Source organism: Equus caballus, chromosome 5, assembly GCF_041296265.1.
Source record: "Equus caballus isolate H_3958 breed thoroughbred chromosome 5, TB-T2T, whole genome shotgun sequence".
Lineage (NCBI taxonomy): Eukaryota > Metazoa > Chordata > Mammalia > Perissodactyla > Equidae > Equus > Equus caballus.
Window position 1 is genome coordinate 29,238,887 of NC_091688.1, and position 144,179 is coordinate 29,383,065.

Here is a 144,179-nt window from a genome sequence, read left to right on the forward strand (position 1 = left end):
TGCTGCGCCCTTGGCCTCGGGGAGGGCGTGGCGCAGCTCGGAGCAGGCCCCGCCCCTGCCCGAGGCAGCTCGAGGCCACGCCCCCAAGGCGGGGCTCCCGGAACCGGGGCTCGCCTTCTGAGTGCTAGTTTTCGGCCCTTAGTTGTGAGGCGGAGGCTGAATTCTCTTCCTTTTCCCGGTTGACCATAGATTTACCCCTCGCATCCCCCAATCCATATGTTTATTCCCTTCCGCAACTAGCTTCGTGGCTGCTTTCCTAACGTGTCCCAGGCAGTTCATACTTCTCGGATTGGGTTTGCAGAAGAGGAGCACGTTAATAATTTATTCCCAGTAGAGCCACCGTAGCTCGCTCCCAGGACGAGGCGCAGACTTGCGCGGCGCGTGCGCGGAAGTAGGAGCGCCGACACCTAGTTTCGCGAGAGAGTTCGTGGTAGGTTTTGGTTGCTTCTGTCGGGCCTGCGAGGCGCTCGGTGTCTCAGATTCGCTCACCAAGTGACAGGTTTTAGGGATGTTAGGGTCTGTACGTTTCTCTATCTAATAAACATTACTGTTAGTTTTGCTGAGAAGCGGAACCGAGCCCTGCCCGCGTGGTGGCCGCACCCATCCTCGCCGATGCTCCCCGCTGGCCGGCTCTCCTGGCCCCACCCCCGCAGTTATTTCTCCGGAAATAGGCGGCCCTCTGACCTTTGCTGGTGGCTAGGGGATAGCGAACACCACCACCCCAGTTACGCTCTCGTGCCCAGCCCCGGGTCGGGCTCGAGGGTGAGGTCTTGAGTGAGGCCTGCAGGCAGAGTCGGGCCCGAAGGAGAGCTTGCTTCTAAGTGCTATAAATGCAGCTAAAGAGCCCCTTTCCTCCGGACACCGCATCCTCCCGAGGGTCGCCACATCTGGGCCTCCCCTCGGGTCTCTTCTGTGGAGTATTTCCTTTATGAGAGAGTGTGCTTGGGAGCCGAATGATTCCAAGTCGAGGTGTGGAAAGGCTGGAGTCTAGATCTTAGAAGGCTGTAGGCTGGGTGGTGTTCCTTTTTACTGGGTTGTTGTATCCACACAACTAGATGTCCTTTGAAGGCTCATAAAAATCTTTACTGTTGCTGTTTCAGCAACTTCCAACCATTCTCACGCTTTCTAATTCTTCTTAAGTATAAGAAGGCATTATATTTAGGGTTTCTGGCATGGTCGTAAAGGGCTTGTTTGGATTGACACTGAAAAGAAGAAAGTAGGAAAGCATTTCCACATTATTGAGCGAGATTTTTTTTTTCCTTTGCAGCTATAGGCTGAATGTTTGTGTCCCTCCTCAATTTGTATGTTGAAACCTAATTCCAAATGTGGTGGATTGCGGGGGTGAGGCTTTTGGGAGGTGGTTAGTTCGTGGGGTTGGAGCCCTTATGAACGGGATTAGTGCCCTTATGAAAGAGACCCGCACAGAGCTCCTTTGGTCCTTCTGCAGTGGGAGGACATAGAAGACTGCTGAGACTGCTGTCTGTGAACCAGGAAGCAGTCTCATATCACACACTGAGCCTGCTAACACCTTGAACTTGACCTTTCCAGTCTCCAGAACTTGGAGAAATAAATGTTTGCTGTTTAAGCCACCCAGCCTATGGTGTTTTTGTTATAGCGTCCTAAAGGGAGTAAGATATTTGCCTGAGGTAGTAGGAGGAATGGTTGAAGAATCAGGAGCATAATTCTGGCCCTCTTGTCCCAGTAACCCCTGTTTAACCACAGACAAGTACTTAACCACTCAGGACCTCCTTTAAAGAAGAAAAAATCTCATTACAAAAGCAATGTTTGTTTCTTGTAGGGAACTTGGAAAATACAGAAAAAATCCACAAGAAACTACATTTATATGCAAAAATAGAATCATACCATATGTTTTTTGTTGTCTGCTCTTTCCACTTCATAAATTGTAAGCCATTTCCGTTTTTATTTCTTGAACAGTTCATTCTGCAACATTATTTGGTAATGATTGCACATCATTTCATAGCATGGACATACCAATCCTTTCTTGTTGGACTTGGCTTGTTTTCAATTCTTTACTGATAAGAAGCTATATACCACTTTGTAGATAAATCTGTGCACACGCTCATGTTACTTCTTTTGGCTAAGTTTCTATAAAGAGTTTCTGGGTCAGAGAATACATACATTTTAAAGTCTTTGATATCTGTTAACAAGATGCATTCAAGGAAAAAATTTATAATCCTCTCCAGCACTGGATATTGGATATCATTTTCCTCCATCTTCAAATGGGGGTAAGACCTTTCTCACAAGGTCATTGTGAAGATCAACTGAAGTAAGTACAGAAGTCCTACATTCCTTTTGTCACAGGATAATAGATTTTGCAAGTTGCTTTACAGCAACATGAGTGATGATGTGGAACACTCAGAGGTTACGCTGTCCCTATTTCGTTCACCATTAATTAATTCCTTTTCTATTTACAATCTGTCTTCTGCTTCCAACCTTCTTCTCAAACTGCTCTCTCAAAGATCACCATTTGCCTCATAAACTCTCTCTTCCCTTAAATTCTGAAACATTGCTTCCTCCTGATTCTTTTCTTTCTGCTCACCTTTACTAGTTCCTCTTTGGCAACCTGCCTCTTAAAATGTATTCAGAATTCTCCAAAGCACTATCCTTTATTTTTTCCTCTCTGCTTCGACTCTCTGTTAGTGATTGCATCCACTCCTGTGGCTTTTTTGGCTGTCTAGAGTCCAAATTCTCTTCTAAGAAAATCCCTCATTTTTTGTATGTTCTTTGAAAGTAGTGCCTGTTGCCATACAGAAGTTCAAGGGCCCTTTCTCCCCGTCCCCGACTTCAGAGCAGTTAAGAGGGTGGGCACATGCCTTCATTTTTGCCAATCAGATGTTTGCTCCCAAGACTCTGACCCTCGAGGGAATGAACAGCAACAAGGTGACATGTGGAGGCCTTGTTCATGCGTGTGGCTGTAACAGTGGATGGACCAGAACTCTCGAAGAGGCTTTTCTAACCATTCCATTAAAAATTGCAACCACTGATTCTGTGAGCCCCCATAGCCTTCCAAGAAATACCCTATTCAGCAAGTTAGCAAGACTCAGTTTCTGTTTCATGCAGAATCACTTACTGTGTTACAGGCTTCTCACCCACAGGATGTCCAAAACCACATTCACAACCTTGCCCATCAAGCCTTTGTGTATTTCAGCAAAGGATGTCACCTAAGTAATTACCTTAGGTAGAAACTTGACATCACTCCTTGTCCTTTGCTTCTTGGGCTTGGGAATCAGATAGTCCTGTAATGGAATCCTAGAATAGCCATTTGTTTAGCTGTGTGATTCTGGGGGAAATTACATAAGTTCCTTGAAACTTGTTTTGTCTTTTTATCTGCAAAATCAGTATCCTAACACCTATTCTTGGCTATTGTGAAGATAGCGCAGAGCCTGGGCCTACCATAGGCACTTAATAAATGCTGTTGTTATCACCAATTCTTGTGGATGGCACCTCAAAACAGCCTCCTTTCTAGTCCATCTGCCCTAGTTAGGCCTTAAGTCTCCTCTGACCTGGAAAATTACAGTAACCTTTTAACTGGCTTCTCTTCAAAATTCATCACGCAGTGACCATCACAGTTACCTTTCGGGAGCAGAGCTCTTCTTTGAGGACTGTCCATGCCTTTAGGATGAAGTCCAGACTCTCAAACATGGCATTTCAAGATCCTTAACAGTCTAGCCTCAAACTGCTTTTCCAGAATCCTTTCACTTACCATTATTGTAATAAACACTTGTTAAATGCCTACTGGATGCCCTGCGGTAGCAGAACTTAGATTTTAATAGGGGAACCTGTCAATAAAAAAGAACATAATCACAGATTGTGACTGAGATTTCAACCAGAAGCTTTAGGAGGCATGGAAAATTTCTGTCATCTCTTTTGTGCTTCTGCCACCGCCCCCCCCCCCCCCCCCCCCTCCGCCCCAGGAAAAGAGCCTGTTTCAGGAAGCCATTGCTTCTTCACTCTGAGTCCCAGAATGAGGCACATGGCTTGCAGACCCAAACCTGATTTGCAATCTGGAGCCAAACTTGGCCAAACAAAACAAAGGTCAGCCAAGCCCAGCTAGCACAGTCATAGCCAGCTTGCAGACGTGTGTGTGAGGCATAAATATTTATTGTAACTCACTGCAAGTTTGGATTTGTTTGTTGTTTTAGCAAAACTGGAATAATACAGAGATAGAACCAAGAGACTGTGCTTGTGGGCTGGGTGTGAGGGTAAGGAAAAGAAAGAAATCAAGGCTTCTGTCTTGAGCAATAGAATGGAGAAAGACATCAATTACCAAGGAATTACCAAGGTAGGGAAGAGTGGCAGGGAAAGGAGTTTGGGTAGGAGAGTCAAGTTCAGTTTTGGACATCTGGTAGTCTGGGTAGTCTAACTGAAATTGAACAAATAACTTCAAAACGGCAATGGCTGGACACAATAGATTTCTCTTTTCTCTTTCATAAAACAGTTCAATGCGGGTATTCAGTGGATGATGTTTTATGCATTTATTCATGAATCCAAGCTTTTTCAGTCTTTTGACTCTGCCCTGCTCTACAGCTACCTCTGCCTGCACGGGAAGCCAGGAAATGCTTAGCTGGGAGCTCAAGGTGAAAAGGATTTGGTGAACAACCAGCTAGTCTCTGCCACTGCATCTTATTTTGAGACACCTCTTAGATATCCAGGAAAAGGTAAAGAGTTACTACTATACTACTGATAAGAGAACTACTTCTCTATACTAACAGGAGGGGAAACACAAAATAAGAAGGAGTAGATGCAAGTAGTATTAGGGAAGGACACTTCATCCCCATGCCTCACATTTCCTTCCAAGTGAAGGAAGCTCAATTACTGTGGCTCCTAGTTTCTTTCTATGCCCTTGCCCGTGCTGTCCCTGGGGAGGTAGGATGACTTACCTGATCAGTGACTCTGGGAAGAGTAAACTGAGCATGATTGGCTCGGCTTCACCCTTCTTCCTCTTGGGGAAAAAGCCGCCCATGAGGAATATGCATTCATCAGTCATACAAATAAATGTGAATAGCCCCCCCTTCCATTTTTGCATCTAGGGAGAACCTGCCGTGTGGGGTTGGATTGGAGCTGAAGGCATCAGGATTGGAGGGATTCATCAATGTATGTGTGTGCGTATGAACTCATACTTTGTATATATGTGTATGAATTGTATATGCTGTATAAGGATGTTTCAGTCAATGACAGACTGCATATACAGTGGTGGTCCCTTAATGTTAGTACCATATAGCCTAGTAGTAGGCTATACCATCTAGATTTGTGTAAGTACACTCTGATGCTCACACAGTGACGAAATCACCTGACGACATTTCTCAGAATGTCTCTCTGTTGTTGAGTAGTGCGTGACTGTACACACACATTTTCGATACATATGTATATGTAGAGAGAGAGTCTTTTCAGCTGCTGTAACAAAATACCACGGACTGGGTAGCTTATAAACAGTAGACATGTAGTTTTTACAGTTCTGGAGGCTGGAAGTCCAAGATCAGGGTGCCAGCATGGTCTGGTGAGGGCTCTCTTCTGGGTCTCAGACTTCTCACTGTATCCTCACATAGTGGAAGAGGGTGAGGGATCTGTCTGGAGCCTCCTTTGTAAGGGCTCTGCCTGCATGACCTAATCATCTCCCAAAGACCCCACCACCTAATACCATCATCTTGGAGGTTAGGATTTCAACCTATGAATTTTGGGGGAACATAAGTATTCAGACCATACTGTGTGTGTGTGTGTGTGTTTATAGCTTTTTCTGCTGAAAGAGTAATGACACCCAAGTAGCAAAGAACACCTCTAGAGACCCAGATCTCAATTATCTTGATTTCTAAATACCATTTCCCACTAGAAGGAGCCAGGACCTCTTGGGAAAATGGCTGATTCCCAGGGCAGCCTGGAAAATCTTGTTGTGCAAAAAAGTAAATATGTGCTGGGAAAAATTTGGTATTCAATATAAATAAGGATAGTAATGGATTATAGTTGATTAAATAAAATAAGAATCTGTGGGGGCTGGCCCCGCGGCCGAGTGGTTACGTTCGCGCGCTCCGCTGCAGGCGGCCCAGTGTTTCGTTGGTTCGAATCCTGGGCGCGGACATGGCCCTGCTCATCAGACCACGCTGAGGCAGCATCCCACATGCCACGGCTGGAAGAACCCACAGCGAAGAGTGCACAGCTATGTGCTGGGGGGCTTTGGGGAGAAAAAGGAAAAAAAAAAATAAAATCTTTAAAAAAAAAAAAAAAAAAGAATCTGTGAGCCATAATTGTGACAGATAGATAATACGTAAATGTATACATACACACATGTGTATCTACATGGGGGAGTATATGAGAGTTCTCTGTAATGTTCTTATAACTTTTCTGTAAGTTTGAAATTATTACAAATGTCAAGTTAAAAAAATTCCAACTCCCATCACCCTTATCCTGTTAAAAAAGTAAGAAATGTATTATGTAAAAAATATACACATAAAATTTATATACATGTAAATTTGAATATAGGCAATCCCATCTCACCCTGCTTCTTGTCCCCCCCAGCACTTAGCAATTTCTATCATACTATGTAATTTATATATTTATTATGTCATTTTTTATGGTTTGTCTTCCCTCCCTCACTGACTCTTTCAAGGATGCAGGCTCCACAGTAGTTCACTGACATATGCTGAGGCCTAGAAAATTCTCTGGCACATCATATGTGGTCAATAAGTATTTGTTGTTGAGTGAATTAACAGATTAGAACTTTCTGGGCCTTGTAGGTCATTGTGCCTGACTCTCTGTGGGCCTTTCTACTGGCTTCTTCAGAGGATCCTCTGCTGGCACTTCTCACATTATTCCCTCAGCCTCTGGACTTCCTGTGGTGTCCTCCTGTCAGACTTTCGGTAGGGGTCCCATCACCCTTCTAGGAGATTCTCTTTGGTCAGAGTTTTGAAGGGCTCCAGGCCATCTCTCTCTCCTTGTTGTGACCTACATGGTCCATGGCAACACTCATACTTCATTTTCCCCTACTGCGGAGGGGAGCTGGTTACCAGTACAGTCCATCTTTACCGATTTGATTTCTCATTTTCCACACCAAGAAACACATACCCCCAATCCAGAAAACACACGTTAAGCTCTAAAAGTGGTCTCCTTGAGGGACCTCTCACCATGTTTCAGGTGAGAGGGATGCACCACTTCTTATACACCCTCAGATATGTAGGAACTTCAGTACAGAATCCTTTTCCTAAATCTTTTCTAATCTTCAACCTCCCAACCCCTTTGTACCTTTGATGTGCATTACTCATTTCGCTGGCTCTTGGAAACCTGCTCACCCTTTTCTGCATGGTGTTCTGTCTCTCTATTTACTTCGGTATCTGATACATGTTAGATTTTGGTGCCTCAGTCAAAACTTTCAGTTTAACATGTTGTTGCTCATGTAAATTCATGACCCATCATGGCTCAAAGATATATTGCTATCAAATAAATAACTTATCCACAAAATAGCAATTTCACAATAATTCAAGTGCTTTCTTTGCATTTCTCCCAGACAACATGGAGACTTGCAGTTTGTAGTAATATATCTAAAAGTTTCCTTTTCCACTTCTGTTTGTATTCCTCATACACCATAGCTGCTCTCACTCCTCTCTTTTCCAGAATTTCCGTACATTTAATGTAAATTTAAGTTAAATGTAGACTATTCTAAAAGCACAGAAATTGGAACTAGGAGTGGAGTGCTGCTGTAATAAAAATTCAAACTATGTAGCATTGACTTAGCAGCTGGCCAGCCGGCAGTGGGGGAGTGGAGAGCTGTAGATCCTTGTTATGCTGGGGAAATATGATTCGTACAGCTGTGCCTGAGATAACCAGGAAGGCAGATTCAAGTTCCTCCTGAGCCTGTAGTTGTGGGAGAAGCAGTTGGAAATAGCCAGAATTTTAGGGTGAGTTGGCTGCTGCTTTCTTCTTTTAGCAAGATACAGGTCCAAAAACTTTGGAGCCAGATGTGTTTGAGAATTTAGAATTTTTGAAGTTTACAAAGTGTAACAGTGCATGTACTGTATGGTACAAACACTCCAGCAGAGTCTGCGGCAATGCCCCATAAACAAGCACCTTCTTATTTCTACAGTGAGATATACGATTATTCACACTCAGCAGGACAAATGAAGATTATAAGTAGGCCACATCAATTTAGGTCAGATTTCACCACCATAGAATTACAGAAATGGGCTACAGAAAAACTATTTTTTCAGAGGTTTTTGGGTTTCAGAATTATGGGTAAGGGATTGTGAACCTGAATTATAAGAGAGAGGAGTCTAGGCCAGAACTGATCTGTTTTCAAGCAGAAAAGGGGGATAGAGCCCAGAATTGAGGGGTATCTCTAGATTGTATCTCAAACTGCAAGACATGAGATTGTTCATGCTCAAAGACTTCCCATTAAGGTTTCTGAGTCAAAAAGGACCCATCTCTGAGGCCAAGATCAGAACAAGGGTATTGCCTCCTTGCTATGCCTGTTTCAGATACCTTGAAGTAGCCTCCATAAATTAGAAAAAAAAAAATCTATTCATAGCTGCATATTTGTATCATCTTTTTATATAAAAATTTTTGTTTATACAAAAAGGTTTCTGCTATATTGGAATTCTTTGTTTTCTTTTTTTACATAATATGAAATCTTTAGAAACCTTTTCAGATCAGCTGTTAGAGCACTAACTCATCCTCTTTGATGGTGGCGGATGGATGTACCTATACTTTGTTTAACCAGCCCTTAATGGTGGATGATATAGTTGGTTCCTTTTTTTTCCCCTCTCATTATTATGAAAAAAGCTGCAGAGAACATCCTTGAAGAGTGGAAGAGATACCCTGGAAGAGATATGTTTGATCAGTATATCCTTAGGGTAAATTCCTAGCAGTGGGATTGTTGAGTCAATGGGTCTGTACCTTTTAAATATTGAAATCAATTGCCAAATTCATCTCCAGAAGGAGTCCATGAATTTACACTTCTACAACGTTCCAGACAGTGTAGGAGAATGATTGTGTCTCAGGCTCGACCACACAGATTCGGGGCTGCTGTACCACACAGCTCCAGAGGTAGTTATGGGTGTTCACAGTTTCTGTGGCTCCGTGTAGCCAGCCACTCTGCCTGCCAGTCTTGTGCATCCATCACCTTGAATCTCATCGCTTTACCTTTGTTTAAGGCTGAAAATCATTGTCCATCTACCTTTTAATTTTCCTTAACTGCTTGTATGTCCTTTGCTTATTTTTCTATTTTGAGTTCGTTATTTGAATTTATTTTGTCTACCTGTGTAAAGCTCTGTGCAAATTAAGGATATCAGCTATTTGCTTTCCTGAACTGCAACCATGTTTCCCCAGTTTGTCAATGATTTTTAGGCTTGCTTTATGTCTTTATCTATAAATTTGGTGTTGTTAAATTTACCAAACTTTTGCCTTACAGCTCGTTGGCTTGGTGTCTTTCTTGGAAAGGACTTTTCCACTCTAGAATCTAATAAAAATTCATTCATGCTCTATCCAGAAATTGTGTGAATTTATTTAATGCAAAATCTTTGATTCATTTGTAATTAATTTTGGTATAAAGAGTGAGCTATGAATCCAGCCTTATTTTTCCTAACAATTCTTCAATTTCCCCCACACTATTTTATTTAGCTCACTGACTAGATTACATATAAATTCACTGATCAGAAATGACACTTTTATTATGAACAAAAATGCCATGCATACTTAGGTCTATTTCTGGATTCTCTATTCTGTTCCACTGGTATCTTTTGCTTCTCTAGTAGGAAGCAATTTTAATCATGGCGGCAATATCTGGGTTTTTTAAAAAGTTATCATTTTGATTGATGCAGTCAACATAGTTGGCAGTGTTGGGGATGAGGAATCAGCTGGCATGATTAGTGGCACCGGTGCCAAAGAATTAGCCAGTGTGGCCAGGAAGGCAAGGGCTGAGGATTTGACCTTTGTGGTTGGTGTGTTTGCAGGGACTGAGGGCAACGGCTCAGCCAGCATAGTTGGGGCGGCCAGGGCCAGGGCCAGGGCCAAGAAGACAGCCTGGCTCATCGGGAGATTGTGTACACACTCAGGGAATTGACCGAAGAAGTAAGTATATTGAGACTAATGGAATCCAGATTTCTCACAATCTGAGAAGAGAATTACAAGTATAGAAAAGCCAAGGCTGGAAAAAACCCTGTGGTATTGGTTTGGAATGGGAAATATTGGTGTGAACTCATGGTTTTGAATATGTATAGATAGACTAATGTAAAAATAGATTTATAGGTTGTAGGTGTCTATTCATGTATTTCTAGCTTATCTCCTGTGAGGACCTAAAATCAATAATATCCCACTAGCAATGAAAATAACTAGTGCCCAGATCTTGGTTTCTAAATGCTATTTTCCACTAAAAGGAACCAGGGATGCTTGGATAAATGGCTGATTCCAGATATGGGAAAAAAAGTACAAGATGAGCCTGGAAGATGTTTTTGTGCCAGACAGAAGAATTGCTCAAAGATTAATAAGGGGTAGGTCGTAAGGACACAAGAATCAGCTTAAAGGAGCTTCCACAAGCTAAATCTGGGACAACTGGATCATCAAAATAATAATAATAATAATGATAATAATAATAATAATAATAATAAATAAAATCTACTCAATAAAATAGAAATCCATGAGTCCATACTGATATAAATAAATGCATGAATAAAGAAATAAATAATTGGAGGAGGAGGGAAAACTCTCACAGTAAGATGCCAGCTAATAAGTATAGAAGGAATGAGAGAATTAGAAGCATTTTGCAATCGTTATAATAATTGATTCAGGTAAGATTCATCAGTGGAAGCTAAAACTGGTAGGTGACCACTTGATGAGGAACAGAATATTTACATAATTTCAAAATTATCTCCACACACACTATATATTACTTGTTTATTAATTAATACCAAATACTTCTCAGTTAACTTTACCACAGAGAAATCTGACAGATAGTATTTTATAAAAGTGAAAACATCACCAGTATTGGGACAAATTGACATTTGTCAATTGTACTTCCTGATAGGATGCCATTAGAAGAAGGTAGCATCACCTTTGGGGTATTTCTGCCAAAAATACATAACTTTTATGTAATTATGAGGAAAAGTCAGACAAACCCAAATTGAGGGACCCTCTTACGTTGGCTTGAACCGCCGTAACAAAATACCGTAGGGTGGCTGGCTCAAGCAACAGAAAGTTATTTCTAACAGTTCTAGAGGCTGAGCAAAGGGTGCGGGCATGGTCCGGTCTGTGGAAGGCTCTCTTCTGGCTTGCAGACAGTCACCTCACTGTATCCTCACATGAGAGAGAGAGGGAAAGAGAGAGAGGGCACGCTCTGGTCTCGTTCTCTTCTTATAAGAACACTAATCCCATCATAAGGGCTTCACCTTCATGACCTCATCTAAATCTAATTACCTCCCCATCTCCAAATACCATCACACTGGGGGTTGAGGCTTCAACATATTCTCGACTGAAATAAAGAGACTAGGTGGTATTAGTGAAGAAGTTTATCAGCGTGAGGAGTTCGAACCCCAGGAAAATAACTCAGCTGAGTGCTCTGATGGAACCGCTCCGAGGGGTGTGAGTTTAAGGGCAGCTTCTGTCTCTTTCACGAGACAGTGTACATGCAGGGAAGAGGAGAAGGAAAAAAACATGCAAGTAGATTTCAAGAAAAAGGGATAGAGTACATCTGGGCTTTTCTCTAGGTTATACGTTGAAGGTAACATAAGCAAGAGTTCCTTGGTTATACGTCAAACAAGTTCAGAGATGCTGATGTTATATACGTGTGGAGGGAGGCAAGGACCAAGGTCATTAATTGTTCCCTCCATCTCTAAGAAATGCAGCTGGGAAATGTGAGAGCGAGGTCCTCCTTTATCTGTTCCTGTTGTGCATCTCTCCAGTGGCATCTCCAGACATGAGCTGTGGGGTTGTAAGGTCGTTTTGTCACAGGCTGAACACGGTCTTCACGGCTGCTTCACAGCACAACATGAATTTTGTTGTACTGACTTAAAGCCTATGAAATTTGCTTGCTAGATTCACCTCTTAGACCAGTGAGAGGGGAACCAAAAATCTGTCCACAGTATGATTTTGCGGGGGACACAAACATTCAATCCATTACAGGAATTTTCTACAAAATAACTGGCCTATTCTCTTTAAAAGATATCAAGGTCATAAAAGATAAGGAAACACTGAGGAATTGGAGACTAAAGAGACTCGACAACTAAATGATACGTAGTTCCTGGACCTATAATAGATATTGTTGGGATAATTGACAAAATTTGAATGTGATCTGTGGATTCAGTCAAATCAGGTGAGCCCTTTAAAAGGTGAAACATCAGAGAGACATTTCTCTGTTGGCCTGGAAGAAAGCGAACAGCCTTGTGGTGAACTGATGGAAGAGGCCGTGTGACTAAAACCTGAGGGTGGCCTGTGGCAGCTGAGAGTGACCCCCAGCTGACAGCCAGCAAGAAAACAGGGGCCTCAGTCCTACAACTGAAATGAACTGAGTTCTGCTTGGAAGGGGACCCCAAGATCCTAACCTGAAGGAACTGTAAGAGAGTAAATGTGTGTTGTTTTTGTTATTTTTATTTTTTAAATTTTTTTTATTTATTTTTGGTGAGGAAGATTGGCCCTGAGCTAACATCTGTGCCCATCTTCCTCTACTTTGTTTGTGGGGTGCTGCCACAGCATGGCTTGATGAGGGGTGTGTAGGTCCATGCCTGGGATTTGAACCTGCGAACCCCAGGCGGCTGAAGCGGAGTGTGCAAACTTTACTACACCACTAGGCCAGCCCCTGTGTGTTGTTTTAAGCTGCTAAATTTGTGATAATTTGTTACAGAACAATGGGAAACTAATACAGACACTCAGAACAATGAGTTCTGCAGCAATAAATGAGCAGCCGGAAAAGCTTCTTGACCAACAGGAGCAGTAACAACCCTCTGAAACCTGGTAGAGATGGTATTATACTGCCCAGGTGAGTTATGAAGGTTTTGCAGAATCCAGTCTGGACAGGAACACTCTGCATACAGAATAATGCACAGCATCAAAAGTTTGGCAACCAATATTTTAGAGCTGTTATCCTGGGGCGAAATTTGATTTCATTAAAAATGGTGGTTGTTGTGGATTGAACTGTGCCCTCCACCCCCACCCCAGATCATATGTTGAAGTTCTAACCCTTAATGGGACTCTGTTTGGAGATAAGTCATCTAGGGAGGTAATTAAGGTTAAATGAGGACATAAGGGTGGGGGCCTGATCCAATAGGGCTGGGGTCCTTATAAGAAGAGGAAGTGACACTGGAGATCTCCCTCTCTCCATGCACGTGCAGAGAAGAGGCCATGTGAGGACACAGCGAGAAGGTGGCCGTCAACAAGCCGGGGAGAGAGGTCTCATCAGAAACCAACCCTGACGGCACCTCGACCTTGGACTTCTAGCCTCCAGGCTGTGAGAAAATAAGTTTCTGTTGTTTAAGCTACCAGTCTGTGATACTTTGTTAAAGCAGCCCAAGCAGATGGACGCACTGCTGTACCCAGTGACTGCTTGATTAGTCAGTCTTATCTAAATAGTCAAAGTGCAATCAAGGTATGAAAATCCAGTTTTCAGTAGCTGTATAGATAGTGTCCCAGCTTCAGAATGAAGGAGGAGTACAGGGTGAAGTAAAATTTTGGTTTTCTTACGTATTCAAAGAATGAGTCACTCCAACTAGCTCAGTTTTCTGACAAGCGTAATGCTGTTAAAGCACTCAGATATCCTTTTTAAAATGATTTTGAATGGGCACCATTTTTTTTTTTGAGGAAGATTGTCCCTGAGCTAACTTCTGTTTCAATCTTCCTCTACATTATTTGCGGGACACCTGCCACAGCATGGCTTGATAAGTGGTTCATAGGTCCACACCAGGGATCTGAACCGTCAAACCCCGGGCTGCCGAAGCAGGAGGTGCAAACTTAACCATGAAGCCACCAGGTCGGCCCCAAGAATGGGCAGCCAATTTTACACCCTTCCATCTCTTTTGATTTTTCAACCTTCAGAAATATAATCAATGCAAATTATTAAAATCACAAAACAGAGAGAAAGAAAGGGAAGAAGGGTTGTCATGAAAATCCTGATTCATGTGTTTCCTATATGAGGCTGTTCCTTGCCTCAGCTCCAACCTCTTCCCAGACACTGCTTTAATCATTTCCATTTGTTTTTCCTGTGGTGGATATCTCCGTATTTCTCAACAATAACTTTACACCATTGTTTAAAATTTATCAACCTTACACCTTGCCGTTCTGCAGTGGTAAAGGATTTAGTCCTCGTCCATCAACCGCAATTTCCCCACCCTCCAAAATGGTACTGTCACTATTCTCAGTTCCTCCACTTGTAGTCAGAGCTTCTTTAAGCAATACATTTAAACCCCTACATCTTATTTCTCGTGGATCTTGATACTTCCACTGCCTTTTTCCTCCCTTTACCACATTTCCAGGCTCCCACTGTCAATAGATATAGCTGTACTTTGACAATATCCAGATTAACAGCGTTTATACTTTGTTCTGAAACTATGGTTAATTTTCCTATCATTTGTTTATGGTTCCATTATACAAGTTGAAAGTCAATAACCAGTGTTAATATTATTATGATGGTATAAATACCGTTTGTCATAAAACTGAATATTGTGTTTGGGCTTCTCTCCTTATTTCATGTCATGACCCCCATACCTATTAATGGATAATAGTGCTAAACAGAAATACAATGAATATAAGTTAATGTTCCTCAGTCACTCAGAATCATAATTGTGAACTTTAAATATTTTGCTTGCCAAAAGCCGAGTGCTGTCTTTAGGGTTTACTGAAGTAGACAAGATGGTTTTCTCCTAATATTAGTAGCAGCTGTTATTTATTGAGCATCTACTAAATGTCAGGGATCCTGATGTGCAATATTCTTTAGCAGCAACCCTGTATTACTCCTATTTTTACAGATGAGAAAACAGAAGGTAATCAGATGGAAGGACTGGATTTGAATGAAAGACTGACATCAAGTTAGGTTGACCAACTCTCTCAGTTTGCCTGGGACTTGCGTGGTTTTAGCCCTGAAGAATCCTGCATACTGGGAATCACCTCAGTCTCAGGGAAATTGGGATCGTTGGTCATCCTACAAGTACAGATTCTCTATCTTTTTCTTCTGTTTAAATTACTAACAACAACAACAACAACAACAACAATAATAATCAGCCATTTCCATGACTTGAGCTTCATTGCTCTTTTGTTAGCCAGTTACATCGTTTGCTACTGGATTGCCTGAATTGGGAGCTCTTATGAAAGCCTGAATTGATGTCAAACCCGTATACATGTGCAGTGCTGTACGCCATTTATTCTTAAATATATGAAAGATATTCTTCTCAGTCTCCACTAGGATGGTAATTTTTGTATATGAAGCATACTTTAGGAACCTTCCTTTGCTGGTTCCCCCTCATGTTTATACCTCTACCATGGAGCACCTCAGAACTCAGGTCTTGAACTTCTTTCTGTATACACACTTGCATGGTGTTGTATCTACTCCCATGACTTTAAATATCATCCATTTGAGTTAATGACTCCTAAACATGTATTGTCAATGAGGATTCTCCCCTGCACTCCTGACGGGTACTCCATTACCTACTGGATATCTCCTTTTAGAGGTGAAATAGTTATCTTAAACTTACAAGGTCCAAAAGAGAATTTCTCATCTTCTCAAGAAAACTTGCTTCTTTCTCAGCCTTCTGTACTTCAAAAATGGCAACTCCACCGCTCCGGTTGCTCAGGCCAGATTTACTCATCTTTGACTCTTCTACTAATCTCTTTCCCTATATAAAATCTAGCAAATTCCCCAAAATACACCCAGAATCTTCTCACCTTTCACGACCTTTACCCTGACAACGCCTGGGTACAACTCACGTCTCACTTGGATTGTTGCAGTAGCCTATGTCCATCTATGGTCTACTCTCAATAAAAATCCAGAGTGATCCTTTTAAAACACGTGTTGGAGCCATAGTTCACAATGTTGATTCCAATGACCTCATTAGCATTGGATCCAACACCAGTAAGTACAGTTGATGTGCTAAAGAAAATTGACATTCCATCTGTCTTTATTGGCAAATCATCAGCTAATTCCCTGAAAGATGAATTCACCTATGAAAAAGGGAGCCATGTTTTCTTAGTTCCAGATTTTAGTCTTCCTCTGGAATATTAACTAATGCCCTTCCTTATCATAGTGGGCAGCTGTCTCATCTTGATAGTCATTTTCAGGATCACGAAATTTGTCCAGGATAGACATAGAGCTAGAAGGAATAGACTTCATAAAGATCAACTTAAGAAACTCCCTATACATAAATTCAAAAAAAGAGATGAGTATGACGTATGTGCCATTTGTTTGGATGAGTATGAAGATGGAGACAAGCTCAGAATCCTTCCCTGTTCCCATGCTTATCATTGCAAACGTGTAGACCATCCTCTAACTAAAAGCAAAAAAACCTGTCCAGTCTGCAAGCAGAAAGTTGTTCCTTCTCAAGGCAATTCAGACTCTGACACAGACAGCAGTCAGGAAGAAAACTGAAGTGTCAGAACATACCCCTCCACTTAGATCTTTGGCTCTGTCAGCACTCAGTCATTTGGGACTTTGTCGGAATCCTGCTCACAATACCATGACAGAATCTTCAGACTATGAGGAAGATGACACTGAAGATACGACAGTAGTGATGCAGGAAATGAAATTAGTGAACACGGTGTTGTGGTCCAGCTACACTCTAATGGTGAATGGGGTTACAACATAGCAAATACTGTTTGACCTTCAGAAGGAGATTGGCTTATTTTCCTTTATTTCGGTATAGAATTTGACTGTTTTTGCTCCCTTCAGAGATTTCTGTAGGAATAACTTACTTTTTAGTATTCTGCAGTTTAGTCCGATTACTGAAACAGGTTTTTCTCATCTGCTATTTATCTGCAGGAGTGTACTTCATTTCGCTGATAACTAGTAATAGACTGGTGCTGTAACTCAAGCATCATGTCAACTCTTCTTTTTGGAATGAAATATAGCCAAAACACTAAAAGATGAATTCCTCAGTATAGCTTGCAATTAAGACCTAGATCATAGTACGCACATGTTTCGTGTTTTACACACAAGATCAGTGCTGTGGCCACCTGGCATGAGCTAAGCCAGCCCCCATCTCCATAAAGTTACTTAGAGTCATTGAGTTGGAATTTGGTCGCTCTGGAACTTCCCCCAGTTGCCATCATTAGTGAGAGGCCACAAGCTAATTTAGCATTTTTCCTCCTATGGGCACCACAAAGAAACTCAAAGCTGTCTTTTTCCTTTCTATTCCCAGGTAGTCTTATCCTGATAGGAAAGGTCTGTACTAGTGCCCATTTCAAAAGTTTTTTTTTAAAGATTTTTAACGCTATAGTGCTATGTATGAATTTGATTCATCAGCTAAAGCAATATATCTCTGGACTTTACTTCCTGAATTTCAGTATCCTTAAGGGCTTTGTGTTGTGCTCAAAGTGAAAAGAAAATGCTGTGTAAAAATACCAAACTTCAGCAACTGTTAATACTCAGATCATATACCTCTTGATAAAGAGCATCTTATGCCAATTAGCCCTGCTAAACTATGTACAGAGGAAATTGTTCAAGTATTGGATTTGAAAATAATTGCTTATGTTCAACAGACAGAACTAATGATGTATTTAAACAATGTATTATGAAAAGTAAATTATCTTATACATCACTGTAACTATGTAGAAAATATAGACTTCTGTATAATCAACATGCTAAGAACTTTTAGACGGCCTTGCGTGAAGGGAGTTTGAATGTTAATAAACATTTTTTCCACTTTAAGAACTGGCAAACAAACAAACGAACACGTGTTGGGTCTCTCCTCTGCTGGAAGCTCACAATTGCTCTCCATCTCACCCGGAGGAAGAGCGCAGCCCTTAGGCTGGTCTTACGTTGTGTGGTACCTCACCCCATTACTGTCTTGACTCAGTCTCCAGTCGCCCTGGCTTCCTTGCTCCTTAATATCCAGATGTACTCTTTGCCTGCAAAGCTTGTCCCACAGTTATCGGAAAGCAGGACTGGCCATATAGTATGTGAAGTCCAGTACAAAATGAAAATGTGGGGCTTCTTGTTAAAAATTTATTAAGAGTTTCAAGACTGTGACAGCAGAGCATCAGACCAAGGAGGGGGCCCTTCTGAGCACGTGGTCCTGTGTGAAAGTCTGAGTCTCCGTCCCTCTGCAGCTTCACGCGTTCGTTCAGAAGTCATCTTCTCATGGAATCCTCCTTCCCTGACCCCCCCTATTTAAAACTTCAGTACCTAGCCCCACCCCCCAACCTGGAACTCCTCATATAACCTTGACTATTTCCTTTTTCTCTTTAACATTTCTTACCCTCTAACGAACTGTATAATTTACATATTTTGCATTTTCTGACCTCTCCCTGCATTAGAATAAATGGAGCCTGGGGTTTTGTTTTGTCAATGCTGTATCCTCAGCACTTAGAAGAGTACCTGGCACATAGCAGGCACTCCAGTATTAATTAAGAGAAAGAAAGTGAATGAATACATTGATTATATAGTCTCCGGGTGGAAATAGTCCAGCTTTTAAATCTGTCCTTCAGAGGAAAAATCCTGTGGACTTGCAATATTTCTGCAAAAATTACACAAATTGCTTTCGTCTACTTCACTTTTACCCCAGGACACACTTGGACCACAGAACAGCTGGATCATCTTGCCTTCCCAGAATTCAGCCTCTCCACGTGCCCTTTTTTTACACAATCCTGCCTCTCCTTATAAGATTCTAAAATTGTTGTTTTTTCCAACTCTTGGCTCTTCTTCCCCTTTAAAAGTAAGTTTATAGATAATAACATGGTTTAGAATTCAAAAGTTACAAAAGTGAAAAGCCTCTGTGCTTGCTTGGCCCATCACCCTGTTCCCTTCCTCAGTAAAAACAAACGTTATTTTCTGAGTCTCTTGTGAATCATCTAAGAGATGCTCTGTGCAGGGTCTGTGCTAGCAAATGTGAGTGTGATTCGTTTGCTCACTTTTTCTAAAAAATGATTCGATAATAGGAAGTGAGAATAGGACTATTTCTGTCTCAATTTTGACTGAGGTTCCAGGATTCCAGGTTCTGAATACTCTCATATTTCTCAGGGACATGGCAGGGGACCTTTGCAGTACTTGGAAAAGAGCACTAGCAACTGGTGTTGCATGCCTTGAGCTTTCACCACTTAGGGTATGAGAGAGGCTGGCAAGGCCAAGGTGGAGTTGGAGACTGAGTAAGAGAGCTGCTGCCTTGGGCTTTGCAAACCAAATTCTATTCCCACAGAGAAGTATGCTTTTCCCTCACCTTCAGCCTAGGGCTGAAGTTGGTTCTCAACTGGGAGGATTTTTCCTCACAGGGGACATTGGCAATGTCTGGAGACATTTTGGATTGTCATGTCTGGAGGGATGCTATTGGCATCTACTGGGGGGAGGCCAAAGATGCTGCTAAATATCCTGCAGTGCGCGGGATAGTCCCCCACAATTAAAACATATATAGCCCCAAATGCCCATAGTATCGAGGTGGAGGAACACTGGCCTAAGGAGAGAAGTGTCTTCAGTACCACTTGAGAACTGGTTAAATGTCTCCTGCAGTTGGTGGACACATGCCTAGAGGCCGAGGTGGGCTCCCTGTGCTAATGGTGGAGAGATCAGGTTGCTGAACAGGGATGCAGCCTGTGTTCCCTTGGTGAAAGGATGCTCGAGTGATTCTTGTGGACCAGGTAACTATTGTGAGGGACGAGCAGGAGTCAGGGAAGGAGCCCGAGCAGGAGCGTCACATGGAGAGAAGAGGAGAGCTCAGCAGAAATAGGCTGGAGGGTCCTGCCAGAAGCTCTGGAATAAGGAAGAAGTCCTAAGAACCAACCTACACCAAGGGAGCTACAGGGGAGATTCTCCCGTCAGAGGAAGCTGTGGTGTGTGGGTTGTCCTTGAAAGACCTCCCAAAATGCTTCGAGAGAATGCATCTATGTCAAACACTTGGAAAGCCCAAGGAGCTTGTGATGGCTCTCAACACTGTTAGTCAAATAAGAGCTTGGATGACACTGCAATGGCATGTAGAGAAGAAAATCCAGAGCTCACAAGATCCTGCTTGATTTGGCCCCTGCAGCCCTCTCTAACTTCGTCTTCTCTTTATTAGTTTGCTCAAACCACAAGTCAGTGGACCTTAAGCCTTTTACTCAAACACACTGAGTTTGGTCTGACCTCAGGCCCTTTGTACTTGCTTTTCCCACCACCTGGCATGCTCTTCCCCCAGACCCTTGCATCACTGTTTCCTCTCTTCATTTGAGTCTCAGCCCAAAGGTCACCATCTCAGAGAGACCTTCTCTGACCAGCCCATCTAAAACAGGCAAATCCCTGTTCACTATTGCCTTTGCTTTATTTCTCTTCAGAGCACTTAATGTTTTGTTATAACGTATTCACTTACTCTCTCTCTCCTTTATTATAATGTAATATCCCTGCAGGAAGACACTTCATCTTTATATTCCCAGGGCCTAGGGCCACTGCAGCATTTGGTAGGTGTCCAATAAATATTTGTTTAATGAGTGAGTGAATGAATATCTAAGCCATGCTCTTGGGGTTTGCCGAGCTGTTTAATTTGGCTTCAGGTTTGCGAGCGAGTGGAGTCTTGGCTCTGCCTGAAGGCGGGGTCTGCCTTCCCCAGCTCGGAGCCTGCCCTTTCTCTCCTGTCAAATTCCCTGGCCCTGGAGCAAGAGACTCCCACGCAGGGTAACAGTCACAGGCCGCCCGCTTCACACAGCTTTTCAGAGAGAAAGCTCGCTAGGACCTTTGCTGAAGTCATCCCTCCCTGTTTAAGGACTCAAGTGAAAAGTCGTGAATGAAGAGAGTAATGCTTACCTGGGTCCTTGTATTTTTTTAAAGTCAAGTTTGTCTGTGTTTTATTTATATTCTAATTTAAGAGATAGTTATATTTTTAAATCAAAAATAGATATTTATTGTTAAAGTTTTGGGAAATCTAAATAAGGGGCAAAATGGAATAAGATCACTCGCAATTCTATTACTAGATGTTATTACTTTCAATATTTTGTGTACGTTCTTACTGCCTTTCTTTTCTATGCATATACAGGAAAATATATTTTAAATTGGCATCATATTAAACTATATCAAAATGGCACATACTCACAAGTAATGCCACATCATGTTTTATGGACATATAACACTGTATGAGAGAATAACTATTAATTTTCTTCTAATTCCCTCCAAAAACAAAACAAAATCTACACAATGCATCCTATCAGCTGTATATCTACCCACTTATCTATCTCTGCATCTATATGTCTATAAATTAATTTATCTATCGATTATCTACATACCTTTGTATCTTTTATGTTTCTGTGTAGCTATATTTCTATGTACTCTATCTTGTACTCGTTCATTTATCTATTTTTCTATCTATTTATCTATGATCTATCTATGTAAATCTCTTTCTCTGCATTTATCTACCTAGTTTCCTTCCTTCCTTTCTTCCCTCCTTCATCTATCATTTATCTATTAATCATCTATCTATTGATCTATCATCATCTATCTACATATCTACCTATCTATCCATCATCCACCTATTTATCTATGAATGTATTTATGTATGTATATATCCATATATCTATCATCTATCTACGTATCTACCATTTTTATTTACACAAACATCTTTCTGCTATATACACTTTGGCACTCTGTTTCTTTCACTTAATACATCTTAGAGACCTTCTACATGAGTACCTCAAGAGCTGTCTCGTTCTCTTTTTTGAGAGTGACATTGAAATCATTATAAGGCTATCCCAATAATACATTTAAATTTTCTTTTGTCTTTACTTTTCTTGTGCTATATAACATACATAAAGCACACACACATACACATGGACACACAAACACACACACACATAACATTTAGATACTGCTCAAGTCAAGAAATAGAACATTGCTACCACCCAAAGGCCCCCAGTGGACTCCTGCTCAGTTATAGCCTTATTTCTTCCTACTAGAAGTCACTCTATCCTGACTTTTGTGATAATAATTTCCTTGCATTTTAAAAATTTTGCCAGCTATGGGTACATTTCTAAATAGGATAGTTTGATTTCTGTTTATGAACTGTTTGAATGGAATCATACTTTATGAATTTTGTTGTTTCTTGCTTCTTTTTCTCCATGTTATATTTATGAGACTCATCCATGTCATGGCATGTGGTTGAGTTCATTCGTTTTCATTACTCTATAGTAGTATTCCATTGTATACTAAGTCTTACCTAAAAAATCAATTCTAATGTCAGTGGACATTGGATTGTTTCCAGTTTGGGCCTATTGCAGAAAATGCTTTTATGAACGTACTTATAGATGTGTTTTGGTGTTCATGTGCACCGATTTTTAAAGGTACGTTTCTAGGACTGGAATTTCTAGGTCATGGATATGTCAAGTTCACTAGTAGTGGTGCCAAACTGTTTCTTTCTTTCTTTCTTTCTTTTTTTTTTGAGAAAGATTAGCCCTGAGCTAACATCTGCTGCCAATCTTCCTCTTTTTGCTGAGAAAGACTGGCCCTGAGCTAATATCTGCCCATCTTCCTCTGCTTTCTATGTGGGATGCCTGCCACAGCATAACTTGCCAAGCAGTGCCATGTCCGCACCCGGGATCCAAACCGTCGAACCGCGGGCTGCCGAAGCGGAGTGTATGCACTTAACCGCTGTGCCACAGGGCTGGCCCGGAAACTGTTTCTCACTGTTAGCACCCAACCTTCTCCACCCCCAAGGCAGTAGAAGGGACTTCCCATTGCCCAGCAACTTTGTCAATATTTGGTGTGGTCAGACTATTAAATTCTTATTTACAAGTTTCCTGCTGAAGGTCCATTTAGCTGTCTCTCTTTCTCTTTCTCTCCCTCCTTTAAAAGTTTTTTCCATTACAGAAACCACAAGGAACCCAACCTTATAGATTATCTTGCCAAGATTTTGTAAGTGTATCCATAGTATATCTCCTTAATTGTGGGAATGCTAAGTCGAAGGTACTATAAATACTGATAGCCAAATTTTCCTCCCCGAGTCCATCAGTTTACATTCCCACAGCAGGACATGAGAGCCTGTATCCTACCTCTTCAATGACGGTGGCTATCATCGAACCTAAATGTGTGTCAATCTCGTATTTCATTTTTGTTTTGGTTTACACTTAATAATTACTAAGTTTCACTATTTATTCATCTGTACTTAATGCTGAAAATCTGTTTTCTTTGAAAACTGCTACTTCTTATCTTTTCCCTATTTTTGTATTTGATTGTCATTTTTTTATTGACTTACATAAATTTTTTATAAATTAAGGAAATTAGCGCTTTGCTGCCATATATGTTTTAAGTATCTTTTTTCATTTGACACTGGTTTTTGGATTTTGTTTAGACTAACTTTTATTCCATAGAGAAAAAAATTATGTATTCAAAGTTATCAGTTTTTTACTTTAGTCTCTAGGTTTTATATCCTTCTTAGAAAGGCCTTTCCTACCTTCACTCATATTTCCTTTTTGAAATTTTCCAGTTTATTTTATGTTCAACTCCTTGATACATGTTAAATCTTTGAGGCACCAAAATGAGGGAACATGGTAGGAATTTAGTTTTCCCCCAAACCGTTTGTCAGCGGATCCATGTTTTTCCTCCTTGTTTAAAAAAACCACCTTTACCATGAACTAAAATTCATATGTAATTGGGTCTACTTTTGGATTCTCCATTTTGTTTCACTGATGTCTTCTTTTTGCTCGCTGCCTGGTTTTTACTTAGCGAAAACATTATCTTTTTCCTTACTCAAAAAGTCAAAGACATAAATAGGTGCTAAGTACACAGGCACTAGGAGAATATGTGAGCAAAGTTCTCTGGGAGAGGGATTAACATGTGGCCATCTGGCAGAGGATAATGGGCTACAGGTGCCGGGCGTACAAAAGTATAAGGTTCTTGTGGATTCTTGCTTGGGAAGAAATGCTCTGTATACACATAAAACTGCCAGTTAGGCAAGCAAAATATATTAGGACCAATATCTTCGGGCAAAGCCTGATTTCATTCAAAATAGTAGTGTACCTAATGACTAATTAATTGGTTATTCTTTATTTAAGTAGTTACACTGCAACCAAGCTGCAGGCTTCTAGTTTTCAGTGGCTGTAAGAAGGAGCTGGATAGTGACCTACTTCAGATAGAAAGGAGAACTGGTGTAGTAAAATTCTGGCTATCTTACACCGTTAAGAAATGGCTGGGTGTTCTGGAAAGATAAAGGCCTTTAAACAACACAATACATTTCAATTTTACTATTTTGAATGCATAGGTCTCTCAAATGCATCACAACCATCCCTCTTCTATTTCTAGCATTTTCATTAACGTAGTTCGGGCACAACTGTTAAGTAAACCAGGCAGTACAGAAAGGCAACAGTTCCCAGTTCCACTTAATCCTGCTATCCTGGAGCAACTACTTTTGAACTCTTTCTATACTTGATTTTTCTGGTGGTTGCCTCCTTACCTCTGTATATTATGTGTATGCTACTTCTTTATATATCCATTTTAGACATTGCTTCTTGACTGCATGCTATGACAGCTGACTTTCATCCTCCTGTATCTACTCCCACTCCAGCTATACAGTTATATAACCTCCCCCTCTTCTTCCGTATGTTGACACAAAACAACCAATAACCATTCTATAGATAAGAGAGATGAGGTGACCTTTATTAGAACCAAGCTTCAGGACTATAATCTTGGAAGGCAGTCTCCACAAAGGAAGAAAGCTTTCTGGAGAAGCACGGTTTTCAGTACAGTTTTATACCTTCATTCGAACAAAGAACATACATTCAACATGCCCAGGATGCATATTCATCAAAGTTTCAAAGAGGTATTCAGTTGCAGATTAGTAGGTCAACATGACCCTGATGTCTGTGAGAGGGAACTTATCTTCAGCAGCACTAACATAGGTGTTACTGATACTGGTGGGCAGAGGAGGGGAAGTATGCATTCTTATCTTAAAAGAGTGCATTCTTCTACTTTGAGATAATGTCTAACGCATTCTTTACTTTAATGGTTAAAGCAGATGCACAGTGTATGTTTGATAGACCATAAGTCAGGCTTCTTTAGTTCAAGCTGAAACAGTTTTGAACCAGAATAGCTAACCCATATACCTCAGTGTGTGAAAATCTCTTGTCACACGCTGACCTGCGTACTGTCAGGGGACTTACTCATGTCTCTTTATCTTTTCCCATTCTCTAGAGGCAGTATATCTCTTGACTCCCCCACTTTTGACCTTTGCATTTACACTTTGCCCTCCCCACTCCTTCCCTCTTCCAATTCTCTACATCTTTCAACTATGTTTTTACTTTTACAAAATCAAAGTTGGGTGACATCTATCCTCTGTTCCATAAGCATGGTTAACTCTCCAGTATTTTGTTAATAGTTTGAGCCTAAAATTGAAAACCAAATAATCAATGTTAACATTAGGATGTCTTTGTAGATATGGTTGACGAAAATAATCCATAACCAATCTATAAATGAAAATTTAGGTGAGTTTATTCTGAACTGAAATCTGAGGACCATGGCCCAGGGCCTTTCTTCCCAAAGGAAGAAAGGGCCCCAAGGAAGTGAGGTATACAGAATGGTTATATACCCCCATACAGGACGTTTCACATATGATTGAAATGTCCCCCCCACAATAGTCACAAGATTGCCCTGTCGGCACAGCACTTGATGGACACAGCAGGTAGTGGGTCTGCTCTCTTGGAGGGCGGAGGGCGTAGGGCGTAGCAGGAGGCAAGTCTATTGTCTTGAGCTGGGTGGTCACAGGTGAGTGCAGCAATCAGTTTCTAGCCTAAGTAAAGATGCTCAATTCTTAAAGAAATGCCAACATTGGGAGGGGGAGGGAAGTTGCACCTTTATCTCAAGGGCCTTTGCTTTTGCCATAGGGAATGTCTAAAGCAGATATACAATGCATGCTCAACAGCCTCGGTCAGGCGCTTTTGGAAAGACAAGGTCAGGCCGAATTAGGTTTACACAAAATGGCTTCCTCATATACTCCAATATATCCTATTACTTGCCATTTTTATTTGTCAATATAGTGCATTGTGTAACCAAGCATTAGTTGTTTTTCCTTTCCTTTCCTTATTTATTTCCTTTGTTTTGTGTCTAATGTTATGATCTCTGTGACCCTAAATAGAGAACTTGCTGAGGGTCAAGTACAAATGGAATTGCCCCTGTCTTCTTAAATAGGGGCATAATGAACATGATGTAATGCTTTTTAGTGTGAAGGAGACTGGTAACTGTGTACCACAATGCCTTCTTGGCTTATTTTGCTACTCTGTGTCTTAGTCTGCTTGAGCTGCTAAATAAAATACCAGAGACTGGGTGGCTTAAACAATAGGCATTCCTTTCTCACAGTTATGGAGGCTGAAGTCTGAGATCAAGGTGCTGGCAGCTTAGGCTCTTGGTGAGTCTCCTCCTCCTGGCCACCTTCTTGTTGTGTCCTCATATGGCAGAGAGACAAGGGGAGAGAGCCAGAGAGCTCTGGTCTCTTCCTCTATTTATAAGGACCTTATAAATCCTTAAACTACTAATCTCCATCATGGCTGCTCCACCCTTATGACGCCATCTACACCTAAGCACCTCCCAAAGCCCCACCCCCAAATACCATTGCCTTGGAAATCAGAGCTTCAACGTAGGAATTCTGAGAGACGGACACAAACATTCAGTCTGTATCACTGTTACCAAGGTGGGTTCGCTTCCTGGGGAGTTACAATCAGACTCTCCACCAGAAGTAGTTGTCACACAAAGTAGAGTTTATTTCCAGTAAATAGGAGACCACGTGGAATCATTTCCGAAGTCGTCGCTCCCCAAACAAAGAGAAGCAGGTGTCTTTTCTTTTGCGTGGGGAATGAATATTTAAAAGGGAAGCTTTGTCATCACATGTAGAGGCGAGTATTAGCTTGCACAGGCGCAGTCTGAAAACACGCTTTCACATACATCACATGTTATGCCGGTAAGGCCTAGGCTCCTCCTGGGCTGAAGATTTTAGTATTAAGATGAAGTGAAGGGCATCTTTGGGTCATCTCTGGGCCGTCTGCACAAATGCTGCCCTTGCAGTGGGGCTCAGTCTTGTTCAGGCCGGTTGACAGTGGTTATCTCTTCCCAACATAGCGCTGAGAACCTCGAGGAAGTGTTATGCACCTTTAAACTTCCTTTGAGCTGCTTAGGGAATGCGCGGATGACAAAATCCCTCCTCTAGATTTTTATCCTGCTCCTCATTCTTGAGGGGCACAGGCTGAAACTCCACCTTCCGTAACTGTTTCCTGCTGGGTATGGGCATTGTCATCACAGGAACCAATGGAGGAGCAGATATTTTTCCCTAGCTAATTTAAGATATGTTTGTGAGTCATTAGACATTGCCCTTTGCTGCTGGTATCCATGTGTAACCACCATTTGTAATTTTATTGCTTCAATGTGTTTTATCACAAACTGCACCAGACAATTAAGCATACAAGGTCCAAAGAGCAGGAGAAGAAGGACAGCTATTAGGGGGCCCCAAAGCAGGAAGAACCAAGTTAAGCCGAAGGGGCTTGTTTGACCCCATTCCAGATGTGTTCTGTGACATCTGCTTGACCCTTTTCTGTTAGTCAAGTGGCTTTTTTCAGCAACCCAGTTGCAGCCTTTTTTTGCAGTGCCGCTAGCATTCATAGAAACAGCAAGACATATTCGTTAGGGCACAGACTCTTTCCTGGTCTGCCAAAAGGTAATCCAAAGCAATTCTATGATTTAGAGCCGTTTTGGCTAAAGGGTGGATGGACTTTTATAACACCTTAAAGTCTAGGGCTGATTTGCTGGCCACCATGGCCACTGTGGCAGTGACTTTTTTAATAGTGACTGCATTATAAATGGTACCTCCCGACAATGCCACCAGTGACTCAGTTAGGGACATTACCCTTGCTACCACTAGGCCAGCAACTCATTTTGTACGTCTAAGGCGAGTTTTTTTGCATGTGTTCTATTTGTGAAAACTTTAATCTTCAGGTGGAATTACATACCCTATTGTCCATGTACCTCTCATTTGGGTGGTATCTAGACATCTGACCACCAACCCCTGGCTTGTTTGGCCCTCAAGAAACATGAATCCCAAGAGAAAACAAATAAGGCGAGGTTGGGGAGGGATAGTCTTTTTTGGTAGGAGAGTTATAGCGGACTGTAACCATGCTGTTAGACTGAGCATCCTCAGTGGATCACGCCCAGGGTAATGACTTTGGAGTTTGGGGCTAATCTGATCATCATTTTTTCTCCAGTTTGCCCACTTATTCCAATTAGTCCCCACACTTTGGCGTTCTGATGGCCAGCTTACAGTCACCTGTTTTTCCCCTACACCGGCATCTATGATGGAGTCCTTGCAAGTGCCGGAGATTCTAGTCTCATTCGAAAAGGGTATTTGAAATCACTGTAGGGGCATATAGTCAAAGGTGTTGACGTGGTGTGCTCTCCGCCCAGGTGTGTATGTTATGTTTGAGTTCCCCGCACATTCTTTTTTTTTGTAAGGTTGAAATTAGAGTCTACATTAGTCTACCATGTTGGAATCCTTGATGGAAAACACCAAGGTATAGGGGAATGCAAAGGTGGCTTGGGATTTATCCAGATTATTGGGTTGGGGTGTGATAGATTCTCCCAAGTATGTGTTTGCCTACATATGTCCCTGGGAGATGCTGGCATCCCTTGCAAGAGAGCATGGGCCCCATCTGCTGTGGGCTGGTGGTGACAGACCAACAGTCAGAGAGGTCCTTTCCTTGGAGGATATCCTGTGTTAGCCTGACTAGAGTATTGTTTTCCCATCTCCATCTGGAAACCAAGGGGGTTCTCAAAGTCAGGGTTACTATTATTATCCAGTGAGACAAATGTATTTTGTGGGTTAGGGATGCGTTCTATCAGCAAAGCCAAAGCCCTCGGTTATAGGAGTACCAGTGGAAGCACAGGTAAGTGTGAGGGTTAAAGCTATTAGCATAAATATAGCAAATGTAATCCCTAGTACTTCTGCCAAGGTAAATTGGCAGGTCATTGGGATTTACTGATCTTCTTGATGTCCCTGGAACAAGAGTTTCAAATCAGAGCAGTTCGCAGGAAAACTCAGAGTCATGAGTTGTCTGTGATGATCTCTCTTGATTTGGAGACATGGATGCCTTTTTCACTCGTGTGTGGTGGATCCAAGAGGTGATTCCTTATAATTTCAGGGAAGAGTGTGTGGTTGGTAACACCTAGCAAGGCCCCACCCAAAAGGGTTTTAACTGATCCTGGGGTGAACTGCCTCTCCAACTTTTAAGATAGACCCAATCTCCAGGTTCATAAGGGTGGAGTTTGACCTCTGTGGGGGTGGGAAGACAGAAGTTTCCATATTTATTGAGGGCATCTACCACCTGTTTTAGATTGATTATGTGTTTGATTGCCATGGGAGCCTCTGGGTCTGGGTTTATGAGTGAATCTGAGTCTTTAGGGAATGGCCTCCCATAGGTCATTTCAAAGGGGCTAAGCATTAGTTTGCCTTTTGGGGCGGCCCTCATCCAAGTGAGGGCTGTTAGCAGTGGTTTTAGCCAATTTTCCTGCATCTCTTGGCACAGTTTAGCCAAGGTTTTTTTTTTAGAATTTTGATTGGCCGCTCAGGGTTTTTAAGATGATTGTGGTCTCTAGGCAGCATTTAGCCTCCATTTAATTTTGAAATCTCTGGCCACTTTGGAGGTTATCTTTGATATAAAGACTGGCCCATTGTAACTGAGTTGCTCGGGACAACCCTAAACGGGGAATCATCTCTTTTAACAACACCTTTGTTACCTCATCTGCCCTTTCCAACCTATAGGGAAAAGCATTAACCCATCCGGTGAATGCATCCATAAACACCAAGAGGTATTTGTATCCCCAGGGGCCATGGGCGTACCAATAAAGTCAACTTGCCAATCTTTTCTGGTAAAGTTCCCCAGATCTGAGTTTCTCTGGCCAGGGCGGGTACGGGAGGTCTAGTTTGCACATTGTTTTTTTTGGCAATAAACGCATTGTTCAGTTATTTTGTCAATGAGATCCTTCATACCTGGGGTGCTTCTGACTTTCGTTAGCCACAGATATAAGGTTTCTTTTCCATAATGTGTAGCATCACGAGCACTCTTAAGGAGCCCCCAGGCTGTTTGGGGACCCAAATATGTCCTTATTGGTTTATCATCCAGCCCTGGATTATTGGGGACCATTGGTAACCCTTTGTGGTGGCTTCCCTGACTTTATCAGAGGAGTACACTGGTGTAAACTCATATAAGGGTAGAGTGGGAATTAATGGTAATTGGACAAGCTGTCTGGTATGGCAGCCTTTCTCAAAGCTACATCTGCCAAGTTGTTTTCTCTTATGGTCTCTGATTCTCCTCTTTGATGCCTTTGCAGTGGAACACAGCTACTCTCTCTGGGCCCTGTACTGCTTCTAGCAGTTTAAGGATCTCTGGACCATGTTTAATTTTTTTACTGCTGCTATTAAGAAGTCCTCTTTTTTGCCAAATGGTTCCGTGAGCGAGAATTACAGAGAAAACATACTTAGAGTCTGTGTATATAGGTATTATTTTTCCTCTTTCCAATTCCAAGCCTCTAGTTAGTGCAATTATTTCTGCCTTTTGAGCTGAGGTGCCTGGTGTTAGCCCCTTGGCTTCCTTGCATGAAGAGACACTACTGCATAATGTACTCTTCTTTGTCCATTATGCATGAAGCTGCTCCCATCTACAAACCATACTTCCTCTGCCTTAGGCAACGGTTTGCTCTGGAGATTTTTGCAGCTTGAGTAAACCTGATCAATCACTTCTGGGCAGGCATGGGTAATAGGCCCTTTGGTAATAGGCAGGTGGCAGCTATGGCTCTCAAACACGGGGGGCATCATTTTGCTACAGTGTCTAGTTGCTTTGAGAAATAGGCTACTGCTCCTTTTAGGGGTCCCAACATTTGGGTTAACACTCCTACAGCTATTCCATGAACCTATAGGTAAAACGTCTTGCTGAGGTCTGGTAAGGCTAGTGCCGGCACTTCCATTAGTAAGTTTTTAAGCTCATTGAAAGCTTGGTCATACAGCTTATCCCATTCAAAGAGGTCCGTTTCTGGTCCCTGTAGTTTATCATAGAGAGGGATCCAAATGTGGCAAAAGCCAGGAATCTTTGTAGCTGCCTATGAGTCTTTGGTGAAGCAAGCTGACTTTACCAGTTTTCTGCGCTGCCCCCTTGAAATGATAAACCCCAAATACTTTCCAGTTTCCTTAGATATTTGTGCCTTCCCTTTAGACATTTTATATCCCTTATTGGCTAAGAAGTTTAACATAGCTACAGCGTTTTTATGGGAGATTTCCTTAGTAGGGCTGGCTATTAGGATGTCATCTACATACTGTAACACAGTACTCTGTTCTAATTTAATTCTCTTAAATCTAGGCCTAGAATTTTCCTGAAGATAGTAGGGGAGTTTTTAAACCTTTGGGGTAAGACACTTCAGCACTACTATTGCTTCTGGTGGGAGTCTGGGTCCTTCCATTCAAAGGCAAATATTTCCTGGGACTCGGGATCCAATGGGATACAGAAAAAAAGCATCCTTTAAATCCAGCACTGTATAGAATCTACTGTTTCCAGGGAGATTAGCTGGCGGGGTGTAAGGATTAGGTACTACAGGACGTATGTCCCTCTCGGACTGCTTCATCGACAACCCTAAGGTCTTGAACAAATCTATATTCTCCCATTCCTGAATTTTTAATGGGTAAAATGGGAGTGTTCCAAGGGGATCTACATGGCCTGATCAATTCTTATTCTAAAAGTCTGTTAATTACAGGAAGGATTCCTCTAATGGCCTCTGGCTTCATGGGGCATTGTTTTACCCGAAGCTGATGATCTAACTACTTTAACTCCACCCTTACATGTGTGGCACTGGCTGCTTGTCCTACCTGCCCTAGTGCCCAGACTTCCGAGTTTACTTGGCTTAAAGCGTTTAGGGGAATCTCTTCCTTCTCAGGGGCTGGCATATCTTGCAATAGGGCCATGAGCTCAACTCCCAGACTTAGGGATTTGGATCTCTATCTTACCTTGCTCCATGTTTATTGAGGCCCCCAGCTTAGATAGTATGCCCCTCCCTGAAAGTGGGACAGGGCATTCTGGTATGTGTAGAAAAGAATGCTTTAACATTTTAGATCCTATTTCATGGGTCAAAGGCTCCAGAAAACTTTTAGTTTCTCCTCTTCCTGACACTCCTTTGATATCACACTCCTCTTGGGAAAGGTTTCCCTTCTGGGTGTTTCACACCGAGAATGTGCTCCAGTATCTAGCAAGAATTTAGCTTGCTCTCCTCCCACTGCCAGGGTCCCCGGGCTCCTCAGGGGAGACAGAGCCCCACGGCCTCGTCACATCTCATCTGTAGTCAAGGGAAGTTGGCATGACTTAGTCCTGTTTGATCCCCTCCCTCTCTGAGGATGGTTCCGACAGTCCTGCAGCCATTGCCCTTCCTGCCAGCAGTATGCCCATTGATTAGCGCCCAACACAGTTGCCGGCTGGTCCCGTAGTGGGGGCCGGGGTTGCTCACCATGGCATCTTCTTCCTCCCTCTCTGGTTGCCTTGAGCAGGCTGGAGGCCTACTGTGAGCAGAGCTGCCTGTCCCTCCATCTTTTTATCATCTTTCTTTTCCTCTGCTTCATCCAGGTTGTTGAATACCCTGAAAGCAGCCTCTACTTGCTGTGCACAATTAGGATCAGCTAATTTTTGGAGTTTTCTACTGATTTCTGGAGCAATTTGAGATATAAAATAGGTATTAAGAACCACTGTACTGGGGCCAGCCTTGTGGCGCAGAGGTTAAGTTCACATGTTCCACTCTTGGTGGCCCGGGGCTCGCTGGTTTGGATCCCGGGTGCGGACATGGCACCTCTTGGCAAAAGCCATGCTGTGCTAGGCGTCCCACATATAAAGTAGAGGAAGATGGGCATGGATGTTAGCTCAGGGCCAGTCTTCCTCAGCAAAAAAGAGGAGGATTGGCAGTAGTTAGCTCAGGGCTAATCTTCCTCAAAAAAAAAAAAAAAAATGAATCACTGTACTGCCTTGGGCCTCAGGATCCCAGTTGGTACAACACCTGAGGCAGTTCCGCAGCCTCTGTAGAAAGGCGGAGGAGTTTTCCTCAGGATCTTGCTGGGTCTCCCTCATTTAGAGTAGTTAATGAGTGGCTGACTCACCATTCACATAGCTCTCAAAAGCAGACCCTGGAAATGCCCTGGCTTTTCCTGGTCATCTGGGTCATTGGGATTTCATCCAGGGTCAGTCCCTGGTACTGCCTGTTTGCTGGGCCTGTGAATATCTGACTCTGGGTCATATTCATTGTCTGCTTGTTCTCTTGCCTTTAACAGAACAGCTGACTTGTTTTTGGCCACGAGAAGTGTAGTTAACAGGCTTTGGATATCTGCCCAGGTTGGATTATGGGTGGAAAAGATTCCCTTTGTCAAGTTAATGAATTCCTCTGGGTCTGCCCTCAATCTTTTAGCGTGTGCCTTCTAATTATACAAATCAGAGGTGGAAAACGGGATGTGCACATTAAGAAGTCCACCATTCCCATCAGGCACCTGTCTCAGGGGGTAGATTCCAGGCTTGTAACTAGTTCCCAATCTAGTTGTACTACCTGAAAGAGGAGGGTAAAAAGTCTTGTGTTGCTGGAGAGTCAGATTCCCTGTATGGGAATTACTCAGCTAGACAGCAATGAATTTGGTCCCAAATCTACAGGGGTGAGGGACTTTGGGGTTATAGCTTTTGGCTTGAGCGGAAGTGAGGTCTGGGTATCAGGAGAAAATGGTGGAGGTCTTGCTGGGGTCCCTGATTGGCTCGACGGTGGGGCTGAAGCTGGGGTCAGAGAGCAAGGTAGACTTTGACATGGTCTTCTTTTGGCCTCAGGTTTCCTGGCTTGGAGGAGCAAGTCCTCTTCATCAAAAGGATTCTGTAATATGGGCAATATTTTCGAAGCCTTTGGTTCAACCTTTAATTTGCAAATTTTACATTTTTTTGGGTAACCCTTCACTTTGATAATGTGCCATAAAGTGTTGGGCATAGGAGCCTTTCCACCATTTTTTGTTTTGTTTTGATTTTTTTTTTTTTGAAAAATAGATTTAATTGTAGTATGGTGTAAAATTTAGGATCCCATTTTCTGGCCACTTTTTCCTATCTTCCAACAAATATTGTGGCCAGGCCATACTGCAGAAAAAGATTAACTGTTTTCAGGTCAGTGGGGAGTACCCAAAAGCCTTCCAATTCTGGAGGCTACAGCCCAATAGGCTCTCCTCCAGGATGGAGTTTCCCTCCTCCTATATTTTAGGGTCTCTCTTTAGGGTCTGTTTCCAACCAACAGCCTAGGGGCAGCTGGTGATACTTGGTGGTGGCACAAATACCACAGGACTTTGCCCAGAGGAGGCTCAAGACTTTAGTGTTTGATGCGAGACCCAAGTGGAAAATGGATCTATCTCCTCAAGGTGTTTTTCAGAGTTGTAATACCCCTGATGACTGGACAGAGAGACAAAGTGGTCTGTGGCCTCACTAAGCCCAGTATCAGCCAGGCACTGCCACAAGGCATTGTTAGGTAGGAGTTCTGGGATTTCTCTCTGTAGAAGTAGGAGTTCTGATTTTATCTCTGACCTAATATGGAAATAAGATCCTTTATAGGAGCTAAGCTTCGGTAGACCATGGGGTTTCTACACAGCTGATCCTGGCGCTGATAAAGGGCCTCCAGAAGGAGGACCAAAAGCACAAAATCACCACAGTGACATCTGAGGAGACGATCCACAGGAAAGGTACAACCAAATTTTTAGAAGTGATTGGTGCTGGAACCTCCTTTAAGACAAACACATAAGAAAACAAAGCAAGCAGACGTCGAGACTTGCCCAAGGACTGCTGGTAGAGAAGCTGAGGAACTGAGAGAGTTTTGCGAGGTCCAAAAGCCAGGTTCTTAGTTTATAACAGAAAAGGGAGGCATCAAGAAAGCAGTTGTTAGGCGTCTCCTGTCACACAAACACAGATACAACACAAACACACAAGAGGCTCAAATTCAGTGACGTCCAGAGGGAACACAAACACATACCTTATCAGGTCAGACATGACTAGTCAACAGATGAATGGCTACCGTTCCTCCGGGCTGTGCAATCCTTTGTCTAGAAGGGACTCATACCCCTGCCAAGAAACAGAAGCCAGGCTTAAACAGACTTTGTGAGATAACTTAAAGAAACAACTTTCATAGCCATGCCCTGGGGTTGGCGTCACTTACCTCCATCAGGAGATCCTCTGAGCAAGGTTCTCAGTGTGGTTGCTAGGTCTCCTGATGGGGCAGCAATGTCAAGCTGGTGGCACAAGCACAGAGAAGGGAGGCTGCCTTGTGAGGTCCAGTCCCCGCCCCCTAGTAGCATGAATGGGTTAGCCTGAGAAGCTGCTGCTACTCATTCTCCAGCCGTTAGGAACCTGGGTGGCTGGAGGACTGGAACCTCAGAGGGACAGAGGTCCCATCTGGGTCACCAAATTTTGTTGCTGAAGCAAAGTGGGCTCACTTCCTGGTGGGTTAAAATCAGACTTCTATCAGAAGAAGTTGTCACACAAAGTAGAGTTTACTTCCAGCAAATAGGAGACCATGTGGAATCATTTCCAAAGTCATGGCTCCCTGAACAAAGGGAAGCAGGTATCTTTTATTTCAGGTGGGGAATGAATATTTAAAAGGGAAGTTTTATCATCACATGTAGAGGCGAGTATTAGCTTGCACAGGTGCAGTCTGAAAACATGCTCTCACGTACATCACATATTATGCCAGTAAGGCCTAGGCTCCTCCCAGGGCGGAGATTTTTAGCATTAAGATGAAGTAAAGAGCATCTTTTGGTCATCTCTGGTCCATCTACACAACCGCTGCCCTTGCAGTGGGGCTCGATCTGGTTCAGGCCGGTTGATGCTGGTTATATCTTCCCAGCAGAGCTCTGAAAAACAACCTTGAGGAAATGTTAAGCACCTTAAACTTCCTTTGAGCTGCTAGGAAATGCACCAATGACAATACTGCAGTAGACTACATTTCCCATCCTTCCCTGTAGGTGGTGTGTCCATGTGACTGAATTATATCTTTGTTGAAAGAGTCCACCATGAGCCCGAAGCATCCCTGCCTGCTCTTCGTGAGTGTACCTGACTGGTCAAATCTATAGGACAAGGTGACTGGCTCTTTTCATCCTCATCACTGTGATTATCCCTCACACAGGCTCAGAGGACATTCCTCAGAGTCTCAGTGAACTCCTCACAAACCCAGAGGTGTTAGGATGATGTTGGGATTGAAAACACTTCCACAGGTAAGCCATTATTTCTGCTGGAAGTCAGATCTACTAGGATCATGCATGGGAATCCTAGGATGTTACTGCTAATGAACAAAAATTCCATTGAGTAAATCTGAAGATCTAATCGGGCAGCCTCCCATCTAGCAAACAGAAGGGGACTCCCAGGAGTTGTACAAAATGCAAAGTTTTTATACCAAGGAGAGTGGGCAAGGAAGTTAATAGCAAAAGAAAAGAAAGGATTATTTTGGGCTAGGACATCTTCTCTTTGGGGGCAAGGAAATGACAAGGATTATATCACACAGATTGCCTCTTCTTCCTCTTGGGGATGGAGAGGGCCCATGGGCCCAGATCCCCTTGTTGGTGCTGACCAGAAAATTCCAGACTGGTTAAGATTATATTTCCGGAGAATGTTGAAACTGCAGTTATGTTAGGTATTAAATTTAGGTTTGGTATCATGGGCTTTAGTACAAGAGATGCCATTTTGGGCCTGTGGTTTCCTCTTTAACATTACACACCCTTATTAAGCCTGCTACCACTGTCCGAGCAGGGGGCCAATGAGGAAGCTTCAGGATATCAGGTGACGAAGATAATTCCCTCTCAGGAGCAGGGAGATATTTCTCCACTGAACGCACAGTTCTCGGCAGGTAGCTCTGTCTCCACCTCCCACCCTCTTTGCTGGGACTTCTTGGGCCTTTCGGTGTCATTCACACCACTGTGGGGGACTGGAATTGGCCACCCCAAGATATGTCTCTTTGGCACAAGGATTGTTTTGAGCTGGTTACTTTTAAAAACTGCAGACATGAGAGAAACTCTGAAAAGTAGAAGTTACCCTTTGTTAAGAGACATTTTCATTTGTAAGGGAAATCTCCATCTGTAAAGGTGTCTCCCTCTCTGTACCAGGAAGAAAGGGGGATGACCTTATCTCTAGAAACTCTTATCACTGAGGAAGGCAAGGACTTAAATCTGCGTAATAACCTGACTCTTGTTTATCGTACTTTTCTGGTATTTTCCCATAATTGACTCCCTCCACCCCCAACATCCTCCTTTGTAGCTGAAGATGGTATTTAAGATGAGAACCTCTACCATTTTGGCGAGTTGCTCAGTTTTCCTGAGTTTCTCCCATGTATACATGTTATAAAGCTTTGTTTAATTTTCTCCTGTTATTCTGTCTCATGTGACTTTAATTCATAGCCCAACCAGAAGGACCCAGAGTGACTAGAGGAAATGTCTTCCTCCCCTATACCACCCTTCCGAATCCTGGCTTTCCATGACATTCCTCCCCAGGGCTTAGCCTTGCTTGTCCTAGGACATTCCTGGAAATTCAGCCACGGTTGGTTTGCAAGTCCCCTGTGCCTCCCCCACACCCTGCTGAGTGCTCCATGGCTCTGGGGCCTGAGCTGGCTCCTTGTTCTCTCTCCTCCCAATTCCTTGTGACCTTGCTTCATCAGTGAGCCTCGTTCTGCAGCAGCCACTTGCTCAGGCTCTGGGCCACAGATATTTTTCTAACCTCTGTCCCCAAGGCTCTGTGCTTGGCTGTAAGATCCATTTTGGACATGCTCAGGCCCTTCTGGTGTCCGAGCCTGGGTGTGATCTCATCTCAGGAGACCTCTGCTCTGCTCACTGAGCATCATGCCCATGCAGTGAGGTGTGACAAGGAGCAGAACCCAAGGTGAGCCTGGTGACACTGAATTGTCCATCAATCTAGTGGAAACACCTGTGGAAGTGAGGGAGGTGGTTTGTTGTGAGAAAACAGCCTAATGGGCAGATGATTGATTGATTATACCAAACTGCTGCTCCTCAGAGGGTCAAATATGGTGTGAGATCCTAAATTGAAAGCAGGAGGGGCACCAAGTGGGGTTCACAAAGAGAGCTCCCAGGGCACACCTCCTTTCTTGGGGCCAGCATGCCTGCTCTAAAGGCCATGGTGATCCATTCCCAGAGGTATAGGAAGGATCAGAAGAAGGTGGTGCTGTCATAGGGGCAGAGGTGGGCTGACACCGCCTCCAAGGGGCTTGTATTTCAGGAGGTGAGAGAGACACCTAAACAAATCATGACAACACAGGTATTAAAGGCCCTAGAAAGATGTTTTCAGAGTGCAGGTGTGGGACTCAAAGCAGCCTAGCAGCTCTCTCTTGATCCGTGAATCTCCAACTCTTGAAACCTTTTCAGCCCTCAGGTGGTGAAAGCCCATGGGTTGCAAAACCAGTTTTCAGGAATCTCCTTTCTAGGGCAGCTTCAACACATGGGAGTGGTTGGTACTCAGCAAAAAATCTAGCAACAGTTATCACCTCTGGAGAGGGAACTGGCAGCTGGAGGACAGGAGTAGAAGGAGAGGCTTTCCTGTCTTGAACTTTTGAATTCTAAACCTCCATTACTTATCCATAAGTATAAATTTACTTGGAAATATAGCCAAGAATTACCAAAAACATTTCTTAAAATGTCAGTTGGAGGACCGTAAAAGGAAAGGCAGTGTTACATAAAGGAGAAGCTGAATGAGAAGACAGACTCTGGGTGCCCTGCAGGATTGTCAAGGGAAGCCAGCATTTGCAGGCACATGTGTATCCTGGGGTGAAAACCAAACCAGATGAAATAAATTCATGCTGTTTTCACACAGACATTGCAGGTCCACAGGACTCCCGCTTTGAGAGCAGACTTTAAAACTTGAAACTCTTCTCACTCAGAGCAGCTCCTAAAGTAACCTTTACAACTAAAATTTTTCTCACCCATGTAGACAATTTGGGAAGGGTATGATTGGCCATTTTTCAAGATGAATAGTCTGTGGCGCTGCGGGTCCACACGGCTCTGAAGGCAATCCAGGCTCTGTTATCTGCTCCCCATCTCGATTTAGCAATCATATAAGTGATCGAGACTAACGAAACTGTAGGGGAGGAAGACTTTTCCTCTGCCTAATGTGGGTTCATCTGGCCGGAGAACAAATTAAATTCACATGAGACAGCATAGCAAGAGAAAATTAAACAAAGCTTTATGAGGACCATGGCCCGGGGCCTTTCTTCCCAAAGGAAGAAAGGGCACCGAAGAAGTGGGGTGCACAGAGTGGTTATATACCCCCAAACAGGATGTTTCAATATGATTGAAATGTCCCTCCCACAATAGTCACAAGATTGCCCTGTCAGCACAGTGCTTGATGGACACAGCAGGTAGTGGGTCTGCTATCTCAGAGGGTATAGCAGGAGGCAATTCTATTGTCTGGAGCTGGGTGGTCACTGGTGAGTGCAGCAATCAGTTCCTAGCCTAAGGAAAGATGCTTAATCCTTAAAGAAATGCCAACGTTGGGAGGGGGAGTATGGGAGATTACCACACAAGTACAGTAAACAAAATGCAGATGTAAGTCCTTGCCTTTGGCATTGATTAAGAGTTTCTAGAGACAAGGTCATCTCCTTTCTTCTTTCTGGTACAGAGAGGGAGGCACCTTTTACAGATAGAGATTTACCTTACAAATGTAAATGTCTCCTAACAAAGGGCAAGTTCCATTCCTCAGAGCCTCCTTCCCTGTCCCAGTTTATCAAAAGCAATCAGCCTCAAATAATCCTCATGCCAAAGAGACATATCTCGGGGTGGCCAATTCCAGTCCCCACAAAAGTCAATCTGTGAAAACACCTAGGGCTATGTTTTCCAGTCTTTTTTGAACACTTTCTTACAGTAAGGAATAGATTTTTACATTGCAACCCAGTATACATGTTCATACACATTCACACACACACACATACATGTGAAATACATTTTCATAAAATTATACTTCTTTTAATTATGTGGGATAGACTAAATTTTCTTTTCTGTTCTTTCCTATTTGATATATATATATATATTTTGGTGAGGAGATTGGCTCTGAGCTAACATCCGTTGGCAATCCTCTTTTTTTGCTTGAGGGAGATTAGCCCTGAGCTAACATCTGTGCCAATCTTCCTCTATTTTTTGTACATGGCATGCTTCCACAGTGTGGCCGGTGAGTGCAGTAGGTCCATGGCTGACATCCAAACCTGCAAACCCAGGCTGCCGAAGTGGAGCATGCAGAACTTTTTAACCACTCGGCCACAGGGCCCGCCCCCAACCAATCTTCCTCTTTTTGCTTGAGGAAGATTGTCTCTGAGCCAACATCTGTGCCAATCTTCCCCTACCTTGCATGTGGGACACCACCACAGCATGGCCTGATGAGTGGTCTGCAGGTCCATGCCCAGCATCCAAACCTGTGAACCCCAGGCTGCCAAAGCAGAGCATGTGAACTTAACCACTATGCCACTGGGCTGGCCCCCCATTTGATGTTTTTTAATGCTGATAACACTTTACTAGATTGATGTTATGGCTCATAGTTCAGAAAATCCCGAGCTGGAACATGTACATGTATACTGTAGGGGTCTGGAATTGGCCACCCCAAGATACGTCTCTTTGGCATGATGATTATTTGAGGCTAGTTACTTTGCAGACAGGAAAGAAACTGAAAAGTAGAATTTACTTACCCTTTGTAAGAGACATTTACATTGTAAAGGAACTCTCCATCTGTAAAGATATCTCTAGAAACTCTTAATCAATGGGGAAGGCAAGGACTTAAGTCTGCATTTGTTTATTGTGCTTGTCTGGTAACTTCCTGTAACTGACTTCCCTCCCCCTCCCAACGTTGGCATTTCCTTCAGGATTAAGCATCTTTCCTTAGGCTAGGAACTGATTGCTGCACTCACCAGTGACCACCCAGCTCCAGACAATAGAATTGCCTCCTGCTATACCCTCCGAGATAGCAGACCCACTATCTGCTGTGTCCATCAAGCGCTGCGCTGACAGGGCAATCTTGTGACTATCGTGGGAGGGACATTTCAATCATATGTGAAATATCCTGTTTGGGGGTATATAGCCACTCTGTGCACCCCACTTCTTCGGTGCCCTTTCTTCCTTTGGGAAGAAAGGCCCCGGGCCATGATTCCTCATAATGCTTTGTTTAATTTTCTCTTGCTATGCTGTCTCATGTGAATTTAATTTGTTCTCCGGCTAGACGAACCCACATTTAGGTAGAGGAAAAGTCTTCCTCCCTACAATACTGATTCATGATATGAGGCATATTTCTTTCTTTTTTTTTTTTTTTTAAGATTTTATTTTTTCCTTTTTCTCCCCAAAGCCCCTCCAGTACATAGTTGTATATTCTTTGTTGTGGGTCCTTCTAGTTGTGGTATGTGGGACACTGCCTCAGCATGGTTTGATGAGCAGTGCCATGTCCGTGCCCAGGATTTGAACCAACGAAACACTGGACCGCCTGCAGCGGAGCGTGTGAACTTAACCACTCGGCCACAGGGCCAGCCCCATGAGGCATATTTCATTAGGCCATGTCCCAAATATTAAATTTGATTTTGTCATCAAGATCTCTTTTTTCCAAGATCTCTTCTATTTTTTGTTTACATTTGAGAGACTCAGTCTTAGAAATATTACAAAATAAAAACTCAGACTCTCAATTCTTTAGTGATTAAGAATGCAAGAGAAAAATATTTTGTCTTGACTTTCTCTTTTTTTGTGAGGAAGAGTGTCCCTGAGTAACATCTGTGCCAATCTTCCTCTATTTTGTATGTGGGACACTGTCGCAGTATGGCTTGATGAGCTGTGTGTAGGTCTGCACCTGGGATCTGAACCTGTGAACCCTGGGCCGCTAAAGTGGACAGTGCAAACTTAACCAATATGCCACCAGGCCAGCTCCTGACCTTTCATCTTACTTATTGAATAAACTGGATTGCTTGCTTGATGAGATTCCCATGGTACGGATTTTGTTAATTAGATCCCATGGTCTATATTAGCATGCTCTCTGTCATCTGTATTTCTTATAAATTGGTAGTTAGATTTAAAGTTTTGATCAGATTCAGATTTAATTTTTTTGGCAAGAGTACTCTGTAGATGATATTGTGTTCTATAGGGTAGCATAGAAAATGTCTATTGTCTGTGTGTGCGTATGTGTGTGCATGTGTGTACATATGTAGGGGTGTGTGTGTGTGTGTGTGAGGTTAGCAGCCACTGATGCTCAATGCCTACATCTCTTAACTCATTGGGAGTTACAATATGATGATATTCTAATTCAGTCATTCTTTCTCCATTTATTAGTTTTAATATGTCTATTAAGAGAAACTTCTCCTGCTATTTGGTTACCTAGTGATTCAATTCAGGCAGACAAATGTCTGATTCTTTCCTTTTATTTACATTTCTCAAAATAATATTTTGCTTCCTTATCATCCTCCAAAGTTGATCAAATAGGGTTTTTAAAAAATGTTTTAAAGCCAAAGATTTAAATGTATTTGATGCATTTCAATTGATCACAATTATTATCCTTATTGATGCTCCAATTATTCCTTCTTTGCCATTGAGTGCCTGCTGAATCCCTTTGACATGACCATGATGGTCATTTGTAGCTTTCTTATTTTCTATTATGATAAGATGGTCCATACTCATTTTGTATCTTTCCTGTCTCAGACCTGGAATTAGCCATTTCTTCAAGAAGCCATGGTTCCTTTTAATAGTGAATATATTTCAGGATCACAATATTGGCACTAGACATGTTCATTGATACTGGATTGACCATTTTTTTTCTTGGTCTTTTCAGTGAACAGACCAAGGGAATTTTTTAAGGATGGAATACCTCATAAGTTAATAAAGATATTTCTCTATTTCAAGTTCTGCATTGCAGAGTTTTAAGTTAACTCTTCTTGTCTTTGTATCACCTTTCTTCCTCAATAAGAACTCTGCTTCTCAATAAAAGCAGGGATGATAGAATTATACTACCTAATCACTCACTTGCTCTTCATATATTTCACACAGCGGTCTCACTGTCAGTAAAGTTCTGTTAAATATTTCAGCCTGGTCTCAAAGATGCTGTATGGAAGTAAGAGAGAGATGTTCTTCTAATAGAGTAGTGAAAAGTTAGAAACAGATTTTCTTGTCTTCCTGTAGCCAGTATGTTGGCAGCATCCTGAGATTCAAGGAAAACGTTTAGAACTATAGAAGTGGCCAGCAGCAAGGCTTGTGACAGCCCATGAAAGAAAAAAGAAGTTGGTCTGGAATTGGGTGACATAGGAGATGAGACAAAACCTGTCATCTACTCCCTGGAAACTTTTTATTATATGGGTGAAGGCTCTTGAGCCAGGAAACATCTGTGTTACAGTTGGAATAAGGATCTAACCAATGCTTTAGGTATTTGCCAAACAACCTCAGGCATATCTCATTTAGTCCTGATAATCCTGTGGGATTGAGGCAGAAGTACATATCCCTGTTTGCCACTTTACTCCTTACAAAGCACTTTCACTTATATTCTCTCATTCGAGGGTCACATTCTATCACAAGAATAGTAAAAGGTTATAGTAAAAGGTTTTATTCCCTGACAATAAAATCAATCTAACATATTTATTTCTGTGAACAGAATATCTGGTTTCATATTTCCAAGCCTCTGCCTACCTGGTTTTCTGTGACAAAATCTTTTTTCCTGGCCTATTTCCCATCTGAACTCCTATTCGGTCTCCAAAGCTTGGTACAGCTCTGTTTTTGCTCCCTTCCTCTGAGCCAGGGTGTGAATTCAAGCAGCACAAGCCTGGAGAAAGGAGTTTTTTGGACGGCGTGTGGGGCACAACAAGCTCAGTCTTCAATTCTCTTCTTAGGGTTTTCTCCTCTCTCCCAAGGAAGAAACAAAACATGTCCTTCCAATTCTCAAAGCCTTAGTCTTCCTTAGCTAATTTTCTTCCCTCTCTTTGAAGGAGGGAGGATGCTGCTTTTTGTCTGATGTAGGACAAAGGGTGGGAAATCTCTTTAGATTTTGCTTCAAGGCGCATTTGCGTATTTTTAGTAAGATCGCAGTGAGCTGCGTTGTTCCTATAAATCTAAATTACGGGGATGACTGGAAGTTTGTACCTCTTACTCCCTTCACCTATTTTGCCCTCCCCCCATCCCCCTCCCCTCTGGCAACCACCAAGTTGTTCTCTGCATCTGTGAGTCTGTTTCTGTTTTGTTTTGTTTGTTCATTTGTTTTTTTTTAGATTCCACATATGAGTGAAATCATACAGTATCTTTCTTTCTTTGTCTGGCTTATTTCACTTAGCAATACACGCTCTAGATCACAGCATAGGGAACATAGTCAATAATTTTATAATAACTTTGATGACAGATGGTTATTAGTCTTATCAGGGTGATCATTTTGTAATGTGAATAAATGTTGAATCACTATATTGTACACCTGAAACTAATACTATTTTGTATGTCAACTACACTTCAGTTAAATAAAAAGTAAATAAATTACAGGGATAAGCCCTAAAATGATCTGCTTTTTGAAGCGGGGCAGACAGCAAAGCTGTGGTGGACATATTCCTGGAGCTACTAAGGACTTTTTACAATAGGCTTCACTTTGAGGAAGACAGAGGAAGAAGAGAGCACCTCCATTCAAGACATCCCATCCTCCTGTGGGGCTCCTCATCCACCCAGAGGCAGGAAAGACAGCCAAGGAAGAGTCGGGAGCTCCATGTTGGGACCCAGGAGAGGCTGCTCAGGTTGCCTCCTCTCAAAGGGGACATAGTATCTAAGGCTTTGGAGAGAAGGCCACCTCCAGCCTGTCAGATTAATGGCATGTACTCTCTATGGCTGATTGATTACCACCTCTCTTTTAAAATAATCAACTTTATTGATGTATAACTTACATATATTAAAGTGCCCTCATTTAAAATGTGCATCTCCATGAGTTTTGACAAGTGTATACACTTGTGTAACCATCACCCAGTGAAGGTATAGAACACTCCCATTATCCAAAAAACTCCCTTGTGCCCCTTTGCCCAAGTTGGGTCAGTGCCCCACCACACTCCTGGCCCAAGGCAACCACTGATTTGCTTTTGCTTTTTTTTCTTTTATTATCCCTGTGAAATGTGATAGTTGATTCCAAGCAAATTGAGAGAGAACTGTTGGGTCAGGGCCAGAAAGGAAAGATACATGCCACTGAGGCCAGTGTAGGGATGGCAGTGGTGACCAATGAGAGATGCTCAAGGAAAGTGAATTCTGAGAGATCGGAGTTGGTGGTGTTACTGGCTCTCAGTTAATATCAGCCCTGATATTAGTTCCCCTACAGTGACCCCAGCATATACGGGGTTAAAACCAAAAGCATACATCCCCTTCCCCTGCTTCTTTAGCTACCCTCACATGTAAATATCTGTTTCTTTAACCTTTGACTCCCTGAACTTTACAACCAAATAGAAGTTACAAATTGTTAAAGCGCAGGTGGCCTGGTGGTCGGCTCACACTAAAGTTTTAGCTAGTCATGCATCCTTGCAGTCTACCACAGGGAACCTGATGTCTAGAGAATACCAAAGAGCTGAGGCTTCCCAGACTTCAACTCTTCAGCTCCCTGACACTAGAATCCACCACCCATCATGAAGGCAAGACAGCCAAGGATGCCCACCTGCAATCATCCTGTCTTACCATTCCCCCCTCCCTGAAAGCAGCCTCTCAAGGCCAAATGCAGGCTGGTGGGAAAACGCCAGCCAGCAAGGCTCTATGCCTCCTTCCCCTACCTAAAACCCCAAATAAAAATCCCTACCCATTTCTTAACAGGCAGCTAGCAATTTTTTGAGGCACTAGCTGTTGCTTGCTCCCTTTGCCAGGAAAAGTAAAGCCTTTCCTTTCCACTCAAGACTCTGTTCTCATTATTTGCCTTGGCATCGGGTTCAGAGACCAAACTTCCAGTTACAGTGGGTCTAGCTGGGCCTTCCTAGGTGGAGATGCTCCCTCCTTTGGCAGCCTTGGAGAAGTGGCTCCACTTGCCAAGATCTGTGGTCTTTTTAGGTCTGCATATTTGGATGATGGTAGAAGGATCAACCCTGATGGAGTGCATATATTGGAGGCACTCTTTTGGGGAAGCCCAGTTCCAAATGAGTAAGAGATTAAGGTTAGGAATCTAACCAGGAATTCTGAATCTTGCTTAGGTGCCAGTGGGCCTTAGGTCTGAGCTTCTTTAAGTCATGATTATATTGGAACTTAGACCATATTAGTGTGTCAAATCTAGGTCAGGGTCAATAGCTGGAGTTCAAGAAAAGGTACAGGGCTGCAATCAGTATGCAATCACGCAACACAAACTGGGAAGGCACAGACTTCCAGAGAATTCAGGTGAGTGATTGGCAAAGGCTGGACAGGCAGTAATGTGGAAGCCAATGGAACTTGGAAGGATGGGCACAGTAGCCTTTAATCAAGTCATTTAAACATCAAAAGGAGGGAGGGATTAGGAGTCTTGCAAAGTAGTCAAAGCAACTCTCTAGTGGTGGGGTGGCATTTCAAACTTAAATCAAGACCTACTGGAGACAACCACATCACTGTTCTCAACAAATATATGGTCAATATAGCAGATGCTATGGGTGCCCACCCACACCTCCTTAGCATTTATCATTTCCATGAATTAAGATTTCCAATTGTCAGCAGCTGCCACTCTTTACCTGAGGACACTCTGTGGCTGCTGGAGCCTAATCTACAAGGGGATGCTGTAGATACTGGAGAATTACCTAAAGCATCCCCTCTGCAACTGTGTTTTCCAAATGGAGAAGGGTAATAACATTTCCTGTCCCACATGTTCTTCTTACGGTGTGAATTTGACACTTCCACCATTGAAAAGTGGAGTCTAAGTCCTCTTCCCTTGAAATTGGGCAGGGTTTTAGGACTGTTTCAACCAACAGCACAATGGAAGCAATGCTATGTAACTTCTGAGGCTCTAAGAGGATCTAAAGGTCATAAAAGGCTAGAAAGCTTCTACCTTGCTTACTGGACTACTTTCCCTTGAACTCTTCCAGCTATCATGTAAGCAGTCTGGCTGCCTTGAGGACGCCATGTTGTGAGGAAGCCCAAACTAGCCCATGGCAGATGATCAATGGAGAGCCGTGAGACTATATAAAGAGAGAGAGTAAGCGATGTTGGCCCAGCCCCTAGCTGACCCACTGCCCTCTGCTATTCCATCTCTAGCCACCATTTGACATTAACTATATGAGACAGCCTGGGCCAAAATAGCCCAGCCAAGTCCTTCTTAAGTTCCTAATCAACAGAAATGTGAGAGATGATGGTTGTTGCTGTTTTAAAGTCCCTAAGTTTAGGGTGATTTGTTATACAGCAATAGATAACCAGAACACTGACAACCCCTTATCATTCATATTATCCACTATTAGGACTTGGTGTATGAATTTTCCATCTCCTTCTCCCACTGGGTGGGGTAACTTTGAACCATACACATTTTTTCGTTACAATTACTACAGTGAGGGCTGGCCCGGTGGTGCAGCAGTTAAGTTCGCATGTTCCGCTTCGGCAGTTCAGGGTTCGCTGGTTTGGATCCCGGGTGTGGACATGGCACTGCTTGGCAAGCCATGCTGTGGTAGGCATCCCACATATAAAGTAGAGGAAGATGGGCATGAATGTTAGTTCAGGGCCAGTCTTCCTCAGTAAAAAGAGGAGGATTGGCGGCAGATGTTAGCACAGGGCTAATCTTCCTCAAAAAAAACCAATTACCGCAGTGATAACTTTTTGGTTGCCATCCCTTCTCTGCTTCACTTTCTCACTCTCCTCTGGTGTTTCCTGGGATCATCTCCCCAATAAACTACTTGTAGTTAGATTTCTACTCTGGATCTGGCTCTGAAGGAACCTAAATTATGATTGTTTCCAATATGAGCATTTCTCATTGAAGTCTGGAGACTTTATCTCTGGTTAGTAACTACCTCACTCATTCCCTGAAACAGAGGTTTAAAACATTGGCTATTCTTCTAAGGTCCATTCCTCTCCACCTCTCATTTCACACTAAGCACACGATCCCCCTATACTTCACAGAGAAAATGAAGGCTGCCAGGAAAGGGTTCCTCCAGCTTTCTTCTCCTCTTCTCATTCTGCTCAATTTTTCTCCATCAGCTGCCTCTACCCTAGATGCCCCTCTCCTGTTAGTGGCAGAAGGGATGTCCCTCTGCCTGTTTAGGTCTGATTTCTCTATCTCCACTCTGGGCTCCCTTCTCTTGTGCCTCCTCAGAGACCTAAGCTGACCCCCTAACCACCTCCTCTCTTGGACCTTATCTTCTTTATCGGCCCACTCCCATCAATACTTAAACATGCTCAAGTCATCTCCATATAAAAAACTCACCCACAAAACTCCTTCACTTTTGACCTTACCTTTCCTCTAGCTACTGCCCTCTCTTCCCTTCCCAGCAGGGTTTCTTAAACATATGTGTCTACATTTGTTGAGTTTCTACTTCCTCCTCTCCAATTCACGCCGTGCCTATCCCAAGGTAAACTGTCCCAGAGACAGCACTGAAACTGCAACTCTTACCAAAACCACCCAGTTCAGATCCCATAGCTTAGTGCACCAGAACCCTGCGTTCGGCTTCCTGTCCCTGTGCCGCAGGCCCACATGGACACTTTCCTCCAGTCACTGAGGATTACTTATATTCCTCCAACAGGTTGCTCTGCTTCATGTCTTTGTATCTTTGTACATGCTGTTCCCTCTGCTTAAATTCTCTTCTTCTGCCCCAAATTTGTCTAACAATTCCCATTCTGGCAATTCCTACTCAGCCTTTAAAAATGGTATAAATTACCATCTCTTCAGGGAAGCTATCTTCCCCATACTTAGAGGCCTTTTCTCTATCTTCCCATAGCCCTAGGACATGATAAATGTCCAGTGAGAATCTGAATTAAGTATGGGCAGTACCAAGTAAGGATCTCAGGTACCAACACTCATACAGATTCTGGGTGTCCTTCTGCCTCCATCAGCAAACCTCTTCCAGGAAAGATCCTCTCTTATTAATGTGTCCATTCCAAGCCAGCAAGCAGATATGTCTGGTGGGAGGCAGCAGGAGAGGGCAGAAATATGGGGCATGTCTTGATAACTCTTCCTGGATTGGATTGCTAGGACTCCTATAACAAAGTGCCACAGACTGGGTGGCTGAAACAATAGAAATGCATTTTCTCACAATTCTGGAGACTGGAAGTTCCAGATCAAGGTGTTGGCAGGATTGCTTTCTTCTAAGACCTCTCTCCTTGGTTTGTACATGACCACCTATTTCTGGCCTTTTCACATGGTCTTCCCTCTGTATGTATTTGTGTTCTCATCTCCTCTTCTTGTAAGAACACCAGTCATTTCAGATTAGGGCTCACCTATATGACCTTAAATACCTCTTTAAAGGCCCCATCTCCAAATGCAGTCACATTCTAAGGAACTAGGGGTTAGGACTTCGACATATGAATTTTGGGGAACATGATTCAGCCATAATACCCCCCTAATATGGAGAACCCATGCTCCTCAACGTTATTTCCTGAAAACATCAACTCAGGTGTCAACTTTGAGAGAAAGAACTTCCAGGCCCTGGGGACACTGACTTGTGTCATGGACTTTGTTTTCTTAACCTTGCTCTCTATTTAAGGCCAGTACTAGAAGGTTAATAGGTTAAAGTCAGAAAGCAATCTATTCCTTCATAGCTGTTATATGATCTCTTTGCAGCTGCTCTAGAGACCAAACTCCATCTAGGAGGTTTCCAGGGCTGAGGGATGTGTGGAGGCTGATTACTGGCAGAATGAAGGAAATGACTGTAGTCAGCTTCCAGAGATATGATGCTGCCGATCTGCTAGTTGGGAGCACTGGGTTTGGCAACAGGGTTTGCAGGAAGAGCTGACTCATGCAACCATCAGCATCTACCCAAAGCATCCTTAACACTGGTGTTTGCAGTATCTCTGGGTTCTGAGAGGAGCTAACAAGGATAGAGAAATGAAGCCACTTCTGAGGGAAGCATCACAGTGTGAGCCTCTCTGCTGGGACTCAGTGCTGCGGGAGGTCTCTGAGCCTTCCCACTCTAAAGAGGTTCTGTCTGAGGCTGGGGCCACTCCCTATTCATATGTGACCTTAGTTGAGGGACAGGAAACTATATAACCTCTTCAAAGACTTAGAACAGTTTGGACAGGAAGGAGAGGTGGAAAGTGCTCAGAGAAGCATAAAGCAGTCCTATTTTAGTTTTTGGTGGCCCTTGTTTCCCTCAAATCAGGAGATACTTTCTTATTTACTTGCTGCTAGTCTTCATTAATTTATGGGAGTCATCGTGATAATAAGACATAGACCACAGAATATTTACATTGGAAGGGGCTTAAAGATCTAGTCCAGTCTGTTTCATTTTGCATGAGGGGAGAAGAGAGAACTAACATTTATTGAGTTAGATGTTTTACATAAGTTATAAATCCTACAAGATGGTTATTATCCCCATTTTATAGATAAGGAAATGCCATTCAGGAAAACTAAGCAACTGGCCTAAGTTACAAGATAAGTGCCAGGACTGGAACTACAACAAAGTTTCCTGACTCCTAGGCTACTTGTCTTTGGGAATAATTCTCTAACTCAAATCCGACGAGGTGGTCTCTCCCAATTTTAATGGCCCAATCTGTGTCCACTGTAGAAGATCATCTAATTTGAAAAATTCAGACTGACACTGCTCAGGATATTTTTGAAGGTAACATAAGGTAAACCAAAAGCTTTTCATTACTCAGCCCTGCTGGACCCCAACTTGACTGGTGGGATGCTAAATCCAGTAGAACCGGACACATGCCTTGCTCAGATTCCACTGAACGTAGAACTTAGAGGAGGAACCCACTTTCTAGGGGTGTGGAGTTGCTGAGTAGAGAAAGACCTGCAATCAGGGTCAACTGGGAGAGAAGAAAATCCACATTTGTTTCTAACAATGAAAATTGAGACCTTTTGAAAGAAAAGAGGGACTAGGGAAAGAGAAAGGACGACAGATTGTGGAATGTGGAGGAAAGAAGATGCAAAGAGAGCTTTTCAGGGCATTATGATGTAAGAGAGCCTGGGGAACAGAAACAGAGCCCTTATGCAAAAGTGTCACTTGGGAGAAAGGGAGCACTCTGGTTGTCAACCTGAGCCACCTTGTGGCCACCTTATCACTTCCCACCAAATGCTCCACCCTCTATCATGCCCTTTATATTTCCTGTTACCCTTACACCTTTAAAAGTCAACATCACTTGAGTTGTGGCCACAAGCAATGCTTAATTCCAGGGGTGGGTCTCAGGGCACTGACTTCTTTGGCCTCTCCTTGGCAGCACTGAAGGATTTGATGGTGGAATACTGAGAGCTATGGGTGAGAGAGATGGGGAAAAGAGGAGGTTCTTATGTATTTTTTTCCTCTGCTGCTGCTGCTAATACAGTCATAGAGGAATGATCCTCGGCAAATTCCATCATCGATGGATGAGGATTCATATTCCTCCTTGTACTGTAGTAGAAATGAAAACAGAGTCTGATCCTTTTACTGAATTTTAAGCAAAAGCTTGTTTGTTTAATTAGTATTCTGGACACCAAGTATAGCCTAATGGCAAGACAGAAACAAGTAAGTCTAAGAAGCTATGCCCCAGTCTCCTTACCCAAAGAACGATTCTGTCAGAGACACTTACAGGGAGGCAAACTGCTTTGGATTTGGGGTTATAGTTTTACAATACCAATAGTTAATACCTATTTAGCACTTCCAAATGCCAGATTCCATTCTAAGCACTTTATATTATTAACTCATTTAATCTCCACAACAACCCTGTGAAGTTGGTACCCTTCTATCTCCCTTTTATAGACAAGGACACTGAGGCTGAGTAATTTGTCTAGGGTCACCCGGATAGTAGGTGCCAGAGCTGGGATCTGAACCTGGAAGTTTGTGCTCGTCACCCCCAGCCTGCACTGTCTCCCCCATGCCTACATTCTCTTTAGAACGTTGAGTGCAGATCTGCCTGTGGACTCTGCATCTTCCTGTGTGCATCCTACTACTTCTAGAGTAGACTGCCTCCAGACCTGCTTCCCCTGACCAGGCGCTTTTGAGAGAAGGCTTTCACTTCAGCTTTTTGTTCTCCCACTACCTCTTTTCCAAACACTCAGACTATACCAATTGAGGAAAAAATGGGAACGTCCAGAATATTTGACATTTAAAAAAATGATGGAAGAGCAAGGAGTTGGGGAAGGCAATTCCTATTTAGTTCTTTCCTCCCTAAGGCTTAGCATGCAGAGAGCCATTTAGACAGATATAAGGTGAAATCAAAGAAGACATACCAACCTGCCCAGGTGAGGGGAGTGATGCTGAGATCTTAAGTGCAATACATCTCAGATCTAGATGTTAACAGTCTTGCTTGTATGCTCAAATGGCTTGAAATCCTGCAATATAATTCATCTAAATACTAGAGGATAGAGTGACTTAAAACATGAGTAGAGTGGATCAGCTGTATGAAAAGGGAAAGGAAGAGTCAGGAAACAGCAGAAGCTAAACAGTTGCCGCTTAAGTTGCTAGAAAATCAAAGAGAGCCAGCCTGCTGTTTCCAGCACCCTTCACTCTGTTATACAATTTCAGAGCTCTACGAAGAACAAGATGCTAGACTCCTAATGAAGATAGAGCCCCGCTCTTAAAATTCAAAAATGAAACAAGAGAAACTCTTAAGGGGCAAATGGAGTATTGACTGGGCAGAGCTGCTCAAGGAAGTGAAAATTAATTATAGTAAAGCTGGTTTGTTTCATAAGACAGAACAAGAAGGAAAGCAGCATTGGTATATCTCCGTAATGGAAAAGAGAGACCATTCCTTTCATTAATAACATTCCTGGAAAAGTAACTCTATATATAGTAAGCTCAGAATTACAACATCCTCTGTGGAAACCAGAAACAAGCTTGGAAAAGAAGTAAAAAACAGTATAATGAGGTGAGCTGTGGGAAGTGACTTCAGTGGAATGCAGTCAAAGCCTTTGGGAGAACAAGGGAGAGTCAGCCAGGCACACTGTCAGAAGAGAAGGGGCAACACAAAGATTTGTAAAGTACAAAGATGTCACACATATAGGGCTTTGAAAACCATCATTGTTATACCTCTCAGAACAGGCATGCTTTCAGAAAAAGGACAAAGTCTGTGCAGCTTTGAAGCACAATTCCACGTTTTATGTGGAATTGATGAAAAAAACTGAAGTGAATCTAAAATAATTCTGATAAAAGATTGAGCATATTCTGAGATTGTTCTGAAATCTTCTGACAACAGCAGCTTGCAAACTTTGAGTGTTGATTGATGAGAATTCTTCCCTAGCTATTCCCCAGGCATCCTTGTATCTTTCCTCTATGGAGTCAGGCCTCTGGGCCTATGAGTGGAATCAACCCTAAGATGGACAAACACACATCCTGCATTTTCCGGAGCAGGACTAATTTAAATTAACCTTAACTTTCTCCACAAGTACAGCAGCTTTTTTTCATGTATCCTGATGGCAGGTCAGAAAATAAGGTCATTCTACCCACAGAGAAGCTTAGACAATTTTCATTTTCTTCTACTTTTTCACTGGCTCAGCTGTTCTTGCTTCTTCCAGACTTTTCAAACATTTCCTTTTTCTTTCTTCTTTGCTATCTTCCATTATCTTTGTCTTTTCTTTCTTCCTGAAATCCTAGTTCCTGCTAGGAGGTCTCACTGGTCTGCAGAATGGGGCTGGCAGAATACCAATCACCTCACTGCATTCACTTTTTTGCTGACAGTATTTCTCTGGAAATTTTTTCTTTCCTCTTTAACTCATAAGCTTACTTCACTTACATACCCAAATCTCCCCTGAGCCTAACAATTACAGACTTTCATACGACCTGCTGCACCAGTGCCCTTCTAGGGGCAATCATAATCATCATCATCATAATAATTATTATTATTAGGTTGTTTTGTTTTCCCATCTCAGATAGTAAACCCTGGATTGGTGATCCAGTCACCTCCTCCAGCGGGTTGATGAGATGCTAGCAGCGGGTACCGCCAGGACCCGGCAGTGTGTGATCTCAGACAGGAGTGGCCTCCGCCGGCCCTTCCCACATCCCAGCACGCGTCCAGGGCACTCTCATTCTTTGGGTTCCAAGGAAACCGCTCTCCTCGCCACACAGGAACCCTTGACTGAGACCCTCCCCTAACTGCACCATCCGGCCTGAATCACTAATGCCTAGTTCACAAGACGAGCACAAAGTAGCTCCCCCATCCCACCTGTGTCTGTTCCCAACTCGCCCTCTCTGGGAATCTGACCACTCAGCTTCGAGCTTTATGTGGCAGCTCCTGATTGGTGGATTGCGGAGAGCACATTAGAGAGAGCTAAGCTGATTGGTCAGACCTCGCGCGCATCTATAAAGGGGTCAGAGCGGGTTGGAAACGCAATCGCCCAGGAGGGGACCGTAGCATCCGTGGCACTAACTCAGAGGCGTCCTGTTGCCTTAGTAACCGCAGAAGCTCTCCGCCCGAGGTCGCTGTCCCGCGGGGCGGCGAGCCCTGTGCCGCCCCGGGCTTGCGGGGACACAAACCCCAGTTCCTTCAGGAAATCTTTCCAGAGCGATGAGGAGAGACGGGATAGCTTCGATTGCCTCATTTCTGTCAGCAAGGGGGAGCCCTCGCTTTTAGTCTTTATCCTAAAGTACTTTTATTTGTCAACGTTAAGGTAAAAGGCCACTTGCCTTGACATGGGCGTAAGAAATACTTTTATTTTACAGGTGACTGTAATTGTTTAAAATTAGTCAACTGTGAAAACATTGGCAGTCAACCTTTCACTTCCGAACTACCTTTTCTATGAGAAAAACGTGTTCCCTGCTTGCTCTTTATATGCTTGCTAGACGCGTGTTTTGTTATCTGGGTGCCCCGTGTGTTTCTCCTCACGCAGATGACATCATGAATCCCTGCTACATTCTGAAATTTTCAGATACGTTAACAGATGCAGAAAGAGGCGCTCCGAGTGGAGTTGGCCACCGTTAGGGATGTTCTCCACCATCTCATTCCTAATCGCCTTGGTTTAAAGGTAACAGACCTGGTTTTTCTTCTCAGAGAGTGGAGGGTACTGATGGAGAAGACTAGGAAGAAGCGGACAAAAAGGGAAAGTGGGAATATGTACCAGGCATTCTTGGATATCCTCAATGTGGACAAATTTTCCTCTCCCAAAAGTAGTTTTTTAATTTTGTTTTATGTATGTATTTTTTCTTCTTTTTTTTATTGACTTTATTTTTTTAGAGTAGTTTTAGTTTCACAGCAAAATTGAGGGTAGAGATTTCCCATATGTCCCCTTCTCTCACACATGCATGGCTTCCTCCATTATTAACATCCCTCACTAGGGTGGTACATTATTGGATGAACGTACATTGACACATTATCATCACTCAAAGTCCATCGTTTATGTTAGGGTTCACTCTTGGTGTACATTCTACGGATTTGGACAAATCATGCATGTATTTTATCAAGTAACTCAAAGCATTTGGATCTAAGTTTGTGCAATAAGCAGTTTAATAGCCAGTTGATGCCAGCTTGGTATTTAAGAGAAAGACGAAGGGGAAGGAGAAATATGACTATTCAGTGATGTACTGGTTTTCTTATGTAGCTTTGAAGGCAGTTCCAAGAGGAATTCCAAACATTTTGAGCAATATGGTGGTGTCACCTAGAAGTAGATATATAGCTTCCCACGGGGACTTCTTTGAAAAGCAATCCTAATTTGGATGTGGAAATTCTGATAATAAAAATTAATTCATCTTCCTTTTTTTCCTCTCTCTCTCTCTTCCATGTTTGTCTCATTTTCACAAAAGATTTGGGGACATGGCTGTGGGGGATCAGAATTGGCCACCCCAAAATGTGTCTCTTTGCCTTGATTATTTTTAAGAACAAAAGACTCTGAAAGAAACTTTGACCTTCCCCCTAACTGCCTAAAAGAATTTAAGATAGAAATCCTGTTCCAGAAAGGAGCTAATACCAGAAGACAACTACAGTGTAATGTAAAATAGGTGTGATAGACAGAAAGACACAAGCAAGTCCATTTTTATCAAAGTTCTGTCTCTCAGGTCACATTGGCTATAGATGGCCCAGCAAACACTTGTTTTACAAACATTTGCATTTCCATCTCCATGTAAATTGCTTTCCTCCCCTTTGAAGTCCCAAATCACTACCTCGCCCCCCCCCCCATCCTCCTTTATCTTTGGCTGAAGATGGTATTTAAGGTGGTGGCTTTGGCCAATTTGGCGAGTTACTCAGCTTTCCTGGGTTTCTCCCATGTATACATGTTATTAAACTTTGTTTGATTTTCTCCTGTTATTCTGTCTCATGTCAATTTCATTCTTAGACCAGCCAGAAGGACCTAGAAGGTAGAGGAATTATCTTTCTCTTCTACATGCTTTAATAGATTCATGTCATTTAAAGCTGCTTTGAAATGTGAAAATATATAACTGTGGAGTGTATTACTATTATTTTAGGCATTGCCAAATTTATTACCAAAATTCTTAGTCATCACTGACTACATCCTGTGGTATTCCGATTAAAACAGGCTATAGGTGTGTTACTGAAAAATTATGTAGGCCAAAATTGAAAATGTTGAACAAAATATTTTCCTGTTGACTTTGAATTGTAATTTGGGACAGATTTTTAAAAATCTTTATTTCTGCTACCTTGAAATTAGTAGGGATTCCTAATTCTCTAGGCTTTTCTACCACCTGTGTTGTTAATGCAATGCATAAATTGAACCACATTTGATTGCCAGGATTTTGGTTTTGTTTGATCAAAAACAGTCAAGTCTTGACAATTTCATACGATTCAACCTAATATATGAATAGGAAAAATTTTACTTAAAAATATTTTACAAGTTAATTCTTTTTTGATATAAATGATCACCTCCTAATGGATTGATTTTATACGTTAAGATTTTATATATTGGGTTTACTTACAGCAGGACCTATTTAAAACTTACCAGACTTTTCTGTTTTGCACATGTGTGGTATGATATTCTGACTAGAAATTCAGGAATTTAAGGGCAACTAGAAACCTTTCAGTACATGTCTTTCGCAGCATTAACCACAATCCTCCCTGACAAGTTGGAGGTTACTGACTTTGAAACCTAGCCAGTTGCTGAGAACCCAGTCTGTATTCTTTTCATGACCCTTAAAAACTGGCCTGTTTCCTATTAATGATTTTTTTTGTTTTGCTTGGGGTATGTTATGGTCCAGTTTCCTGGCTAATTTCCAGATCTTCTACCATTCTTCTTGTGTAACTCATTTTCTTTGCGGTGGGTCTCACCAAAAGATACCGTGTACAGAAAAGAGGCTTCTGGAAATTATCTTGTTTCAGCAACAAAATTGTTTAAACATCTGACTATCATTTAGAACCAAACATCTCTGGTCTCATCCATGGAAAATATCACACATAGCAGAGAAAATTGAGAAGAGCTGGCAGAGGATATCTGTTGAGTTTGCATTGTGTACTGTTCAGATGAGTTCCTCGGAGACCTCAGACCAAGGTTATTTTTTGCTTCAATTTAACTTGTTGGGTGTGTCCTTTTTGTGGAGAGCTGAAGATCGGTCTGGTTTTAAAGGTGAACTTGAGAAACCATTTGGTCCATCCTCCTCCCATCTGGAAACTCAGCATCCTAATGGACATCAAGCCTGACTCAAAGGCAAAAGGAGGCTCTTCAAAATTCTTGGGCAGAGGGGCATCCCTGTTGATGCTCACCTTTGCTGATGTGTTGTAGTCCTAGGTGACCATTTCTGTGAGGGCCCTGCAGAGGAGGTAACTCCACGTGGTTTGGACCAGTGGTTTGTCAGCCTTAGAAGCCATTGTCCTTTAAATCCCTGGTTAGGAACTTTGAATCCATCTTATCTTTAGGAGTTCAGTGGCTTGTAGATTTCTCTAAGACCATCTTTCCAGAGTTGTTTTTGATGACATAAGAAAAACCTGCCAAGAAACCCTGGTTAGTCTCGAATTACCCTTGGATGCTGAATTGCTTTAATCTTAGGGTGTGACAGTCGAGCTCACAATGAGATTTCCATCTACCCATTTACAGGCACTGAACTAAATAGGGCTAAGAAGATTCCACGGCCTTAGGAACACACCTCTGAGTCGGGCAGCAATGGCTCTACTTTTTTTAATGTAAAAAATGTGAATTTCTTTGTTGAGCCTGATAGGCCTCATGCTTCTAGGATATAAGTTACACTGTTATTAATGAAATCTGCAGGATGAAAACATTGGGATAATTAGTCAACAAGTCAGTCACCCATAACACATACAACCAGAGAAAATCAGCCTTCATTAGTTTCCTCACAATGTCAAATTCCTTGTTAATAATTATAGCTGTCTTAATTGAACCTCAGGTGGCAGTTTTCTGTCTATCAACTGAAGAAGAAACATTTCAGTTTCATGCCCGTGATCTATTACTAATTATTGTATGAAATTACAAAAGCATGTTTGTGTGTTTTTAAGCCAGAGCTATCCAATGGAAAGATAGTGCTATCCATATATGTAAATTAAAGCCTTCTAGAAGTCCCATTAAAAAGTATGAAGAAATAGGGGTCTGGCCCCATGGCTGAGTGGTTTAGTTCACGTGCTCTGCTTTGGTGGCCCAGGGTTTCGCCGGTTCAGATCCTGGGCACGGACATGGCACTGCTCATCAAGCCATGCTGAGGTGGCGTCCCACATGCCACAACTAGAAGGACCCACAACTAAAAATATACAATTATGTACCAGGGGGCTTTGGGGAGAAAAAGGAAAAATAAAATCTTTAAAAAAACCCAAAAAACAAAACAAACAAAAAAGTATGAAGAAATAGGTGAAGTTAATTTTAACAATATACTTTATTTAACCTAATAAATCCCAAAGAGTATCATGTCGCCATCTAGTCAGTATAAAAATTGTTAGTAAGATATTTTATATTTCTATTTTTGTGTGAAGTCTTAGAAATCCGGTGTGTATTTTACATGTACGGTGCACAGCGATTTGGACTAGCTGCATTTCAAGCGCATGATAGCCACATGTAGCTAGTGGCTGTTGAACCCAACAGCATGGCTTTAAACTTTATGTATCTGTACAGGCAGAGGATATTAGAGGAACAAAAGAGCTCCTACTGTGTACAGAGAATCCATGGCACCAGATTTCCCAGAGTATGCGTCCCTCTGTTCAACATTTAAACTTTAAACCTAAAGCATTGACTTCCTTTACTTAAAACCCCAGCAAGTGATTTTGACTGAAACAAGAAAACAGCCTCATAGACTCAGTGTCTGCCCTAAACAAATTTGAGAAGTGACACAGGTGGCTTTGGCCTGGTAGAATGAGAATGACTTTGGGAACAGGACAGAGAAACCTGAGTTCAAACCAGCTCTGCTGTGTCTGAGCTGTGAGCTTATGCAATCTGCAGCCTCTCTGGTCCTTACCTGCTTTCATCATGGGCACAAAAATACCAGTCTTGTAGGGTTTTAGTGGGGATTAAGTTAGATTCCTTATGTGAATGTACCTCGTTCAATCATTGTGTGGTGTATGGGAGGTTGTCAGTCTACTTGTGCTGTCATCTTCCTCTTTCTCCATCTATTTTCATCATCAGGGCACAACCTTTCTCCACTTTCAATCCCTCTTTTAGGGTCTGAACTGATTTCTTATTCTGCACTCCCGGAACATCAATTTCTGCTGTAGCCTCTGCTCATAGGTCTGCTGTAATTGTGATCTTGTTATAACTATCAACCTTACTGTTGAAGCACCAGTAATAATGGCAGGAACAATTCAGCTACTACCCATTCCAAACCCACGTGAAATGTTCCACTGAATCCCTCCAAACCTCGTGAGAAAACCGGCAGTGCTTTTGACCGATGGGTGGCAGCATTGTCTAAGTCACTAATCGCTGAGCTGCTGGTTCCTGAGTTAGTTCCCTTTTTTGTGCTTTGCAATTAGCTATAGTTCATTCTCTCAACCTGGAGGAGAACTTTTCATCAGAAAGTGTAGGACACTGGAGTACAACGTTAGCCCTTAAAGGGCTAGACACAGAGCTGCTGTCCATTCAGACACTTAGGGAGACTGCTCAGGTCCAGAGTCAAGGTGCCCTTTATGGATGGGTCCAGGGCAGGGACCTGAGAGGGTGATGGCAGGATAGAATGCTTTCTGAGCAGGTGATTGCCAAAGGTGAAGGTGTGGGAAATGAGAGGGTAGAGAGGTTGATCCTAAGCGGCAACATGAAAAAGCAAGAGCTGCTGCTGACGGGCATCAAAGAGTGGTCTTGTTGGTTCACTGTGATAACTGGGAAGTGACTTTCTTACTCTCATAACCCCTCTTAGTAGGACCCGCTATCTTTGAGTTAGAAAGATGTGCTTAAAAAATATTCTGTTTTTAAAATTATCTTCTCACCTGGAATTTGCTATATACCTTCCCCCCCCAACACCAAATACAATGAGAATTTGGTACTCTTGAATGATAATCTTTAGGCACCACATTACTCAATTATTTGAATTAAAGAGAGTCTAATCATATTTGCAGACAAACTTCTTTAAGGCTTTCCTTTAAATTTCCTGATTTTTGTCAGGTGACTGATTTGGTATGGATCAAGAGATAAATCAGAGAAGATTTAGAGAATGCAGAAAAGCACCAAGTAGAAAATAAAAACCACCCATTATCTTTAAAAGACATATATCTTGAAAAATGGGATAGAAAACTATTGGTTATTGTTCCAGGGGCATGGACTAAACCAGAAAGCTTTTGAGTTGTAAGTCAACGTACATGAATTTTATGATTAACCATGCTGACAAAAAAGAAAAAAGGAATGAAACTTCTAGGATTATCCCTTTTGTTGGATTGTTCAGTTATTCATTTATATAGTAAAACACCTAAGAGCCTACTATGTGCTATGTATTGTGCTAGGTTGGGGAGGGGGTTGGGAGTTGAGCAATGAATAAGACACAGTTGTTGCTTGTAAGTGCCTTACAATTTACTAGAGAAGAGAGACAAGCAAATCAATAATTCCAATGCAGTAGGTGCCACAATAGGAGAACACACTTTGTTATAGAAGCAGAGGGAAAGGCATCTAATTGCCTACTGGCAGCCAAGAAAGTCTTCACAGGGAAGTGACACAAGCTATCTTTAAAGGCAAATAGGAATTATCCAGATTGGGCATGGGAAGTTGGAAGAAGGAAGGACATTCCAGGCAGAGGAAAGAATTGTGCAAAGACATATGTATTAGATTGCTTGATGTTCGTGAGGAATGGCAAGTACCTTGGTATGAAGCTGGAGCAGAACGTGTGAGTATGTTGGAGAATAGAGGGAGCGGTGGAAAATGAGTTCAGACAGGGAGGCAGTAGCGAGGTAATGATGGACTTTTATGTCATGTTGAGTCGTTTGGAATTTTATCTTGTAGGATTTGATGAAAGACGTATGTGGGGGGTGGGTAGTGGGAGAAATATGGGATGACTGCCAGGTTTCTAATTTGGATTTTGGATGAATGTTTGTAACGTAGACGAGGGGCAGAAAGATGATGGGCTACTTTCAGACTTCAGAGGATCCTGCCCAGATGACAACTGACTATATGAGTCTGGCCATCAGGAGAGAGATCTAGAATTCTAGTTAAATTTTTGGTTAATAATAATAACCATTTACTGAGGACTTACTATGTGCCAAATTCTGTATTAATCCTCACATTAAATCCTCTTAACAACCCTATAACCACATTTTACATGTGAGGAAGATGAAGGTACATGGCTTGTCCAACATCATCTGTCCAGCAAGTGGTGGTGCCAGAGTCTAAGGCCAGGCTGATTCCAGAGCCTGCATTCTCAACCATTGCCTTCTATAAGAGCCATCTGCGTGGAGGTTTAGCTAAGCAACAGGCAAAGACAAACCTTTCAGGGACAGGATGTAGAATGAGAAGAGGACTAAGGCTGAAGCTCTGGGGAACATAACCATGTGAGTCAAATAGCAGAAGAGGAGCTCATGGAGCCTAGGAGAGAGCTGCCCAGAGAAAGGAGGAAAACAGGGAAAGGATATTGTCCAGAAAACCAACAGGATAATTCAAGGAGGGAGAGGTCAACGATGGTAAATGCCACAGGGAGGCAAAGTAACAAGGACTGAATGGAACCTTGATATTTGTCCCTCTGTGCTTTCCTGGCACCAGCCCTACATTTCCAGCTGATGCCAAAATGTAAGCACTTAGGTGTTCCACAGGCTTTGTCACCTTTTAAGTTCCATTTCTGTTGACAATATTATTATTTTCTTGGACATCCAGAATATATACTTAAAGATCTTGGGCTGGCCCTGTGGCGCAGCGGTTAAGTTCGCACATTCCGCATCTCGGCGGCCCAAGGTTCGCCAGTTATGATCCTGGGTGTGGACATGGCACCGCTTGGCATGCCATGCTGTGGTAGGTGTCCCACATATAAAGTAGAGGAAGATGGGCACGGATGTTAGCTCAGGGCCAGGCTTCCTCAGCAAAAAAGAGGAGGACTGGTAGTAGTTAGCTCAGGGCTAATCTTCCTCAAAAATTAAAAAAAATAAAAAAAAAAGATCTTTGATGTCCTTGTCCACCATGACCACTAATGACTGAATCCGTTTTTTTTTGACTCTCACTCAACAACATTCTCTCATCTACCCTTTCCTCTTCATGCTCTTCTGATACCCCGGTTCTTTGCTTGTTATCTCCACCATTGTATTTCTATCCTGATTTGTCTTATTGCCTCTGATTGCATTCTCCTCTAATTTACCTCACTCATTAATCCTTCTGAAGTCTCACCACACCACTCCTAAGCTCAGAACCTTCAGTGGCTCTTCATTATTTACATATAATTTCCAAATTCTTGTTGAAGGCCATCTATGAAATAGTTCTAGCTTATTTTTCCTAGTTTTTGTTTTGCTGCTGCTGCATTATGCGTCTTGCCTCCTATTTCCCAGCCAGACTGAAAAATGTCTTGTTTCCTGTGTTTGCCTCTTCAGATCCATTGCTTAGGCCAATCCTTCCACTTGGATGCACTTTCCTTTCATCTTTCAGGTCCAAATCTTCCCCATCCTTCAAAGGTCATCTGAAATACTGTTTTCTCTGGGAAGCTTTTCTTGACCCCTTCCACCAGAAATAATTTCAGTCTTCTTGGAACTCACATGAGTATGGCACTTTATCTGTACCCCTTTCAGGGCAATTAATGCTTTCTACCCTATATTATGGGGATTTTTTCTTTTGTGTATGTGTCTTGACTTAGTTTTTGAAGGCAAGATCTATTTTTTTAACTATTTTTATGCACTTCATTTTGCTTACTGTATGGATGTTTTATATATAGTGTTTTGTTGAATATTTATTTATTGAATGAATGAATGAATGGATAGCTGACATTACTGTCAGGACCTGTGAAATTTCTGGGTATTTCCTTCCTCATCATCTCTTTAGACAGAGCCTTCTTCTTTTTTTTTTTTTCATTGAGTTAATGATGGGTTACAATCTTGTGAAATTTCAGATGTACATTAATATTTGTCATTCATGTTGTAGGTGCACCACTTCACCCTTTGTGCCCACCCCCCACCCCACCTTTCCCCTGGTATCCACTAAACTGTTCTCTTAGTCCACATTTTTAAACTTCTCATATGAGTGGAGTCATACACAGATTTTCCTTCTCTCGCTGGCTTATTTCACTTAACATAATTCCCTCAAGGTCCATCCATGTTATTGCAAATGGAATGATTTTGTTCTGTTTTGCAGCTGAGTAGTATTCCATTGTATATATGTACCACATCTTCTTTATCCATTCATCTGTTGATGGGCACTTAGGTTGCTTCCATGTCTTGGCTATTGTAAATAATGCTGCAATGAACATTGGGGTATGTAGGACTTTTGGGATTGCTGACTTCAAGCTCTTTGGATAGATACCCAGTAGTGAAATGGCTGGATCATATGGTAGTTCTATTTTTAATTTTTTGAGGAATCTCTATACTGTTTTCCATAGTGGCTGCAGCAGTTTGCATTCCCACCAGCAGTGTATGAGGGTTCCTTTTTCTCCACAACCTCTCCAACATTTGTTACTATTTGTTTTAGTTATTTTTGCCAATCTAACGGGTGTAAGGTGATATCTTAGTGTAGTTTTGATTTGCATTTCCCTGATGCACAGCGATGATGAACATCTTTTCATGTGCCTATTGGCCATCTGTATATCTTCTTTGGAGAAATGTCTGTTCATGTGTCCTGCCCATTTTTTGATCAGGTTGTTTGATTTTTTGTTGTTGAGTTGTGTGAGTTCTTTATACATTATGGATATTAACCCTTTGTCGGATGTATGACTTGCAAATATTTTTTCCCAGTTAGTGGGTTGTTTTTTTGTTTCAATCCTGTTTTCCTTTGCCTTGAGGAAGCTCTTTAGTCTGATGAAGTCCCATTTGTTTATTCTTTCTCTTGTTTCCCTTGTCTGAGAAGACATGGTGTCCAAAAAGATCCTTTTAATACTGATGTCAAAGAGTGTACTGCCTACGTTTTCTTCTAGAAGCCTTATGGTTTCAGGTCTCATCCTTAGGTCTTTGATCCATTTCGAGTTTATTTTGGTGAATGGTGAAAAAGAATGGTCAATTTTCATTCTTTTACATATGGCTTTCCAGTTTTCCCAGGACCATTTGTTGAAAAGACTTTCTTTTCTCCATTGTATGCCCTCAGCTCCTTTGTTGAAGAGAAGCTGTCCATAGATGTATGGTTTTATTTCTGGGCTTTCAATTCTGTTCCATTGATCTGTGCACCTGTTTTTGTACCAGTACCATGCTGTTTTGATTCCTGTAGCTTTGTAGTATATTTTGAAGTCAGGGATTGTGATGCCTCCTGTTTTGTTCTTTTTTCTCAGGATTGCTCTAGCAATTCGGGGTCTTTTGTTGCCCCATATGAACTTTAGGATTCTGTGTTCTAATTCTGTAAAGAATGTCATTGGGATTCTGATTGGGATAGCATTGAATCTGTAGATTGCTTTAGGTAGAACGGACATTTTAACTATGTTTATTCTTCCAATCCATGTACATGGAATGTCTTTCCATCTCCTTATGTCACCATCCAATTCTCTCAGAAAGGCCTTGTAATTTTCATTATACAGATCCTTCACTTCCTTAGTTAAATTTACCCCAAGGTATTTTATTCGTTTTGTTCAGATTTTGAATGGTATTGTGTTCTTGAGTTCTTTTTCTGTTAGTTCGTTATTAGAATATAGAAATGCTACTGATTTATGCAAATTGATTTTGTACCCTGCAACTTTGCTGTAGTTGTTGATTACTTCTAAGAGTTTTCCAATGGGTTCTTTGGGGTTTTCTATATATAAGATCATGTCGTTTGCAAACAGCGAGAGTTTCACTTCTTCCCTCCCTATTTGGATTCCTTTTATTCCTTTTTCTTGCCTGATTGCTCTGGCCAGGACCTCCAGTACTATATTAAATAAGAGTGGTGATAGAGGGCATCCTTGTCTCATTCCTGTTTTCTCGGGGATGGTGCTCAGTTTTTGCCCATTGAGTATGATGTTGGCTGTGGGTTTGTCATATATGGTGTTTATTATGTTGAGGTAGTTCCCTTCTATACCCATTTTGTTCAGAGTTTTTATCATAAATGGCTGTTGGATCTTGTCAAATGCTTTCTCTGCATCTATTGAGATGATCATGTGGTTTTTATTCCTCAGTTTGTTGATGTGGTGTATCACGTTGATTGATTTGCAGATGTTGAACCATCCCTGTGTCCCTGGTATGAATCCCACCTGATCATGATGTATGATCCTTTTGATGAATTGCTGAATTCTGGTTGCCAAAATTTTGTTTAGAATTTTTGCATCTATGTTCGTCAGTGATATTGGCCTTAGATAGAGCCTTCTTAGTGCCCTGACCACTCAGCTAGATGGTGAAGACCCATTGCTCAAGTTTGAGAAAGGTCATTTTGAGTAGTGTCAATGTCTGCAATAGAGGGCTTAGGTAGATATTTGATTCAGGAGATGTGCCCTAAAGACTAAATTTTCCTATTTGGGGAAAAATCTACAGTTCTCTGGAGCATCTCAATGTCCAGTCTGAGTGTTATTGAGATGTTTAATGTGGTTACCCTCTGCAGAGGCAATGTTCAGAGTGCGGCTTTGAAGGTGGGTAGGTATTAAGGGGAAAGGAGAAGGTGCTTGTCTTGGGGATGGCATCCTGGATCCGTTGGAAATATCTTCATGTTTGGCGACTGTATAACATTTCCAGTTTTCCTTTGTCTCAGAGATAGAACCAGATTAGAGAATTAGGAGCCATAGCCAGAACGCTGGACCCAGTTTGGTGGTGCCTGTCTGTCTTGCTTGTGAAATTCAACCTGGAGTGTGGAGTTTCCATGGCTGAGCCTCGTATCTTGCACAGGTCTCTCTGGCTTTCTCTAGCCTCTGAGGGTATTTTCCTCTTTAGCCACATGTGGATGAGCTGCTTGTTAAGCAAAATGCAGTGGAACGCAAAGAAGGAATCAGTGGAAAATGTCTTATGGTGTTATGTTTATTTGGGTTTCAATGTTAAGTTTAAGCCTATAATTTGAGTGCACAATCAGTTGGGACTCTTAGTTTCTTACCAGCTTGGGCAGAGCGAAATTCTTCCCTGGGAGTGGAATCCAGGTTTTGTTATCTCCTTTTTAGCTGTTGTTGTTGATGGTGGTGAGGATAATCTAAGAGAAAATTCTCATATAAGGAAGGGGTTATCCAGAATTTATGAGCTCTTCAGACAATCCACCTATTTGAGCTTTTGTGTCCTACAGAAGATAGCATATCTTCATTAGAGAAGACCAAGGGAAACTAAATTTGTTGCTAATTATGTGCCTGGTATGGAATCTGGCAAAGAGAGCAATTCGATAGTCTTTAAAAAAATTTCTTCCCAGCTGCTTCTCCCCATCCTTTCTTATTCATCTTCCTCCTTCCATCCAGTGGTGGGCAGTCATGAACCAAGGTAAATGTCACTACTTAAAAGGTGAGGCTCCTCCAATCCTTGGGGAGGGGAAGGTGAAAAAAGATACCCACCACCTATTGCCTTTGTTAAGCAGGCGCTACAGAGCTAGCTGTCTGGTTCTTCCTCCACCTGGTCCATAGGTACCCATATCCCAAATGAGAAGCTCAAAGATAAAGAAGATCCTAGGTGCCTCCCCCTCTTAGCTTGCATATCACTTTCTGCTTTCATCTCCCTTTCTTTATGTCCCCTTTTACCCAATCTCTGACTTATTCACACTGATACCTTCTCACATGGACCCTGAAGGGATTACTTTGGAATCATTTTCACTGGAAATTAGTGGATCCATATGTGCTCACAATTTTTTCATCTCCTATTTTAGAGAAAACAGATTTGGTATTTTTGTTTAGGTATTCTGGTGACTTTTCCTTAATTCCTTGTTCCTTTGGTCCTGGGTTCTACACTGTTCTCCCTTCTAATTTTGCTCCCTTGTAACCTGTGCCTGATGCTTTTGCCTGTTGTTCATTAGAAACTTGGAGATGGGGGATCTTGATGTCTAGAATGAAAAATTAATGGGAATCTCTTTTAAAAAGGGCATCAGATGAGAAATACCTTTGGTGCTATTGCTAGTTTGGAAATTTGATATGGACCCTGGGGCTGAGAATTAGAAATTCAGATTTAGAACTGGTGGTCTAAAGATCCTGGATTCCACTTTATGAGTACACCAAAACAGGCTGGTAGAATCAGGTGACTCACTACACAGGCAAAGGGAAGTCATCTTTAAGATTCTAGCCAAGATTGTGAAGACTGACCAACTTGGAAAGCAGATCATTTTACATCTTCAGGTATCTTATTAAACTTTCTGTAATGATGGAGAATGATGCATATATAATATCCAAGCAATGTAAAGAATTAAAGCTGACAGGACTGGGAATCGTGTTCATAGAGCACTTGGTAGTTTACTTGTTATTCCTTATGCCAAGACACGTCTTCTCATTTAGTCATCACCACCTCCTTGTGAAGAGGGCATCATTACCTTATTTTATAGATAAAGAGACTGAGGCCAGAAAGTTTAGGTTAATTGTTCCGAAGTCACACACAAAGACCGCGACAATCTAGGTCATCTGACTTCAGGTATCAGCCTCCTTCCATACATTTAAGTCTATATTTTGGTGATCAAATGGAGTAAGGACAAAAAAATTAACATTTTTGCCTTCTAAAAGGAAGTAGGCTTCTTGGATGAGTAGCCGCTTTTGTTCTGTGGAATCAGATAATGAGAAGGGAATAGCACTGGGTGATTGAGCTACACTGGCAAGGGCAGAGAAGTACTGGAGTGAAAGCAGAGCAGTTCAGAGAAGGAGCAAGGAAGTGGGATGACAGCAAATGCAGGCTGAGGTTTGAGAGGTCATTTCTGAGCATTTGTGGAGTGTTGGACTTGAACTTGGTACTACATCAGTGCTCAATGAGAAAGTAGGAAGGGGATGGGCAAAGAGGGCCTTGAGAAGTTTCATTACCATTATGAATGGAATGCTCCCTTGGTGCCTTTTAAAGACACTGCAGCAAAGATTTCAATTGCTTTCCAGATCTCTTTGAAGACCAGCTTGTTCTTTCTTTGGATTCAGTGCCTCTCTATAGCTGGCTCAGGTTTATGTGTGTTAAATGAGCTAAAAAGCCAAGATGTTAGTCCAGGTTTTCACTCTCTCATGTGCAATTAGGTAGGGAAAGAGAGGTCAACAATGTGTTGCGTCCAAGCTCAACAATGCCAAAGAGAACTCTTTGAGAAATGGGCAGAGGAAAAGGTTCTCTCTCATCTCCTCAGCTCTGTCGATGGAGGTCACAGTTAGGGCTGAGCCAAAGAGCCTCAGATTTGAATTCTGAGGGTCTTCACTTCTCAAGTGCCTCTTTTCTTCTTATCCCTGGAAGATCCTTCTTGGTGCTGATATGATCCTTCTGAAATTGCATAATGACCATGAATATCCTTTTATTCACAGGAAGAGAAATAGCACAGCTCTAAAGGGAGAAGTTTTTGCCATTTCTCCCCATTTCATAGCTTGTGGTAAGCATGGTCTTGTGACTCGATCCCACTGGTGTAATAGTCTAGGCAGCCATGCTGGCCACGGGTCATGAACTGAGTATGGAAATGCGCTGCCTTAGCTGAACCGCGGACCTCGTCCCAGGAGAGAATCCGCTGAGTCTCAGCCCAGTCAGGGCTGGGAAGAGGAAAATCTGAGGCCAAGGGTAGACTCTGGCAGAAGACTTGTCGGGGGACTTTAGGTCTGATTTTGCTGAGGATTGGTCTTTTATCTGCTGGTTTCAAGGCTGTTAGTTCAGGAGTAGGAAGTTGATTACTCATTAATTATACATCAATGTCTAGAATGGGCTTCCCTTGTGCTCATTGACAGAGCAACAGCCTGTAGTTTGAATAGGGGTAAAAGCAACTATTTTTCTTTCCTGTCCCTTGAGTTACTTCCTTCCACAACATGAAGTAACTGTGCTTGCAAAATGATGCACACTGTTCGTTCCAAAATGCTGGCCACTGCTCGATTATTACTGTAATTGTGAAGATTTGTAATTTGTAAATATATAGATTTTTTCTCTCACTTTGGTTGCCTACTGACTTGCACCTTCATGTCCCTTAAGATGACTACTCTGAAAGGAATTGTCCTCATTTGGATGAATGAATTTGGTGTGTGAGTTTTTAAAAACTCATCTACTTTACTTTATGGTCTTACCTTGTGGCGTTCATTTTTGTATCACATAGGACTCTTTGGGTTGCAAACAGCAGTTAAAAGACAAGTCAAACTAACTCAAGTAAAGATGGCGATTTAATGCATCGTGTGACTGAAAAGACTGTGGATATATTGGTGAGCCTTGATTGCATCTCAAGGGCCCATCTCTCTCCATTTCTCAGCTCTGCCCTCCTCCTGGTTGGCTGCAATTTTGTCTGTGTTGGCAAGACGGCTGCCAGCACAGACCTGAAGAGATGTGAGTAACTGGAGTGGCTTAAATAATTTGGAATTAGTTTGCGAAGTCTTATGTCTGAGCCTTGGTTTCCTCATCTGTAAAATGACAACAATAATACCTCATCCACAGAGTTTTATGTGAGTATTTAGTGAGCTCATGAAGGTGTGTATCTCTGTAATTAGGTACATGGGATTTGGAGTCACATCTTGCTCCATCACTTATTAAATTACTTGTGAAAAGTGAGGATACTTAGAATACCTGTATCATAGTGTTATTGGGGTTTAAAATGATAGAGTGTACGTAAAACCTCGAATAGGGTGCTTGGTACGTAGACCTGCTCAATAAACGGTAGCTATTATTTGAGTAGAATTTTGAAAAGTGACTATTCATGGTTTGAATGAAAAGGTAAACTCAGGCATGGAAAATGGCAGGCAAAGGGCATGGACAGTGATTCATAAAGGGGCAGTTTGGGGTGGGGACAGCAAGCTTGGGCAGTGCCCGGGTGTAGAATGTGGCTCTTGCTCCTTGTATCAAACTATGATAAAAAGATAGACACCGAGAGATGGTCTGAGGAAGAGCCTGTCACCCGACCTGGAGGTCAGCACCTTGGGAGGTTCCATTAGGGATCCCGTGATTTTGGAGATATTCTTTTTACAGAATTACAGAGTCTAGTTTAGTGCTTTATTTTTGATCAGTGTTTGTTGCCCTGACTTGAATTGCCTTCAGAGTCAGAGATGGTCTTCTTAATGCCTTCAATGGTGGCAAATCTTCCTTTTATGAGAGCAGATTCTGTAATGCAGGGCCAAATCTAGTGAATAAGGTGAGGAATTAAGCTGACTAACAACTAAACTAACTAAACGGGTGCGATTATTCTTTTCTCTGACTTTTGAAAATGTTTTCATTTGTATCATTTAAAAAAATCAGTTTCAAAATATCATATTTTACCCATGGAAGATGTCAACTTAAATTATGGAGTATATGCTACATACCAGGCATGATATTAAGTGATTAATAAACATTTCTTGTTGGAGGACCCATTGTCTGTGGGGAGAGAGAACAGAAGATCAGTCATCATAAGGCAGTGAGATAAGACTTGTGGAGTTTGTTCAGGTTCTGTGAGCAGTCATAGGCTGTGGGTATGAGTGAGGTGGGGCAGGGGTGTGGGGTCTGGGAAGGTTTTAAAGTAGAGCCAATGCTTGAGCAGGATGTTGAAGGATGAGCATGAATTTAAAGGATAAAGAGGGTGTGGAGGGGTGTGTGTGTGTGTGTGTGTGTGTGTGTGTGTGTATTTCAGGTAGAGAGGAATGCATGTGTGAAGGCTTGGAGGCCATGGATGTCAGAGCATGTTCTAAGGAATGAGTAAGATCAAAGGGATGAAACACTTAAGGGTAATTTCTCCCCATTAGTCAAGGCTGGGAGAGGCATTCCATTTTTGATGTCTAACTAGAGTGAGCACTTGAAGAATCCTTCTAAGAAGACCACTCTTAAAAGTCAGCAAGTGAAAGCTACTTCAAAAAAGATGTGGGTCCTGCCTGATTATCACTCCCAACAATCTTTTAAGGATTTTACAGACAAGGAACCTGACACTCAGTGGGTTTAAGTAATTTGCCTAAAATCTCATGGCTGGGAAGAAGTAGAACTGGGATTTGGGTTGGAATCTGCCTCACTCCAAAGCCCATGCTTTACTATGAATATAATTTCATCTGAAGGCTCAAGGCTTTGCCTCGCCTCTTGACCACTACTCGGAACATGGGATTGTCCCATCCAGTGTGGTAGCTGGAGATGAAGCAGCAGGTGCAGGGGGCTGAGAGTGTGGACTGACCATAGGCAATGCCCAGATAAGTGGTTCTCAGACTTCAGAGTGCCCCAGGTTCCTCTGGGGACTTGTGACAGTTCCAATTCCCAGGCCCCACTTCAGAGAGTGTTACAAAGCACCTTGGGTGATTCTGATGCACATGACATGTGATTCACACTTTACTACCACCCTAAATGAATTTCTTATATGAATTTGGTTCTCTTTCTGCCTCCCTTCTTTCCTTCCTTCCTTCCTCCCTCCCTGTCTCCCGTTTCTCCTTCCCTGTTTCTTTCCTTTCTTTCTTCTTAGGCTTCTGTTAATTGTGTTCCAATGATCTGAGGAGATTACTCATAAGTACTATTCACTCTCTCTTTCCTGTGTGTATATCCCCTGTCTCTCCAACAAGATTGTATATTCCTTGCAGGTAGACATCACGTATGCTGTGTGCCTTTCACAGACGCTTCCTTGGGTCCACTCCCAGGATTGAAACGTACGCGGGGCACCTAATTCCTTCTGATTACTTCACAAGAAGGCATTTTGAAAAATGTAATTCTGCCAAGGCAGATATGCCCAGCCATTGCCTTCACTTTTTCTGTTGTCTCTGTGGACTCTCTGTGTGCTTTCTCCTCATGGCCTCTCCCTCTCTAGCTCTTCTGCCCTTCACACGATCCTGGAGGGTCCTTGATGGGTAGAACACAGACGTGTGCTCAGCGGTTCCTGTCTAGTCCCAGTTCTCAGCATTTCTCGCAGCCTCTGGTGAAGCCTCGCCCCTTTGGGAATCTCCAGACCTGTGCTTCCCTAGTCATGCTCACCTATTCAGGTGCTTTTCTCAACTTGCATTTCTAAAAAAGGAAATCCAATTTTGGTTTGCTTTTGATTCAGCTCTCCTTGTTGCAGCTGACTTAATATCTGGGGTATTTCCCTTCCTGGTCATGGCACGTCAGAGCCACAGGGATGATCTGACCTTGTCCCAGCTAGGCGGTTTTCTCCTCTGGGCCCTGGTGACAAGGGCCCAACCTTTTTGGCACACTGGATTCTTTGCACGACATCAGGCAAGTGATAGATTCCTTTCTGTCTCTCTGCCTTGGCCTGGGTACCGGGATTCTGGAGTCAGGTTACATAGGTTCGAATCCTGCTTGCTGAGTGTGAGCTTGGGCAAATTGTTTAACCTCTCTAAGCCCCCATTGTCTTCATCTGTAAAATGAGGACCAGGAGGTGGTTGTGAGGTTTAAATAAAGCTATGCTTGAAATGAGGGTGCCTGCTTTACGGTAAATAGTATTGCAATTATTGTTATAGATGATTATTTTTATTGTTTCTCCACTTCCTCAGTTCAAATTCTGTCAGTCTTGCAAGGCCCAGCTAAGTCCCTGCTTCATCCACGAACCTTTTTCTGTCCGCTCAAGCCAGCAAGGAACTCTGTCCTAAATTCTCTTGATCGTTCATGTCTGAGATTGATGCTTGATTATTACCTTTAATATTTAATGTTGTGTTACTATTTAATATTGTACTAGGTGCTAATTTGTTTCATCCTTGGGCCCTGGTGTAGAGAAAAGCCCTTGAATACTGATAATAAAGATTATCTTTGTTTTAGATTTATCTTTGTTTTAGCCTCTCCACTACCAGTTACGTGGTTAGCATTAGCTTTTCTCTCTGGCGTCATGATTGAAGATGTACAGGTCAATACACTCAACATGAACTCATTTGGGATACACTGAGATAAATTGGCAGCATCTACACTGCAAATGGCAACATCCTTGGGTCCAACATCCAGCTGACCTTGTCCACTTGCTGTTCTTACTCGATGGAGAGAAGGTTCTTGTTCAGGGAGAAGTGCATTTTAAGGCTCAAGCGAGTCTCTGTTGGAAGACCTTGTTTTGACACTCATCTCCTTCTAAAGCTGGTGATTCTCAGCCCTGAATGCACAGTAGAATCACCTGGGGAACTTGGAAAAAAAAAACTGATGCCCAGGCTACATTCTGGGCAGTTAAACTTGAATCTTTGTAGTGGTGCCCAGATATAGTATTTTTAACAACCTTACTGGCTGATTTTATTATGCAGCCCCGGTTGAGAACATTGCACTGCTCTAAAGTCAGGTCCCCCAGCCCTTCCACCTGGTGAATGGACTTTAGCTTGAATTACCTGCGTTCAGTCTGTTTTTCTGGGGTGTTGACAGCAACTAGCTTATAGGAATTAGCTTTTAAGAGAGCATGGATGTCTTAAGGGTCCAGACCGTGCCATGAAAGAGACAGCTTACTATCTGAGAATGCCTTCAGTCAGGCTGCTCATGGACACTCCGTATGCCTAGGGATAGAATTTTCCTTGTCCTGGGTCACTGGTGCCATAGCAGAGAACTGACAGGGCTCCCCGAGGACCTAAAGTATTTATAACTCTTACAGTATTTCTGCAAGGTGAGCTTTGCTGCCAGAGGCCTGAATCGGGGCTGTTAAGAGTCACTAAGGTGGAGGAGTTGGGCACAGCTGCTGCAGGCTGCTGCGAAAGAGCTCTTAGTGCTGAGAGAGAGGGACTCAGGTGTCCTTCCCAGAGAACAGAGAGGTGGAAGGCCGGGAAGGAGACTCACCCAGGCTTATTCACCAGGTCTGAGATATTTTGCAGAGGAATCAATTAAGACCTTTTAAAAAACAGACTTATTGGGGTATAATCTACATATCATAGACTTTGTCTCTTTTAACTGTACAATTCAATGAATTTTAGTAAATTTACAGGGCTGTGCAGCTGTTTCCACAGTTCAGTTTTAGAATATTTCCATCACCCCCAAAAAGATCTTTTGTGCCTGCTTGCAGTCAGTTCCTGCTCCCAGCCCAGATCCAGGCAACCACAAATCTGCATCTGTCTCCATAGTTTTGCCTTTTCTGGACGTTTCCTATAAATGGAGTCATATAAGATGTAGTCTTTTGTGTCTGGCTTTTTTTACCCTGCATAATATTTCTGAGGTTCGTCCATGTTGTAGTATGTATAAGTATTTTGTTCCTTTTTCTTGCTAAATAGTATTATATTGTATGGATATACCACATTTTATTTATCCACTCATCAGTTGATGGACATTTGGATTGTTTCCACTTTTTGCCTGTTGTGAATAATGCTATGATCATTCATGTGCAAATTTTTGTGTGGCCATATGCTGTCATTGCTGTTGTGTAAATAGCTTGGAGTAGACTTCTTGGGTTGTATGGTAAATTTATGTTTAGCTATTTTTTTCTTTTGGTGAGGAAGATTGGCCCAGAGCTAACATCTGTTGCCAGTCTTCCTCTTTTTTCTTAAGGAAGATTGTTGCCGAGCTAACGTCTTTGCCCATCTTCCTCTATTTTGTATGTGGAATGCCACCACAGCATGGCTTGATGAGCGGTGTGTTTGTCCATGCCCCGGATCTGAACCTGTGAACCCTGGGCCACTGAAGCAGAGCATGCAAATTTAACCACTACACCACCAGGCTGGCCCCTGTTTAGCTTTTTATGAAACTGCCAAATGGTTTTCCAAAGTACCATTTTATATTCCCACCAGCAACGCATGAAAGTACCAGGTTCTCCACATCCTCACCAATGCTTGTTATTATCTGTCTTTTTGGTTCTGGTGGGTGTGATATGGTATCTCACTGTGGTTTTAACTTGTTATTTCCCTAGTGATTAATAATGTTGAGCATCTTTTCATGTGTGTCTTTACCATTCATGTATGTTCTTTGGCTAAATGTCTCCTCAAATCTTTTGCCCGTTTTCAAGTTTGTTTGTTTGTCTTATTTTTCAGTTGTAATAGTTCTTATTAGATACTAGATATACGTTCCTTATTAGATATATGATTTGCATATGTTTTCTCCAATTCTGTGGCTTGTCCTTTCACTTTCTTAATGGTGTCTTTTGAAACTCAAAAGTATTTAATTTTGATGAAATGTATCAAAATTTATCATTGTTTTCCTTTTTGAATTGTGCTGTTGGTGTCTTACAAGAAATCTTTGCCTACCCAAGGTCGTGAAGATTTTCTCCACGATTTTAGGAGATTCTACATTTTCTTCTAAAACTTTAACTCTTATGTTTGGGTGTATGATTAATTTTGAGTTAATTTTTATGTATGATGTGAGTAGGGATCTAAATTAACCTTTTTGCTTGTGGATATGCAATGGTTCTGGCACCAGATTTTGACAGGATTATCCTTACCCCTTTGAATTGCCTTGGTGCTTTTGTTGAAAATTAATTGACCATAAATATAAGGGGTTATTTCTGGACTCTCAATTTTGTTCCATTGATTTATATGTTTATGGTAAGTACCACACTGTCTTGATTACTGTAGCTTTACAGTAAGTTTTGTAAGTTGGAAGTCTAAGTCCCCAACTTTGTTCTTTTTCCAAATGTGTTTGGCTGCTCTGGGTCCTTTGTATTTCTATCTAAATGTTAGAATCAGCTTGCCAATTTCTACAAAAGGCCTGCTGGGATTTCTTTGTGTGTGTGTGTTATTGAACCTATCCTTCAATTTGGAGGATAATTGCCACCAACAATATTGAGCCTTCCAATCCACGAATACGGAATGTCTTTCCATTTATTTAGGTCTTTAATTTTTCTCAGCCATGATTTGCAGTTTTTGGTGTACAAGTCTTACAACCAATACTTTTTTAGAGTTTGTGTGGTCTTGCTAGGGAGATCTGTCTTTTTTTTTCTTAGGGGTCTCATTGAAAACGATGGAGAGAGATGCACAGCCTAGCAGTCAAGAGCAGGGTGCAGTGTGGTGAGCGGGAAAAGCACTGGCCTGGGGGTCAGAAGAACCAACTCTGATCTGCAGCAAGTCTCTTAAAGTCTCAGTGTGCTGATCTCTAAGATGAGTATAATATAATTTATTTTGCTTCAAGGTTGTGAGGATTGGAGGTAATGTTGGAAAAGGCTGGCATATAGTAGGTGTTCACTATTTGGTGCCTGGCACTGTTGGTGCCTTTGATGGTGATGATGATGATTTTACAGCATCGTGTGTTCCATTAAAGGGGAGAAGCAGCACTGGGGGAGGTGCTGCTCTTGGGGCTCTCATCCTGGCCATGGAGTTTCTTTGCAGCTCAAGGTGAAGCTAATGATCCACAGTGAAGTAAATACACCACCTCATTTGATCTTCAGACAACTCATTGAGTTAGCTATTTTCATCCACACTTTGTACCAAGGAAATTGATGTTCAGAGAGATAAAGTCAAGTTCCCAGGGTCACAGAGCTAGTAAGAGGCAGAGCAGGATCAAAACCCGGACTTGTCCAGCTCCAAATCTTGTGCTTTTCCACTATCTCTCATGACCCTGCTACCTCCACTAGGTCTCATCAGGGGATCTACCAGGCAATGATAAATTCTGGGCAGAGCATATAACTCCTCACGGACAAATGAACACTGATAAGTGATTAATAATACATCTTGCTTATCTTTCTTACTTAACATGTTAAAGGTTTAATTTTGACTCACGATTCAGAAGGCAGGTGTGATTTTTGTACCAAGGATTAGACGGGAAAACCAAGCTTAATTCATAAGGGGTGATCACCGTGAGCTATAATAAAAGGTCACCTGGTTTACACGGCCGTAGAGACTGAGCTAAAAGGCAACCTTGTTTCCTGTTTTTGGCGTGACCTGACTTGAGCACCCAATTTCACCTTATAGCTTACATTTTTTCAACCGCAGGAGCATTTGCAAGAGAAACGTGGGGCTTGTGTCAGCATGAGATTTCAGATCCAGAGCTGCAAATGTCCTCCTGCTGGCTGCTCTGGACTTGCTCAACAGCAGCACAACTAGCCACAGAGGAGTATGGTCTAGAGCTGAGCCTGCGCTGACGGTTCGCCAGTCTTCTTCTTGCTCCCCGTGCAGGAGATCTACGTTTGATTTCTAGCACATCCTCTAATATGGCAATATGGAGAGTGCATGGGCTTTGGAATCAGATGATTTTTTTTCTCATTTCCGTTATTTACTAGCTTTGTGATCCTGGGAAATGTGTTTAACTTATCTGAGCCTCAGTTTGCTCATGTAGAATGGTGAAAATAATTGTCATGAGGATTAAAATGACTCAATGTCTATAAATTGCTGATTAGTGCCAGGTGTATACTACGTTCCAGACAAAGAGTAACTTTGCTCCTTTCTACTGGAGTTTGAAATGACTAGATTTAGTTTTGAAGAAATCTCACTGTGGACAAGTATGTTAGTCAGATTTTGCTGCAGTAACAAATAGCCCCCAAAGCTCAGTGGTTAAAAATCACGTATGTTTATTTCTTGCTCATGTCACCTGAGGGCTGAATTAACTGTGCCTTTGCTGAGTTTCACTGGTTAGGTTCTGCTCTTTGTATTTTCTCATTCCAGGATCCCAGGTGAGAAGCATGCTGCTCTCGTGATGGAGGGCAGAAACTCAAGAGAACTGGAGCCAATCCATACAAGTATATTTAAAGTTTCTGCTTGGATGTGGTATAGATCACACCTGCTCACATCCATTGTTGTACGGCCAAGCCCAAAGTCAGTTGGTGGGGAGAATACTCTACCCAAAGGGAAGCAAGGTATGAGCTTTGTAAATGAATGAACAATGGACCTTAATTAATAGGAAAGAATGTTGATAGAGGCAATTCTTGGTAATCCAATAATTAATCATTACGTACGTGGAATATTTGAGCCTCTGTTTTTGTCTTTCCCTTTGGCGGTGGTAGTTTGTGTACTTTTTCAGTCTTTCTGTTTTAGAGCAGAGCTCATGAAAGACCATTTGTCAGTGTCTGAGAAAAGACTTTCCCACCTCTTATTCTTCTCAGCCACTTGCTGACTCATCCTTCTTTGCTCATTTTAATGTTGGATTTCTTAGGCCCCTCTCTCTTCTCCTTCTATACTCTGTTCTCTGTGGGACATCATACATAGCTATGGCTTCGGCAGACTACTCTCGGAGGAATCTTATCTCAACCTTCTCAGCTCAGATGCCTTGATCCCCAGACCCATATAGCCAGCTGCCCTCCTGGCATCTCTGTGGTGATGCTGTATACATCTCAATATAATAAAACCCAACTCTGGTCACACTAAGTGTACCCTCTAGGACCAGAGCAGCCAGCCAGTTGTGTACATCAAACAGTAGAATTCATCCTTGCTACCTCCTTGTCTCTCACTCTCTTATCCAATTCATCCTCAGAGACCCTTGTCTTTACTTCCTAAGGGCCTCACTGATCAGCTACTTCTCTCCATCCCCACCGCCATCACCAAACCATGGCTCTCCTTCACCTGGAATCTTGCAGTATCCCCCAACTGTCTCCCTACATCCTCTCCTTCCCCTTCTAATCTGTTTTCTGCACTACAGCTACTGCCGGAGTCATTTTTTAAAAAAAATTCAAACTTGTTTGTATCTCCCTTTGGCTTAAACCTCTTCAGTGACTCTCTATAGCTTTTAGGATAAAGAGCAAAATCTTTTCCATGGTCCTCAGGGTCCTGCATGATGAGGCCTTTTTCTGACTCTCCCATTTTATTTTGCATCACTCTTCTTCTTATTGTCTATATTATAGCTACAATGTTCTCCCCTTTCAGATCCTTGAATGTGTCACGCCCTCACCTACCTTGGGGACTTTGCACCTGCTTCTCTCTGGAATGTTCTTACTGTGACCTCCATCCTTGAAATCTTGGTTCACATGTCCCTTCCTTGCTGAAGCACTCCCTAGCCTCTCCAGGCTGAGAGAGTTGTTTTCTCTTCTATGAGCTAAAAACGTTTATGCATATCTTTATGTGTGTAGAATGTGTCTTGTAATGTTGTTGTTTGCTTATGTGACTCTCTGCCTGGGCTGTGAGGTCTGAGGGCAGAGCTCTGACTCATTCTATAAACACTTTTTCATTCTTTTGATCTTAAATAAAACTATGTAAAAGCCCTCTGTATGGTTTAGAGAAACCAAAATTCTCTGCTAAACCGCATAGTCACAAACATAGAAATTTGGAGATGGAAGGGATGTCAGAGCTCTTTTCCACCATCTTTATTTTAACTAACAAAGAAATTCAAGCCTAGAGAGAGAAAATGACTTATTTAAGGTCATGCAGCTGGCAGGTGTCAAGTAACGTTAATCTTCCAAGTCCCATCTGAAAAGGATGGGGTGCTAAGCGGACTCATTCTTTCCCTGAAGTTACCATTTTTCAAGGGCGTACTTTGTGCCAGGGATTGTGTTAGGTCCTTCCTATAAAAGATCTTTAAATTTTAGAACCACAAACTGAGTTTAATCCCATTTTATCTTGAAGGAAAATGAGAATGACAGAGATCATAATGCGTTCAAGTTTCATGCAGCTCATGAGGAAATGTCTCACTATGTGTGTGATACTGATCCTTAGGGTGAATTTCTTTTTACTTTTTGCTCATTGAGTCTGGATAAGGGGTTAAGACCAGATCAACCTAGGAGACTTTAGTAGAAGCTGGTAATCTTTAAGAGGCTTCCTAGTAGGAGATGTGCTAGGTTTCTGTGTTTCACTGTGAGGTTGTTGCAGTACGAGCTTCGGCGAGACTGCCGTTCAGAACTTTCTGGAGCTCCTACCATGTATATTGCTCTGGGCCAAGTTCAGTGGAGGTGAAGAACTCTAAGTCATGGACTGCCTCTGAGGGAGACCAGATCGAAGGATTAGGCCAATTCTGATCCACTTTGCTGATTGAGAATGAGCCCACAGTCACTTAAATGAGTTCAAGAAGTGGCGTCCAAGTAGACCCCAAGTCATATACCAGACTGCATGCTTCTTAAATGTTCCTCTCGGCCTGAATAATTGGCCTGCTTAAGAATCCACTTAGTCTGCACCGTTTCCTAATCTGATCCTTGTCAAACACTTGTCATGGCCTTCAGATTGCCCCGCATTCCCAGTGGTTCCCCCCTTACTCCTCAGCAGGACCAGAACTATTACTACCAGAGCCGATTGCCAGTGTACTCTCCCCACCGTCTGGCTACTTGCAAAGAATAATCTTTTTGAGTCTTGATAGTAACAGGTGATTTGTTTGGCCTTATTTTCTAACGTTAGCTTGTCGACGGCCTGTATCAAATCCATAGGCTTGGAATTCGAATCCTAGAGACAAGGAGCAGTTAGCGACAGGAAAGAGCTGCTGGCAGAATCACGCAAAACCGAATTTGGAAAAATTTATTTTGTTAATTTGCCTAACATGGAGTCTTCTTCTTTGCACAGAGAGGGAGATTAACTTGGTAGAGAAAACACAAAACATGGTGTCAGGAAGACCTGGTCACTGAACCTCTGGTACTAGCCAGGTGAATAGGGCAATTGCTAACCTTTTTAAACCTTGGTTTTCTTATTCATACAATGGAACAGTAACATCTTTCAAAGTTGCGGAGAGGCCTTGTGAGTTGGAAATCACTCTGACAACATGAGGTGCTGTTCTGTGTGGAGCTCAGTCCTCTCTTCCTCAGGTGGGCTCTGTTTGAGGAAACGTGAGGGGCAGGGGGAGTTGTGCACACCATTACCCACGAGGTATCCTTAGCCCCGTTGCAACCTTGACATCTCAGAGATTTCAGCTGTGTAGATGGAGCAGCAGGTCCCACCCACAGCCAGGGCTCTGCCAGCTCATTCAGGCAAAGATCTGGCAGAAAGAGCAACTCTGACAGATGGGCCCGGGGGTGGGGGTGGTCACCAGACATTGCTTCCCTGTCACCCACCTTGGTTAACCTCAGGTACACAAGGTTAAATTACTCATACTCCTCAATGGCACCTTATCATCATTTTCCCGTGCTGAGTTCCCCTCATTTAATTTAATCCCTTTACCCTCACTCTAATTCACCATCCCGTAATGACATTCATTTAATATGTTTAAAAGTGTATTTGAAATGTATGTAAGTGGTATGGTGTTGCAATCATTCAGTTAGTCAGCAAAAATTTAATTAGTGCTTCTTTTGTGGTAGGCTTTCTTCTAGGTCTTGGGGGACATCAGTGAACAAAACCGCAAAAACCCCTGACCTCACAGAGGTGAAGGTGGGGGTGGGGAGAGAGCACTTATTACTTTTCAGACTACTGTTCAATTTACTTATTTGTTACATGTGAATCGTTGTCTAAGGTAACAACAGAGCAGGGGAAGGGGGACTCTGTGTGTGTGTGTGTGTGTGTGTGTAGAGGATTTTGAGGGCTTGTAATTCCAGGCAGAGGGAATAGCCAGTGCAAAGGCTCTGTTGCAGCATCAGTGCCTGGCATGTGTTAACAACAGCGGGGCGGCCAGTGAGCTGGGGCAGAGTGAGCAATGGGGACAGCGGTAGAAGATGATGTCAGTGAGGTAAAGGGAGTGGCAGGGGGCAGGGGAAGGGAGAGGAGGCAGATCAGGTAGGGCCTTGTAGGACATTGTAAGGACTTTGGCTTTTGCTGTGTGGTTTCAGGGTTTGGAGTATCATGGAGGGTTCTCATTATGTTTCTCTGTTTTTTCACTCGACGTTGTGTTTTTGAGAACCATCTGTGTTAATTGCTTAGAACCATTCTATAGCACTCTATAAATTTTACCTGGTGACTCTTCCAACTCCCTGCCACTACACATCATACTGCAGTGGATGCCCTCATGTGTGTCTCATTATGGATTGTGTGATCATTTCTGGGAGGTACACCCAGGAGTGAGTGGACTTGCTGGGTGGTCGGGTGGGCACACACTTAATTTGGCTTAAGTAGTGCCACATTGCTTTTCAGGCTGGCTCCACACATCTGTGCTCCCTTCAGCAGTGTACAAGGGTTCCTGTAGTCCCACATCCCTGCCAACATGTGGCATTGTCCATCTTTCACTTCTTTGCCAATCTAGTAAGTACACAGTGACATCTATTGTTTTAATTTGCATTTCTCTGATTACTAATGAGTGTGAGCACCTCTTATATGCTAATTAGTTTTTTGGGGTTTCTTCTTTTATAAATTGCCCGTTCATATTCTTGGCCAATTTTCCTACTGGGGTTCTTGTATTTTTCTTTTGATTTGCAGGAGTTCCTTGTACGTTCTGAAAATTATCCTTAGTTGTTTTCAGAGGGTTAGATTTGAGGTGGCCTTTGAGGTAACCTAGTCTAACCAACCCATTTTAGTTAGGGAAACTGAGACCCATCAATGAAGTGACTTCTGAAGATCACACACGTAGTGGAAAAGCTGAGATGAGAAGTCAGTACTTTCCCCATCATATCATGTGAAGTGAGGATCCTTTTCTCAGGGAAGGAATGACTGTTGGGTGTTGCTGGTGCCCCATCATCTGCATTTCTTTGCAGCAGTAGGACGCGTACCCTGACCAACTTTGGACCCAAGAGGCCATTGACATCTATGAGGCCCTAGGTCTGACGACTGTTTCCTCCTTCCCACTCACACTATCACTACTTTATTTTAACACTTTATCTCCTCATGATTGAGCACTGCTTTTCAAATATTAGTGTGTGTAAGAGTCACCCAGAGAACATAGTAACATGCAGATTACTGCCTCCTGAGGATTTTGAAGCACTGAGAGATCCTTAGGATTCCGATGCAGGTGGCCCGTGGACCTAATTTTGTGAAACACTGCACCAAATAGTTTCATTAGCTACCTGATCGATCTTCTGTCTCCATCCTAGAGTCACTTCAATCTGTCTTCCAGCCTGCCAAACAGAATGATGGTCCTTCCCTGAACACATCTCTCTTTGTCATCCCGCCATGCTTTCACCCTTACCATCCATCTGAAGTGCTCCTTCCTCTGTGAAATCCCATGGTTTATCAACATCTAGGCCAAACCTGGTCTTCCCTAGAAAGCCCTCTCTGATTTTTCTGGGAATCAAGCTCAGGGGCACAGTGCAAATGAAGAAATATGGCTGGGGGTAGGAACATCCCCCTTGCTGGCACATTGTCCTGTGAAATCATGGTGCACACCCCTCTGTGTAAGGGGGCTAAAGACATCTCCTGAAGGTAGCAACACCCTAGACCAGCCAATCTTTGCTTTTTTAAAAAGCACTCCTTTTTATCAAGTATACACACACATGGTTTATTTAAAGAGTTGTAGTTCTACACAATTTGTTATGAGAAACAGCAGTTTCCTATCCTTTTTTGCATGTTTTTTGCTCCCCAGAGGCAGACACTTGAAACTCTTTTTGCTGATTTTTTTTTTTGATGTCTCTAAAGAATATGCTTATCTTGTTCCTCTTTGATTTTGTGGTTTTAGGCACTGTCTGTTGACTTTCCACTGAAGAGAAAAAGGATTTAACCTTCCGTCCTCCCCCACACCATCCACACATGACCCTTCTCGTCCCCTGTGTTTTATTGCTCGGCCAGTTTTTACATCCAGTATGCCATGGTGGGTTTCTCTGCCTCGGGGTCTGGTACTACTTACCACCTGGCTGTACATATCAGAAATTCAGGGGGCCAGCCCCGTGGCTGAGTGGTTAAGTTCATGCACTCTGCTTTGGTGACCAAAGGTTTGCAGGTTCGGATCCTGGGCACAGACCTACACATGCTCATCAAGCCATGCTGTGGTGGTATCTCCCATAGAAGGACCAGAATGACCTACAACTAGGATATACAACTATGTACTTGGGCTTTGGGGAGTGGAAAAAAAAAGAGGAAGATTGGCAACAGATGTTAGCTAAGGGCCAATCTTCCTCACCACAAAGAAAAAGAGAAAGAAAAGAAAAAAGAAATTGGGCACTCTCCTTAACTCCTTCCTCTTTCTCCTAATCCTCCCTCCAGTCATTCTTCCCCAACCTCCCATATCCAGTCACTCATGGAATTCTGTCCACTCTCCCTTCAACATAACTTTTAAATTCATTCACTTCTGTCTGTTCCCACTGCCTCTGCCCTTCCTGTCACCTCATGTTTCCCCGAGAATATTGCAGTAATGCTAGTCTCCTCACTTCCTGTCATAATTCCCTCTGGTCTCTTCTTCACCTTACAGACAGAGTGAACTTTCTAAAGCACAAATTAGACCATGTGATTCTTGTGCGTAAAACTTTCGAGTGTCCCTTGGGGTCCACGGGGGAACGTTCAAATTCCTTATCCTGGTGGGCTAGACACAATACTCTCTTTACCACAGCATTTTGTCTTCCTCCCACACGGACTACATTTCCTTGCCGTAAGGCTGGGGCCATGTGAAATGTGAGCAGAACTGACATGTGTCATTCCCAGGCAGTTAAGATCAAGGCGCCTATTGCATCTCTTCTCTCTTCTGCAGTGGTCCTCTGAGGCCCATGTTCAAGGTGCTAGAGCTACAGGTGGAGGAGGGCTGCTCTACTCACATCAGACTTGAGAGTGAGAAATGAGTCTTTGTTGTGCCAATGAAACTTTGGGGTTTATCTGTTGCTGCAGCACAGCCTATCATAACCCTGAGTCACACAAGGTCTATCTAAGGTCCTTCAGGGGCTGGCCTTGCTTCTCTCCCTAACTTAATTTCTCCTCTCTTCAACTCTATATTCTAGCTATAAAGATGTGCCGGGCTCTGTCCACTTCCAGGCGTTTGCACGTGCAGTTCTCATTATTTAGAATGTCTTATTACCCGCTCCCTCTTTGTCACTCTGCCTGCCTAGTCTCAACTCAACCTTCAAGCCTCAGCTTTGATGTCCCTTCCTCTGGGAAGCCTTTCAAGATTCCCTACTACTACTGGGTGAGGTGCCCCTTAGAACCCCGTGCCTACCCTTCACTTACCACTCTGTCTCCAAATCGCCCATTTTTCTGTCTCTGCCAAACTAGACGGTAAGCTCCTTGAGCCTGTTGACTCTGCCCATTTATCGTGCTCTCCTCGGGGCCAGGCAGAGTAGGTGCTGGGTCTATTTCTTTTGGTGGAAAGATCCAGGAGATCTTAGAGGAGCGGCTGTTGTAAAAGCTCCAATTCAGATTTCTTTTCCTAAGACTTTCAGGGTAGTTGAATTCCTGAAAGAGTATTGAGCAGTGGTTTGGGGGGGACAGTCTATAGTCAGACAGAGTTGGTTTGACTTCTGCTCTTACCAGCTGTGTAATGTTGAGCAAGTTGCTTGACCTCTTAAGCCTCAATTTCATTACCTAATGGGGATAATAATAATATACCCCCCTTGCAAAATTATTGTAGTAATTAAATGAGTTGATATATATAAGCCCTTAGAGAAATGCTTGGCATACAAAGTGCCCAATAAATGTTAGATGTATTATTATTTTTAAGAATATCCTAAATGCAAATGCGGTACCTTAGATTGGATCCTGGAACAGAAAAAGGGCATTGGAGGAAAACTGCTGAAATCCAAATAAAGTCTGAAGTTTAGTTAATAGTAGTATTCCAATGTTAGTTTCTTGACAGGTGCACCACTATGAGATAACTTTTGGGGGAACTAGGTGAGGGGTATATGGGAACCCTGTGCTGTCTTTGTAACTTTTCTGTCTAAAATTCTTCTGGGATATCTGATTATAATTGCTATTCATTTTATTCTCACAATGTCCCTATATGTGAGCACTAGAATGAGTGCCATTTACAGATGAATAAACGGAGGCACAGAGAAGTTAAATAATTTGCCCACGGTCACAATCCAGATCACAGAGTAGGAATGACTGTTGGGTTGGGATTTGAACAGAAAGCAATAGTAAATGTTAATTGAGCCCCTACTTTGTGTAAGGCACTACCCTCTGTGCTGTGGCAATAGAGAATAACAGGCGGTCTCTGTGCTCAAGGTCATTACAAATAGGAAGCCCAAGTTCACACAGAGGTAAGGCTGGAAGTGGGGACAGGAACGTAGCTCATGCTCATAACCATTGCGCCAGACAAACTGGTGGGAGTTACATGCGATTCACAGTGGAATTGCAGAGGTTAAAACAGATTTGGTTGGAGGCTTAGGGACAGCTGGCTTCATGAGTGGCGGCTTTGATCTGAGTCTTGAACATGAGCATACTTGATCTGGGTAGAGAGTGAGGGAAAGCCTGGAATGGCCTTTGGGCCTGGGTTGACTCACCCCTGTCCTCTGCTCCCTTTCCCTTCTTCTGAGCCCCCCTGAGAGCTGGACCCCACTGGTGTATACTTGGCTATTCCCTGTAGTACCCCATGGAAGACAGCAGCACATAGTACACAGGGCACAGGATTTGGGGGCAGGCAGCATGGTGTCCAGCAATTGCTCTGCTGCTTATCAACTGTGTGATCTTGAGCTGGTTCCTTAGCTTCTCTGAGCTTCAGAAAAATGAAGGGAACAACGACCACCTGACCTGGTTGTTGTGAGTGTTGACTGGGCGAAGAAACATGTATCAAGCTGGGTCTGAGGCTGGGTTCTTGGTAAGGCCTCAGTCAGTGGGCCACCTCTGCATGCCTCACTCCTTTGTTTTGTCCAAACTTGATGAGCTGGTTATGTTGCCACACATTTCCTAAGGAGGCAGCTCTGTGTAAAGGAAAAAATGTGGACTTTGGGAGGCTGTGCTGCCGACCGGTTGGGTGACCTCGGTCACTTGTTTAACCTGTGCAGGCCTCAATTTTTCACTAAGAAGTAATATCAATGTTATAGGATTGTTGTGACAATGTTATAGGATTGTTGTGATAATTATGAGATGGATATAAAGATGGCCCATGGACATATTCCATTAATGTCAGTTCTTGTCATTGTGCCTGGTATTTTTTTCCATTTGATTCATATTAATCTTGACTTTCCCCCAAATTGTTTGCTGTTTGCTGAGGACAGATCTTAAATCTTGTATTTCTCGTATCCCTCCCTCCAGCACTTAGCTTAGGGGCATAGTTGGTGCTCATTAAATATGAGTTGGCCTGCTTTTGGGGTGGGCTTCCTCAGCATTTAGATGAATCCAATAGCTTTTCTAGACTTTTCTAGACTCTGTTCTACGTCATCCTGCTGGACTCAAGGACATGCCCTTAGGCTGGTTGAGAGGAAAAGGACCAACCTGTGAAATGGCCACCAAACATTTTATTTATTTTACTAATAGGTTTCAATATCCAAGACAGCACTGAGGGAGTAGGAAGGGGAGGGCGAGAGAGGAGGCAGGGGGCCTGAGAAAAATGTAACAGAGAGTGTTCTCTGACAACTAAATCAGCTGAGGGAACCCATCATGGCCTGAGTCAGCACTATGTGGAAAAATCGTCCTGCTGACTTCCACCCTCTGCCCGTGCTCGTCCTCAGCCTCATCCTCGCTCGACTTGCGGAGGGCATTCTGGTAGAGCACGGCACACACGCCTGTGAGCCAGGCGGCCACAGTGCCCGCGGAGAAGATGCAGAAGCCGATGAGCAGCAGAAAGATGTAGTCTTGGCGGTCCAGGTGTGTGATGCACATGTACCGGAGCGGGTTCCCCACCTGTGTGATGGGCCACCCTGCCAGCTCTGTGGGCTCCACGCACGTGGCATTTGCATCATCTATGAGGAAAAACATAGCAGGCAGAGTGCTGAAACAGCAGAACTCCTGGGGTCCTAAGGCCAAAGGGGACCTGGAGAGGCTGTCTGGACCTTCACTACTTGAAGTGTGGTCTGTGAGTCAGCAGCATTGGCATCACCTGTACCTCATAAGAAATGAAGAATCTCAGGTACTGCTACCAACCCTCTGAAGCCTAATCTGCATCTTACTAAGACCCCTGGGTGATCTGTGGGCACATTCACGTTTGAGAGGTCCTGAGCCTGGGCTGCTTCTTGCCATGGTCTTAGCTGCTTTCACGTCACCTCCTGACAATGGACTTTGCTTCTTAAGGATCCTCAAGGAATGAGAGACCACAACAGGAGCTGGGAGGCTGGAAGCTTAAGCAAAATCGCCATGGAGTGTGGACACTCCACAGACCTCCACAGATGTTCATCGTCTCCCTCTCTCCCCTCTTTTTGACCCCCACCTGTCCCCTTCAACTTGTCTCTTTCCCTTCTCCTGTGCCTGAGCCCAGCCAGAGACCACCCAAGGGCATCACACACCACTTGGCTCGACTCTCAGGAGGGACGAGTTTCCCTGAAAATGCCTACTATGTGTTCGCTGTGTGCCCCCACCTGCCACCCAGGAGAAATCGGGGGTTGGGGGGCTCAGGGGAAAGAGAGAACCAATAAGGGAAACAGTTCTGCTTCTAGTGGTGATGTTGGCCTCCCTGGCTGATCACACGATCTACAGAAGTCTTCCATCCTTTTTAGCAGCTGACTCAGCTGCCTGGCTACTTCTCTGAGCACCTTCCCATACTGAGCACCGTGGATTTTAGTATATAACAGAAAACAAAGTGGGCTCTGGAGCCAGACAGACCAGGCATCAAATCCAGACTCTGTCCTTTACTAAGGTTGTAAAGTTTTGTAGGATACCCGATTCTTTCTCTGAATCCCATTTCCTCATCTTACAAGTGCCGAGAATGACACCTGTTCTCAGAGTAGTGGAGAGGATGTCATTGCCGCGGGTGAGAAGGCAGGCTGCTGTACCTGGTGCACAGTAGTTCCACAGAATACTCTTGCTCTGTCCTCAGCCCTGCCTGTATCCAGCTCTGTATACTCCGCCATGCTGGTGCTGAGGTGCCTTGTGAGGCGTCCAGGTGAATATATACAGCAGGCATTAGATAAATGAGCTTAAACTCAGGGTTGAGACCAGGGCTTGAGACAACCACCATCAAAATCATAAAAGCAACTAATATTTACTAACCTCTTACTACACACTGAGTGATTTGCAAATGTTATCTTGTTTAATTCTTATAACAGCCTTGGAGTACATCATAGTGTCATCCTTGTTTTACACATAAGGAAACTGAGGCTCCGATAGGTTTAACAATTTGAAGATTTGAGATAACCTGCACGATCTAGGCAGGAGACAGAAGACAGAATACCGGACTGAGCTATCTGAGCTTGTTTGGCAGAAGTGGGAGACACGAACAGAAGCTAGAGTGGACAGAAGCTTCCTCTAAGCTTTAGGGTAGAAACTCCAGACTAGGTGGACCACGGAAGTTAGGGAAATTGGGCTTAGACTGGAGCTAGAATTAGGAGAATTAGAGAAAGGGATACAGAAGGGAGCTGACGGGGGTGGAGGCAGTTGGGTTTGGGCGGCTGGCAAGAGCTGACCAGACCAAGTGCTCTCTGAGTCTGCTCCAAGCTGGACATATTCCCTGTACCTTGCTTCTGTGTCAGGACCCCTCCGGTGAAGTCGTTTGTTCCTTTCAGGAAGATGGTGTGAAAGATGATGCTGTTAGGACTCACTCTTGGAGGAGGCGGTAGACAGAGGAGGGAAAGCCAGCACAGGGCCTGTCACATCTGCCATTTGCGATGATTACAGAGGAAAGGAGGGGAGGAAGCCCCTCTCTAGAATGACTCTGGGACGGTGGCCCTCAGGGTGACCCTGTCCCGTGGGATTGCTCTCAAGTACAGGCAAAGGCGTTGGGGCCTTGGGCCTCCATTTCAGTTTGCTGTCAAGGGGCAGGAACGTAATTACACCTCTAGACCTCTCTGCAGTCACCTGGTTTGAGGCCCAGGAGGTCCCAGAATGGGACTGGTGAGGAGCAGGGGAGGCTCCTGGAAACTCAGGAATTCTATGGGAAGAGCTCAGGTCACCTGCCCAAACTATCAGAGACATGGCATGGGAATATACAAAGAAAGATGTATTTGAGAAAGGAAACTGTGGGATTCTGAGGATCTGAGGTGTGTCTAGGAGGGTTTATCTCATTCTATTTTTAAAAAATTGGGCTCTCAAATTGGGGCTTGGGTGGCAGAGATGAGACTAAACATTAAACGCACATTTCCCCATCGCGGAGCATTACCTTGAAAGGAGCAATTAGGCAGTGATTTTAATGCATTGTTAGGCTGCTCTTAAGTGAGGGATGTGGGTGGTTCTGGGGGGAGGGTTTCTCTACCGCCCCATTCTCTCTCCCCCTCCCCATTCCCTGATACTGCCAAGGTGCGGGCTCTCTGTGTCTCCACCATTTCCTCATTTCCCAGCTCCAGGCCATTTCACACCCTCCTGCCAGGTTTCCCTTATGCAAGCACAGCTCATCCCAGGCACGCTGTGGCTCAAAACCCTCTTCTGACTCCCCTCTGGACCTCCGAATAACATCCAGACCACCTGGCCTGGCGTTCAGAGCCCTTGACACTGCTCTTTTTGCATCAAATGCCTCTTCCTTCAATTTTTGCGTGATCAAGTCCTTCCTATCTTTCAAGGTCTAGCGTAAATGCATCTACTCTTAAGAGCCCTTCCTCAATCCTCATCCTCATAGCTCAGAGGACAAGTGATTGTTGCCACTCCTGAACTCGTCTACAGCATTTCCTCGTATCACTCTTACTGAATCTGTCACTTTCTACCTCGTTTGGTGGTTATCGATCAGAAAAGGGGTGCGTTTTTTCTCCACGATGAAACAGACTTTTCGCTCTTGAATGTGTAATCCATGTCTGATCATTACTGTTCTTGTTAATAAGAGCTATCATTCATTAAAAGAACTACTTAAGTTTTAAATGTTTGGGGATTTCCTAGTAATATTTTTATTATTGAATTCTAGTTTAATGCTACTGTGGAGACCTACTCTCCATGATTTCAATCCTTTGAAATTTATTGAGAATTTGCTTTATGGCTGAGCAAAAAGTCAATTTTAATACATTTTGCATGTGCACTGAAAAAAATGTGTATTCGATCCTCGTTGGGTACATTGTTCAATGTATGTCACATAGGTTGTGGTTTTATGAAGATATATATCTTTATTGAGTTTCTATCTTTATTGGCTTTTTATCTTTTTTGACTTTTTATTGACTTTGACTTTTAAAAAACTGTTGTCTCTTAGTCACGATTAGTCCCTTAGTTGTCCGTCAGTTACGGTGAGCAGTAGATTAAAGTCACCAGTTCTGATTGTGCATTTGTCTATTTTTCCATATAGTTCTGTCAAGTTTTGCTTTACATATTTGAAACTATGTTACTAGAGGCATACAAAGTTATAACTGTTACATCTTTCTGGTAGATTCCCCTTTCCTCATTGATCAACGCTTCTCTTTATCTCCAGTAAGGCTTCTTGCCTTGAAGTCTACTTTGACATTCGAATGGCTGTATCAAATTTCTTCTGTTAGTGTTTGCATTATGTATCTTTTCCCATCCTTTTACTTTTAATCTTTCTATCTTCCTGTAATTAAGGCATATTTTTCTAAGCAGCATGTGGCTGGGGTTTTTTTTTCATCCAATCTAGCAAACTTTGTATTTTAATCAGTCCATTAGCATTTAATGTTAGACTGATATATTTGGATTAACTATTTGTTTTCCATTTGTCCCACTTATTTTATGTCCCTTTCTTTCTACTTTCTTGCCCTCTATTTATTATTTCATTCCTTTTTTTTCAGTCTGTTAGTCATACATTTTTTTCCTAGTCTGGTATGATGACTTTAGAGATTACAGACCCATCTAGTGATCCTGGAGTGCCTGAAATGTGCTAGGCACCATATAAGGTGCTTTACAAAATTAAACTCTACTCTTGACCACCCCACCAGATAGTTTTAATTATTCCCATGCTACAGAATGAATAAATTGTTCATCAGTTATTCCTTCTCTGGCTTTCTTGATCTCCTTGCCACTGACAAAAGGCTACCAGGTACTGTTGTGTATGCTGTACACTGCACAACTCCACGGCCTTCGTTCACATTACCCAGCGGTGACTAGCCCTTATGTTATCCCTCCATCCGCCCCACTCTGTGGGCCCAGGGCATTTGCTCCAGTTAAATCTCCCAGGTACGATTACAGGTGTCATTAATGTTTAAATTCTTCCTGCAAATATTTCCTATGGAAACATAAACTACCCCCTTGTTTATTTCCACACATGGCATGTTGCTCACAGGCAGAAAACCCAACGGTTATAAGAGAAACTGTCCCTTTTCTTGGCCTGCAGAAGGGAGCACAGTTCTGCCTTGCAGTCTGCTGCAGGTTCCCAGGATTTGGCACCCCAGAGGAGCCAAGCGCAGGCTGCCCTGGGCCCCCCGCACCAGCGTGCTTGCTCAGGAACTGTCTGGGCTGAGCGGAGGGTCAAGCCTCCAGGTGGTGGCAACAGAAAGTGAGTGGACGGAATTTGGAGCCTCTTCTCTCTGTTAAACTGCAGTTACCCCTGAGAGCACAGCACCGGCTTCTATCAGCTTAAGCACTTTGTCCTGAAACTTCCACCTTGCACCCAGAGAAAGGTCAATTCCCCCGTTTCTCCTCATTCGGCTCCAGCTTGCCTGGGCATCATTAGTACATGTGCTGCCAAAGCGAGCACTGCCTGGACATCATTAGATGTACAGGACTTTGTCTTCTTTCTTATTTTTCCCTCCAGCTAAGTTATGTATTTGTCAAGGAGGTGGATTTCCCACCTATTCATTTGTCTGCCTCCACTCACTAGATTATGAACTCCAGGAAGACATGGATTTGTTTTTCTGTTTTGTTCACTGTTGCATCCCCAACACCTAGAACAGTGCTTAACACGTTCTAGAGCTCAAAGTATGTTTGTTGAATAAATTAAGTGTTGTTTGTTATTAACATCCCTAGGGGTCAACATCATTGGCATCATGCTCAGCTAGAGGAAAGGGAATGTGGGGAGACAGGAGACCATGGCTGGGTCGGCTAACCTCTTGCCGCCTTCGACGACTCTGTACGAGGCGGACACTAGTCCCTGCTTACCTCGTGAGAGTTTGGGGAGGATTCAGTGAGCTAAGGGGTGTGAAGTCCTGGAGGAGGCAGGAACAGATGGTCTCCAGGACTAAATGGAGGGGTTGGCCTGGAGCTGGGAAGGGTCACCTCTTCTGTCCTCTGAGACTGCAGAGAAGGAAATGAAGGTAAGTGCGGACGGGGACGAGTGTGAGGAGGCAAGTGCTGCAGGCACGATGGCGAAAGGTTGTTATTATTGTTCCCCAATTACTGTTTGAGAACTGTTTGAAAGCAGAGACCCTATTTGACCACCTTTGTATCCCTAGTGCCTGGCATACAGTAGATGCTCAATAAATGTCTGTTGCATGCATATGGGAGAGAATGGGTGGATTAGTGATCTGATCTCATACAGCAGTGCTTAAACTCTTGTGCCTTTGGCCTTGCTGTGTAGGACAGCTTCCCCGATTGCAATTGGAAAGGATCACTATTATACTCGGCCATACTGTGGATGGCCCAGAAGAGATGACTCCCCAGAGGGAACCTAGATTGGGTCGCATAGCAGCCCAACAGCACCAAAGCCAACTGGCCAGCAAGGCCCCCTCTCAGACCCTCAGGCATTGTCCTCTGAGCATTTCTAGCCCTGGCATTGGCGTCTACCTCTGCCTACCTAGAGTGTGTCTTTCTCATTGCTCAGCTGTCTTCCCACGATAGCATAAGCCAGCGTTCAGTAAACTATAGCCCAGGGGCCAAATCGAGCCTGCTGTGTGTTTTTCTGCCTATTTTTGTAAATAAAGTTTTATCGGAACACAGCCATGCCCATTGATTTACGTATTTTCTATGGCTGCTTTCACACTACAAATAACAGAGTTGAGTAGTTGCAACAGAAACCCACAAAGCCTAAAACATTTACTATCTGGCCTTTTATAGGAAGCATGTGCTGACTCCTAGTCTAAACCAACGCTGGCATCTTGAAACCTTAAAGATCGGGATGATTTGGGTTTGGGCAGTACAGTTCCTATCTGATACAGTTTTTTTCCTTGCATAAAGAGTCTATATTTTTGTAAAGGTTAAACGCGATTCATAGACTCTTGGAACATTGTAGAAAAGACCTTGAAATTCAGCAAGTTCAACCGGATTATTCCTGTGCTTTAAAGGTGCTTTAGGCTACAGACTGGTATTTTGCATAAGTGGTTGTATATGGGCATGATTTAGAGGTAGAAAGACCCCTTTTCCTTGTAATACTTTCTCATGTGCTTGTCAGTACCCAGAATTCCGTCAGCAGGAGATAAAACTTTTCATTCCACCAACAAGATAAGGCTTAAAGTGTAAAGTCTTTGGAAAAAGAAGACAATGACTTGAGCCCTACCCACCTTTCTTGAGTAGGTTTTGATGAGGGAGGGGATCCAGCTGCATGGCAGTGCTGGGGGAGGTACCATGGGGTTCTCGGAAACTAAAGGCAAATGCTAGTTTGCTCTCAGTTTGGCCAAGAGCTGAACCTACTTAATAACTACCCATCTGCTCAGAAAAATCCAGATAGTGGACAGTTGTCCTCATGGATAACGGGCAATTTAGAAAAGCTCAGTAGCAGAAGGGCACCACCGTTTACCAATCGCCCAGGCAGAATCTTGGGAGTCCTTGCTTCCTCTCTCACATCCCATATTCAAGCCGTGAGCCAATCCTGTTAGTGGTGCCTTCAAAATATATCCTGATTCTTACCTTTTCTCATCATCTGGACCATTACCCTGGGCTAAGCCACCGTCTTCTCCTCCTGAACTGTGATAGCCTCCTCACTCATGCCCCTGCCTTCCCCACAGTCTCTCTCTATCTAGCAGTGGGAGCCATCTGTAAATCATAGATCCTGTCACTGCTCAAAATCCTTTCTTGAGTCACACACAAAATAAAATCAAAAGCTTCTCTGTGGCCTCCAGGTCCTATATGATCTGGCCTCTAATTTACCATTTCACTTCTTACCTTTCTCTCCTTCCTTCACTCTGCTGCAGCCATACTCATCTTCTATTCTATCGAGCTCATTCTACCCCAGGGCCTTTGCATTTGCTCTTCCCTCTGTCTAGAAAGACCCCTCCACCCTGCCTCATATTTCCATGGCTTGTCCCCTCACTTTATTCAGTTCTCTGCTCAAATGTCACCTCCTTAGGACCGTCCAACCTAAAGTATCTGCCTTGTCCTCAGTCCCAGGCACACTCTTTCCCTCGCCTTACCTTGTGTTCCTCTATTGCACTTATCATTACTTGACATTATGTCATGTATTTGTTTATTTATTCCCCTTCAACTGGAATGTAAGTTCCATGAGAGCATGTCTGTTTCTGTTCATAGCTGTATGCCTAGTGGCTGGCCCAGGCCCTGGCACCCAGTAGGTGCTCAGTAACTATTGGTGCAGTAAGTGCCCTCAGGTGCCAGGCTGGGCTCCCCACCCATGTGTGAATGTCCAATAGGGTTAATGAGGCGTGGGCTCACCTCGACCAAATGCTGTGGCCAAAGTCCCATAGCTGTTAGAAGAAACTGTATTTAAAATTACAAGAGTCTGTTCAACATGACTTTTTAGTCTTAACTATGTTTTAATTGGGTGTATCAGATGTCTTAGTTGTTCCTTTATTTGGGTTGAAGGGGAGACCAAATCCACCACTGTTCTGATCAAAAAAGATAGCATTGTATATGGGTCAAGCATGGGGTAGGTGTTTTTATACAATGTTATCATTTTGAAAGTTTTATAACACCCTCCCCCACCCCAATAGTGCTAGGGGCCCCCGAATTGGACTCCCTGTGGATGATGCACCCCAGCAGAAGGGCAGCATCACAGCACCATTTACCCTGTCAACCCACACTGCTCTCCCCCTTCTCTGCATCCCATGTGACACCCGGAGTCACCCACAGGCAACCGGGCTCTTCACTTTCTTTAAGAATTGTAACAACAACGACGATAGCTAACGTTAGTTGAGCACTTACTATGTGCCCCTCTAAAATCTTCATGTGAGTTATTTCGTTTAACTTCCACAACAACTCAAAGAAATAGGTACTAATTTGTCTCCATTTTACAGATGAGAAACCTGGGTCTCATGGAGACCATTGCTCAAGGTCATGCACTTGTTAAGTGACAGAGGCAGGATTAAAAACCAGGTAGTCTGAATCCAGAGCCCATCTTAGTTTTGCCTGTTCAACTAGAGTGTGATCATCTCAAGAACAAAGGGATATTTTCCAATCACCTAATTTGGTTGGTGTTACCAGAAGCATCATAGAAAACATCATGTGAAACTGTGTATTTTTCTAGATATAAAGTCATTCTTTGTCTTTTATCTCACTGATAAAATTGTGGTGGGTCCCTCAATTCCACATGCTCACACTCACGCCTGCGTGCTTACCCTCACTTCCTTCTTGGAGTTCCTGAGGAGGTGTCTTTCCCCATTCAGGCTTACCCCTCCATTAGGTTCTGGAGACCATCCACTCCTGCCTCCTCGGGGGTTTCACCCCATCAGTTACCCCTCACCCCCACCCCATGTCTTTGCCCTGCCTTGACTCCTTCCCATCAGCAGATAAACACATACTTGGATCTCTTTTCTCCTAAAAAAGTACTCCCTTTACGTGTTTCCCCTCAGCTATCATCCCACCTCCTTTAATCCACAGCCACCCTTCCTAGAAGACTTTACACTGTTTTCTCTGCTCTTTCTCTTCCTTGTCATTCAGTTGGTTACCCATCGTTGTCTGGTGTCCACTCCCACCATGCCCTTGGAACTGTCCAAGACATCAGGGACCTCTTGGTAGCTAAATCTGATGGATACTTTTCCATCCTTATCTGACCTGCTTCCATTCTTTGGAACACTTTCTTCCCTTGGCTTCCATGAATCTACTATGAATCTACCCTTCTCTAATTTCCTTTCTCCTCTCTGGCTGCTCCTGCCCAGATTACTTCATAGGTTGCTCTTCTTATTTGATCCTTCAATATGGTGGCACTCTCCAAAGCTTCTGTCCTTGCCCTATTACTCTCTCAGTCTAAACTTTTTCCCTGGTTGATCTTATCCTTTGTTTGGTTTCAATGGTCACCAGTGAGCTGATGATTCCCAAATATATATTTTATTCTGTGTTCTCTATTCTGAATTTCTGGTCAGAACATCCAAATGCATACTGGCTCGCAGGGACCTCCCACTCACCACGCTCAAGAGGGGACTTGGCTTCTCCCCTAACCTCCTCACTGCCTCTCCCCCAAGAGCATCTATCTCAGTGAAGCCCCCACAGTTGTCCAAGCCAAAGCTTTGGGAGTTACCCTTGATTTTTTTCTTTTCCTTTATTTTTCACATCTCGTTTATTCATTCTTTAACTCAATAAATATTTATTGAGCATTTTCTCTGTGTCAGGACTTGAGCTAGTTTCTGAAAATTCAGATATGCTCTTTGTTCTCATAGACCTTCCTGTCTATCGGAGAAGACAGAGGTTAAATTAATACAAATCTATTAATTAATTAGAATTCTGCCAAAAGTGACAAAGGGAGTACAGAGAACTGAGAGAGGGCGTAGCTCAGTCTCAAGTCCTGTTGCTTCTACCTTCTAAAGGATTCCTTCTGACCTGTCTATGCCTCTTCATCCCCACTGCTGCTATAGGCCACCATGCTCTCTTGCCTGGATGCCTACAGGAGCCTCCTAGCCCTGCATCCAGGCTTGCCTGCCTCCCAAAGCTTCTCAGGATACATTGCATGTTCCCCAGAAAATCATTCAAATGCCTTTCATGGCTGGATCCCTCTTTCTCTTTCTAGCTGCTTCCACGCTTTGCTGGATTACCTCCAGGTTGGGCACTTCTTCACCTCTAGGGACAAGGAAACTGGGGTTGGCTTCTTTGGCTAGCCTTGCACCCACCACTGCCTTCCAGAGGCCTGAGTGGTGTTGGGTGACCAGAGGGGTCATAGATAGAGGCCCGGCATTTCTGAGCTTAAAGGAATTTTAGATCACCTACTTTCAGGGATCCCAACTGGGTTGAGTTAGGGAGTGTGTGAGAATTGCCCAGGATCCTTTCTGAACTGCACAGCCTTGCCACCCCCAACCCTTCTCGGATTTTCTAGATGGTTTAGGGATCACTGACCCTGTTGCACCCCTCTCTGCCCCCTCATTGGCCTCATGAGTCTGTTCCGTTGGCTTGCAGCAGGAGAGAGCCATAAGGCCAGGGGGTTTGTGATGAGGTAGGAGAGACCTGGTAGCAGAGCAGTTGACAGCCTTGGAAATGTCTGCTGCCCAGCTGTCCCCCTTTTTGGCATCTGGTCTTTACTGCAATTTCCCTGATGGAGGAGATGGGTTAGCATTAGCAGCAGAAGAGTGTGAGGACCTGAATTCATTCTGGAAATCTAGCTTTTGGCACAGTCGTAGATGACTTTGTATTTGGTAGGTTGAAATAGGGCCATTATCGTATTACAGCAGCCTTGAATACAGGATGAAATAGCCTCAGAATGAAACTAAGATGTTCTTTGCTCAAAATGCCCTCAAAATGACTTGGACCTGAAACAGCACATGACCTAACCCATCTGCTCCCTACAGCTGTCCCTGAGTGGCTTTGTCCCCCTGCCTCTGCAGCACTCCTGCCCAGACTCCTCCTTGATTTGTGGGCCCTACCATCGGGCTCAAGCAAGACTTCCTAAGGATTCAGCCCCTCTGTCCTGAAACTACCCCCACTTTTACCCCTGGTGGCCTGTCACTTTCTGAATTCTCACTGTTTCTGGTTGTTCCCTGTCAAATTGCAAATACCCTTTGAGGGAGACATATTAAAACATTATTAGTCACTAACGTCTCAGTGCAAATCAATTTATTAGGCAGTTGGAGCAGCCACTGTAGATCTAGAACACAGGCCATTGTCGTAGGGTTCTCAAAATGGGGCCTAAGGAGTACCTGCGCCAACAGCTCACTGAATCAGAATCTCTGGATGCGGGGCCCAGCATTCTTGTGCTCATCAGAGTTTGAGGACCACTGGTTCAGCAGGCCAGGCCTAGGAGGAAAGTCCAGGGCACTGAGTCCTTTGGGGATGGAGGCATTGTTCAAGTGAAGTAGAGGGTGCTTAAGACAGGAAGTGGGAGAAGGCAGGAGTTAGAGGCTGCCTGCTTCTTGATTGCACTTCCTAATAACGTGATCGTAGCCCTCATCCCTAGGAACACTTCCACCTTGCACTTACTCATCATGCACTTTCCCATCTGGGACCCTGTTTGCTGACCCTCTTTACTTTCCTCTTACTTGGTCTAAGTGCATCTTATCTTTCTATTTAGGTCTTCAGATGGCCTTAGAGAGTATTTAATCCTATTCCCTTATTTGAAAGACAAGTGAGACTCAGAGAGGGGAAATGACTTGCCCCAAATCACACAGTGGCATTGCTTGGACCAGGATGGGACTTCCTGGCTTTTAATTCTATTTACTCTCTCTTGTATCTTTAGATTGTCTTATTAAAGACAGGAATTACGACTTCATTCTCTGTGATAAAAGCACCCTAACCTTATAATACAATGTTGGGCACATAAGGAACATCAATGTTTCAGAGCTGAACGGACTGTGATCTGCCCGATAGTAAGGAGATATCATGGCATTGGGGGAAAACGTTGAACTGGGATCTCAGGAGATCTCCAGGCTGGGCTTAGCTCCACAGCCACCTACCTGTGAGGAGGCTGGATTCTAAAGTTCCAGCATAAGCATCCTATGTTAAAAGGCTGCCCTGACCAATATGGTAGCCACTGGCCATCTATGTGGCTATTTAAGTGAATTGAAATGAAATAAAATAAAAAATTCAGTTCCACGAGCGAAATTTCAAGAGCTCAATAGCCACATGTAACTAGTGGCTACTGTACTGGATAGCGAGGATACAGACCATTTCCATTGCTGCAGAAAATTTTGTTGTACAGTAGCGGACCAGACTTTGGGGGTGGACGGGAAGGGGATGTAGGAGGCCAGGTTCCTTATGTCCAGGAGCTTAGAGTTGCATGAGTTTTTGAAAGCTTCCTGAGAGGCATTGAACCCTGTCCTGCTGGGGAACTCCATCCTGGGAAGAGCTCAATTGTCACTCTCATCTTCAAATAGCATTAATGACTGGAAAATTACAGTTCCAGCCAGGAATTCGTCCTCCTATGTGCTGACCGGGGCCAAAAAGGAAAAGGAACCTGTGGGTCTGTTTTAACTCTCTGTTGATCAGGGCTTGCGAGAGCAACCTGGCAGCTGGCACATTACAACATACCTCCATTTCTGCTGTAATTTTTATGTTTGGAAAGCGAATATGTGAACTCTTTGAGGACTGATTAGTTTTCAGTGCATCTGGTGAGTATATCGTTAGAGGGTTTCTTTTGATGAGAAGACTTTTGGTAATGGCACCAAATCTCTTGCTGATATTGGAAAGTTTCAATATTACAATTCAGTGTGGCCTTATAATGAAATAAGATGAACGGAACATTTTGCCTCTTCTACAGCCCCTCCATGGGGGGTCACCTTAGCCATAATGTGACTTAGGGGAAGGATATATTATTGCCTTCATGTCTTTTGTTTTAATTCCTCTCCATTTTTTTCCTGGACCTTGGCTTCCTTCAAGGTTCTCCACTGTTGTAGAATTAATCTTGGCTAATTGGATTTCCCAAGAATTCACTCCTCCCTCTGATATGGGACACATATGCTGCAGATGACCCACAGTCATATGAATCTCCATACACAACCCCAGGCTTCTTGGCTAGTTACCTCTATGAGCACTGGTTTGGCACATATAGGTGCTCAATAAATATTTAAATGGATGAACAGATGACTGAGTGGTCGTATAGAAGTCTCTTATTTCATTGCCTTTCTTTTCAAGGGCTCTATATACTGGCATTCCACTGTCCTACTGACTTAATGCTGCTCCACAGGTAAAATTTCCCAACAGTAAGGTTCAGTGTCTCCCTGGGTCTAAAATGAAACCAATCTTTAAGTTGGATTCTGATTTATAAACAACCAAGTTACTCAGATTATTTCATAGAAACCCTTCCTATATCCTGAAATGTGATCACATGGAGAGAGATGTGCGGACTCCATTCTAGACCACGCCAAAGACCACCATTTTGATAGTAAATGTGGTATAATAGGTTGGCTTGAGGTTGAGAGTTCACCAAGAGTGTTTGTCAATAGCAAAGACATTTTCACCCAAAAGAGACCACAAATCATTGTATGAGAGTTTCACAAAATAAATATCTTCCATAATGCTGAGGTCTCGCTAAGGCAGAAGAGAAGTATCTAGTGAATTTTACTGTGTGTGTGTTCAACTTTATGTGTACATGTGTGTCTGTTCTTGTATGGGTGTGTGTCTCTACATTTATGTGTGTGTATGTGCTATATGCATGTAATATATGGGTGTGTATGTATGTGAGTAGATGTGTATATATATAAATATGGTATGTATGTGTAGGAATATCTTTGTGTTTGTATATGTATGTATATATGTGTGTTTGCATGTGTGTTTATGTGTATGTTTGTCATTGTATGTGTATGTGTGTATGGGAAGGGAGAACCAGCCTGAGTAAGGCACAAAGGAAAGCAAACACTGAGGTTAGAGTCATCCTTTTGGAGTTTGGGTGGATTGGGGTGAAACTGGATTTGCAAGGGGAATGCAAGCATATCATAACAAGTTTATGATGGTTAGGGCTTATTATCCAATGAAAATGATCTTGAGTGAGTTCCAAGCGTAGCCAGATAGGAAATAAAGCTGAAATTTAGATGCTGCGGCCATATGCTCATAACATGACTTATATTTATAATTAAACTGACTTACAGAATCATAATTATCATGTAATTTGAGGATTTGAGAGATAGTAGTCTATGGAAAAAGATCTGAGTTTGAAATCTCAGGAGGTTCAAATCATTTTCTTATAATTTACTAACTGCGATTTTGGGCAAGACAGTTTATTTTCTCGTCCAATGGACAGAGTTACAGATACCGAACCTAGCCTCTTCCACAGTCCTAGGGCCTAAAATTTAAGGGTTGATATGATACTCACAGAAAATGAGACAGCATGTGTGAGAAAACTTCAGCAGCTGCAAAGCTCTATATAAATATCAATTGTTCTATGTCTGGCCTTGGCTCACTGTTTTTAAGAGATAATAGTAGTGAACTGGAGCACTGAGATCATAGCTCTGCTTGAAGTGGACTAAGAGGGTTCTTCCGGGCCAACAAACAACAGAGAAAGATGAGCAGATTAGCTGTCGTAGGGGTGTGTGTTTGTGTGTGTTGGGGGGTCCCACTGGCCAGTGGATGAAAGCTTTGCCTAGACTCTTCATTCACAAGGAGCTTACAGACTTGATAAGATAGATAACCCCTTCTGATGTTTTTGAAAACGTGAGGTGAAACAGGTCTGGTTTATATTCCTATGCAATCCTGGATTGAATGGAGTCAAGGCATCCAAAGTAGTTAGCCTGAAAATTTTGAGAAGACACAACTCTGTAACCAGAAATTTGATTAAGGGAGATTTGATGGGAGATGAAGTGGTAGCTTTATAGTCTAAGGAAGAAGCCAAGCTACTTCACCCTTTTCAGCTAGGGTAGGAGGTCCTCCTGGCAACTCGGGGACTCTGCTCAAGGTAAATGTGTATGTATGGTGGGGAGGGGGCAAGAGAAGATGATGCTCTTCCACAGGCTTGTTACCTAAACATTGACAGGGTAGAACCCCATTTAGGAAGCACATTTAGTGCATGAGAATGATTAATATTGACCCTCTTTTAGAGTGCTTTCTAGAAATCACCACAGCACCAGTCATTGGGAAAAGTAGAAGACATTATCTCTGGCTCCTAGAGAGAGTGGTACAGAGAGGTAAGGTAATCGATCCAAGATAGCTGCTCCGGTATCCTTTAGGATTAATACTGTAGAGAAGATGGCCTGACAAAGTTCATGCCTTTTATTTATTCGAACTCCAGTTGAAGTACCTGGCAGCAGGACCAGGTGCCTAAGGCACAAAATTTAAGGAGACCCTCACTCTCAGTGCCTCCTTCAATTTTGCAATCTAGGAGCCTGGCTTGCCTCACCATAGTTCAGGCCCTGCCTGGGAGACATTTTAAGACACGCCCACTGGAAGGCCAGGAGGCCACATTTTTACTTGCTGTCATCACTCAGTTCCCCTAGTTCTCCTTAAACTCTGTCATTTTGGCCAGGAGTCTTTCCAGGATATTGCCACATGGGCGGGACTTCATCGTGGCAGCTTCAGCATGACTTTAGTGAAGTTGGTGTGTGAAAATATTTTCAAAAACAAACAGGGAAGGGAGAGAAGATCTGATTTTAATAGGATTTGATTTTCTATCCAAAGCCCACTTTTGCCAAATTACATCAGTGACTCCAGAATTTCTGTGAGGAGTTATTTCACATTTCTCTGAAACTCTGACATTCCTGGGTGAAAATGATATTGGTAGAGTAGGAGATTTGGAGGTTGACGATGGGACAGTAAGGTCACGGAAAAGGAGAGGGAATGAGGCACTGGAGTGCCCCAAGGGCCATGGCAGAGGGCAGGTGGGGACAGTGGATATACTGGCAGCAACTGGCTTGGAAATCTACCAGGTAAGACGAGAATCTGCCTGTTAAGATTGGAATCTCCCTGCTCAGTACAGTGGGCACTGTTGACCCATTCTCCACTGATTCATGCCATCTCTCCTTATGAGATTAGCATCTTGAAGACAAAGGAGCTATCAAAAACCTCCTCTCCTTCCCTCCCTCGTTGTCCAGGCAGCTCATGTGCCCCTCCTTCCATCTCTATTGAACTTCCTCTTTTATACATCACGCTCCTACTAGATTTTCTACTGCCTATGAATGATTGAATTTACTTTTAGATCCTGGAAAAATTCAGTCAGTGAATTAAACAGATTAAAATAGTTTACCAATGGAATACAGTGTCCCTCTATTACTTTGTTACTTTGCAATTATAGTACTTTATCATTTCCAAACATCATTTTATGTTGACATAACAACTCTCTATGTTTGGTAATATTATCGTCTCCACTTTATGGATGAGGAAACTGAGGCTCAGAGAAATTTGACATTCCCAAGGACAGCCAACCAGTAAGTGCTGAGTTTGGGACCAGAACTCAGCTCTCTTGATTCCTGTTCCAGAACTTTTCCTACGAAGCCTTATTGCCTCCCCAGTCAACCCAAGGATGGATCCTGCAGAGCAGTAAGAATGCTTTCAATCATCAGCTTAATCCCAGATTTTCTTTCCCCATCCTAACCATATTTTGACTTCATCTTTTCTGGAACCAATTCCTCCTACTCCATCACATCCTCGTCCCCACACCCAATGAAGCCCTCACCTGGGTGGTCCAGATCGGACACTATTAAGAAGATGGTGAAGTCCAAGAAAGAGCAGTTGCATTTCCAGGGGTTTCCACTCAGATACACGGTATGAAGTGTTAGGATGTTGTGGAAGGCAGCATGGTCCAAGGTCTGCAAGCCGGTATTTCTGAGGTCCAGGTACCTCAAAGAGCTGGTGTTGGCAAAGGTGTACTTATTAAGAGATAACAGGTGAGGATTGTTGGAGATGTTCAGCTGTACCAGGTTGCTGAGCACGGAGAAACTGTATGGGGAGATCAAGGTTAGGTTGTTGTAGCTGAGATTAAGGTAGATGAGTTTGAAGACCCCGATGAAGGTATAATCCATCACCTCTTGAATCAGGTTATTTTGACAGTCCAAGTAAACAAGGTCACTGAGGAGTCCTAGAGTCATCGCTGGCAAAAAAGTGATGCAGTTATCATCCAGGAACAGCCTCCGGGTGTCCAGAGGTATGTCAGGGGGGTATTCGGTTAACTCTAATCCTGTGCAGATCACTTCTTGGGCTTGACACTCACAATTATTTGGACACTTTGACCCCGATACCAGTCCCATTCCAAAGGAAAAGAGTAACCACCCAGGCCCAGGGCTTGAAGCAAGGGACATAGTAAGAAGCCGTGACTACCCTCCTTCCACCTTCCTGCGGGCGCTGTCCCTCTGATCAGAAGGCTGCCGAGGGGCGGGGTGGGGCGGGGGACGGGCGCTGGAAAGAACTGTAACACTCTAGCTTTGTACAAAGCAATTTTCCATTACAGGAGAACTGAACAGAAGTTGAAACGCGAGGCCCAGTGCCGCGGCTTGGTGGCTCTGCCGATTGCTCACTCCAGACGGCTGCTGGACTCTTGCCGGCTTGGCGCCTCTGAAAGGTCTCACCCTTTCCCTGCCTTTGCAAGTGAAGGGGAGCCAGGGGAGAGCCACATGACAATGAGGTTGCTAGTTGACACCTTTGTGATGTCAGCAGCCTCAGGAGACTGCCTGGCTGAGGGAGGGAGAGTCCTGCCTCCCCTTCTGGGTGGTGTGGGGGTGTTTTGTATATCGCGGTAAGCTGGCTGTCCCTGCGGAGTCGGAGCCTGCGACATGGGGGAGGGGACCCATGGGTTCACCGTGTGTGTGTGTGTGCGCTGTGTGCGTACCAGCTTTCCTTGGAGCTGTAGTAGAGGATTAGGTTAGACTGAACCCCTTAATCTACAAGCCACTGGGGGAACAGGGAAGTCTCCAGTCTACCTCCCTTCTTTACTGATGAGCAAAGTGACTTCTTTAAGGTCAGTTCCCAGAGTGGCTCTTTCCTTGGGTATTGAATTTGGATAGGTGCCATTGCTTTGGTGGTGTTGGGAGAAGGCGGCAAAAGGGGAAGCCCCCTTTGAAATGAGACAAGAGGCATTCCTCTGATAAGGTGGTACTCTTAAGATCATATTTCTAGTTTGCATACAACCCTGCGTGCATTTGGAATATATATGTGTATTAGTATTTTAAAAAACCTTTGAACAAGTATCAGCTGCTCCCCCTAAAACAAAACTCAAATGTATATTAAAAAAACCTGAGTGAAATGATAGGCACAATTTCTTACCATTTGTATTCTCCTAGGACTTCTAAAATAGTGAGTGCCTCGCTAGCGCGTCTAGTGTGAGTTCATATTCATTAACTACCTGACAGATGGTGGGAGGGAGGCTTTTTCGAGGGAGGGATGGTGAGTCTGGAAGCTTAAGAGTTAGGATGTATCATCCACTCCGTGGAGGAAGGCACACTGGGCAGAAACAAAGAAAAAGCATCTCAGGAATTAAAATTTATATTTTGGGGAAAATAGAATTTCATTCTTTAAAACATTCATATATAACTTAGCTGTGAATATTAATAAAGTGCTGAAGCCTATATTTAGCTTAGCACAGTGCCTGGCACCTGGTACGTAATAAATATTTATTGAATGAATGGTGCGTGAATGTCTCTGCTGGTTTGTTCCCTTTTCTTGCTTCTCTGCCAAGAGAGAAATTAATAAACTCAAGTGGATTTGTGGCTGGTAAGCTAATGCTTGATTTTGTTTACTTACTCAGCATTCCTAGGGCGACTGGCCGTGAATTAAGATGATGACTTAGGAGTGTTTACCAAATTGGAAGTGACCTTATTTAAGTAGAAATTTCGAACACTTGAAATAATAACCCAAATGATAATTGTACTAATTGACGCAGGATTTTATTGATAGGGGAGTCACCCTTTCCTTATAATTAAAAAAAGTTCCTTGCAAGATCTTGCATGATTGCCCAGGAGAGGAATTTGTTATGTGAAGTCTGTGGAGAAGAATTAATTTCCAAAGTGGACGTTTCCTCTGTTTGTTGGGATGAGGGTGTGGTTGATGGCGGGATGCGGGCTGGATGCTTTATTTGGAGCGGCTGCATTTGTTGTTTGTTTCCTTTTGATGAGAGCTGATCCTGACTGGCCTGCCAGGGCTTGTGGAGTGATTTTACTGACTTTCCCCTTTTTCTTTTACGCCTTTCTCCCTCTTTCTGACTCTTTCTTTCCTCAGGGAGCCAGTGTCTCCAGGTTGCCCCATTTAATTTCCAGCCTCCTCTTGGAGACTAACTTTCTCAAGACAGTAGCCTCAGGCTCAGGCTTACCTTTTTGGCCATATGACGACAAGTGCTGTCACTTAGAAAAGCCTTAGATAAATAAAGCACACTAAAGGTTATTGAGCGACACCAGTCGGCTGTGTCTCTCCCTCTGGAGTAGTACCATTTTAACAAAGCATCACGAATGGTTAACCACAAGGAGTAGTCCTTTCACTGGAGGTATCTGTGTATTTGTTGGTCCTGAAGTCTGAATACCCACAGGCTAGTTTCAGCTTTGTCAATTTAGACCAGATCCCTAAATGTGTTCCTCATTTTGAGACTGAGTAAACATTTGTTAAATAGAGAATGAGGGCACAGACAAAGGAAAATAGAGAATGTAATGTAGCCTCTCCCAACCTATTTGATCTCGGAAGCTTGAAAAAATTTTTTTCATGAAACATCTTGTGAAACTATTATTTCCAGGATCCTGCCTTGGGAAGTTCTAGACTAGGCTGTTTACCCTTGGTGGAGTTGCTTAATGTCTCTGGGCTTTACTTTTCTCATCTATATATTGAGGGAGGTGGACTAGATAATTCCAACTCTCCTTAGAACTTCCAAATTCCTTCATAATGGAAGGTTACAGGCACTACCTCGTGAGCCAGTAGGGAAAGTATTTGGGGGCTAAGAGAAGAGCCCTCCTATTCTTCTCATCACACTATGTAGCCCCTCTTGTCAGGTGGCTGCAAAGATGGAATTTGCTCTTCCCATAGTGCTGCTCATGCAGCTTCAACAGCAGCTGAGTTGCCCTTAGTGTGTACAGCTGTTTTATCAGCCCACCTCTGCCCTGTAGGTGGCCGGGGTGACCATCCTGCCAGGAGCACAGGTGGGTATCAGGTGAGTGTGCTGAGATGCCCCTGGTATCAGTACAATCCCCCCAGCTGAGTGTGGTCTTGGGCAGGCTCCTATTTTTAGCTGTATCTGATACAAACCTGCCCTCCCAACTTGATGATTTCTCTCAGGTACCAGTGTGTCTCCAAAAAGCTCTCCCATGGTCCAAAAGATAGGTGGGCTCAGCCCCTGATATTATAAAAGGAAAGGGCAGGGTGACATAGAGCAAGGCGGACACACCTGAGACGCTTGGCTTCTCTCAGTATGAAGCAGCGTGACTTTGTGGCTCCCAGGACCTTGATTTCCTTTCTGTGAAACCAGACAGGATGATCTCGCAGGGCCCTCCCGAATCTAAAGTTCCATCGAGACCAAGTCTGCAGGGAGAGGATAGAAGCTTGAAGCTTTAAGACCCAAGCACCAGACACAGAGATTTAAACAACTACACAGTGCTGGGCACATTGTAAGCAGTCCACAAATGTTAGCCAGTAAGTATTCCACCCAGAGGCATGGGTTCAAGCGCAAAGAGAAATGTACTCTGGGCCTACTTGCATTTGCTCAGGAGAAAAGTCACAGAAAGAAATGCATGTGCCATTTTATTAAGGTAAATCTACTAATGTTTTCAATTCAGGACTTCCATGGGGTTAGCAACCTAGAGGCTCACGAGTCAATACTTTGTTGTGCTTCCCGGGTGGGGAATTTAGTGGGTTCAGGTGTAAAGAATGTCAACATTTCAAGGACTTTGGTGTAGGAGCGCTTAAGGGATCCAATTCACCCCAGACTTTCCACGGTGCCTGAGCTCTTTTCAGCAAGGTCATTGCAGTGAGTATGGGGCTTGGGGCAAGTCCCATGGAAAGCAAAAGAAAATGAACAAGAAGTGTTACCGAACGAGGTTTGTTTTTGCCCGCTGCCCAGAAAGCCAAACACTGAGACAGCCAGATTGCAGCAGAGAGAGAGTTTACTTGCAAGGCAGCCATGCGAGGAAGCAAGAGCATGAGTCTCAAATTCGCTTCCCTGAAAATAGGGACTCAGGGATATTTATGGGGTAGGGGGCAAGGTGGTCTGAAATGTGAGGAGAGGTGATTGGAGGTGAGGTAATTGGTGATGTGCGCAAGCGTAGTCAGACTCCACGCCTCTTCACGGGACCCACGTTCACAAAATGGCGGCATTAGCATGATCTGAGGGTGAAGCTTTAGCCTCTTGATGTCAAAGGGTCGCCTATTGGACGCCTGTGTGTACCCAGTTGATGAGTTGGTGGTCCCAATTGGCCTGAAGTGGACAAGGAGTTCTAATTCCTGAAAAACAGCTCACGCACCCATCACCTTGGTGACCCAGGCTCCAGGAAGATGTTATCTATAAGAGGCTAGAGGGAGTCAGGTAGCATATTGCCTAAACAGCACAGTTAACAATGGGTGGGTTAAACAGCTAAAAGCTATAATCAGTCATTGCAAAAAGGAAAAAACTTTAGTACTTAGATCCTTAATCATCAATGGCTGTTTGCCAGTTTCAGAAGGTCAACCTGAAAGAGAAAAAAAAAGTTCCAAAACATGCTGGAAAGGCAGGGGCCTAAGGGCCAAATATGTATATCTATCTGTCTATCTATATGTGAGCCTTGGATCTGGGCTTACATTTTTGGTACCAGTTGGTATGAACTATTTTTGTCTTTTCCCTTCAGGCTGCCTGAGTCCTGCTCAGAGGATCCGTCCCCTCCAGAGCGCAGGCCAGAGGAAATCGCTCCCTTTGTTCTCAGGCTTCGTCCACATTACACATTTGTGCAGCATTCATTATCCAGGGGAATCCAAGGGGAAGCCTTGAAATTGCATCCTATTTTGGGGAGATTGGATCACATTTTTAGCTTATAACAAATCTATATACTATTGCCATGGCTAGGCCTATGTGTAGTAGTTGTTATGCCTGAAACTGACACTGTGACTTTGCCCGAGCCTGTTGATTTGGGAGGAAAACACAAACTCTCTGTGTAGATTTCAACATGGGTGAGACAACGGAGGTCTAGTATGAGCTTTGAAATGAGAAGGCTCCTTATCAAATGACTTTGGGCAAGTGCCTTAGCTTCCGTGGGCATTAGTTTCCTTTTTGATAAAACAGGGATGACAAATATTGCTTCTCCATGGTTGTTATAAAAATCGAATGTGATTTAATTTAACACAATATCTACTGTTTATTCCTCACCCTGTGTCAGGCATGTGATCCTCTCAGCAACCCAGTGAGTCATGTAGCATGACCCTCATCTCACAAATGAAGAAAAAGAAGCTCTAAGAGGTGCCTTTTGCTCAAGGTCACAGAGCTGGTGAGTGATGGAGGCAGGATTTGGTCCAAAAAGTTTTATTCCTGAGTGCAAGCCCTTAATTACTAAGGTATGCCACCACATCATGTGCAAAAGCCTCAAAATGCTCATTATTGTTTTTACAGGCTCCATGGAATAAATTGTCCCCTCCTAGCACTAAATGGTACCTTGACTTCAGACCAGATCAAACCATGGTTGTTATGTGATCTGTTTACGCTTTGGTGTTCTTTGTCTTTCCGAAGGCTTATGACACTTTTCAGCTTTAAATTCTTATATTACCCTATGAGAATATTTTGTATAATTTTCTTCCTTTTGCAGGCATGGAAGCTAAAAGGAAAGACACCTTGCCTAATCTCACTCAAAAAATGAGTGACAAAGCCAGCAAGGTTTGACTCATCAATGCCCAATGTGACTCAAATTCCCTATGTGGCCACTCCTATAAGGAGAAATTCCTTCCAAGACAATCTGGAACATGCTGTATCCATGGGCAAACCACTGGGGATCGCATACTTATCAAAGTCCCTGATAGCACATAACCACTGTAGCGGAAATCTCTCCATAATCAAGTGTGGCCACCTTGCCCCCTGGTCTAGTCTTCAGAGCAATATTTGATCCTGAAGTGCTAATGCAGTGAAAGCCTTTGGTGGTCTCTTAGGGGGAATCTGTACCTCACATGGGCTCATGAGAGGTCAGGAGGACAACGGAAGGAAATTGAGTCCTGTATCTCCTTCAGCATTCCTTGTGGACAGATTTTCAAGAAAATGTGAAATGTGGGAGGTAAAAACTTTGAGCACAAGCGCTACAGACATTCGAGGTTTTGCTACCGATGCTATGTTGAGGGGTCAACTTAGCATTTGATTTGCAAATTCAAAAGGATAGCATTAATCCTGGGTGAGGCTGGTGAGAATGTCTTTAAGTCTCAAAGTGTTCCTAGTCTCTTTAAAAGGCTGTTAATGTTTTGGAAGTTCTGACTGTCAGAGACAAATGGGATGATATGAGTATCTCATCATGATATTCCTGAAAGGACAAATGGGAAAATGCAGGGAGAGCTAGGGAACTCATAGGAAGAAAGCTTACCCTCTGATGGGCCTTGCAGGGAGCATTAGTACTTTCCACCAGAGCTCACGAACCCACTCCCAGAGGCAGAGGCTTCCTAGCGCTTCACTTCCTGGATGGATGGAAAAGTTACCTTTAAGGCCTGGTCGTAGTACCAGTGATACTAAGTGGGAGGAAAGCAGATAGCTGAGTGACTGGTTAACTTTGTGATGAATGCTTTTGCTTCCATCGCCAGGCAGATCTGAGCTGTTCCCCGTGAGCGCCCTCATGAGGGCAGATGTGGGTGAGGCATCCCCCCGCCTTCCCAGGGTGCTTAGACTAGTCTAAGTATCAGGGGCAGGATGGCTAATCTGTCAGAGGGCTCAAAGAGCCTCTGCTTCTCGGATCTTGCCATCTTCCTTTCTAGAGAGCCTGCTTCAAATGTCGCTCCAGTCCCCAAACTGAGGAGGGTGAAAAGTCGGAAAGATGCCTATGAGAAAAGTCTGGTCCACGTGTCCTGCTGCATCATTTGGCCACCCACCTTCACTTCTTTTTTCCCAGCTTATAGCTGCCACACTTCCGTGCAGAAACAGGCCACGCTGGGTTCTTTCTGTGATAGATTCTTTTGCTGTTGCCCTAGTAACAGAATTATTAAACCGAGTTCCAGCCTCGAGAGTATTTGTGCCTGGTGAGGTAATGTCTGTCGCATCCAGCCTTTCTTTTCATTCCCACCCCCACCACCTGCCTTCAGGCCCTCATACCTCATACCTAGACCAGTGTACTCATCTCCTGCCCAGCCCTCAGTGACTCCTGCCCACCCTCCCCACCAGGGCTGCTCCCAGCCCAGCAACACCTTTTCTCAGGCTCAGAGACTCTGTGTTGGCCAAATTCCCCATCAGCGTGGCATTCAGAGCTCCCCAAGATGGTCCACACCACCATTCCTACCACCCACAGAGCTTTCTGCGCTTCAGCAGAGCAGGCCGTGGCCGAAGGGCAGTGACAAGGATTAGATCCAAGAGGAACTAAAGAGGAGAACCCATAGGGCTTAGCTAGTGACTGGTTGGTTGGGAGACAATACAGTGTAATGTTTAAGCATATGGGTTTTGGCATTAGACTGTCTATAACATTTTAGCTCTCTCACTAAATAGCTGTATGACCTTGGGCAAGTTTCTAACCTCTCTAAGGCTCAATTTCCTCGAATGGAAAAAATGACAGTACCTTCCTTGTAGGGTTCCTCTGCCCAATTAAAGGTCTTCTAAAGTGCCTAGCTGAGCATTTTTGAAAATAGAAATACACCAAAAATGTTAGCTGTGATGATGAAGATGGCAGAGAAAGGGGGAAGGGTCGTGGTACAAGAAATGGAATTGAGAGTGGTGCCTGATTTTGGTGAGTGGGTGGAAATCGTGCAGATAGAGAATCCAGGTGCAGAAGGAACAGGTTTGTGAGAACAACTAATGCTTTGGTTTGGGGGCTTGTTGAGTTTGAAGTGTCATAGCTCACTTTTATTGATTCTCCCTGAGTGCCAAGGACGATGCCAAGCACATTACATACATTATCTCCTATGTAATTCTCACAACACTCTCTTGAGATAACTATTATTAACACATGGCAAGGTTAAGTAACTTGACCACTTATTAAGTAGCAGACCTGGGGTTTGAACCCAGGTCTCTGTGTCTCCAGAGGCTATACGCTTTACCACTATACACACTGCCTCCTGAATACCTTTGTTATAGTTATGAAGTCAGTCCTTTTGCGCATGTGTGTGTATGTGTGTGCTTTTAGTGCTAAGATGGTCTTTGGGAGAACATAATTGTCTGCATGGCTTCCTGCCTAGGCAGTTCTCTGCCCCCTTGTCTGGGGTCCCTGTGTGTAAATTTGGCCCCTAGACTTGGGGACTTCTTTTATGACACGTGCTCTCCTGAGCTTGTGCTTAGAGTCTGTGGCTAAGTGCTCACCTCTCATCCAGGTCTTACTTCTTACTACCTCATTCAACCCCCGCCTTCCACAAGGGATCCTTGATCTTGAAGTGAATTAGCATCTCCAAGCGTCAATTTCCTCCTCTGAACAATGGAAGCCGTTATAGAATTGTAGTAGCCATCAAAGAGATAGATATTCCTTAAGGAGAGGGGCCATTTCCGATTTCTCTTAGCATTCCCAGGGCCTGGGCCAGAGCTGGGCAGATACCAGGTGCTCTCTGATTCCTGAATGAATAGATGGACAACTGATTGCGTATGCTGCTATAAGTGATGGAGGGTCCATCCCTTTCATTTGACTCTACTGAGATTGCTTCCTTTTCTGCTTGTCCTGCTGTCCTGGGTGGTTATCCTGATTTATTATGCTTTGGGGATGGATTTCTTTGAACTTCTGGAGTCAGCTAACAGCAATGGTTGAATTGGGTTATAACCTTGGTGTTGGGTGTATCCCTGTTTATGTGATGGGGGATGAGGAGAGGGAGGGAGATGGCAGATGTGGAGGAACATGGGGTAGACTGAATCATATTTCCTCCACAGACTTTCTTTGTAATGGGGGAAGATGCTCTAAGAACCCAGGTGCTATGGTGAAATCCTAAAGGCCAATGTGATGGTCTTGGAGGTGAGGCCTTTGGGAGGTGATTAAGTCATGGGGGTGGAGCTCTCGTGAATTAGATTAATGCCTTATAGAAGAGGCCCCAGAGAGATTCCTAGTCCCTTCTGCCATGTGAGGATACAAGAAGTTTGAGACCCAGAAGAGAGCCCTCCCCCACTGTGCTAGCACCCTGATCACAGACTGACAGCCCCCAGCACTGTGAGAAATATATTTCTGCTGTTTATAAGACACCCAGTCTGTGGTATTTTGTTACAGCAGCCCGAACTAAGACACCAGGGTGCAATGAGTTGGTTTTTAGCAGGAGTTTTCTGTTCTTTCAATAACAATGCTTCAATATGACAACTTTTAAATATTTTTTCCTCTTATCATTCCAGGTACTTACACTTTCAATAACCTGCATATGGATTTCAACGCTATTTAATTAAGCCTTAAACCTATAAAAATGCACATTTAATACTCAAGTAAGCCCCTGACGTGTTCCCTCTGAAGATAAACAGGTGAGATAGCTTCTTGAGCTCAGAGTTCTGAGATAATTAAGATTAGTTGCCATAGAGAGCGAGAAAGAGAGAGACAGAAACGCATTAAAATGTATCATACTTTTTGTGTTTAGGAAATTCATTTAATTAAACATTCAGGGCCATCAAATCTACCTAGACCCAGATACCTATTAATCTGCTGGCCACATAGGCTCCAGAGTGATCTTTCTTTGTCCTGAAAGCTTTCTAATTGCTTCACTCCTCTGCTCAGAAACTTTTAATGGCCCACCATTGTCCTGTGTACAGATGGTGCTCAATCTTCTTAACATGTGATATTCCAGGCCTTTTAGGAACTGGCTAGGAACTGACCCAGCCTGCCTTCTCACGCTCATTTGTTAACACTTAGCCACAGAGAGCTTGCTGGCACCTGCTGCCGCTTGCATTGCTCCAAGTTCTACATTATTTACCCTTTGGATTCTCTTTCCCGTGCTCAGTCAGCTTTGCGTGCTCCTGCTCACCCTCCAAGACCCACTTCAAATTCTGCATCCAGTTTAAGTGCTAGGCTTTCTTAGACTTCGTATTTTTATGACAAGTCTCATCGTAACGTACCATAATTATACATGTTTCCCACTAGACTGTCAGCTCCTCGGGACCCAGGGACCTATTCATTTTATGAATATTTGCATATTCATTTAATGCCTATCTCATAGTAGGTCTTGAATCACTCTCGTTAAAGGAGATTAAGTTAATGGCATTACATTGCCAATTAGTAGTATGTGTTATGAGGTCATAAAGACTTTTTAAGGGAATGAATTATCTGACCCTGATCTTCTCCGTGATGCCGCTTTAAATTCCACCATGTCCTGTTGAAAGAGGATCATCTTTGGATACCTGGCAGCAGTAGCAAGAAGCTCAATCTAGGGTTTACTGATTCCCCTTCGGTTAATTGGTAGAAAGGTCAAAGTCAGAGGCCACAAAAGAATCACTTCCTTCATGATGCCAAAAGCATCCTATAAGTGCTCTAAATACTCAGTAATGGGAGGTCCCATAACTTGGTGGTTAAAACCAGAACTTTGGAATTAGGTGGACATGATTTATTAGCTGTGTGACTGGCAACTTACCGAACTTCTTTTTTGTTTTGTTATCTGTAAAATGGAGATAATCATATTTTATCCTAAGGTGGTTTTGAGCGTCAATGAAATATTCAGGCCGCATGATTAACTGGGCAGCTGGCATATAGGGAAGTGTTTAACAAAAGGTAGTAGCTATTACTTTTGTTTGATTTTGTAATGGTTACGAGTTACTAATAAAATATAAAGTAGGAATATGAAATAATACAATAATGTAAGTTCCCCCCATTTTCAATTTTTCAATACTAGAATAGCAATTGCAGTAATAATTACTAGTTTGCTGGGGAGTTAGAATATGGTTTGTTATTAGTAGCTGTTTGAGTGCTGTCAGAAGTTAGAGCCGAGCCCAGAAGAATTCCAAAGATGCTTCTTAGCTAAGGCCGCCAGAGGAAGCTGCTCAGACACCTGTGATTCTGAGCACAGCAAGACCCGCAGAGGAGGTTCCCCACCCGGACAGTCCAAGTATGTGTCTGATGAGGCCAGGACACAGCCACGTGGATATAGACCTTCAGCACAGCGTTGCAAAGCACACACACTGCAGGCGATCTCTCTGCACACAGCCCTGGATGGTATGAGACCATTGCCTCCTTCCTAAGCGGTGCTTAGGAAAGCTTTGACAACTTTCTTGGGGTACTAAGTGAAGGCTACATCTGAAGCTGCCTCTTGGTTCTCTCCCTATCAGACCTGTAACTCCTAAAGCCTGTCACTCGTTTTGACTATGAGAGTCTGTGTGAGTACGTAATCTCTGATGAATAAAATCCACTAACAATTCAACCCATGTCCTTGGTGTTTTCTTAAACACTTCTGTCTATGATCATGCATTTTCACAGAGAAGAGTTGCTTTAATGTACTCTGCTTTTATAATACGTTGCTTTCTTTTTCTTTTTTAAAGGTAGGAGGTTTCTGCAGTCAACCTAAAGCACACCTGATTCTGGAGCATGGGAGGGAAATTATGTCTGCTGTGGTCTGCAAAGGAGGCTGAGGTCTGAGAAAACATCCAGGGTGTCCCACTAGGTCCCATGCGTGCTCATGGACTGGCCCCAAGTCCTCGTAATATCCAAGAGATGTCAGTGCCCCTTCAGAGCCTCCAGAAGCTGCTCTGGCTGTGAACCTGTTCTCTTCCTCACTCCTCTTGCCTCAGTTCTCCTGAAAAGCAAGCATGTTGCTGAGGGGCAGCCTAATTGAGGTGGACTCAGATGAAGATCTACCTGGAAAGAGCCTAGAACTGAGAATCTGGGGACCTGCCGTTTAGTCCTGGTGCTTTCCTAAACTCACCATGCAACCTTGAACAAGTACTTTACTCTCTAGGCTTCTGTTTCATCATCTGTGAAACAAGGGAGCTATGTCTTTGGGTCTCAGGTTCTGTGGAGCAAGGCCAAGGACAAGCAGTGGGGTGGGAAATAGCCCCCTCACCTTTAGTGAAAGGCATATTCCAGCCGTTCTTTAAGAATGGTGTCGGACAAGCTAATGATGCCTAATTCTGAGACTGTGCAACCTGGAATTGGCAGTCAGGAGGTCTACACCCGGGAGATACTGGGAGAGCAGCGGAGACGTTAACTTGGAGATAGCAAAGCTCTGAGCTTCCTTCAGAGGGGAGTGGAGAGGGGTCCTTCCGCAGAGGAGCCACTGTTCCTGGAGCCTGTCAGAATAGTTTATTTATATAAAATCAAACTCTGGTCTTTGGTCTTAGTGGTAAGGAACTTCCTCCCACAAAACAAGACAAAACAAAACAGAACAAAAACAAAACAAGGATGTGGTGGTCTCCATTTGAAGAAATCAAGGTGAACTGGAGAAGTTTGAAGACCCTAGAGGGGAAATAGGGGAGGTTGAGGAGTTATCAATAACTTATTAACGTTATTTATAAGTTACGTTATCAATAAGGTAAAACGTGTCCAATTAGAACAACACAAGTGACCAGACAGAAGGGGATTTTCTTTGTTTAATTGAAAAGATAGTTCAGGCCTATAGGAAATCATTGAAACGGTCCGAAAAATTATCACTGAAAAATACATTCCCCTTCTAGTCTTGCCCTTTGGTCGCCATTTGCAGAGACAACCATCTTGGACAATTTGCGTATCCTTCCAGAAGCATTAGGCCTCATCTGCACTTTGCTTTTTTATGCAATGATATATCTTGGAGATTGTTCTATAACAGCACCTATATTCATTAATCATTTTGACAAACTTTTGAGTGCCTATTAAGGGCCAGGCACTGAAAATACAGCAGTGCAAAAGCCAGGCAAGATCTCGGCCCTCCTTAGCATTCTAGTGACAATACCAGAAGATAAACAAGGAAATGATGATTATGTAATGTAGGGCCAGGTAGTTCTGAGTGCCGTGAAGAAAACATAAACACAGAATGAGGAGAGAAGTGATGAGGCTCTTTCAGATGAGATGGCCAAGGAAGGGCAGCCTGGGGAGGTGACATAAGAGAGGAGTAACTCACGCTGAGGGAGGGGGCATGGTCTTTCCAGGTCCAGGGAACACCACGGACAAAGGCTCCAGGGTGGGGTGTGCCTGGCATGCTAGAGGAACAGGAAGGAGGTCAGTGTGGCTGGGGCAGAATGAGGCTGCCATGTGGTCAGAGAGGAGGTCACAGAGGCAGGCAGGGGACACAGCCCATGAGGCCCTGAGGCTGTGGTGAGGAGTTTGGTTTTTATTCTAAGTGACATATGGAGCCGTTGGATGGTTTGGGTAGGGGCATACCAGCTGATAAATGTTTTATAAAGATCCTTCCTGCAGCTGTGTGGTGAAGAGACTGTCAAGGTGCAAGAGTGAAATTGAGGGAGACCAGGTGGCTGCTGCCATCTCTGCAAGCAGGTGACAGTGGCTTGGTCTAACAGCAGATTTGTATTTTGAGAGTAGAGCCTACAGGATGTGGGATATGAGTGAGAGGAATGGAAGCGATTCCATGATTTTTGACCTGAGTGACTGGGTGAATGTACTGCATTACTGAAATGGGGAGCCATTTATGGAAATGAGGAAGAAGGGGCTAGTGTGGTGATTGCCACATTCTGGCTCAGGTGTGTTAAACTCAGCATGCCTGTTTCATGTCCCAAGGCCAATATTCAGAAGGCAATGGGATCTATGAGTCTCAAAGGCATCACTTAGGATAGGGCTGGAGATACAAATTTGGGTGTCATCAGATGGTATTTTAAACTCTGGCCTGGATGAGCATCAGAGATTGAATGCAGAGAGAGAATGTAGCGAGAAGGCCAGGACTGATCCCAGGGTCCCTCTAACATTTAGAGGTTGGGAAGAGGAGGAAGGGCCAGCGAAGGAGACGGAGACAGGAGAGCCAGGGAGGGGGGAGGAAATATAAGAATGTGGTATCCTGGAAGCCCAGTGTAGAAGGTGCTGGATAAACCCCCCCAATTCTTTTTCACATCTGCACTGCATTCTCTTGTATGGCTGTGCCATAGATTATTTAACGAGTCCTCTCTCCAAGGCATTTGGATTGCTAGCAGTCTTTTGCTGGTAAACAAGGCCACAGTGAATGTGGTTGACTTTATCAGGAGTTCTGAGTGAGGCAATCACAGGGAACTGTTTAAAGGACTCTGTTTTCCCTTGAAGCAGCATGAGTAGCACTGGCTTGCTGAGAGCCCTATTTACACACACATGAAGGAATATTGAGGGAGCCAGAGGTTAGGAGCAGGAAAGCCCTTCTGAAACCACTAGCCCCAGCCACTGCTTCTATCGGTGAGAAAATGAACTTGTCCAGAGTCATCCGGCACCTTGGACACAGCCAGTGTTGGAACACAATCTCTTGACTCTCAGCCCACTCTTGGCAGGACTCCATATTGCATGCCAAGGCATTTCCAGTGATCACCTTCCCCAAATTTGCTGAGCTGCGGGATGTGGATAGATCACGATCGAAGGCAGTGAAGTGTAGATGAATGAGCAGAGATTTGGGGCCAAATAGACCTGGAGTGAATCCTGTCTCCAGCACTTAACTAGGTGCGCATCAACGTACTTGACTATGATCCTTGTTGTTTGTAGAGTGGCAATAATTGCACCTATAACAGACAATGGGATGCTATAAAACCCCTGGCCCAGCCCTGCATGTAGCAGACGGTATGTGGGAACTCCTTCTCCCCTATTCGAGTTCTTCTCTTCCTTCCAATGCAGTTGTTACAAGAGAGAAATTGAAAACTTCCTCATAAACCTTGAAGGAAGCAGAGACCTCAGAAAACCAACCAAAGACAGTCCTCTGTGTGTATGTGTGTACTTCAAAGCTTTGTCTTCTTCTGAAAAGAATGGCCTAAGACAAATGTCTCTAAGCAAACTAGAATGTATTAGAACTGTTACTCTCAGAAGATGTGTGGTCATAAGAGTAAGAGAGATTAAGGAAAACAGAAATCCTCATTCTAAATAAAAACCCCTATTTTTCTGAATATAAAAGCTTAGTCTCTGATTATCATGCTTTTTGCAAAAATATGGGAAATATAGAAAAGGATAAAGAAGAAAATAAAAATAATACACAATTCCATAACCACTATTAACAGTTTGGTATATTTCCAGTTGTTTTCTTATGTAGATACAGATATGTGCCACTCAGATCACCCTTCAAGAGAGACCTTGCCTCCAGCTGTTAGCTCCTTTGGGACTGGCCTCAGTATTGGAGCCAATATCCCACTGCTCCAGGGGTGGCCCCAGTCAGTGACTGAGCAAGTTTGTGCCATGATAGCCTGGCCATTTCTCAGGCAATTTCTGCTCAGACTGTTGTTTGCTTTGTATTTGGCTTTGTGACATATAAAAGTTTTATGTTTTTATGTAGACTGTCTATTAAATTTTTGCTTTTGTGATTTCTTGCAGGGTTTTTATGCCTGAAAAATCTTTCTTCATCCAGAGATCAGGCAAATTTTCAACTACATTTTCTCCTTTTGTTAATAGTTTTATTTTTATGCTTAACTCTGTAGGGGAGGAAGACATTTACCCACTCTGGGTCCTTCTCTCTGGACAATGAATTAAATTCACTTGAGACAGAATAACAGGAGAAAATTAAAGCTTTATAACATGTATACATGGGAGAGACTCAGGAAAACTGAGCAACTCACCAAAATGGCAGAAGCTCTCACCTTAAACGCCACCCTCAGCTAAAGACAGAGGAGGATGTTGGGGATGGGGGAGCAAGTTATGGGAGATTACCAGAAAAGCACAGTAAACAAGAGTAAGGTTATTATGCAGATTTAAGTCCTTGCCTTCTGCATTGGTTAAGAGTTTCTAGAGATAAGGTCATCCCCCATTCTTCCTGGTACAGAGAGGGAGACACCTTTACAGATGGAGATTTCCCTTACAAATCTAAATGTCTCTTAACAAAGGGTAACTTCTACTTCTCAGAGTTTCTCTCCTGTCTGAAGTTTTTAAAAGCAACCAGCCCAGGGCCGGCCTGGTGGTGCAGTGGTTAAGTTCACATGTTCCGCTTCTTGGCAGCCTAGGTTCCCGGGTGTGGACCTGGCACAATTTGGCATGCCACTCTGTGGTAGGCGTCCCACATATAAAGTAGAGGAAGATGGGCACAGATGTTAGCTCAGGGCCAGGCTTCCTCAGCAAAAAAGGGGGGGACTGGCAGTAGTTAGCTCAGGGCTAATCTTCCTCAAAAAAAAAAAAAAAAAAAGAAAGTAACTAGCCCAAAATAATCCTCATGCCAAAGAGAGGTATCTTGGGGTAGCCAATTCCAGTCCCCCACAACTCTTTAATCCATCTGAAACTTTTTTTTTAACGGTGTCAGGTGAAGGATCTAGATGGAGTTATTCCCAGTTTTCCTAGCATCATTTATTGCTTGATCAAAGGCAAGTTACTTAACATGTTTTAATTTCCATTTCCTTATTCAGAGAGAAGATAATGTAAATACTACCTTTCAGGGTTAGGTTGAAGAAAAAACTGATGGCATGGATATGAAAGCATTTTATAAATGCTTGGTTTTACAGTTGTTAACAAGTGAGAAAATAATGTGTGAATGAAGGCTTATTTGGCATAGCTTTGTCCCAGTCCACTTAAGAAAACAACCCCAAACAGGGCTGACTCCCTAGATCCCAATGAACCCAAGAATATTTGGATCCACAGAAAGGTTTTATGATGCCACAAATGACGTCAAGTGTAGGCTGTTTATAGTGAGTACAGGTCAAGGGCATATGTTCAGGGGTGAGGAGTGAAGGAGAATGCAGAGCCGGTGTGAGGTTGGGGGTGGTGATCCATCAGAGAAAGTGGCCAAAGCCTGTCATGAGTAGACAGTATCTGATGAGGGGAAGCACTTAGTTATTCTTTTCTGAAGTCCTAAAGGACCACAGATAGAGTGGATTTCAGGACTTATTTAAATGATAGGAGACACATGGTTTGGCGCAGTGAGAGGACGGGTTTTCCAGGCATGCTGTGCTGTTTTGGAGCTGGCTCAGGGGCTGGTCGAAGCCAGGCTCAGAAGGGTGAGTTGGATTGTGCTATCTTGGCGAGGCCATGATTTCAACTCTTCATTTAGACAAGAGGAGAGATGTCTTGTTTCTCATCAGAGGGAGATGCAAAAGAAGTTTGCTGGCAGATAGAGCCAACTCTTAACCACCAAAAAGAGAACAGCTGAAGATCTAACATAAAGAAGGCTCTCAAAACTTAACCATTTCACCTCCAAAGACAAATTATTTACTAAGCTGTTTTCTTCTTTCCTCTCTTTAAATCTACCAGTGTACTTAAAATGTGTTCAAGAGGGAAGGGCTACAGAAGGTGTGGAGTTTGATGGAACCCTTAAAAGAGTACTGTCTCTAAGAAATGGTAGAAGAGAGAGAAGTATAGGAAGAAGAAAAATGAGATGAAGATACATTCTTCGAAGTTAGGAATTCTATCTCCCTCATTTTCGAGTGATTTAGGGAGTTTAGTACAGATTGTAGGACATCATGAGTTCACAGTTTATACTGGTTGGTTGAATTAGGTAAAGCACAGCCTAGAGGAATGGCTTTAGGTTAACCGAGAGTTAACATGGTGCTCTTGAAGAGTAATTGGTGGTGGCTGAGTTATGGTAACACTGCACATTCCTTGCTAAGTGCACATTTCCTGTTCAGGACCTGGATTTGATGGGGCCTCTTACAAGGAGGTGACTTGGGTGGTTCTTTTTATTGGGGGAAAAAATGAAGATAATTCAGTCTGGCCTTGGAACCTAACTTCTCATTACTCCCCATCACAAGGCCTCCATCCTAGCCGGGCAAGTCTACTCGTTATTCTCTACATCTAAGCAGCTTGCAGATCCCGCCTCTGTGCCTTTGTTTATAGCAGTTGCTTGCAAGTGCTGCACCCATTTCTCTCTCTACTGAGATCCTACAAGACCCAATTCTAGCTTCTTTTGTAAAGCTGCCTGGTAAACCCAACTTTCCTCCCCTTCCAGTAATCTCTTGCTATCGGAATTTCTCCTCTCGCTATAATTATCTATGTGACTTATTTGCACTTATGTTCTCTGATGTAAAGTTAGTGTTCTATATACATATATTTAAATTTCCAACTAGACAGTATATTTCTTATTGTCTGAGACCTATTTTATATTTCATTATTACCAACCCCCACCATAGTGCTTAGTAAAAATCTGGCCCCATACCAGGTAGTCAAAGGTTATTTGATAATTTGACAATTTCAGAAGATTCCATGAAGCTCATCTCCAGGTAAATGATGGCATCTTATTTTCTTTGTGATGCTACAACACAGGAAAAAAGGCGATGATGCTTGATTTAGGCTTAGGACTCTCAAGGGGAACAAAACAGTTGCTGTGAGGGTGGGTAGGCAACTGGTCAGTGTTCCTCCTCCAGAACTCTACGGGCAAAACTGGCTCCATGGACGCAAAGTCAACTGAGGCACGACCTTGGCCTCTTTGCGCAAGCTAAGTGTGGGAGACAATAATGACACTGATGACTGCAAGACAGCATGGTAAGTATTATGATAACAGCACGTATAGGGGACTATGGAAACCCAGAGAAAGGACATCAAAATGAGTGTGGGTTAGGCCATCAGGGAAGACTTCCTGGAGAAGGCAGTGCTTGACCTGAATTTAGACACAGAAGAGAAGGAGGAACAGATTTTGTTGACTGTCACAGCCCGAGTCAGGAAAGGGTTTTTGGGGAAATTTAGAAAAGGAACTTTTCTAAGATGAAGTTTTTTTTTTTTTTTTTTACAAAGAAGAAGCATTGGGAAACCAAGGGGATTTAATTACAACTGCCTCACGAGCAGGATTTGAAAAGGAGTGGGAGGCTCATGGAAACCTTAATTGCTGAGAAGAGTTAAGAAGAGAAATATGACAGAAGTAATGGGTCTGTATGTATGTCATGTCTGATTTGTCATTTTTCTAGACAGGCACTCTGCCTCCTGCCTTCTTCTAGGTTAGAGAAGAAAAGATCCTTCAGCTGCTAAGGTGAAGATACTATTTAGGATGCAGAAATAGGACCTGGAGATACTCCTTATTCCTTTTAGGGAAGAAAAGGTCCATCTCAGGTTACCTCACTGTTAAGAAGAATAATAAGCATTTGTTCAGCGATAATAATGTGTGAGGTGCCTGAGAGAGCCCTGAATTAGGCTAAATAATTTCTTCCTTCCTTTAGAAAATAAAAAACAGCTTGCTTGGTTTCTCTTCCAATTTATTCTTGTGGTTTTCCATCCCTTCGGAAATCCAGGAGGATGCTTATTTTATGAGCTTTTGTAGACCAGCCCTTCCACACTCAGAGAGGGTGGCCTTGTGTGCATTAAGCTGAGCCTTTAAGATTAATGCAATATGCAGGAAAATGTGATAAAAGATACAGCATTAGCAGCTTTCAGTTTGTAAAGTGGCTGCATGTTGAAGGCATCTGGAAAAATTGTAAAGCACAGCACGATCAGAGCAGAACTGATAGATGACAAGACAGAGAAGAGGCCAATTCAGAAAGATGGAACTGGACCCAACCTCCTGGCTTGTCCACACAGGGATTGCTAGAGAGAGGGCAGGAGTCAAGGATGAAGTTTTCACAACTGTAGAGCATAGAGGTGCCAGAGGGAACAAGTCTGTGGGTACACACAAAAGAGAATCAACATGGGTGAGAAAAGAAGAGTCTCCGTATAGAGGTAGAAGAGTAGATTACATGATCACCAAAGTTCTGTCCAACTCAAACTTTGATCCCATGACTCTCTGAATCAGGACTTAATGAGACTTTTTTCGCAGGCTCCAATATCTTGTAGATCAATGGAGTCCTTGGAGATAGAGATATGTATACACACACACACACACGCACATATATACATACATACATATATACATATGTGTATCCAAAATTTCCATGAGCTTTAACAGTTTACATTTGTATAGTGCTTTACAGTTTGCAGGAGGCTAATCTCACAGGTTTTATTGGTTATCTGTTGCCACAATGATGTTGTGTAACAAACAACCGTGAAATCTCAGTGGCACACAACAATGAGTGTGTATTGCTCATGTGTCTAGAGTTTGCTAGGTGGCTCTGCTGGTCTTGGCTAGGCTTGCTCACATAGCTGGAGGTTTGCTGGCTGTCAGTTGAGGCTCAGGTGAGGCTAGGATGGCCTCAGCTGAGATGACTTGGGGACTCAGCTATGATCCATGTCTTCTCTCTTCCATGGAGCAAACTCGTGTATGTTCTTATGGTGACAAACGAGGTGATAGAAGAGGCATAAGAGAGCAAGCAGAAACATGCAAGGACTCATAGACTGGCCAAAGGAGGTCACACAGCTGAACTCAGCATCAAGGTGTGGGGAAATATACTTCTCTCCTTTTGTTGGAGGAATTGCAAAGTCACTTGGCAAAGGGTGTAGACACAGGAAGGGAAAAGAGTTGGTGAAATTACAGCAATCTACCACATAGAAATTGCCTCGCTTAATCCTCACAGTGTAACTCATTATCCTTGAAGATTGGTGTTATTGCCCCTCCTTTTACAGATGAAAAGAAAAATGGACACCAAAGAGGCAAGAAACTTTCTGAGGCCACATGGCTACTCGGTAGCATCTCAGAAGCAGGAATATTAGTCTTCCTATCACAAATGCAGGGCACTCTCCATTGTACCATACCATGCTTAATCGAAGCATGAATCCCAGTAGTTTTGTCAGGGACTTCCTAGAGGTGGGTTCGTAAAGTAGAGCACGTGGCCCTCGATGTTGTGTGAGTTGGAGACTACACAAACTTTTACTTATCTATTCCTATCATCCTATTTCTGAAATTCCCAGTGGTCATATAAAATAAAATATTTTCACATCATAATATATCAATCCAAAGAATTCACTATTCATCTAAAAATTAGCTTACTTGTAACTAGGTAGTTCCTTAGTGTATTTGTCAGGGTAGCCTAAATGCTGTAACTAAGTACTTCTAAATCTTAACGATGTAGAACAATAAAAGTTTATTTCTTGCTCATACTGGTGAGAACTCAGGCACATGGCTACACTTAACAGCAAGGGAGGCTGGGAAGTATAGTTTAACTGTGTGGAGAAAAGGGTACATTGATAAACATTTAGTAAGACCCAAAGGAATGGATCATAGGATACATAAATTTTGCAAGAAAATTAGGAGGTATGTATTAGGTGATGGAACATATAGGACAAAGGAAGATGAGGAGAAGAGCCCATAGTTTGAGGCTCTATCCAGGGAAATGTGTAGACCCCTAGGTTTAAGACATTATGCACAACATACTCTCCACTTAGTAGGCAGGATGTTCATTATTAATTAGGAATCTAAGAACTTCAGTCTGATTATTACTTCTCTGCTTAAAAACCTTCAATGTCTACACTAAGAATAAATGCTTAATGTGGGTTACACAGTCTTCCAAAATGTATCCCCTGCCTGTCTGTCCATCCTTATCTACTGCATCTTTCCATTTTCTCTTTTTACTTAGCTATAATGGTCTTTTTTATTTGTCTAAAATGTGAGGATCTCTCCTCACTTCTAGGCCGTTAATCATGCTATTTCTTCCATCTATTCAGAACACCCTTTCATGAAACACTTCTCACTCTAAGACCTACTCATTCTTAAAAATTACACCGTCATGATAGCCAAAGAGAGGTCCAAAATTAAGACACCAAACCACAGATCCAAGAAGCTCAGAGAACACCAAGCAGAATAAACACCTAAACACACACAAACACACACCTAGGCATATCACTCAAACTGCTGAAAGCCAAAGACAGGAGATATTCTTGAAGGCAGCTAAAGAAAAAGACACACTGCATTTAGAGGAACAAAGACAACAGTCAAAGCAGACTTCTTGTCAAAAAACTATTCAAGCCAGAAGACAATGGAGTAGAATTCTTAAAATACTGAAAGAAAAAATTGTTAGCCCAGAATTCCATACCTAGCAAAAACATCTTTCAAAAATGAGGAAGAAATAAGGATCTTATAAGACAAACAAAAACTGGAAGAATTTACTTCCAGCAAACCCGGAACTACAAGAAATGTTAAAGGAAGTTCTTCAGGCAAATAAAAATAATACCGGACAGAATCTTAGATATACACAAAGAAATTAAGAGCACTGAAAATGGAATAAATGAAAATATATTTAAATACATTATTTCTTCAAATATTTTTCTGCTGTGTGTTCTCTTCTCTTTCTGGGATTCCAACTGAATGCATTTTAGACTGATACTGTCCTACAGTTCTTGGGTCCTCTATTTTGTTTGTTTCTTTTTAACCCACTCTTTTTTGGGGGGGAGGGGTTTTGTTTGTGTAATTTCTATTGCCCTATCTTCAAATTCACTTATTCTTTCCTTGGCTATTTAAAGCTCATCTGTTGATGAGCCCAGTGAAACCATTCTTCATCTCTGCCACTATGTTTTTCATTCTAGTATTTCCATTTGATTCTTCCTTATAGTTTCCCTCTCTGTATGGAAATTACCCAGCTCATCATGCATGTTTCCCACCTTTTCCACTAGAGCCTTTTAACGTAATAATCATAATTATTTTAAATTCCCTGTTTGATAGTTCTGACATCTGTATTGTATCTGAGTCTGGTTCTGTTGGTAACTTTGCCTGTTGATGCTGTGGTGTTGTTCTTTATATACCTTGTAACTTTTTGATGAAAGCCAGACATCTTGTGTAAGATAGGAGAGACTATCTAGTATAGTAGACTATAGTAGAGACTATCTATGAGTTAAAATAGTTGTTACACCTGGAAATGGGCATGCCTTTCCCAGAACTGAGTCAGCCTACTCAAAGTTGAATCAGTTTGGGATTTGTTGCTGCTATGGTTACTTTCAGTACAACACAGCTTTCAAATTCCTCTAATGGATCTTGCGTTTAGGGTGGAGGCTGGTTTACTGGAAGGTTTTTTCCCCCCAATGTCTGCTCTACCCTCAGCTTTAGATCTTCCATTTGTATTGTGCTTCAGTGAGAGTCTCTCTCTATGCCTTCCCATCTTTCTCCGCAGTTACTTGTGACTAGATGCTTGTTAGCTTGGTGGTGGGGAACAGTGGGAAGCATTCTCTGTTGTTCTGGTTAAGTCTCAGATGTGGGTGGCTATTGTGTCTCTGGGTCTTTGGGGTGGTGCTCTCTCAGTGATTGTCCTCTACCTTTAGCTGTAGTTCTGAGCCCAGCACATATTCCTGCTCTTTCCCATGGCTAAAGAATTTGCCTCCCAACCCCAGACCCATGCTGCAACGGCTTTTACACCAGTGTCCTAAGAGTGACAGGATTTGTTGTCCTTCTGCCAACATTTTAAGGCTTTCATTCTGTAGGAGAGAGAGGGGATATGGATCCAGGTGGAGCTTCATGTGTTTCCCATGGTGGCTGCTGTTCCTTTCTCCCTGCATGTAGCACATGGGATGCTATCTCAAGAGCCTTGTCTTGCTTTAATCTTTTTTGCGTGTACCTAGTGAGGTCTGTGGAGAAGGGCCTGTGAGAGGGTGTAACTTGTCCTTTGTCTGTGTCACTGGAGGTTCTCTAATCTCTTGCTAGCCTAAACTCAGCCTCGAGCAATTTGTTGAAATTTTTAACTGAGTGATTCTTATTTGGGTCCAGAGGCATCTGCCCCAGATAATCAAGAGCTTGTGCTCGTCTCCCTTTGGAGATGCCCATAGTTTCCTTAGATTTTGGGTGGGTTGGTTGCCCTTCAGACTCAGCTCTTCAAAAGAGTTCAAGGAAAGTTGTGAATTTGCAGACGGTCCAACATTTTTTTGGTATAAGGGTAGGAGTGATGTTCTTTCCAGTTTTCTACATCCTAAGTGGGAAGCTAACACATAATTCTTAAAACATTGTTTCTCAATTTTTCCATTTTACAACAGTGCAGAACAGTATTTCTCACTGTGTAATTTCCAGACCATCTGTATCAGAATGGCAAGCTCATTAAAAATGCTCATTCTGAAGCCACACTCCAGACTTACAAATCTGAAAATCTAAGGCATATGTATTTTATCAAGCTACATAGGTTGTCAGTGCAAAACAACCAATAACCATTCTACAGAAAAGACAAATAAGGTGAGTTCTACTTGAGCCAGAGTGAGGATTATAACCCAGAAGGCCTTAGAAAGTGTTCTGGAGAAGCATGATTTTCAGCACAGTCATATCTTTTTAGAACAAGTACATACATTAAACACACCCAGGATATATTTTCATCAAAGCTTCAAAGAGGTATTTAGTTGCGAATTAGCAGGTCAACATGACCCTGATGTCAGGAATGGGGCTAATCCAGAGTTACCAATAGGGCATTCCAATAAGGCGTAGGAGGGGAAGTATGCATTCTTATCTTAAGAAAGTGCATTCTTCAGTGGTTAACCAGATGTACAATGCATGTTTGATAGGCCATAAATTGGGCTTTTTAGTTCAAGCTGAATCAGTTTTGAACCTTAATAGTTACCCCATATACCTCAATATGTGAAAATCTCTTCTCAAGGTGATTCTCACGCATTTTAAAATTTGAGAATTGTTGGGTTCAAAGTTAGCAGCAAACACTTATTAGCACTTATGATGTACTAGACACTTTTACAAAGATTATCTCGTTTAAACCTCACAACAAACCTATGCCATAGGCGCTTTTATCATCCTCTTTACGGACTATGCAACCGGGTCTCAAAGAGGTTAATTAACCTGTTCCAGGTAACACAGCTAGGATGTGGCAGGGGCCAGATTTGAACTCAGATGGTCTGCTTCGAAAGCCGGAGACCTTTTTAAAATTGAGATATAATTCACATCTGCATCTTATAAAGTGTACCATCATTAGCTTTTATTATATTCAGATTGTGCAACCGTCACCACTAATTCCACATTTTATTTTCATCACCCCAAAAAGAAACTTGGTACCTCTTAGCAGTCTCTCCCCATTCCCCCTCTCTCCAGCCCCTGGCAACCACTAATTTACATCCTATCCCTATAAATTGTCTGTCTGGGACATTTCATGTAAATGTAATCATACAACACATGGCCTTTTGTGTCTGGCTTCTTTCACTTAGTAAAGCCAGAGGTCTTCACCACTATGTTGGAAAATTAGAAATGGGATTGTACGTGCTTAGACAAAAACGGCTAACACCCGTGTCAGCTTGCTAGTGCAGGAGGAGACAGGATAACAAAGACAAGAATTCCATTCAATTTAACGTATTGAAGACCGCGTGTACGCCCAGGCCACACTTTCTGCCCCTTGGGGAGAGGTTTTGGGCTGGAAGCAGAGTTTCTGGGCTGCGGTCTGGAGTTCGGTGTGGGGATGTCCACTGCCGGCTTCCAGCTCAGCGGTCATGTCTGCACCCTATTCCCGCCTCAGTTTGGCCGTGTTCCCCGCTGGGCTCCAGACACCCTGGTTTCCCTCGGGGGGAAGCGGAAGGCCCAGGCGGTGGAGAAGAACCTGGCCAGCACAGGGCAGGTGATGGTAGATCGGAGCCTTGCACCAGTGGCCGCGTCTACAGGAGCCACGCTGTGGCCCAGAGCTGCGCCGGAGCTCCCGGTGCAGGGGAGCTCTGCCATAGCCTGGAGGGCCACCTGCAAGGGGACACTGCTGCGCTGAGACAACAGCAGCGGGGAGCTGTGGACTGGGGTTCAGAAGGGGCCTCAAGAGGTGGTGGAGGAGCTGAAGAAGTACCTTTCCTAAGGAGGTTTGGGCAGAAGTCCTCGTGCTGAGGCTTCTCTCCTTGATGGTGAGGGAGCGCTGATGATGGGACATGGCCACACTTCAGGCATGTGCCTGAAGCCATGGTTTGTTTCCCTCCAGACAACCCTCAACAAGGCATTGCAAAAGTTCATGGATTTGGTTCATTTAATAAAAGGTGAAATACAGTATTTGAGTAAAAAAAATAAGACTTACCAAGTACCTCCTATGAGCAAAGCCTCGGGCTGGCTACTCTATGAGTACGAATCAGAATTACACCTAGAGTGATAAAACTAGATTTCTGGGTTTCACTCCCGGGGATTCTGAGTCTGGAGCTGAACAGGGCCCCACGTCCTGTGACGCTAACAGGCACCCTCAGGTGATGATGATGCAACTGATCAGGGACAAGCCGGCAAAGCACAGGTGGAGGATAACAGTTCTCAACTTTTAATGTGCATATGAATCATCTGAGGATCTCGTTAAAATTCAGAATTGAATTCATTCAGCAGGTCTGGGATGAGGCCAGAGAGTCTGCATTTCTAATAACCTCCCAGGTGGTGCTGATTTGCTATTCCTGGGACCACCTTTTGAGTGGCAAGGCTGTAGGGGATACAAGGTTAAGGATAAAAAGCCCTGGTTCCCACTTAAGGAGCTTACTGTCAAGTGCACAGACCCGCATACAGCTGACTCTAAGCCAAGGCGAAGTGGGCTAACTGTCCCAATAAAGATCCAAATATATTATAGATGGAGACACCCCCCCACCATGTGCTTTGTTGTATGTTCATAACGAGACATCCAGAAAAAATGGTGTGTGCGGTATTTGATAAACTGTTTGGCAAGACAGGAAAATGTGCTATGCATTTGACACAGATTTCCATCCCAAATGGTTAATATCTTCAGAAAAAATATTGACGCTAAAGAGGTAAGCCCTAATTTTCCAGAAAATTCAGTGATGTGGAAAACTTCATTTCCTGATAATGCTGGGTAAATCTGTGTTTTGTAGGGTGCTCCATATGTTGCCAGTGCTCATGAATTGTTCAGTTTTATTATCCTCATTAACAGGGATAATGCTTGCTTTTTAACAATCATGATCACCATCTGGAGCCTGGAAAACCATAGTTTGAGGCTCAGGTAGAAAGAGGAGACTGTCCTGACTAGGTCCCAGCCCAATTATTTCTCCACTGCCCCGGTCTTGTTTGCATCCAAGTGCTTGGCTGCCAGGCACATGAGAACCACTCAGACAGATGTGATGTTAGCTCTGGTTCAAGAGAAAACAGCAACAAAGCAACACAACGAAACTCAGAGAGTGCAGGGAACATTGGCTTTGACTTCACTGTTGAATTTCATTCTCATCTTGACAAATATTCATAAAGTGACTTTCCACGTGTGTTCCCCTCACAGCCCTGGTGACCTCTAACTTTGCTGTTGGCATTGTGGCGAGCCAGCTGATATGACTGTCACTATTTTCCCAGCTCTCGGGGTGAACTGGGCTTGAGCACCTGAGCATCTTCTCTTTGTGCTTCACAGAGAAGGATTGCCTTGTTAGGAGGAGATGGCTAGACCTCCAAGCGCCTGGTAACCATAGCAACCATGCATGCCTGCCCTTGTGGGTTCTTTAAGGTGCTTTTCTAGACCTTTCCCAGACCTGTCTTTTCAAACTCTCCCAAGCTATTAGAGAGCAGCATTCTGAGACCGACTCAGCTAACATGTAGGGGCACTTTGGGAGTAGCGACCTGCCTACCTTTTCCTGGTACATAAACAATTAGCACCCCATGGAGTAAGGGGAGGAACTGGAAGAACTGGGAAAGAGATGAGGACAGCAGGAGCAAAGGCTCACCAAGGAAATAAAAGACCGGTTTGTGATCACTAAAAACAGAAGATAAAATGCTCATGTTCGAGAATGCACTCAACCCACTGTAAGAGATTATGCCTAAAAGTTTGCTGGAGGGATGGCAGGTAGGTAGGTAGGTTAGTTACAGATGGTTTTCTAGAGAAGGCGAGTTTCCAGCAGGATGCGGGTGATGGAAAAGGGCAAAATTCATGTCCGTGAAAAAGGGGCTGTTAGTAGTTCCTTCACAGGGGCTGTGTATTGTTTTAGGTGCAGGGATGGCAGGGAGGGGACTGGTTGGCAGAGCAAAGGCAACAGGGTATTAGGGGCCATATGGCTGAGGTTTGCAGGACTAATCCACCATCAGAAACTCAGCCAGTTCCAGGGTGGGCAGACAATAAAACAGAAATCAGGCTTCCCCAGGTTCTGCCCTCCCTGAACTTTCCAACCTTCTCCCCACTCCCCTTCCATGGCAGCCTCTTCCTTGCATGTAGCTTCTAAAACATCAGGGTCATTCCAATTGGTACCAGATTGAAAAGAGGTTGAGACCAGATGTTGACATTGCTTTGATGCTTAAGACACTTTTGGGGGTCAGCCAAGTCAACTATTTGTGGGTTTCTTGACCATTTCTCTGCTGACATGTAAACATAGTGAATGTTTACACCAAAGAAGTGGGAGGATGTGCATTCCAGCTGACCTTCACTTCACCTCCCCCCGTCGTCTACTACAAATGAGGGTTTAGAGTATAAGGAATATTTCACTGCAGAGAGCTAAATAGCGATGTTTTCACTTGCAGGTACTATGAGATAGAAGAGGTAGAAATATGCAGTCTGATTTGCAGTATCTGTTCTCTTGGGGATACACACGTCATGTTAGACCTATCTCATGTTGCATTTGGTCCTCATCGGGTGAGATCATGATCCTGTCCTCTACAGATGGAAGGTGACTGTGATACTTTTCCACGGATCTGACAAAACTCTCCCGTAACTTATTGGTTGACTTTGAACATTTCACTTAGCATCTCTAGGCCCTGGTTTCCTCATCTGTAAAATGAGGGGAGTGGAGGTGGAGGGAATTAGATTAGATGATAATTAACATCCCTTCCAGCTCTGGCCTTCTGTGACTTTCGTGGGTACTGGGCAAGGCTCAAGTTCTAATCACAGAAATGTCTGTGAGCCCTTTCCATCATAGACATTAGCTCCATCCTCTGTGACTCTGGGTGAAAATGATAAATTCTTAGTAGGAACTACGGGAACATATCCAGTTGCATACCTGGAATGTGCAAGGCCACAAAGTACCCAGGACCCAGCATGAGAGGCAGTAAAGAAGTTCCCTGAGAGCAAGGATGATTTATATCACATAAGATTAAGAGCAGCTATATATAATGGAAAACCTAAAATAACTATCTTAAAGCAGTGGTTCTCAAAGTATGGTTCCTGGACCAGCAACGTCAGCATCACTTGGGAGCTTATTAGAAATACAAATTCTTAGGCCTCACCCACACCTGCAGAATCAGAAATTGGAGCCCAGCAATCTATGTTTTAACAAGCTCTCCAGGTGATTCTGATGCATGCTGAAGTTTGAGAACAACTGGCCTAAACACACAAAGATTATTCTATGATGGAAAAAGAGAGCTGGAGGAAGGCTACCCTGGGCTGATAGAATGTCACCTGGAACCTGAACTGATTATCCATCTGCTTTACCAAACTTGGCTCTGAATGACTTTGGCTTTCCTCAAAAAACAAATTCCACTCTCAAAGCAAAAAGACTCAATAGCCATCATGGACATTTAATGTAATTTGGTTCAACTATTGAAAAGAATTCCCAAGTATGAATTCTAAAAGTATTTTGAGTAAAGACACCATTGTTGGGCTAAATGCTTCCTAAGGTGAGGTACCACTCATATGGCTATATAGTCTCTGGTGTGTTTGTGCAAAAATCAGCCTCATTTGGGGCTGGCCTGGTGGCATAGTGTTTAAGTTCGTGTGCTCTGTTTCGGTGGCCTGGGGTTCTCAGGTTCAGATCCCGGGTGTGGACCTACACACTGCTCATCAAGCCATGCTGTGGCGGCTTCCCATATACAAAGTAGAGGAAGATTGGCATGGATGTTAGCTCAGGGCCAATCTTCCTCACACACACACACACAAAATCAGCCTCATTAATTCATAGTCATATATCTTAACAATACAATAACATTACAAGGCCATATCTTATGGCTCTTTTGTATCCCCCTCATAACACATTGCTGATCACTAAGTAAGCTTTCAATAAATGATTGAGTTAAACTGATGACTTCATAGAGACCTAGGCAAGGCACAGCTTGGGCACAATGAAATCAAGAATCAGGCTCTTATCTGGATAACAAAATCAGTGTAGACAGTGACTCAAGATGTTTCAGAATCTCATATATTTAGTTCTCAAAGGAAATTTTTTTTCTGTAATAGTTTGGGTTGTTGATTGAGCAGTGGACTGGGAGCTGAGATCCAAATTTTAGTCCTAGCTCTGCCTCTAGAATTAGGTGTCACTCAACTCATTTTGCATCTCATTTTCCTTGCCTTATAGGCAAGAAGTTTTTGAAAATACAAGGATTGGACAAGAAGAGCTAGTCCATGAATCTATCTTTCTGCTCCTGAGGGAGTCTGTATGCAGGGTTTCCCCTTAGGAGAGAATGGGCACATCAGTAGCCAGTTAGGGCACCACACGTACCTACCCTCAACCCCAATCTCTTTCAGATGAAACTACTTTCCATCAGTCTGTGTGAATCCGTAGATGGGAGAGTCATGGGGTGAGTCTGAGGACAGAGAATGATGCAGTGAGCTTTCATCTCTAACCTGAGAAGTCTTGGTGGTTTAGAAAATTGAAATAACTTCCTTTCATTTTCACATATAGCTCTGGTTTCCAAGAGAAAATATCAATGTTCATGACCAATTCCTAATTCACAAAGACTGGAAAAACCATGCCTATTTGCACAGCCCCTGTACTGTGAACCAGACGAGAGAATGCCTGTTTATGCAAGCAGAAAGCAAAGCCACTTCTAGATCAGACCGCCTGGCTGCTGACAATCAGATCAAATCAACAGCATTTAATGAGCTCCTCTCAGAGACAGTGCAAGATGCTCCAGGAGATACAAGGCTGGTGCGCTGACACCGGGGATTGTCTACCCAACATTCGTTTCCTCTTCTTCCCCATCAACAGAACTCATGTATCATTGAGGGCAGCAAGGGGCCCACTTAAAAGCCACATTTCCTACCTTCCCTTACTCCCATGTTGTGACCGTGTTCTGGTTATTGAAATCCAAATGTAACCTTTGTGTGCATCTCCAGGAAAGCTCTTTAAGCATTGACGATTCAGCCTGGAAATCTGCCCATTTTGTTCTTTCTTTTCTTCTTCCTGCTGCCTGGAATTTGAATGTGGTATCTGGAGCTTCAGCAGTCATCCTGGTGGATGCTTAAGTGTGGAATCCATGCACTGAAGATGGTGGAAGAGAAAGTTACAAGGAAGTTAGTCCCTGTCAATTACACATCCATCGTAGACGGCCTTCCAACAGACCTCTTCTATGTGGGAGAATCACTTTTTTGTGTTTAAGTCTCAGTTATTTTGGGCTTCCCATTATATGCTGCTGCATCTAATCCCAGCTGATACAGGTGGTGGTGTTCTCAGGAAGCCTCTGGGTGCTGTGTAGCCTGGCACACTCAGGCACGTGCTCATGGTCCTTACTATAGAGTTTCTCACTCTTCAGTCAGAGTCGCTGAGAACTGGAGCTAACGCCTGGGACCGAAAGGGCTCAGCAGGTGTTTCTATGATTAGGGTTTGGGGCATCGCTAGCACCCATGAGAGGGTCACAGGATGTTAATAGTGACCTGATTTAGTTCCTCCTACCCCATCTGACCGCCAAGATTTTGGGCCCAAGTTCAGTATCTGGTCCATGCGAAACAGAGAATTCAGAACAATCATTAAGGGTTCCTGGGACCTGGGAGGACCTCTTGGACCACCAAATCAACAACTGTGCTTTAAGCATGAAGTGGAGACAGGGTTACATGCATAATAATCTCTCTCAAGTGATTTTGTGTTTATCTGGATTTTAGCTGCGGAATGTGGCCTCAGGATCTAGATTCAGGCTTGCCTCTTCTCACATACATAGGAATTTTTAATTAGCTGTGCCAGTCTCAACTGAAGTTGACCATGAATCCCAGCTTATAATTCCAACTAAGCAGATGGTAGGTTTCTTTATTTACATTCAGTAAAGTACGTTTTTTTTGAGTATAAATTTCTATGGATTTAACACATGCAGGGTGGGACTCGTTCTTGCACTTCTCTTTGGGGACCCAGGGTTTCTCCAGTTAGGATCCCGGGCGTGGACCTAGAATGGCTCATCAAGCCATGCTGAGGCGGCATCCCACATAGGACAACCAGAAGGACTTACAACTAGAATACACAACTAGGTACTGGGGGCTTTGAGGAGAAGAAGACAAAAAACAAGAAGATTGGCAACAGATGTTGGCTCAGGTGCCAATCTTAAAAAAAATTTAAGAAAACCCCACATGCATAGTCTTGTAACCACCACCACAAACAGGATACAGAAATATTCTAACACCTCCATGAATTTGCTTGGTCTACATGGTATTTTTTTTTAAAACAGCCTTATTGAGATATAATCACATACTGTACAATTCATCCATTTAAAGTACACAATTTCATAGCACAACTACAAGGACCCACAACTAAAATATGCAACTATGTACTGGGGGGATTTGGGGAGAATAAGCAGAAAAAAAAAGAAGAAGAAGAAGATTGGCAACAGTTGTTAGCTCAGGTGCCAATCTTTAAAAAAAAAGACAAGAAAAGAAAGTACACAATTTAATGGTTTTTAGTATATTCACAGCTATGTATAACCATCACCATAGTCAATTTTAGAACATTTTCATCGCCACCAAGAGAAACCCTTTACTCTTAAGCTGTCATCCATCTATCCTTTCATCTTCCCCAGTTCTAAGTAACCACTAATCTGCTTTCTATCTCCATAAATTTGCCTATTCTGGATAGTTTATATACATGGAATCATAATATGTAGTCTTTTGTGACTGGCTTCTTTCCCTTAGCAGACTGTTTTCAAGGCTTATCCATGCTGTAGCATGTATCACCACTCCATTCCTTTTTATAGCCAAATAATATTCCACTGTATGGAGATGCCACATTTTGTTTATCTGTTCATTCATTAGTTAATGGACATTTGGATTGTTTCTACCTTTTGGCTGTTATGAATGGTGCTGCTATGAAACTTGTGTGTAAGTTTTTGTTTGAACACCTGTTTTCAATGGTTTTGGGTGTATAGGTAGGTAGTAGAATTGTTGGATCACAAAGTACTTTATGTTTAACTTTTTGAGGAAATGCCAAATTGTTTTCCACAGAGGCTGTGCCATTTTACCTTCCCACCAGTCAGATATGAGGGTGTCAATTTCTCCACATCCTTGTCAACGCTTATTATTTTCTATTTTTGGCTTATAGCCATCCTAGTGGGTGTAAAGTTACATGGTAGTTGTTTGGGTTGTACTATTCTCACAGGCTGGGTAAAAATGTGGAGATTTTTGTCCTGTTTTTTTTTTTTTTTTTTTGCCTGCAGCTGATTTAAACTTAACAAAACATAGACTTTCAGAATGAGAGCTATAAAGGGTGGGGGGTCAGCAGAGAAAATAAATCAAAAGAAATTGTCTGATAAACACAATATGAAAAAGAGCAAAATGTTATGATGTGAACATCATGGATCCATGTACACTTCAGTCAATACATATTATTTGTGCCAAGCTTTGTGCTAGGCACTGGGGCCATAAAACTAGTGAAACAGGAATAGAGCCTTTAAAATGTTTATTGTGTGGCGGGGATGCATAAAGGAGAGGCCCTTCACACCGTCTAGGTATCAGGAAGGCTCCCTGGAAGTGGAGGGATGAAAAGTAAGGAAATTCTCGTTGGATAGTAAGGGACACTAGAAGAATTTGGGGAAAAAGAAAATATGCTGGAATATTTGGGAAGTATCCTCTGGATGACCTATTTTCCTTAGGCCTTTAGGCCACAATCTTGATTAGACTCTGATTTCTTTTATTTCCCAATCTGCAATTGGTGGGTATAATTCTTTCTTGAGGAAAATAAATCATAGCTAAGACTTTTGTAAATATTGTTAGCTTTAGATGATTTGCACTAATTAAAGGGGAACATATAATTCAGGATGGCAACAATCTAAACAGAGTTTATATTGACTTGGGAATAGGTTTTTTCTGTTGATTCCCAGATGTTGCCGTGTCAGATGTTCTCAGAATGCACACATCCAACTAAATCATGAAGCCCTAGGAAATGGAGTCTGCAGCCTTTCAGATTGATGCATTGGCCTAAGCAGAACAATTTTCTTCTGACAATGCTTCTGGTTCATACCTTTCCTGTGGTGTGAGATAATTGTTTGGATTTTAGGTTTTCTGTCTCCTGATTTTTGTAAGCAGGAAGAAGAATTCTGAAACCTTCTGATCTATTTTAGAGGTGGCAAAAATCCTCAGAGATCACCTATGCTGCTCATGCTCTCTTGGTACCATAAAAATTTTTTGTGAAATTAAGGGGAGGCAAATAAATTCTTTTGATAAGATAAATTCTCTTGATGAGACTCTGTGGCTTTTTAAATTAGTCCAAATAACTTATTAATTTATGCCCCAAATAACAGCCTAGACATGATCATAAAATATACACAAACATACAATAAACCAGATTTCAGATGACTTGTTTCTGAGAGGCCACCAATGGAGAAAAGACTTTAATTCCAAATAAATAGCATTACCAATTGGTCAAAGTAAGAAACAGACTCACAGAAGTACAGTAAAACCTGAAACTCATTTGAGCTAGTAATGGAGAATTAGCAACAAGTCTTTATTAAATATTTTTAAAGTTTTAGAAAATAAATATCTTTGAGTATCTGGTTTGAATGAATGAAAAAAGTAATTTGTAACTAGCACATCAGTTATATATTTACTATCTAATGTTACATAACAAGTTATCCCAAAACTTAATGGCTTAAAATAACCATAAACATTTATTATCTTACATGGTTTCTAGAAATGGATTAGCTAAGTGGCTCTGGCTCAGGGACTCTCAGGAGACTTCAGTCAAGATGTCAGCTGAGTCTACAGTCATCTGAAGGCTTGACTGGGGCTGGAGAATCTGCTTCCAAGATGGTGCACTCACATGGCTGGAATGTCGGTGCCTCAGTTCCTCTCCAGTGGGACTCTCCAAAGGGCTGCTTGAGTGTCCTCACAACACGGCAGCTGGCTTCTCCCAGAACAAGTGATCCAAGAGGGCAAGGCAGAAGCAGCAATGTTTCTTATGACCTAGCACAGGAAGTCACATATTATCAGTTATGCCTTATTTTATTAGTCACATCATTCAATCCTGATATGCTGTGGCAAAGGACTGCACAAGGGTGTGAATACCAGGAGGAGCACTGGGAGCCATCTTGGAGACTGGTTGCCACAAATTATTAACATAAATTGCAGACGAATTATTTAACAAGAGGGAATTGGATTAAATACCTCTCTATTCTGGCAATCAACATCTGACTACTACCATTATTTAAAAAATTCCAAATGAGTAAAGCCAAATTAAGAATTTGAGCTCTTTCAGGGGGAAAGATTTATGATCAACGTCAAGATGGATCATTAGCACAGGACTATGGAAGGCCATGTATAATGTGCTTGGTTCTACTCATTGCCATTGTAAGCATAGAGCCCTTGGGTCTTGGTACCTTTTCCAGATTCTCTGAAATACCTAACAGGCCTTCAATAGCTGTTCTATGCCAGCTATTGTGTTATCTTCATGAGGCTACTCAGCTCACTTGGCTTGAGCAATGGTTTCCAACCATTTCCCCCATGACAGATGATGTTCCCTAATGTCAAATGCCACATTCTCATGTGCAATCCTCAGATTATGTGCATTTCCCAGACCACTAGCTATTACCCTAATCTTTTTTTTAGTTCAAGAAACACATTGGAATACCAGGGAGTGAGAGAGGAGTTATCATAGGGATAAACTCAACTCTGTTCTAATTTATGTAAATTAGAAAAGCATGTGTATAAATAAGTAAGGCATTTGCAAACTTTAGCACATTAACCATTAGTAGCAACAAATCCCTTGCAAGACAATAGTGTCTTCAACTTGAGATTGAGGGTCTCAGTATGGACACTAGCTTAGTGAGTCCAAGTTTGAAACCTGGGCTGGCCTGTTAGTTCTTCTCTGTTTCATGGCCGGCTTGCAAGCATCTGCCACTATTATAAGGTGAACTGGGTGAGAGTATCTGTGTTATTGGATCCTGTCCATTTAAACAGACTTGGCTGCCCCCAGCAATTGGACTGTGAGAAGTATTTAAAGTCCAGCTGTGGACATTGGCTTGCTACCTCCATAGCATTTTTCAGGCTGTCTCCTGTTTTCCCATTTCAGCTCACTGTTTTTGTTCTCATCGCCTTCGTTTTCCAACACTGTTTTCTCTGTACCTTGGCTCTGATATCTACCAGGTCCCCATGCTCCAATGACAGGTGTAGATGTGTTTGTTGAATTCACTCTCTGGATCTGAGCAACCTTGGCTGAGCTGTGGTGAAGCACGCCTATCATCCCAACACCCCTTGGTGTGAGTCTGTCCCTATCCTCTTATAGCACCAGTGGCCACAGGTGGTGATCACACACCCATTATTCCACTTAAATGCATCACTAGCCCTGGGGAAAACAAGTCAATGACCATTCTTTAGGATCATTATCATAATTTTAATTCATAATTATTAGAGCTAACATTTGTTCCTTAATATTTTTTATTCCTTGCTTAATAAATGAGAGTATTTATGTGGTGAGTTTTCTTTTCTCCCATTTAACAGATGAAAAAAACAAGACTGAAAGAAAGTAAGCCATGCAGCCACTGAGGTATGGGGACAGGCTTAGCATCTCTGCCTTCTGACACTTGGTCTAAGTGGTTTTCATTATGCTACAAATGGGTACTGAAGAATGTCAGAATAGGCAAAGTCACAGACCAAGATTAATTAGCAGATTATTTGAAGAGAGTGCTTAATGACAAATCTTTCAAGAATGATATTTTAAGGAAAACTGGACTGTTTTTTTAAAGAAAATATGCAATGACTTTCATCGTAATGATCTGATAATAGTCTTCAAGTGTTAGGAAACCAAATCAACTTAGCGAGTTAAGTTGGATAGAAGAACAGTGGCAAAAATATCAGAATTATGGAGCATTTGGAAAGAAGTGCAGTTGTCATTCTTCAGATATGTAAAGTATAGGTAGTGAAGAGCTAAACTGCTAAGAGTGTTTTGACTCTTCAAGTATTTATTGCAAACCTACTGTGGTCAAGGCATTGCCTTGACTGGTGAGACACTGTAGAGTCCATATTTTGTAGAATATTATAGCCTGAGGTATCCTTTGAGGGCTCCCCTATAAATGCTCAGTGAAATATTTTTGTATTTAGTGTGGGGACATTGTGGAGAACATTGGGGACCACATCATGCTGTATCCCACCCTTTATAATGATAGAAGTGTCTTTCAGATCTCAGTGATTTGAAGAACTTCTCAGATACTGTAAGTCTCAGAGCCTATTGTGTTTCCTTCTTTGAGTTTTCCTCATGGTTTGCATTTCTGGGTTCTAAGTCTACCCCACCTTTATCTTAGAGAATTGCTCAGTTTTTATTTTACCTTTGCTTTGATTTTCCTCACCCATATACAACATGTGTGTGCTGTTGTCGTACACATTCCTGAAGTGACTCTGAAGTGAATGGATGAATGATTGTGCTTATGCGTTAACTTGGGGAGGGATAACAACTATATAAACATCTATGAAGGAAGTTTTAACAAACACATAAGATTTATTTTTGCTTACTCATACTTATTTGCTTAGAAATGATGTGTTATCAACAAAAGAGTGAGTATAGATAGACCAAAGAGGAGGCGCAGGCCATCCGGTGATTTCCATGGGCGATTTCCAATGAGTGGCCCAGAGAGGCTCCACTGAGAAGCTGTGTTTCTGCTCCTGGAAGTGTTACTTAGCACAGGGTTTTCTGAGAAATTCTTGGGGCCTCCCAAAACACTGGCTGGTTGATTGGTCTCATGAGATCACTCATGATAACAACTGCTTTCATTGAGCTTTTTCTTCTGGATTGGAGGAGTTTGTGGGGAAGAAGAAAAGGTTCTATCAAGAGTTTTCTCTAGAAGCTGAATAGCGTAGACCAATGATTCTTGATGTGTGGTCCTGCAGCTTCACTACCATTGGGAAATGTGCTAGAATTGTAAGTCCTCAGGCCCCACCCAGAGCTACTGAATCAGAAACTCTGGGTATGTGGCCCAGCTATCTGTATTTTAACAAGCTCTCCAGTTGATGCTTCATGCTCAGGTTTGAGAGCTGCTGGTGTATAGAGGTTAAGAACACGAACTCTGGAGTCAGACTTCTTTTGCTGGAATCCTGGCACTTATTAGCTGTGTGACTCTGGGCAAACTGCTTGATCTCCCTGTGCTTTAGTTTCCCCATCTGTGACTATCTAGAGAAAATTATAGTATCAACTTCAGATATTTGTTATAAGGATTAAATCTGTGAATATATTTCGAGTAGTACCTGGCACATAATAGAAATGCAATAAACCTTGGCCATTATTACCAGAAGACATGTTGTCATGGAAGAATGGAAGGATTTCTCTCTCTAGCCTTCTTTCCATCAGAACCCCATGAGCCCGTTTAGTGCAGCCTTCTCTGAGGAGCAGCTCCAGGCGGGAGTTACTGAGGCAGGATGGGACAGAGGACATGTTCAAAGTCCTGTCTACACATACTCTATATGTTGCCCTGGAAATAGCCCTGAATTGTGAAAAACTTACCTCTTCTTCTGAGCATCGATAAGACCAGTCTCTGACCTATGAGATAGAGAGTTGACTCCTTGCTTGTTTTTTTTGGAGAAACCCTAAAGTGTCTAGGGGAACCCAAAGGTATTGTGAAATTCACACAAAAATCCCCAAATGAAATCGGTTTAAGATTAACTTAATTATTTTAAAAGAAATTCTTGCTTCACTAGATTTTCTAAAATTGTGCATTAGGAGAAAAAGTCCAGACAGAACCAAACGGCTATTCGATGTTGTAATCCCCCTTCAAAGTTTAGGAATTACTATTGCAACGTTTAAATGGATTCTTTCCCCCCAAAAGTTGCTACAGACACACCCATTGACACAGCCTCAAGACCCACTTTCGAGTTGAGATAGGCGGCCCTATGATTTCCCTTCTTCCAAGGTTTGAAACTTTCCCAAAATGAAATGCAGCTTGACTGAATTAAACTGTTGTCAATAAAATGAAGAACACCAGATCAATTGGGGTTTTTCTTTTGGGGGTCCCAACAGCCAAGCTGACTCATCTGTACAGCTGATCCACTCAATCATGCAAAAGTACTTGCTGACACGACCAGAAAAAGTGATTTGTTTGGGAAAAATGGTCGGAATTGGAAAGAGCCGGAATTAAGCTCAAGAGCTCAGGGGTTCCATGCAACACCTTAGCAGCCTAAGGGTTTGGGCAGCCCCTTTTCCCCTTCTCAGTGGGGTCACTGAATAGAAGACGCACCAGACTAAGCTGGGTCAAGGTCTTTGGAGTCAATTTCTATCTTTGGATGAACGTGCAGAGGTAGTCTGCAATGTGCAAAGCGGTGTCCTGGAGACCAATCTGAGATGCTAGCACCTCTCTCTCCTTCCCCTTTTCCAGGCCTGAGAAACTTTTGAGGCTAAAGAAAACGAATTCTAAACCTCCGTCCCAGGTTCAACAACCAGAGTGAAAGCACGTGGCATGGAGAGACAGCCTAGCTTTCCGGTAA

General features: G+C 43.0%; 2 protein-coding genes, 2 long non-coding RNA genes and 1 pseudogene across 10 annotated transcripts in view; 3 read left to right on the top strand and 2 right to left on the bottom strand.

Annotated features, from left to right (window-relative positions):
• The window catches only part of MGST3 (microsomal glutathione S-transferase 3), a 20,977-nt gene extending 20,346 nt beyond the window's left edge, over positions 1–631 (bottom strand). The window contains exon 1 of the mRNA XM_001493508.6: positions 1–631. This exon is cut by the window's left edge and continues 54 nt beyond it. The gene's annotated coding sequence lies outside the window, so the exon portion shown is untranslated.
• On the top strand, positions 389–1,589 carry LOC138924248 (uncharacterized). The gene is made up of 2 exons (XR_011439077.1): positions 389–430; positions 1,448–1,589. It is a non-coding gene; the product is annotated as an uncharacterized lncRNA (long non-coding RNA).
• A 14,397-nt stretch (positions 1,590–15,986) lies between these two features.
• On the top strand, positions 15,987–16,798 carry LOC138924365 (E3 ubiquitin-protein ligase RNF13 pseudogene; annotated as a pseudogene).
• Positions 16,799–54,486: 37,688 nt separating this feature from the next.
• On the top strand, positions 54,487–119,859 carry LOC102150260 (uncharacterized). 7 transcript variants are annotated; one of them, XR_011438596.1, is made up of 9 exons: positions 54,574–54,792; positions 76,447–78,291; positions 104,848–104,954; positions 105,258–105,368; positions 107,893–107,925; positions 110,128–110,235; positions 113,778–113,859; positions 114,228–114,350; positions 116,352–119,859. It is a non-coding gene; the product is annotated as an uncharacterized lncRNA (long non-coding RNA). The 7 variants fall into 7 exon arrangements; XR_011438595.1 differs by lacking the exons at positions 107,893–107,925; positions 116,352–119,859 and adding an exon at positions 115,770–116,233 and having other exon boundaries at positions 54,487–54,792; XR_002807961.2 differs by lacking the exon at positions 107,893–107,925.
• Positions 87,563–105,455, bottom strand: LRRC52 (leucine rich repeat containing 52). The gene is made up of 2 exons (XM_001492698.5): positions 104,487–105,455; positions 87,563–88,026 (listed from the first exon to the last, which is right to left on the bottom strand). The coding sequence occupies exons 1-2, from the start codon at positions 105,106–105,108 to the stop codon at positions 87,701–87,703; spliced, it is 948 nt and encodes a 315-aa protein (XP_001492748.1). The 5' UTR covers positions 105,109–105,455; the 3' UTR covers positions 87,563–87,700.
• Positions 119,860–144,179: the final 24,320 nt, after the last annotated feature.

What these genes read in the sequence shown, in the direction of transcription:
- LRRC52 (XM_001492698.5), bottom strand. Translation starts at nt 105,108, where the DNA reads ATGTCCCTTGCTTCAAGCCCTGGGCCTGGGTGGTTACTCTTTTCCTTT. An exon ending in GTCCGATCTGGACCACCCAG is followed by an intron (nt 88,027 to 104,486) that starts GTGAGGGCTTCA and finishes TTTTCCTCATAG; the next exon opens with ATGATGCAAATGCCACGTGC.